Source organism: Pelobates fuscus, chromosome 2 (assembly GCF_036172605.1).
Source record: "Pelobates fuscus isolate aPelFus1 chromosome 2, aPelFus1.pri, whole genome shotgun sequence".
Classification (NCBI taxonomy): domain Eukaryota; kingdom Metazoa; phylum Chordata; class Amphibia; order Anura; family Pelobatidae; genus Pelobates; species Pelobates fuscus.
Window position 1 is genome coordinate 150,311,166 of NC_086318.1, and position 134,078 is coordinate 150,445,243.

General features: G+C 42.7%; 2 protein-coding genes across 2 annotated transcripts; one reads left to right on the top strand and one right to left on the bottom strand.

Moving 5' to 3' along the window:
• Positions 1 to 31,522: 31,522 nt before the first annotated feature.
• Positions 31,523 to 92,106, bottom strand: LOC134586898 (mucin-2-like). Its single transcript, XM_063442827.1, has 9 exons — positions 92,037 to 92,106; positions 70,220 to 70,357; positions 62,680 to 65,250; positions 62,296 to 62,493; positions 48,888 to 49,004; positions 43,875 to 44,078; positions 40,190 to 40,249; positions 38,702 to 38,793; positions 31,523 to 31,581 (listed from the first exon to the last, which is right to left on the bottom strand). The coding sequence occupies exons 1-9, from the start codon at positions 92,095 to 92,097 to the stop codon at positions 31,546 to 31,548; spliced, it is 3,477 nt and encodes a 1,158-aa protein (XP_063298897.1). The 5' UTR covers positions 92,098 to 92,106; the 3' UTR covers positions 31,523 to 31,545.
• Positions 92,107 to 116,972: 24,866 nt separating this feature from the next.
• LOC134586895 (deoxyribodipyrimidine photo-lyase-like) lies at positions 116,973 to 129,644 on the top strand. Its single transcript, XM_063442819.1, has 10 exons — positions 116,973 to 117,043; positions 120,573 to 121,058; positions 121,585 to 121,730; positions 121,808 to 121,990; positions 122,229 to 122,387; positions 123,150 to 123,348; positions 123,500 to 123,652; positions 125,182 to 125,303; positions 127,330 to 127,489; positions 129,398 to 129,644. Exons 2-10 carry the CDS (start codon positions 120,641 to 120,643, stop codon positions 129,547 to 129,549), a joined length of 1,692 nt encoding a protein of 563 aa, XP_063298889.1. The 5' UTR covers positions 116,973 to 117,043; positions 120,573 to 120,640; the 3' UTR covers positions 129,550 to 129,644.
• The last annotated feature ends 4,434 nt before the right edge of the window (positions 129,645 to 134,078 follow it).

The following is a 134,078-nucleotide window of genomic DNA, read 5'->3' on the forward strand; positions in this document are numbered from 1 at the left end:
CCTCTTCCTACTCCTCCCTCTACTCCACTTTCTCCTCCTACTCCTTCCTCTACTCCACCTTCTCCTCTTTCCTCCTCCTTCTCCTCTACCCCCCCCCCACTCCTTCTTCCTGCTCTTACTCCTCCCTCCTCTTCCTACTCCTCCCTCTACTCCACTTTCTCCTCCTACTCCTCCCTCTACTCCACCTTCTCCTCCTCCTACTCCTTCTTCCTGCTCTTACTCCTCCTTCTTCTTCCTACTCCTCCCTCTACTCCACCTTCTCCTCCTCCTACTCCTTCTTCCTGCTCTTACTCCTCCTTCTTCTTCCTACTCCTCCCTCTACTCCACCTTCTCCTCTCTCCTCCTACTTCTCCTCTACTCCTCCTTCTCCTCCTCCTACTCCACCTTCTTCCCTCTCACTCTATCCGCTACTCATTCTTCCATCTCCCCACCACCATATCTATATCCTTTATATGCTTCCTCCCTTCTTATTCCTTACCAATTTCCTCCATAGACAACTCTGCCTCTACCTGACAACATTATATTTTGAAGAAAAGTTGCTCTGGCCACTCTTCCGCCACTCCCCAGGGGGGAATACCACACTGAAAGAACTGTTTTGGGCACTCTCAAGGAAATAGTGCGGCCCTGACCCAGATTCCCATGGAAGTAAGGGAGGTGGCTGTCCCTCATGTTTTTTCTTCACTAAGTCCCCAGAAATCTCATGAAAGGAACTTGACTCATTAGAACAAAACATGAACATTCAATTTACAAATCTCTACAGAGGGGGGTCAGCAAGAGAACTGTGAATAGAAAGACAAAGTAGCTTTACCAGATCCTGACTCCACTCTGTTTGCGGATAAAGAGGAAAGGTACCATACTGGATTTGCTGTTGCTACAGAAGATCAGGTACGTCAAGCACCTTCACTTTCCTCACTCACATCTGCTCAAGACGCTGAATTGACAGCCTTCTCAGTGGCATACAAAATACCTGAAGGAAGACATGCCAATACCTACACTGACTCAAGACATGCCCTGGGTGCAGCACATTATTTTGGATCAATCTGGAAGATAAGAAGCACCACTCAGCTGACTAAAAGCTGCCAACCAAGCCACAAGTGCACCAAGGGAAGTGGACAGAATGGTGTCCGCTAAAGAAACTTCTATACTCACCATGTAGATCCTACCTACAGATCTCAAGCTTCTAAAAGAATGACAAAGCAGCTACTGACCCTGAAGAAATACAAAGCTGGAAAAACAGAAAGGGGCAACCCTTGAAGACGGGCTGTACTCCAACGCTCTTAAGCTCTGTTTACCCAAAAACATGTACTGGGCAGTGAGCCCATGGAACTTTATACCTATCCAAGACCCTCATGAACTCTTTGATCTCTAAATACTCTAAAGCACCTAGAATTACTCCTCTAATCACCAGTCACTGCCGATCCTGTGTTATTTGTGCCAAGGACAGCTCAGGCAGAAGAGGAGGAGAATCCTAAGCACCTAGCTAACTCTCAATATCCCTTTCAAGAATCCAGGTGACAAAGAGCTACTGGGTCAAATATGCACTAGTTATAATAGACATTTTGTCAGGATGGCCAGAAGCCTAGCCGGTCATCAATGTGACAACCAAGACCATATATCCAATAGTGCATTGTGAAAGTTGCAGAGATCACTCAGTGGATTCATTGTTCCAGATTCAAGACTCTCTCTATCTCTGCAACATGAGAAGTAACATTTGTTGATTTTGACACACTTTTGACTCTAAAGAAAAAAAATGACTTGTTAAATAAAAAGATACCAGCAAGTAGGTGTTTGATGGCCATAATAATGCCTGACCACCTGCCATCGATGGAAAGCCGAGGACCCCAAAAGGAGACCTCGTGAAGCTGAAGAGATCCAAATGCCAAGCTTCCTCAGGATTATTTGCCCATCCTGAGTTTGTGGTGATATTAATATTGACTAAATGATCCGAGTCCACCTACGCTGATGTAGCGTGGGACAGGTTTAATACTACACCCTAACCAAGGTTATTATGTCAATACACATAATACATGACAAGGTACTCTTGACACACCACATTCATGCTTCAGAACATAAAAAGGAGCACCCCTCTAAAGGGAAAGTTTGATATATATATATTGATGCCATAGGTGTGCCAAGGGGGGTACCAGATGATTTTGCAGTAAAGGGAAAGTTTGAGTCCATTTTCTCAACCGTCACTGCTAATAATAATAATAATATTTTGATTTGCTTTTATTATATCTATTGCAACCAACAACGTTTACCTGTCACCATGACTTGTTGTGCCTATATTCCAGATAACACAGGTCCATATGGTAATGTAAGCTTGTCTATTTATGATGTCCCTCTGAAGAACTAAGAAGACTTTAAGAACCGTTACTTCATAGGGTTTTGTGCCTTTGGGCTAACCTGTCTTCTGAAACTAACTAATAAAGTTTATCTCTTAGAATATTAACATTTCATAGGGGGGACTGATGTAGAATTATTAAAAATCTTTATTGAACTTGTATTGAATTATTGTACTAACTCCATTTTAACTGCATACTGTGAATCCTCCATTTTGTCCTCATAACCTAACTTGTTCATTTTAAAACTACATTACATGACAGAATTTCCCAGCACATCTAATACAATAGACAAAGACTGTATTCTCTATAAAGATATGATTAACTCAGGAACTGCTGACTTTACTGACTTTCCCCTAACTTGCAACATAGTATAATTTGAAGGCCACGAGAACACAGTAGTAATGAAATGTTCTATTCATAAGAGACCTTGCACCTGGACATGAGGCCCGATATCACTGACTGTGTAAAATGACGCTCAAGCCCCCCTTTCCACCGAGTAAACCTCATGCTGGGAAAGATGGCGCCTGAGCCTTCTGTCCACACCCTTGTCCAGAACAATACCACCTCCCGGTGGGAGGACACCTAGCTGGTCACTCAAACCCCTGAGCCAATTAATAATATTGGTGGGTGGACACGAAGTTAGTCACATAATGTTTAATCCAATTAATGATGTTTATTTGTTATTATCTGATATTCAATGATGATGTCATTTTGCTTTTAAAAAGATCTGCACAACTGTTTTCCAACCAGATTGTATTAAATTTTCTGAAGTGCTTTTAACCTGAACTCCATGTGTCAGTGTGAGCTTACTTCTGCGTATACGCAATTTAATCATCTCAGATTTGGACAGGAACAGATAGACATTTAAACATATTTGTTTATTTCTAAATTAATCTACATCATACACACTACATCCCCTGCACCTACACACACAATGTGAGCTTAATTATATATGCCTATTAACTGTGATATATTTATACATACTACACTTTTGGTGTTTTCTCTTTTTTTGAGACCTGAACCTCTCAGAAGTAAGGTGTGGTGCTTCCTGAAGAGCACAACTATGCAACCAATTAAGCCATAATTTCAGGCTCTTATCAATGTGAGTGGTTTCTTATCGATGTGAGGTGTAGACATCATTCCTACACATATCATCTGCACTATATATTTTTCTCTGCTTGTATTTTATGTCATACTGGGAAATACCTCCAATCATCCATATATAAACAAGAGTAAGAATATTTTATTAGCACGATTTTAAAGTTCTCCACTATTTTATATACATTTTTCACTTACATTATATTTATTTTCTTAATATACCTGTTGGGGCCTGAATTGTAAAATCTGGACATTGTTGAACAATATGTAGATTTTGCAGTCCATACACAGCTGGCTAATTTCACCACATCTTAAATGAGGCCATTTTGGACTTTAGTGAATAATCCTGTTCAAAGAAAAAAGAATAGACTTTACCTCCAAAGGCATGAGCCACATTAGTATGCATACCTTTTACCATATCAAATGGACATGTAAGGATGACTTTCTACCTCGGCTTCTTGGAGTTGTGGCCAGGGGGCAAAACTCAACTGGGAATGTTTAGATTACTTTTTTGTTAACAGCTCTTTGTGCAATGAAACAGTCTGTTTACAGTTTGTACAGTAATGTGTTTCTTAAACAAGCTTATTTTAAAATATATTTAATGCAGTTCAGACACCAGACCAGCTGTGTCATTCTTACATAAAATCATATCTCGAGCTTAATCTATTGTATACGTCGTATGCTACCATGTAGTCCATCTATGAAACATCTACAAAATTCAGTATTTATCAGAACAATATAGTTTTGCAACAGTGGCATGTTGTTTTTCTGGTGAGACGACAAACTAATCTGTAGACGTCAATCCAAATATGTCAGTTTTAGATAGAAAAATATTTGTCAGTGTGCAACAGTTACAATATATTTCACAAATGGATGATTAACATTAAGGACAATTTCTGTTAAAATAAGACATCACAAAGGATAGGTGATTATTACTTATCATGTGTACAGCAGCAAAACTATAGGATAATAAATATATGCATATATATATATATATATATATATATATATATATATATATACACATATATACATTATGCTAATTGGCAATGTAAAGAAATTATCACTAACAAAAAAAAATTCGGAAACAAAATGTATATTTCGAAATAGAGGTAACCGTAGGTGACTCTGCAGTTTTATCACGTTATATAATAGATTATGTAATCTAGACTCAAAATCACTACACATTTTTAAAACAAAAAGCTATAGTCACTTACCTCCACCCCACACGTGCTTGTCTAATGCTGTATACGGTAATATGATAATAGGGATACAGTGAATAAGAGAAACCATGTTTACTTTTGTCAGTCTGTGTTGTGGTTTATCCCAATTTATTTCCAGACCCCTGGATACCACCCTCTCTCCAAAACTTGTTCTACCTGTTAATTACAATCATCTGGGAATTGTGAAGCCATGCAAAAATGTGTAAATCGTGAACTACAATAATGTCTTTTTAGTGTTAATTGACTGTGACACAACCATTACAAAATGGGCAATTTATACACTAAAAAGAACAAACATTGTTTTATATCAAGGTCCTAAAATACAGAAATGCCTCTGTTTAAAAATGCATACAAGTCAAATTTACAAGTCAAAGAAATGAAAAAAAAAAAACACAAGTGAAGATACATTTCTTCCTAGTGTTATACATTCGAGGTGCTTCACTAAGCTCCACAATTAAAGATACATATTCTAAATATATTATTTCAAACAATTTAGAGGCAACGATTTAGAGAAAATTTACTGTTTGCCAAATAGATAATGACAACCTCCAGACTGTTTTCTGTTAAGACCTGTAATGGAGTGTCTCAGATCTACAATGTCTTTGAATTGGAGTTGAACTATTAATTTAGCTCAGAGTTGAGTATGACTAGTACAAAAATTCACAAATAATATCTAGGTGAATCCAACATGAAATATATAGATTTCCCTGCTGTCTGCATAACCAGTCAGGGACCAAAGCATTACAAATAAGCTTCAGTCTTTGCAGATGACACAAAACTCTTTAAGTAATGCAATGTGAGCAGGGTAATGCTTTGCTGCAGAGGGATTTAGATAGACTGGGGGACTGGGCACTCAAATGGCAGATTAAATTTAATGTAGCAAAATGCAAAGTTATGTACTTCAGGGTCAAGAATGCACAGGTAACTTGCACCCTACATGGTAGTGAATTAGTGACAACAAACAAGGAGGATTTGGGAATTGTTATAGACAACAAACTAGGCAAACTGGGAAATGTCAATCAGCAGTGGCTAAAGCCAGTAAGGTATTGTCATATATAAAAAGGGCATTCATTCTCGGGATGAGATTATAATTTTGCCTCTTTATAAATAACTGCTAAGACCACACTTTGGGGGGGCGTGTCCAACTTCCGGCACGGACGGTCGCATGGAATAGGAGCTCCGTACCAACCTGGGCCAAAAAAGCGACTAACCGATACTTCACCAACTCCCTCAAACCCAAAATCAAGTGGGGACAATAGGAGGAATACCATGTCACCCTCCAAACAAACAAAACTAACGGACTCGGTCCGGACACAAAAAAAAGACCGCCAGAAGCAGGCCCAAGATGGCGTCGCAAGCAGAGCCCAGTCTCCTGAGACTGAAAACAACCTCGAGGCGCCACTGCAGAAAGCAGTAGATGATGATCCCATAACCAAGGATTACCTGAGACTTATGCTTATGGACCTAAGGGCTACCATTAAGGACGACTTCACAACCGCCATATCTGGCATCCACCAGGAATTAGAGGAACTAGGAGACCGCACAGACCAGGTCGAAAGAAAAACTGACGATCTATGCTCAGCCCACAACACACTAGCTGGCAAAATGCAGAAACTAGAGGAGGACAACACTAAGCTATGGCAGAAGATGGCAGATATGGAAGATCGTTCCCGCCGGAACAATGTACGATTCCGAGGGATTCCAGAGTCCATTACACCAGAGCAGATCCCTGCCTACATTAAAACTCTATGCTCCACTCTAGTGCAAGACTTACAAGGCACTACTTGGGAACTTGATAGAGCCCACCGCATCCCGAAACCGCCCAGATTTGCTGCAGAAGTGCCACGAGATATTATAGCTCGCTTCCATTACTTTCGAGCTAAAGAGGCACTACTAAAAGCGGCCCGATCAAAACCGGCGTTACCGGAACCGTTCACCCACATCTCGATATTCGCCGACTTATCGGCACTAACGATGGCGCGGAGAAAGGAATTCTCCACTATCACTAAAACTTTACGCAACCACGACCAGGCTTACAGATGGGGCTTCCCCACCAAACTTATGGTGTGGAGAAACAACAAGCTCCATATCATAGAAGACCCAATAGGAGGTCTGGCCACGCTCACGAAATGGGGCCTCTGGAATGCACAGGGTCATGCCTCCACCCCTGCGGCTACAACACCCTCACCGTCGACGATCCGCCCGGACTGGCAGATGGTGGGTCCTACACCCCGCTAGAGGAGACATGAGGACAGCGGCCTTCTGATTTCGTTGCCACCAGCAATCTCACAACTCTGCAAGTTACCTAACTAACTGACTGTATACAACCGGATTATCATACGGACTCACACGAACTGTTCCTGTGGTTCTATGCTCCCTCTCCATTCCTGCTCTGCTGAGGTGGAAACAACCGACGACTACTTACGACTGGAGTGGTATTTATATAAAAGTATTAATATAGTAGATTAAGCATCAAACAAAGAAAAAAAAAAAAAAAAAAAAAAAAATCAATCAAAAAACAAAAAAAAAAAAAAAAAACGCACCTTTTATTTTTTAAAGTTTTATGTGTTTGAGCTCACTGTTCGCAACTACCATGGGACTGCCATACTCTTTATGTTAATTGATGTTGTGGTTAAACTGTCATCGCGAAACTACATTAAGGGCCTTAAACATATTTGCACCTACCTAAATGTTTAGATTCCGCTGAAAGGGAGCTATGTCTCTAACGCACACTGCTGTTTGCTAACAGTCGTTAGCTGTGATATCACAAAGATGCTGGGGACTAATCAATTATGCTTGCCATAGTTCACCATGCTAGCATAATCTAGCTTAAGTTAATACATTATGCTCCTAAACATCTCGTGACCCCCTCCTACCACAGCAGACCGTAGGTAGACTAAAACTATTTATGAAAAAAAAAAAAAAAAAAAAAAAACTCACATTTATTAGGTTTAGAGTTAAGATTTTGTACTCGTAGCATTCCAATGTTCACATTTACCCCATGATTGTACTACCCTAAACGTTAGGCAATACCGCAAGTGGAATGTTCACAAAGCCTACAAGGTAATAATAAGTGTCATTACAGTGTTTAAATCTACCTGTTTAAACCTAAATCCACTTACCTAATTAGACTACGCTGCACCAATGCCCTATCCTTCGCTCACAATGCCAATGACAATACGGTAAAGCCTAACATCATCTGCTCTAGATGTCTGTAAACTTCTACTTCTGTTCGTCATGTTCATTCAACTACCACTCCAGCTCAGGTTGCTACACATAGTTGTAAATATTACATATCCCCTCCCGAGGGGATAGAGTGCGGGAGGAAGAATAAGAATTAAAAAAAAGGAAAATAAACAAAAAAAAAAAAAAAACTAATATTAATAAAAAAAAAAAAAAAAAAAAAAAAAAAAAAAAAATATATGTAAATAAATACAAAATTAATATAAGAACACAGAACCTACTACTTAATAACACCTAGGTAACAAACTACATACGATAAACTACCAAAACTTCCAGGGTCCCCTGTGTGACACTTTTCAATAACCAGTCCACGGCCCACAATGTGAAAAATGCAGAGTGTTAGAAGGCTGCTGTCCGCAAGCTCGCTCCCCCCAGATAGAAACTATCGATACGCAGACAATCAATAAACATATGGCCCAGGTGCGGATCCGCTCCGCACGACCCCCAGACGGGATCTTCAATGGATGAGGAGTGGGAAGTCTCCCCATTGTATCCCTTGCTACTCTCTCGGGCTCGAGAGAAACTGTATATACTTATTTTCATTCTTTTCTGTTCTCCCCTTGTTCGTCCCCCACTCCCAACCCCTATCCCGATGGCAGCGACCTCCTGTACAACTAAAAGGCCCTGCCGGGCACCACACCACCTTCAACTGTCCAATGTCTGGTTAAACCTCCTGAAGTCCGCATTCATGTGGGGCGACAGATCTACCTCTAATAAGCATCCCAATCCAAAAACACGCCACTAATGGCATGCCAGTTTAAATGCTTATCTCTGAATGTAAACGGCCTCAATAGTCCATACAAAAGAAATGCAGTAATCAAAGACTTACATAAATCCAAGGCGGCGATAGTTTGCCTTCAAGAAACACATATGTGCATAAAAAAGCCTCCTACCTTCCTACCCTCCAAATATCCCCAAGTATACCATGCTCTTTCGCCCAACAAAACCAAAGGCGTAGCCATACTGTTCCACACTGACTGGGTTTTCCAACTAAATACCACCCACGCAGATACACAAGGAAGGCTCCTCATCGTGGTAGGCACACTGAACGGTATGCAACTCACGATTGCTTCCATCTACGCACCTAACAACTCCCCAACCTCTTTTATAAAGAAATCACTAAACAAGATAAACAAACTGCGGGTGGGCCACACTATCATCTGTGGGGACTTCAACTGCACACTAGATCCAGACCTAGACATCAAAAGGTTAGGAGATAAACGTCCACTTCAACAGGCTGTTACTATGAGCTACAACCTTAGTACGCTATTACACGAGAATGACATATACGACACTTGGCGCACCCTATACCCGGAGGAGAAAAACTACACCTATTTCTCACAGGTACACTATACATACTCCCGTATAGATATGTGTTGGGTAGACAAGAGATCCCTCACGAATCTTGTGACAGTACACATAGGAGAGAGAACTTGGTCCGATCACGCCCCAATAACTGTCACGTTTAGGGCCATGTACCCGGCACGGGGGCGGGGTGCATGGCGCCTGAACGAATCTCTCATAGCCGATGGCGATACCGCCGCAAATCTTCGTACATGCATCAAAATGTTTAGCGAAAACCACGTGAATGACCCCTCGCGTATCGATACTAAATGGCTGGCCCTCAAAGCTGTAGTGCGTGGTCTCCTAATCCAAGCGGGTTCGATAAAAAAGCGAAAGATATACACCGACCGTGAAACACTACTCACACGTCTCAAAACACTAGACAGGGACAACAAACTCAGGCCAACAAAACTACTCTCCCGACAAATCGAAAAGACAAGAGGCGAGTTACATGCGCTGTCGTTACTGACCCTAGAACGACACTTACGAAAACTGAAACTCTCCCACTATATGCAGGGAAACAAAGCAGGCAAAATGCTTGCAAGACGTCTAAAATCCCAATATATCCAATCCAAACTCCCGTATATAACATCAACTACTGGTGCAAAACTATTTAACCCACAAAACATAGTAGATGAACTGGCATCCTTCTATAATAAATTGTACAACCTCACATTGGACGACAACCTCCATCAGCCACGTGAGTTGGAAATAGAGACCTACTTACGAGAGGCTAACCTCCCACAACTGACTGCATACCACAGCTCCAAATTGACGGCCACTTTCACTGAAGATGAGGTGCGAACTGCAATTCGCAAGCTTCCCAAACATAAAGCCCCTGGCCCGGACGGTTTCCCCAATTGTTTTTACACAACATTCGAACCCCTTCTGACACCGTACCTTACAAACCTTTTCAATTTTTTTCGGAGGTCAGGGTCCATACCGGAGGAGATGCTGCTAGCTCATATAGTTACGCTCCCTAAACCTGGAAAAACCCCTACCGAATGTGCCAACCTAAGACCGATCTCGCTCCTTAATGCGGACTTAAAATTATACGCCAAACTGCTGGCTATGCGCCTACAACCCATCTTACAAGATTTAGTCTCCCCCGAACAAGCAGGGTTTGTCCCGAACAGGCAACCAGGGGACAACACACGCCACTTCTTAAATCTAATCTCCTGGGCCCAATCCACCAATCAAAAGGGCATACTTTTAGCGTTGGATGCAGAAAAAGCGTTCGATCGCTTAAATTGGTCATATATGCAGGCGGTGCTGCTGCACATGGGCATTCCCAAAGAATTCTTGAACTGTATTATGGTCCTATACTCCACACCCGCAGCTAAAATATTTAATTCTGGCTTCCTGTCTCGCCCCTTCCATATTACCAATGGCGTCAGGCAAGGATGCCCTCTATCCCCCTTAATCTTTATTTTGTGTATGGAACCCCTGATTAGACACATAAAAAATACATTTGCAGTCAGAGGACTAGACACACCGATAGGGGTCCAAAAGATAGCCCTTTTTGCGGACGATGTCCTCCTATTTTTAACACACCCGGAAACCACGTTACCAACCTTGCTGACATTACTAAACAGATACGGAAAGTTGTCTTATTATAAGAACAACGCTAAAAAGACACAGGCGCTAGCACTGGGGATTCCATCCTCCACCCTCAATCAATTGAAATCGATCTATCATTTCGATTGGCGAACAACCTCCATTTCCTACCTGGGCATTAAACTGCCAGCCTCACACTCAGCGATAATCAGAGAAAACCACCTACCGCTTGTCAATAGATTAGAGCAACAGCTTAAACAGTGGGAGGATAAAGAAATCTCATGGTTGGGGCGCATTCACACCATAAAAATGATGATATTACCACACATACTATACCTCTTTCGCACCCTTCCTATCACAATCCCCAACCCTATCCTACAGAAATTCCAAGCCATAATAAACGCACACATCTGGAAACGAAAACCGCCGAGGATAGCACAAAAGTCGATGTGGCGCCCATACACAAAGGGCGGACTGGGCATACCCAACGTAAAACTATATTATAAAGCATCCATACTGGCGCAGGGCATTGCAGTTCTTGAGCGAACATCTCCTCCGGTGTGGCTGGCGCTGGAAGATGCGTGCATGCCTAATAGCACGGTCCCGCTCACTCTTTGGACGGGAGCCCGGCTCCCCAGGCCGAAGCCCCCTCTACCAACCACAGAGACGCTGCTCCGCACTTGGAAACAGACTACCCCACTATTCCTACAACACAATGACTTACTCCTGGCGGCACCGCTGCGGGCTCTATCAGCACGAACGACTAACCTCCAATTGGAATCGTGGCTACGACAAGGAATTAAATCTGTGCGCTCACTATTGTCCCCCCAAGGTATTAAACCATTCCCTGAATTAGCTAAGGAATACCACCTACCGCCACGAGAACTGTTCCCCTACCTGCGAATTAGGAATATAGCGCAGGAGTGCGGACTGCGGCTTGAGGAGCCCGCACCGCTGTCGCCGTTCATCCAAAAATGCATGGGAAAACTGCCAAAAACTAGAGCTTTGTCTCTATGTTACAACACACTGCTTTTCCGGGACGCGCAATTCAAGCCACCTTATATGACCAAATGGGAACTAGATATGGGTAAATGTTTTTCGATAGAAATATGGAACCGTGCCCAAAAGAAAACAAAGCAGGCTACTCGTAGCCTTACACACTGGGAATCTTACTGCAAATTACTTATGCGCTGGTACTTGGTTCCCACCAAGCTAGCCCATATCTACACTGGGACAAACAATGTATGTTGGAGATGTCAAACTCAGGAAGGCACCCTCTACCACATATTCTGGACATGCCCACAAATCACCACAATGTGGAGCGACATAGCGTCGCTTCTAAACAATAATCTAAAGATCAAGATACAAACGAGCCCTGAGTGCTTTTTGCTACACATCTTCATAGACACCCTCCCTGTCGATGAACTATTTCTAGCGATCCATTGTCTGATAGCAGCCAAAACAGCAATAGCCCATAAATGGAAGTCCACACAAGCGCCCACTTTACCAGAGATTCTGAGCAGGCTAGAATCAACCTACACATACGAATGCATGGCAAGCCGACTAACAGATAAACAAACCAAACATGCAACACACTGGCAAAGATGGGTGGAATATAGACATGGAGAAACACGAAACTGAGAAAAAAAAAATAAAAAAAAAATAAATAAATAAATAAATAAATAAAAAAAAAATACTAAATAAAAATAAATAAATAAAGCAACTAAATAAATAAAAGTACAATAGTATATAGCACCATCATACAATATCCATCAACATTTAGCATCATTAATAAGACCTAGGACAACTAAGGCTACCAAGGATATCACCGACCCCATAGATGTCACAGAGGTTACAAGCGTGAAAGTTGCTGCTACCCCCATCCTCACCGCCTCTGCCCCCTCCCCCCCAATGCCTAGTTAGGACTGAATGCGTCACAGTTAACGCATGCAAAGTTTTGTGGACGTTAACAAATAAAATGTTATATGTTTTGACTCATATATGTTAAAAGGACAAATGTAACAAAAAATGCAATTGTGTGAGCTGTTTGAATCTACCTCTATACAAAAATCGATATGATATATGCCGATGTCCCCCCCTCCCTTCCCCTTTTCTTTTCTGTACCCCCTCCGCCATCGCGGATGTTACGTGTTTTTCATGTATAAAAGCTGACAAATAAAATACATTGAAAAAAAAAAAAGACCACACTTTGAATATGCTGTGCAATTTTGGGCACCTGTTCTGAATAAGAATATTATAGCACTAGAAAAAGTGTAGAGTCGGGTCACAAAATTGGTCAAAGGAATGTGAAGAAAGTCTAATAAATGAAAAACTTTTTAGTTTGGAAAAATGGTGCCACAATGGGGATATACACATATATAATAATTACCAATACAAACCATTGTCTGGAAATCTGTTCATAAACAGGACTATACATAGGACACGAGGTCACGCAGGAGATTTAGTGTAAGACAAAGGAAATGTTTTTTTTTACAGTAATAACAATGAGGATGGGAAATTCTCTGCCTGAGGAGGTGGTATAGCAGAGACTAAACAGATGTTTAAACAGCAATTGGATAAATAAATACTTGCAAAAACATAAGATACACGGATGTAATGTTTAATTAGTGGGGTAAGAGCTTCTTGATCCAAGTAGATATCTGACTGCCATTCTGGGGTCAAGAAGGAATTTTTCACTAGTTTGTTGCAAAATTGGAAGTGCTTCAGACTTGGTTTTTTTTACCTTCTTTTGGATCAACAGCAAAAACAAATGTAAGATAGGCAGAACTTTATGGACACGTCTCTTTTCCACTATGTAACTATGTATGTGTTAAGCAGGCAGGGCAACTTTTTTGACTGGTAATGCCTATTGTCTTAGCTCTGAATTGCAGGGGATTGACAAGGGAATGTAAAACTTTAGATAAAATATCAAAATTATTTTCTCATCATCTTGTTTGCAATGTGTAACATAAAGCACTACTGACACCCTGATGTCAAAAACAAGTTTGCACTTACAACTAAACTTGGATTAAACACAGTCCTTTTATGTTTAAATATGAAATACTATTTATTTTGATGAGTAAAGGCATACAGGTTGATATCCTCAATGCCTGCAAAAACAGTATGTCTCATTTGTCATATTGAGCCCATGCATCACAGTCAGGTTGCAATATTGATTTAAGTGCAGTGCATACTGTGTCAGGGATGCAGTATGTGCAGGGCCGGACTGGGAGAAAAATTCGGCCCGGTGTTCTATCAAAAAGACATACCCCGTGAAAAAGACATACCCCTCGTCACTTCCGGTGACGCGGCCGCACCGGAAGTGACGTTCGGAGGGGGTGTGCGCCGCCGCGCAAGCGCACAACGACTGGGTAGGTGATTTTACAGCAAAACGGGGACATTAAGCCCACAGTGCGCACGCGCCTCATAGTACTCCCGTCTGAGGGTCATCGCGCGTGCGCACTGCTGGGCAGAGAGCGCTTCCCACACCGCGGGTGCGCAGTTGAGGGGTAGGTAAATTTTATGGCCATTTCGCCTGTGAAATCTCCATACCCCTATACTGCGCGTGCGCGGACCCAATAGACCGCGCGTGCGCAATGTGGGGTAGGGAAATTTCACAGGAGAAATGGCCATAAAATTTACCTACCCCTCAACTGCGCACGCGCGGACTCACATCATCAGCTCCAAACTTATCTGGACACAGGTCAGTCTTTCCCTGCTCCCAACACCCTCAGCCATCCGAGGGGAGGGTACAGTATATTGGGGGGGGTGTCTGCGCAGTATATTGGGGGGGGTCTGCACAGTATATTGGGGGGGGTCTGCACAGTATATTGGGGGGGGGTCTGCACAGTATATTGGGGGGGTGTCTGCGCAGTATATTGGGGGGGCTGCACAGTATATTGGGGGGGGTCTGCACAGTATATTGGGGGGGTGTCTGCGCAGTATATTGGGGGGGCTGCACAGTATATTGGGGGGGTCTGCACAGTATATTGGGGGGGTCTGCGCAGTATATTGGGGGGTCTGCGCAGTATATTGGGGGGGTCTGCGCAGTATATTGGGGGGGTCTGCACAGTATATTGGGGGGTCTGCGCAGTATATTGAGGGGGGGTCTGCGCAGTATATTGGGGGGGTCTGCGCAGTATGATGGGGGGCTGCGCAATATAATGGGGGGGGCTGCGCAATATGATGGGTGGACTTAGCTGTATAATAGGGGGGCTGTGCAGTATGATGGGGGGCTGCGCTGTATAATGGGGGGCTGCGCAGTATGATGGGGGGTCTGCACTGTATAATGGGGGGTCTGCACTGTATAATGGGGGGGTCTGTGCAGTATCGGGGGGGACTGTGCAGTATTGGGGGGACTGTGCAGTATTGGGGGGGTCTGCGCAGTATATTGGGGGGTCTGCTTAGTATATTGGGGCGGCTGCGCAGTATATTGGGGTGGCCTGTGTGTTAGATGTGGGGGGCAGTGTGTTAGATGGAGGGGCTGTTCGTTACATGTGGGGGGGGGTAGTGTATTATATTTGTGGGCTGTGCGTTAGATGTGTACAACCCTAGTTTCACAGAAAAATATTTATTTCCTAGGTATCATATGCCATGGCATGCTTTTTGCTACGAAACCGCAGCCATCTAGTCACTCGCCAGAGAAGGATGAGAAACTGCACCCCAGCGAGAGGGACTGCCCCTACATCAGCAACCAAATCCGTCGGTCACCGAATTCAGTAATCTCCGTCTCTTTGTCCATTCTGTATGTATGGTACTCCCAATTCTTATATTTAATCCGGTGTGTCTCCCACAATCTTTGTGTCTGTCTGCTGTATGTATGTGGCACGCAAGTCTGCATGCACTGTGTCTGTTATGCCAGTCACTCTAACCTGTTTATTTCTTTTTGTGTGTGTCACAGCTCTGACAAGCATGTTCTCCTATGGGACGCGAAGTACATGAAGAGGAATGAAGAAGCCCATGTTTGATGCTCGTCTCCAGGGTGGAGAATTTAATTTATAAGTAATGAAGTGGCATCTGACACGTGACAAGCTGCTCCTGTTTGCACAGCAACTTCAACATTGTGTACTGTGATCACGGCCTAGTTCAGAGGTAGGTAACCTTGGGCAGTCCAGATGCTGTGAATTACATCTCCCATAATGCTGGCAAAGCATTATGGGAGGTGTAGTCCAAAACCTCTGGAATACCGAATGCGTATCAATGAAAAGTATGCTCTGTGTGAATGGTCAGTAACAAGGGTTGAAGCCTTGACGTGGCGTTACTGCTCACATGTGTATCCATGTGCCAATTCAACCGATGTGAGTCACTGTAATACTTATGAGGTAACCATAAATACCGTGACTAGGGAGAATTAAATGCCTGTATCGCCTAAACACTGCTTACACTGTAACCGTATCTCCTATACACTGCTTACACTGTGACCGTATCTCCTAAACACTGCTCACACTGTGACCGTATCTCCTAAACACTGCTCACACTGTGACTGTATCATAAAAACTGCTTATACTTATCGGGATCCATCAAAGGGGAAATCTAGGGTTATATACTCCATGCCACTTTAATCAGGGGGGGTAATAAAGTGTTCCAGATATAGTGCCCCAGTTTGGTCAGGTTTAAATCATTATTTATACTGTTTTCTCAATTCCAGATCAAGTTTCTGTTTGATGTGGGAGGCAGCTTAAAGCATTATACACTAAATGCATTTTCTGTATTTTAGATCTGGTGTCCCAGTACGGGATAGAGACCATCGTTCTGTTTAACAAGAGGATAGTTGTGCATCATCTATGACTGGCGGCTCAGCAGGAATTCAACAGGTTCTTGAAATGGAAACCTCTGTTGCATTAGACCCAATTCTGATATTATGACCGAACCCTAAAGCACTTAATATTTTTATGATATTTTATTTATGTATTTTGAATGTTGTGCAAAGACCCCAGATGGTCACTGTTCCACTTGTATTCCAGTGGCCATGAAGGGCAGGTGAAGGTAGTTTTTAATTGACTTAAAACCTCTGTATGCCTCTGTATGCATCTTCTTTCTCAAGGTCCTCTTCAGCATCTGGAGCGTTAATCTGCAAATATGTAGATTGGAATATGCGTTCTGGTGAGTTTTAACTTAATTTTTTATTTTTACAGCTCCCGAGGGAAGGAGCAAACCGCCTTGAGGAGTCCCTGCATAAGAGACTATTGGATACAGAAGGCTGTACTAAAGGAAGATCTCATCCCAGCATCATCTAAGTCCTAGTCAGGAGTATATGAGGCATCTTAAGAGTATAGAGCGGCTAACAATATCTGATAATAGTCCACGTGCAATTATTATGTATGTAATTGATGTACAACATATTTTTTCACTATTTTGTTACATTAGAAATTAACAAATATTGTTAGACTTTTTGTTTACTGCTGTTCCCTGCAAAAAAAATAATATTAAAACTCCAAACAATTTTGAAATGTGCAGTGAAATGTGTATCTGTAATCAACGGTAACCTGCTAATTACTGTGGGACAATGGAGAGCAACCCCAAACTGGTACTCTATCAAACAATCCAGGACTGTTCGGAAATATGGCTTTGTATCAAACTATGATAATTTATGGTGCACATAGGTCCTCTTGTCACTGTGCCTATGGAAAGTTTTGCTTATAACAGTGATGACTTTCAAAAGATAGCAATAAGCAGAGTAAGAAGTTGCTCTTTAAAGGGACACTATAGGCACCAAGACCACTTCATCTCGCTGAAGTGGTTTGGGTGCAGTGCCTATGTCCCCTTAACCCTGCAATGTGAAATATTGCAGTTTCTGAGGAACTGCAATAATTACCTTGAAAGGTTATCTCATCCTCTATTGGCTGTCTACCAGACAGGCACTAGAGGCGCTTCAGGTCCTTAGCGGAGACCAACTACGTGAAATGACACTGGACATCCTCACGCTTTGCATGAGGACAACCAGTGTCTTTAAAAACGCTATAGAAAAGCCTTGAGTTAATGCTTTCCGATGTGGAAGCCCAAATGTGTGCGCAGGAGGGACCGGATGTTGGCGGAGCCTGACCTAACAATCAGGTAACTGACAAAAAGGCTGAAGAGGGTGTTAGAAATACAGTTTGATATTCCTAGCACCATAGGTTTCCTTTAAAACAAAGAGTCTTTACCCCATTTCTAAATTTATATAGGTTCCCAAAACATCTATAACGCCAAAAAGGCACTCCAATCTGTGTTCAACAATAAAACCTGAAGTCTTTGTTTTTTTGTGTTTTCTCCTCTGAAATCCACCATCTCATCACCCTGCTGTAGAATTGCAGTGATGTCATACAATGTGACACAGCAAGTGCTGTTATTATTTATAGCTAAGTAACACAAATAGCATGTTAAGGTGTCAGCAATATACTTTATTTATTCAAAGTTAATATGCAGTTTACACTTTATATGTATAGTGAAAAAAATATAAAAGTCAATGCGGAAACTGGCTAAAAAAAACAGTGTCGTATCCAACATGGAGAAAGTTCAATCACCTGTACAGAAAGGCTGTATAGCATTAGGAAGGCAGTATCTTTATAATAGAATAGTCTCTCTCTATCTGGGCCGTCCAGGATTATTAATCACTGGAAGATGAAGGTTACTTCATGTCTGCAGCATGCGTTCCGAAGCAGTCATATGGAAGTTTTCTGTAGAAGAAGGTAATCTCTTCTGTTTCAGCAGGTCTAGGTTAATGGTGGTGGGTTTTTCTCTGGCACTGGAACCATCAGTAAAGGAGTGTAAAATTGAGAGGATCACCTTGTTCTTCCCACAAATCTAAGAAAACTCAGAACAGAAGATTGAGGATAGTGGTTAACAATTTAATGAAACTGCAAACACTAAAACTAACTTGAAAAAAATAACATTCACAGTGTAAGCAGTGTTTAGGAGATACAGTCACAGTGTAAGCAGTGTATAGGAGATACGGTTACAGTGTAAGCCGTGTTTAGGCGATACGGTCACAGTGTAAGCAGTGTATAGGAGATACGGTTACAGTGTAAGCAGTGTTTAGGCGATACAGGCATTTAATTCTCCCTAGTCACGGTATTTATGGTTACCTCATAAGTATTACAGTGACTCACATCGGTTGGATTGGCAAATGGATACACATGTGAGCAGTAACGCCACGTCAAGGCTTCAACCTTTGTTACTGACCATTCACACAGAGCATACTTTTCATTCATACGCATTCGGTATTTCATTCATACGCATTGGACTACACCTCCCATAAAGCTTTGCCAGCATTATGGGAGATGTAATTCACAGCATCTGGACTGCCCAAGGTTACCTACCTCTGAACTAGGCCGTGATCACAGTACACAATGTTGAAGTTGCTGTGCAAACAGGAGCAGCTTGTCACGTGTCAGATGCCACTTCATTACTTATAAATTAAATTCTCCACCCTGGAGGCGAGCATCAAACATGGGCTTCTTCATTCCTCTTCATGTACTTCGCGTCCCATAGGAGAACATGCTTGTCAGAGCTGTGACACACACAAAAAGAAATAAACAGGTTAGAGTGACTGGCATAACAGACACAGTGCATGCAGACTTGCGTGCCACATACATACAGCAGACAGACACAAAGATTGTGGGAGACACACCGGATTAAATATAAGAATTGGGAGTACCATACATACAGAATGGACAAAGAGACAGAGATTACTGAATTCGGTGACCGACGGATTTGGTTGCTGATGTAGGGGCAGTCCCTCTCGCTGGGGTGCAGTTTCTCATCCTTCTCTGGCGAGTGACTAGATGGCTGCGGTTTCGTAGCAAAAAGCATGCCATGGCATATGATACCTAGGAAATAAATATTTTTCTGTGAAACTAGGGTTGTACACATCTAACGCACAGCCCACAAATATAATACACTACCCCCCCCCCCCCACATGTAACGAACAGCCCCTCCATCTAACACACTGCCCCCCACATCTAACACACAGGCCACCCCAATATACTGCGCAGCCGCCCCAATATACTAAGCAGACCCCCCAATATACTGCGCAGACCCCCCCAATACTGCACAGTCCCCCCAATACTGCACAGTCCCCCCCGATACTGCACAGACCCCCCCATTATACAGTGCAGACCCCCCATTATACAGTGCAGACCCCCCATCATACTGTGCAGCCCCCCATTATACAGCGCAGCCCCCCATCATACTGCACAGCCCCCCTATTATACAGCTAAGTCCACCCATCATATTGCGCAGCCCCCCCATTATATTGCGCAGACCCCCATCATACTGCGCAGACCCCCCCAATATACTGCGCAGACCCCCCCTCAATATACTGCGCAGACCCCCCCAATATACTGTGCAGACCCCCCCAATATACTGCGCAGACCCCCCCAATATACTGCGCAGACCCCCCAATATACTGCGCAGACCCCCCCAATATACTGTGCAGACCCCCCAATATACTGTGCAGCCCCCCCCAATATACTGCGCAGACACCCCCCCCAATATACTGTGCAGACCCCCCCCCCAATATACTGTGCAGCCCCCCCAATATACTGCGCAGACACCCCCCCAATATACTGTGCAGACCCCCCCCCCCAATATACTGTACCCTCCCCTCGGATGGCTGAGGGTGTTGGGAGCAGGGAAAGACTGACCTGTGTCCAGATAAGTTTGGAGCTGATGATGTGAGTCCGCGCGTGCGCAGTTGAGGGGTAGGTAAATTTTATGGCCATTTCTCCTGTGAAATTTCCCTACCCCACATTGCGCACGCGCGGTCTATTGGGTCCGCGCACGCGCAGTATAGGGGTATGGAGATTTCACAGGCGAAATGGCCATAAAATTTACCTACCCCTCAACTGCGCACGCGCGGTGTGTGAAGCGCTCTCTGCCCAGCAGTGCGCACGCGCGATGACCCTCAGACGGGAGTACTATGAGGCGCGTGCGCACTGTGGGCTTAATGTCCCCGTTTTGCTGTAAAATCACCTACCCAGTCGTTGTGCGCTTGCGCGGCGGCGCACACCCCCCTCCGAACGTCACTTCCGGTGCGGCCGCGTCACCGGAAGTGACGAGGGGTATGTCTTTTTCACGGGGTATGTCTTTTTGATAGAACACCGGCACTTTTTTAGTACAGCTGCCCACTAAGAAGGGGGCGGGGTAGAGAGGGTGTGTTTCGTCATCACCAATGACAAGGGGTGTGTTTGTCTCTCAAAGTGAGCGTTGGGTCAATGCTCTTCCAGGGCAGAGCTCTGCTAAAGAGCTCTAGCATGAGAAAAAAGCCCTGTATTTGTTCTGCACAGTGCAAGCAAATGTAATAACATGCTTGCACTGTGTTTCCTTGCAACTTGTCTCTGGTGTCTCTATTAGTGGATACCAGGAGACAAAAGGGCCAGGAAAAAGTATTGTGCGTGTGTTTGGAGCCTGCTTGTGGTATTGCGTGTGTGTAGAGTGAGCTGATTGTGGTGTGATATTGTGTTATAAGGTCGGTTTTAGTCGTGTTGTGTTTGTGGTGTAATGTAATGCATATGTGGCTAGGGGCTGTAGAGAATGTGTGTATAGGGGATGTAGTAAGTGTGTGCATACAGGCTATAGTGTGTGTGTGTGTATATAGGTGATGTAGTGTTTGTAGGGGTTGTAGAGAGTGTGTGTTTAGGGGTGTAGCATGTGTTTGTTTACAACTAATCTAGTGTATGTATAAGGGATCCAGAGTGTGTATGTTAGGAATGTAGTGTGTGTGTATACAGGAGTCTAGTGTGTGTTTGAAGGACCCAGAATGTGTAGGAGATCTAGTGAGTGTGTGTATATAACATCATCAGAGTGTATATATGGATCTAGTGTGTGTATATATGATCCAGAGTTGGGTAAGGGATCTAGTGTGTGTCTTGAATGTAATGTGTTTAGGGGTGCTGTAGTGTGTGTGTGTGTGTGTGTGTGTGTGTATATATATATATATATATATATATATATATATAAAATATAAATATGTTTGGAAGTATTGTGTGTGTGTGTGTGTGTGTGTGTTTGGTGCAGTGTGTTGGTTCTGTGTGTATGTGTGAGGGGTGCAGTGGGTGTCTGTGAGGGGTGTAGTGTGTATGTGAAGGGTGCAGTATGTGTGTGTGATGGATGCTGTGTTTGAGGGGTGCTGTGTGTGATGTGTGTGAGGGTGCTGTGTGAGGATGCTGTGTATGTGTGTGAGGGTGCTGTGTGTGATGTTTTTAAGGGTGCTGGGTGTGTGATTTGTGTGTGAGGCTGCTGTGTTTAAGGGTGCAGTGTGTGTGATTTGTGTGTGAGGGTGCTGTGTGTGATTTGTGTGGGTGGGTGCTGAGTGTGATGTGTGTGAGGGTGCTGAGTGTGATGTGTGTGATAGTGCTGAGTGTGGTGTGTGAGAGTGCTGTGTGCTGAGTGTGATGTGTTTGAGAGTGCTGTGTGTGATGTGTGCGAGAGTGCTGTGTGTGAGAGTGTTGTGTGTGAGAGTGCTGTGTGATGTGTGTGAGAGTGTTGTGTGTTATGTGTGTGAGAGTGCTGTGTGTGATAGTGCTGTATGCTGAATGTGATGTGTGTGAGAGTGCTGTGTTTGATGTGTGTGAGAGTGCTGTGTGTGAGAGTGCTGTGTGCTGAGTGTGATGTGTGAGTGTGATGTGTATGAGAGTGCTGTGTGTGAGTGCTGTGTGTGAGTGTTGTGTGTTCTGTGTGTGAGAGTGCTATGTGTGAGAGGCTGTGCGTGCTGTGTGTGAGAGTGCTGTGTGTGCTGTGTGTGCTGTGTGTGAGAGTGCTGTGTGTGCTGTGTGTGAGAGTGCTGTGTGTGAATGCTGTGTGTGCTGTGTATGAGAGTTCTGTGTGTGCTGTGTGTGAGAGTGCTGTGTGTGAGAGTGCTGTGTGTGAGAGTGCTGTGTGTGCTGTGTGTGAGAGTGCTGTGTGTGAGTGCTGTGTGTGAGAGTGCTGTGTGTCAGAGTGCTGTGTGTCAGAGTGCTGTGTGTGAGAGTGCTGTGTGTGAGTGCTGTGTGTGAGTAAGAGTGCTGTGTGTGAGAGTGCTGTGTGTGCTGTGTGTGAGAGTGCTGTGTGTGCTGTGTGTGAGAGTGCTTTGTGTGAGAGTGCTGTGTGTGAGTAATGTGTGTGCTGTGTGTGAGAGTGCTGTGTGTGAGTGCTGTGTGTGCTGTGTGTGAGAGTGCTGTGTGTGCTGTGTGTGAGAGTGATGTGTGCGAGAGTGCTGTGTGTGCTGTGTGTGAGAGTGCTGTGTGTTCTGTGTGTGAGAGTGCTGTGTGTGAGTGCTGTGTGTGCTGTGTGTGAGAGTGCTGTGTGTGAGAGTACAGTGTGTGCTGTGTGTGAGAGTGCTGTGGGTGAATGTTAAAAGGGATTGTGTGTTGGGGGGGTAAAAAAAACAACTAATAAGTAGGAATTATGTCCCCCAAGGAGAGGGGGACCGTCACTCGCACTCTCACACTGCAAGATAGAGCTCTGCCGGGTCCTCTCCCTCCCTCCCCAACCACATGTCTATTTAAATAGGCCGGTGAGGGAGATCTCTGATCTCCCCACCGGCCCATGGAGGCAAACAGCGGGGCCGGCGCTCGGATAGTGCCGGCCCTGCATAGACCGGCAGGGCCGGCACTATCCGAGCGCCGGATGTAGTATGTGTATAGTGGATGTAGTGTGTATAGAGGATGCAGAGTGTGTGAGTAGTGGATGCAATGATGGTGTGTATTGGATGTAGTGTACAGTGGTTGTAGTGTGTGTATGTGTGTGGTTAATGCAGTATGTATAGTAGGTGCAGAGTGTGTTTATGTAGTGGATGCAGAGTGTGTTTGTGCAGTGGATGCAGTGTGTGTAAAATTGTAGGAAGGATAGGGGCTGTGTATTGTGTGGAGAAAGCAGTTTTATTTTATTTTTTTAAGATTATTCCCCCCTCCCTGCCTCTTACCTGTGACCATGAAATTACATTTCCTGCTGGTCCATGGTCACTATGCAGTTTGCTGTCTAGTATAGTGAAGAGGTGGTCCAAGAGACTCCAGTTTACTCTTGCTACAAGTTTTCTCCTTCTTTCATGAGTCAGACATGTGTGCCACATCAGAGCAATCCTATGGTAGCCCGCATCAACAATCTAACAGCCCAGGCTTGCGAGGGTTAGAGAGGACATGCCAGAGGGGGAAGCTGGAGTGTCCTAGGCTACGTCGTCATTAAACTAGACAGCAGTCGGGATTACAAGTTCAGAAGAAAATGTTTCTCCCCGAACAGTCTGGGCCCCCAGGACCACCAGACCTGTAACAACCATACAGTTGTCACACCATGTTGGCGGCCCTGATAACCATTATAAACATGCTTTGCATTTTACAGACCTTGGCACAAGTTCAGGCAGTCAGACTCAAGGAAAGCTGGAAGGCATGAATGCCCTGAAAAAAATATATAAATGACATACGTGTGATTTATGCTGAATGACTTGACAGTTTTTCACAAGAACCTTTCATGTTAGAGGTTTATTTTGTTTTTAATAAGTTGTTTACAAGGCTTGACAAAAGCTCTTCAAAAGGTGATGAATATGTCTAATGGAATACATATCTCAAATTGCTTGTCTGCGAGTTTGGTTTAAGTGATCAATTTATGAAAATCTTCAAATATGTTTATTAAATGTTCCTAATATTATTATTAAATGCATATCTATGAATTATGGTGCTCTGTTTGCTATATTTATTCTTATTCCATATACATCCTGTTTCACTTTACTATTTATCTGATTTCAGCTATATTTACATATTTATAACATTACTTCAAAGATATAGTTGGATGTACGTTTTTATCCCATGTTAGAAGTGTAAAAGAGGTGTGATTTATTTTACACATGAAATTAGGATTTCTTTTCCCAGCTTTGGGATTTGATGATTTTTCCTTTACAGATAGATTTCACAAGACAAGGATCAATAGTCTCCAGGGCCGGACTGGCCCACCAGGGTACCGGGAAATTTCCTGGTGGGCCACGGCACCTGGGGATGGCCAGACAGCCCTGATCATCAGGGTCATGTAATTTAAATGATTTTCCCCTTGAACTGTGCCAGCCTGTGTCAGTCCTAGGGGAGTAAAGAAGGAGGAGCTGGGGCTGTTACGGCCACAATCAGGCTGCTGGCGGCCCGAGGGAGAATTGTCAGACTCCCTGCACTATTTAACTCAATTACGGCTGCATGCCCCACCCCTGAATGCAAGCCCCTCCTCCTGAATGGAAGCTCCCCTCCAGCGCACAAGCTCCGCCCCCACACACACGTTGCTGACCTCTCTTGGAGGAATAGGTCACAAAATGGTGTGTGTGTGTGGCTGCTAGTGAGTGAGCTTGTATGTGTGTTGCTGCTAATGAGTAAGCTTGTGTGTGTGCCTGCTCCAGAGAGAGCTTGTGTGTGTGTGACTGCTAGTGAGTGAGCTTGAATGTGTGTGTGTGTGTGTGTGTGTGTGTGCTCCTGAGTGAGCTTGTGTGTGTGTGTCCCTGCTCCTGAGTGAGCTTGTGTGTGTGTGGCTGCTAGTGAGTGAGCTTGTATGTGTGGGTGTCAGTGAGCATGTGTGTGACAGTGAGCTTGTCTGTAGTAAGCTTGTGCGTGTCAGAGTTTGACTGTACTAAATTTGTTTCTGTACCAATAAGCTTGTCTGTGTGGGTCAGTGAGATTATCTGTCAGTGAGCCTATTTGTGTGCATCAGTGAGCTTGTGTTTTTATGTCTATGAGCGTATGTATATCAATGAGGTTGTCTGTCTGTGAGTCTTTGCATCAATGAGCTTGTGTCAGTGAGTTTGTCTGTGTCTGCATGTGGGTATGCTTACTATATAATTAAATGTTTTACTCTGAAAGGACCAATATTTTTAATTAGAAAATAAATATACCAATAATATTATGTAAGGCCATGTCTTGCCGCCCTAGATAATTGAGTAATATATAAGCACACATAATACCATCTTAAACTATCGAACGCCCAGCTGTGTTTTGTTGTCGACTGCATGGAACTATTTTCGGTCACAGTTTCACACGAACATCGCTGGGACTTCCAGACTTCCATCATTTTGTTTGGATTCATACGAACGCAGAGGTATTCGTTACTTCTGAAACTCACGAATCAGCCCGACCCTGAGAACTAAAACCCATAGACCTGATTCTGGACAGATTGTGCTGAACGGTTCGTGAAAATACTTAAACCCCATGGCGATCTGACTGTGTTCGTGGGATCTGAGCGCTTACTGGGCATATTGAGTGCTCAGATCCAAGCTATCTGGGGATATGTGGAACAAGGGGGTTTAAGTATAAAGAATACTAGTTATGTATTTTAATGTGTTTTTATTACAGTTTAACTTGGGAATATTCTGTCTACCTGGAGATAATTAACTTTACTACAGCCACTTACCCCAATTATCTCCAGGATAGAGAGGAGGGATTTTACCGTTTGTGTGGGAGTGTTTCACATTGTACTGTATTTGTGATTGGCTACTGTAACTGTATTCCAGTCCTCCACAAGGCCCCTGTGGGAGTGTGCCTTGATGGAGAACCTGCATAAAAGCCAGCCTGTGGCACTCATTAAACCAGTCCATGTTTGACCCTCAACACAGAGCCTCGTCTCGTGCTTGGGGGGGTATTTCTTCAAGGTTCCTGTTCAGCGCTTGGGATTATTCGGTAGCAGACTTCGTGCTTGGAGGAAAGAACATCATACCCGGGGTGCCATCACAGAAGGATAACCCGAACAAGTCTTGTCAGAGATGGAATTCCAAGCCCTCCATTATCTATTTTTTGACAATATTTTTGAGCTTATCCTTGGTCTTTTTTTTGAGCATATACATTTAGAGAAAGTGAACTGTAAGCGATTGATCCAACTTAAGGGAATATTGCTTGGTATTAGGCTTAGAATGTATGTTAATTTGGGAATAACATATGCTTTTATGTTTTGTATCACTTCCATTAATTATTTGATTGAGTTTATTGGGCCCTCCAGCACTATATAAGTACATCATGGGCATCTTTGAAGCCCTTAATGTTTTTTTTTTTTATTCCTTATCTCATTTAGTTATTACCTTATTGTTTTTAAATCCCAATTTTCTTTTTTGATTTGTTGTTTTATACTTACTATTTATTAAAGTTAAGTTTTAATTATATTTGTATCAATTTGAAATTCACACATGAATCTAGCCAATGGTCAATATGAGGGGTTTAGAAAAATACTGCTCTGTCTCATTAGAGATTTTGCCTTTTAGCCTAAAGAAGCAAGGCGAATTGTTAGTATACAGGTGAGTTTACACTTAAATGGCCATTGGAGTGATACTAAAAAACTCTCCAGTTATTTTAATGTGCATAGGGATTTGGGATTATTATTATCATTATTATTATTTTATTATTTATATAGCGCCAACAAATTCCGTAGCGCTGTACAATGGGTGGACTAACAGACACATAATTGAGATCAGACCACTGGACATACAGGAACAGAGGGGGTTGAGGGCCCTGCTCGATGAGCTTACATGCTAGAGGGAGTGGGGTATAGTGACACAAAGGGTTAAAGTAGGGGAATTAAATAGTTTGTTAGAGAAGGGTTTATTGAGTGCTTGGTAGGTCACTTTTGACAGTTGCAGGAAAGGAGTCATGTGGTGGGGGATGAGAAACCTGCTGACAGTTTAATTGATACGCTTTAATGAAGAAGTGAGTTTTCAAAGATTTTTTGAAGGAGTGGAGGCTGGGTGAAAGTCTGATTGAGGAGGGAAGGGAGTTCCACAGAATAGGTGCAGCCCTGGAGAAGTCTTGAAGGCGAGCGTCAGAGGTGGGGATCCGGGCAGAGGATAGGCGTAGGTCTTGGGCTGAGCGCAGGGGTCTCGACGGGACATACTTGTGTATGAGGGAGGATAGGTATGTTGGAGCAGCAATATGTAGGGATTTGTAAGCAAGCGCCAGAATTTTGAATTGGGCCCTATATCTAACTGGAAGCCAATGCAGGGACTGACAGAGCGTGGAGGCGTGGGAGGTGCGACCGGACAGGAAAATAAGCCTCGCAGCCGCATTCATTATAGATTGCAGCGGTGCAAGCTGGGAACATGTAAGACCGGTGAGAAGGGGATTGCAGTAGTCGAGGCGAGAGAGAACAACAGCATGAACCAGTATCTTAGCCGCGTCCGGCGTTAGATATGGGCGGATGCGCGCTATGTTCTTGAGTTGGAAGCGACAGGATTTGACTATCGATTGGACATGGGGAGTAAAAGAGAGGTCAGAATCAAAAATAACCCCTAGGCAGCGAGCATGCGAGGTAGAGGTTATAGTAGCGCCGTTGACTTGGAGGGAGACAGACACAGGAGTAGCAGCACTTGAGGGAGGAAAAACTAGAAGTTCTGTTTTGGACAGGTTGAGTTTAAGGAGTGAGCAGCCATCCAGTTGGAGATAGCAGAGAGGCAGTCAGAAACACGAGTCAAGGTGGGCGGAGAGAGATCAGGGGAGGACAGGTAGATTTGCGTGTCATCTGCATATAAATGATATTGGAAGCCAAAGGAGCTGATGAGTTTACCAAGGGAGGCAGTATAGATAGAGAACAGTAGGGGGCCGAGGACAGAACCTTGGGAGACGCCAACAGAGAGGGATTGGGGAGAAGAGGCAGAACCTGAGAAACATTGAAAGAGCGCTGGGAGAGGTAGGAGGAGCACCAGGAGAGAGCAGTGTCCCGTAGACCAAAGTTACGAAGAATGTGAAGAAGCTGTTGATGATCAACAGTGTCAAAGGCAGCAGAAAGATCAAGGAGAATTAGGATAGAGTATTGGCCGTGAGATTTAGCAGCAATTAAATCGTTGGATACTTTGGTCATAGCAGTTTCGACAAAGTGACCAGCGCGGAATCCAGACTGAAGGGGGTCAAGCAGAGAGTTGGATTCGAGAAAGTCTGTCAATCTGGCGTACACAACTCTCTCGAGGATCTTGGAGGCAAATGGCAGTATGAGAAAAAAAATAGTGCACAAGTAACTTTTTCTTTGTTTTTTTTATTGTATGTATTGGAGCTGATGTGTACTGTGGTCATTGCTGCCGCGCAGGACTTTTTATTGTATGTTTGCATTTTCTAACAGGTGATGATTATTTGAAAAGCTTGTCCAATAGAATTTAAACAAGGCCTAGGTTGGACAGAGTAACATATCTCATAGAGAGATATGACAATTCTTCCATGAAAATGAAAGAATAATCATTTCGGGTATTTACCAAAATGCTTTGAGAGTGGCACTGAGTGCCTACCTAGCTAGTTCAAGATCTGCACTTGAGTCTCCACTCAGGAAAACACAGGATCTGTCCTGTTTAGACCTATAGTCTCAGGAATACACATTTGTATTCCACACCCTATAGTGTTCCTTTAATGATATATAAAGTTTCTTTGCAAAAGGCATTTTGTTTTGCAATGAATCTAGTAATGGCTTCAATACATTACTGTCCCTGTGAATATGTCTACAGGTTTAGTGTACCATTTTAAGATATTTCTAATGCATAGATGAATCATCCATATCAGCATGATGTAGCAAAGGTTTACAGCTTGAGTTTTCAGCCCATATAAATCCTGACAAATCAGAGGCTACGTAAAAATCCCTTTTGCCTGCAGTCAACATGGAGCACTCCAGCAAGTCGGTAGTGTTTTGTAATATTCATCTGACTATTGGCTGTTCATACAAAATAAAAAAAAGTGAACAAGGAGAGGTAAATCACACACAGAAGTTCACCCCTCAAAGAAAATTGCCTTTATTAGTTAATAATATATAAAATAAAGGTATTTTAATTATCACATCAAATCATTTATACTGTGTAAAAGTGAAAACCCCAAAACATGAAAATATTTATAATATCCTAAGGGGCTATATGTAAACCCAAACCCATCCCTAATCTTATATAACTTCATTACAAGAGTTGTGTATTCACTGTGAGCAAAATGCTTATGACAAAGCAGCTCTTAGTTAAATTTGTAGTGACCAAATTCAGCGGCTTGCCAGAGAGATGGTGGGTGGGGGGGAACAGGCTGGGAAAAAAAGACAACCCGTAATGTATTGGACAAAATATATATCTACAGTATTTTTTATCAAACTGTATCTGTGACTAACTAAAGGCTGGTGATTTTACAGATCACCATACATGAAAGCTTGTATCCCGCTCATACACTTGGCAAGCAACCAATCTAACTTCAGTGGTGATAGGTTCTGAAATTGCTCTAGTCTTCGAGGAGATACAAGTTAGACACAACACCCCACATACAAGGATAAAGTTTTCGGTAGGGTTGTAGTTGTCTTGTAAGGCTGTGGTTTTGATAGAAGCAGGCCCAAATATACATAAAGAGAGAGGGTAGAAGTTAGGTACGTAAGAGATAAATACTAGGGGGAAGGAGTGAAGCTTACTCCAGTAAACCACAATATCGCCCCAAAGGATAAAGACACCTAAATCCTAACAATACACCCATCTAGTGACATCAAACAATAAACTGGTTTAAAGTGCATTTTGACACTGCGTCAGGAACCACAAAAGGTATACTATACTATATACAATAAAGAATTAATTAATACAGGTGATCTTCTTTGAGGGGTGAACATTTGTGTGTGGGTTACCTTTCCTTGTTTAATATTTAATTTGATATTGAAGGGTTAGGCCCAGTGATTGCCTTACTGACCATCTGCTTAACACCATTTGAGTGATAAGATTCTTACCCTCTGCTATTCATACAAAAGCCTAGGGCAATGTGAGAGTTCTAAAGTTACAGTGTTGAGACTACCATTCTAAGAAAGTGTTTAAGAAGTACCCTACAGCTGTAGGACCATCCTATGTGCAGATAAGGGCAACATGAAGCTATTATGGTATCAAATTGGGGATTGGACAGGGCAGAATTAACTACAAGGTAACACCAATGGCTCAGGGGTTAGATGGGGTACCGGAAGCATGAATTTGTTTGGCTACATTAACCATCCCTATGCGAAGAATGAAGGGGAGGGGGAAACTGGTAAACTCCTTAGGGGGAACTGTATCCTTATCTGTGATTGGATAAAAATAGAACTATGTGAGTTTGTGTTCCTACTGAAGCCAAAAACCTAATGAACTTATGAATTGTGATGCCAGTATTACTATTAAATCAGTGACTTTTGCAACCTGTATATTATGTAACAAACTACTTCAGTCTGGTAAATGGCTTGAGGCCCCATGGGCACTTTATTTTATGTAACAACATGCACATTTATCTGGGCTAACAACTAGAACAGATCCCTCTCTGTAGGGGTACGAAAATGAAAGATTGACAGAACAGATATGATTGCCAGGACTCCCCAAAAACCCAGAACATATACCGGTATTTGGTCATATCTGCCAATAGAAACAAACTTAAACCTTTAACATATCAAATAATTGAATTTTGAAGAGTAGACAAACTTCTCGTTAACACTACTGTCTTCTGGTCTTTTCCACTTTAGGCATAAATAATGTTTAGACAAATCATTTATAATGCATCAAAAGCACACTAAGATTTATTTTACTTTACTACATAAGGCAAACCCATTTAAACAAAAGTCTGCACATAACTTCTAAACTAAATTAATCTAACAACTAAATTCAGAAATGCATGCCAAGTGTATGCACTTTTATTAGTCTAAAATATAAATGTAAAGATTTGCTAGAGAATTAGAAAGGGAGTCCCTTTACTTCACCATATGTAATGAAAAAATAAGATCCTTCTGAATATTAAGCTATTTAGCAGTTCAAACATTGTGCACATTTAACTAAAATAGTCTGTCCTTTACAAAATCCTTCTAGTTTTGCATATTGTTTATTCATTGTCTTCCTTTTGAATCAGCTGTTGAATCTGAAATAATAAATAGAAATAAAAACATGAACATAAAATAAATAATTCAATGTACTTCAAAGAATCAGAACGGAGTTATCATTACCTAGGTTCATGTTATCTATGGCCTGTTTACATAAAATTGGATGAGGATCCTCTTAGGTCTGTTGAACTAAAGCAATAGCTGTTGGGATTTCAAAGAAATTAACTTTAAATTTAAAGCAACAATAAGCAGACTGGAAAAATTCTCCAAGATGCTATGTGTCCAGTTTTGCTGCTTTGATCCTAAATGTGAAATTCATTTTGAATTTCTGACAATCCACCCTTTACATACCTTTAGAATCTTCACGGTATTTGTTGGTATCCACTGTACTTCTGTTTAACTCACTGATAAAGTGTGACAGTTTTAGGTCCGGACCCAAGAATTAAGGGCAAATGGAACAGAGACATAAGGGGATGTCATTGTTAACAGTGATAGATTAAGCAAATCACTTCTTGGTATGACATTTGTCTAATGAACAAATGTTCTAGATGTCATCACTAAAAGGTTTAGAGGTGTGGTGGGTGAAGACAGAACATGCCTTTACTCTTGGTGGTCGACCTGTTTGGGAGGGAGCTTTCAGAGTTTTGAGCAGATGTCTGCTGGTGAGGCTCTAACCCTATTCTTGAACAGTCACACTAAGCTGTCCCTACCAACCAGAAGATCTGTCAAAATATTTGAGTTTATGCTGTAGTACCTATTAGTGATGTACCGAACTGCTCGCTGGCGAATAGTTCCTGGCGAACATAGCGTGTTCCCCCTATTCGTCATCATTGAGTAAACTTTGACCCTGTGCCTCACGGTCAGCAGACACATTCCAGCAAATTAGCAGCAGACCCTCCCTTCCAGACCCTCCTGACATAGATTAATTTAAGCAAACAAATATGTTTGAATGACTATCTGTTCCTGTCCAAATCTGAGATGATTAAATTGCGTATACGCAGAAGTAAATTCACACTGACACATGGAGTTCAGGTTAAAAAGAACTTCAGAAAATTTAATGGCATCTGGTTAAAAAACGGGTATGCAGACCCTTTTAAAGGCAATATTACATCATCATAGAATATCAAGATAACAACAAATAAACATAATTAATTGGTCTATGTGCTAAGTGGTAAGTTAAATGCCCTCCCATCTATATTAGTAATTGGCATAAGGGTTAAGTGGCTAGTGGGGCATCCTCCCATCATGGGATGTCGTCATTTCTGACAGGGATGGGACATAAGATCCAGGCGCCATTGTGTTTAGCACGAGGCTCGCTCGATGGGAGGGGGGATCTGGCAGCCAGCCATTTTGAGTACTTGGCACCGTTTAGCTTCGAGGTTAGTTTCAAGGCTTTTTAGTAAATGAACATTTCATTAGTGCAGTTTGACCCTGTGCCTCACGGTCAGCAGACACATTCCAGCAAATTAGCAGCAGACCCTCCCTTCCAGACCCTCCCACCTCCTGTACAGCATCCATTTTAGATTCATTCTGAAGCTGCATTCTTAGATAGAGGAGAGAAAGTGTAGCTGCTGCTCATTTGATAGGGAAATTGATAGCTAGGCTAGGGTATTCAGTGTCCACTACAGTCCTGAAGGACTCATCTGATCTCTGCTGTAAGGACAGTACCCCAAAAAGGCCTTTTTAGGGCTAGAACATCAGTCTGCTTTTTTTTTCTTTTTTTTTTGCTGTGTAATGTAATTGCAGTTTCCTGCCTGCCTGCCAGCTTCGGTGTCAGGCTCACAGTGGATACTGTTCCCACTTGCCCAGTGCCACCACTCATATCTGGTGTCACAATAGCTTAAGCTTGCATTTAAAAACAAAACAAAATGTTTTTTCACTGTAATAGATTGAATAGCAGTTAGTTGTCTGCAAGCGTCTGGGTGTCAGGCCTTCAGCGTGTACTCTGCCAACCTCTGCCAGTGTACTTTGCCACTCATATCTGGTGTCACTATAGCGTGCCTTTAAAAAGAAAAACATTTTTTTTCACTGTTATAATAGAATTGAATAGCAGTTAGTTGTCTTCAAGCGGGTGTGTCAGGCCTACAGCGTGTACTCTGCCAACCTCTGCCACTGCACAGTGCCACTCATATCTGGTCGCACAGTAGCTTGCACGCATAGTACCACTAATCCAAAAAAAAATGACAGGCAGAGGCAGGCCACCCCGCAGGGGCCATCATGGTCGTAGTGCTGTGATTCCCTTTTGCCCTAGAATAATGCCCAGTTTTCAGAGGCCACGTACCCTGAACTTGAAACGTTCTGAGGACATAGTTGACTGGCTAACACAGGACACCCAATCTTCTACAGCTTCCGCTCGGGACCTTGACGCACCATCCTCCTCCAGCTTAGCTTCGGGCACCTCAAGATACCATGCACCCGCCGGCCACCACTACCAACACTAGCACCACAGCCGCTTCACTTGGTATGTCAGAGGAGTTATTTACACATCCGTTTGAAGAAATGAGTGATGCCCAATCATTATTGCCAGAGGATGTAGATAACAGGGATATATCTCAGGCAGGCAGCATTACACACATGGACGTACGGTGTGATGATGATGATGTGGTACCCGCTGCTGCTTCCTTTGCTGAGTTGTCAGATACAAGTGAAGCGGTTGATGATGACGATGCGTCCATGGATGTCACGTGGGTGCCCGCTCGGCAAGAAGAAGAACAGGGCGAAAGTTCAGATGGGGAGACAGAGAGGAGGAGGAGGAGACGAGTTGGAAGCAGGGGGAAGTCGTCGCAAGGAGCTAGTGGCACAGTCAGACAGCATGCATCGGCACCCGGGGTCAGCCCGACAGCACGCCAATCAACGCATGCTGTGTCCACCAGCAGAATGCAGAGCTCAGCAGTGTGGCATTTTTTTTGTGTGTCTGTCTCTGACAACAGCGATGCCATTTGCAACCTGTGCCAAAAGAAACTGAGTCGTGGGAAGTCCAACACCCACCAAGGTACAACTGCTTTGCGTAGGCACATGATCGCACATCACAAACGCCTATGGGATCAACACATGAGTACAAGCAGCACACAAACTCAAAGCTGCCATCCTCCTCCTGGCCCAGCATCTTCAGCCACGTCAACCACTGCTGTCCTCCTTGCCCCCTCTCAACCATCCGCCACTCCGTCTCTCGCCTTGAGCAGTTCCCGCTTATCTGCCCACAGTCAGGTGTCTGTCAAGGACATGTTTGAGCGTAAGAAGCCAATGTCAGAAAGTCATCCCCTTGCCCAGCGTCTGACAGCTGGCTTGTCTGAACTATTAGCCCGCCAGCTTTTACCACACAAGCTGGTGGAGTCTGAGGCGTTCAAAACATTTGTAGCTATTGGGACACCGCAGTGGAAGGTACCCGGACGAAATTTCTTTGTACAAAAGGCAATCCCCAACCTGTACTTGATTGTGCAAAAGGAAGTAATGGCATGTCTGGCACACAGTGTTGGGGCAAGGGTCCATCTGACCACTGATACCTGGTCTGCAAAGCATGGTCAGGGCAGGTATATCACCTACACTGCGCATTGGGTAAACCTGCTGACGGCTGCCAAGCATGGAATGCGTGGCTCTGCAGAGGAGTTGGTAACACCGCCACGACTTGCAGGTAGGCCTGCTGCCACCTCCTCTACTCCTCCTACTCCATCCTCTTCCATAACCTCCTCGGCTGAGTCCTCTTCTGCTGCTGCGTCTTGCTCTACATCAACGGCACCCCCACCAGCTCCCCAGGTACTATTCCACATCCCGGATACGGCAGTGTCACGCCGTCTTGGGTTTGACTTGCTTGAAAGCAGAGAGTCACACCGGACAAGCACTCCTGTCCGCCCTGAACGCACAGGTGGAAAAGTGGCTGACTCCGCACCAACTGGAGATCGGCAAAGTGGTTTGTGACAATGTAAGAAATTTGTTGGCGGCATTGAATTTGGGCAAGTTGACACATGTGCCGTGCATGGCACATGTGTGTAATCTGATCGTACAATGCTTTGTGCATAAGTACCCAGGCTTACAGGACGTCCTGAAGCAGGCCAGGATCGGCTTGGGGATGTCCGGAGGAGTACTCACAGATCACTGTTCAAGGTCTGTTTGTCTGGATAACCCATCAGCATTGCCATTTTGCTTCCCAGGGCGATAGTGAATTGTAAAGTCAAAAGGCTGTAGCGCCAAACTCCAGCGCAACAGCCTGGCATTGTCTACTGACACCCTGTTCAGCCACACCAACGGGTTGTGATCTGTGAGTAAGGTAAACGGTTGTCCATACAAGTAAGGTTGCAGCTTTTTGAGGGCCCACACCACCGCCAGGCACTCCTTTTCAATGGCAGTGTATCTACTTCCCTGGGCAAATGTTTCCGGCTTAGATAAGCCCCGGGTTGCTCGCCGCCATCTGCTCCGACTTGGCTCAGTACTGCTCCCAATCTAAACATAGAAGCGTCTGTATGGACGAGAAAGCGTTTAGTTGGATCAGGAGCAGAAAGTACAGGTGATTTAATGAGCGCCGTCTTGAGCTGTTGGAAGGCCTGTTCACACTTTGGGGCCCATACTACTATCTTGGGGAGGTTTTTACGTGTTAGGTTTAGCTAGGGTGCTGTAATTAGCTACGAATTTCCTGTAGTACCCTGCGGTACCCAGGAATGCGACGACCTGGGTTTTAGTACGGGGGGTTGGCCACTTGGCGACTGCCTCTATTTTAGCGGGTTCTGGTTTCTGTAGCAGGCTCCCGACTCTGTGCCCTAAGTATTGAACTTCTGCCATTCCTAAATGGCACTTACTGGGCTTTAGGGTCAGTCCAGCCTCCCTAATCCGGTCTAGTACGGCTCCTATGTGGGTCAGGTGTTCGGGCCCCGAGCAGCTAAAAATGGCTATATCATCCAAGTAGGCGCAGGCATACTCCTGAAACCCATCCAGTAGCCGATCTACCATCCTCTGAAAGTTAGCCGGGGCATTCTTCATCCCGAATGGCATGACCTTAAACTGATACAGGCCAAATGGGGTGACAAATGCCGACTTGTGGATGGCGTCCTCGGCTAATGGAATTTGCCAGTACCCGTTGCACAGATCTATTGTGGTGAGGTACTGGCCTCTGGCCATTTTGTCTAGGAGCTTGTCTATCCGGGGCATAGGGTAGGCGTCTGAGGTTGTTCTATCGTTTAGCCTCCGGTAGTCTACACAGAAACGGGTCGTGCCGTCCCGTTTCGGTACTAGTACTACCGGGGAGACCCAGGAGCTGTCAGAGTGTTCTATCACCCCTAACTGCATCATTTCCTCAATTTCTTTCCGCATATTTTCTTTAACTGCTTCGGGTATGCGATAGGCGGTTTGGCGAAGGGGGGTCTGGTCTAGGGTTTCAACTTTGGGAGTGGTTAACGGAGTGTACCCAGGTAGGTTGGAAAACGTGGCCCCCTTGTCCTGGATTAGTCTTTGGACCTGGGTTCGCTCCTGGGGGTCTGACCGTTCTCCTAACTGTACTTCTCCCAGGTCTCCGCTCTGGCCCTCTTGGTCTAGGAGATCTGGGAGTGGCAAATTATCATAATCTTCAGTGGCAGGTGCAGGTGCACAGATCGTGGTTACCTCTTCCGTGCGCTCTTGGTATGGCTTGAGCATGTTCACATGGAGCATGCGCTTGCCTCCCGTGCCTGTGACCGCACCGATCACAAACCTGCTCTACCACCTTGTATGGGCCCTGCCAGGAAGCCTGCAGCTTGTCCTTGTGGACAGTGTCAATCCATATCTGCCAAGTGACCCTATGTAGGGGGAACAGTCCCTATTCTGCTCTGTGTCAGTGTGTATCAGGGTCCCTGAGGACAGGTGTCAATCCATACCTGCCAAGTGACTCTATGTAGAAGGAACAGTCCCTATTCTGCCCTGTGTCAGTGTGTATCAGGGTCTCTGATACAGGTGTCAATCCATATCTGCCAAGTGACCCTATGTAGGGGGAACAGTCCCTATTCTGCTCTGTGTCAGTGTGTATCAGGGTCCCTGAGGACAGGTGTCAATCCATATCTGCCAAGTGACCCTATGTAGGGAAAACAGTCCCTATTCTGCTCTGTGCCAGTGTGTATCAGGGTCCCTGAGGACAGGTGTCAATCCAAATCTGCCAAGTGACCCTATGTAGGGGGAACAGTCCCTATTCTGCTCTGTGTCAGTGTGTATCAGGGATCCTTGGGATAGGTGTCAATCCATATCTGCCAAGTGACCCTATGTAGGGGGAACAGTCCCTATTCTGCTCTGTGTCAGTGTGTATCGGGGTCCCTGAGGATAGGTGTCAATCCATATCTGCCAAGTGACCCTATGTAGGAGGAACAGTCCCTATTCTGCTCTATGTCAGTGTGTATCAGGGTCTCTGAGGACAGGTGTCAATCCATATGTCGAGGTGTCAATATGTCAGGTGTCAATCCATATCCATTGTGATTTAGGAATGTTAGGTGATTTATGCCCTTTATGGATTAAAACCAGACTCTGCATCAACTATGTAATTTTCCATGGGAGTTTTGCCATGGATCCCCCTCCGGCATGCAACAGTCCAGGTGTTAGTCCCCTTGAAACAACTTTTCCATCACTTTTGTGGCCAGAAAGAGTCCCTGTGGGTTTTAAAATTTGCCTGCCCATTGAAATCAATTGCCGTTCGCCCGTTTCTCCCGGTTCGCGAACGTTTGCGTAAATGTTATTAAAAAATTCAAGTTTTAAAAAACCATAATGAAAATAAATTGGCAGTTATAGGGAGTTACAATATTGTTGCTTACATCCACTAGAGGCAGGCTGAACTCTGCAATCTAAACATTGAAGTTTCTCTAAAACTGCAATGTTTTAGATTGCAGGTTTAAGGGGACAGGGGCAGTGCACCCACAACACGTCAATGAGATGAAGTGCCTATAGTTTCGCTTTAAATAATATCTTCGAGATAATTACACAAAAATCTTTTTTTGTTTGTTTGTATGTTTTTAGCAAAAAACTCAAACTTTTGAAGCATTCATTACATAAAGTAACCAAAATCTAAAATTCCTAAATAAATTCATATATTTAAATTCATGGTTGAAACAAAATAATTTATGGATAAATTCTTAGGGGCTGTATTTGTGCTAAGACTTTATGAACCATTTAATAGAGATCATTTTATCACAGATCCAAAGGTATTCTTACTTTCTGAAGGAGATTGTAAGTTTCTGGCTTATCATCCTCGATGGTGATTCTGAAGAAGTTCACATTAAGAATCTGAAGTGACTTCCTAGGACCTGAAACCATGAATTAAAAATGAGAATTTTTGTGTTAATCTGAGAAAATGTGAGTTGTGGTGAGATGAAAAACAACTTTTGAAAATGTAGGCCTATACAGTTACCCTTTAAGACAAATTACCAACTTGGCTTAGTTGGAAGTGGCAACTCATCAGAATTTAGAGTTCCGTAAACAATTTCATACATATGATATTAAAATAATACGTAAAAATACACCATATATTAAGAGAGTTTGCATCATAGAGAAATACAGGGAGTTTTTAGGGGAGGTGGTCCTGGATTAATTATGCAACCACCAGAAACAGAAAACAATGACAAAAGAACTTTCACACTCCAGCAAATGACAAAAAATGTTTTACACCAACCCTTTCAAAGTGCCTAATGATAGTTATCAATACAAATCAATTAGTTTTGCATAATAACAAACTTCTCACTGTATGCAAAAACTGTAGGTGGAAGAGGTATGGAGCTAGTATCACCAATTACTAATTGTGACAGTAAAAAAATATGTTTTACACTGTGACCCTGCTAATACCTTAAAGGGGCATTCTGAGTACCATACCCAGTTCACTGGTGCCATCCCCTGGTTTAATGTCAAACTATCTAGGAATGGTTTGCAATAAACAGCCCAGGGACTGCCACAATCTCACAATCTCCAACGCGTTTCGTCCGCAGGACTTCTTCAGGGCTTATGTTATGATTATGATTATGTTTTAACATAATCCCTGAAGAAGTCCTGCGGACGAAACGCATTGGATTATACCATTGGAGGACTTACTATTGATGCTTTTTATACCACCTTGTAGTGGTTCATATGCTGTTTTACTTGGACCTTTTCGTAAGTGCATTATATAATAAATTCTTTGAAGTTTTATTTCTATCTGCACTATCATTTGGTTTCTTTACTTTTCAAGTGTGAAAGAAGATTTTGTCTATCCACTCTGAAGACCATTTCTGACTAAGGATGATGGGCCTGATATTCACTGATATCTTGTGAGTTTTATATAGTCATCCTGCGTGTCTGTATATTCATATTTTTATTACACTATGTGTGATTCAAAATTTTTTCTGTAGATATCATCTACCACGCTATTATAAGGTTGTATATATATTTTTCATTTACACCTTAGAAGTGTTTATATCTTCTGCTCTGCATTCCTGTTATAGAATATGTCAAATGATAGTGGACACTATTAACAATAACAAATGATGTTGACAGTTGCAAATAAAGTTTGGTTGAATTAATTGGAATTTCTAATACTTATTATATTTTCTAATTCAAAAACATGTTTGTTTGACAGGAAATAATATCACAAGAGTGGTGAAATATGAACTGTAATATGCTGTGTAAGCTGCAAGGTGAACAATGGTGGTGCTTGGTGAGAATTCTTTATACCTTCTTTCTGAGGTTCCTTTGATGTATTGTTAAATTCAGTTTCATTTCCCATGGGTGGAACTGAAAAAAAAAACAATGAAAACATTGATAGTAGTGTATAGTAGTAATAGATAGTTCAAAGAGTAAATAGTTAACCAGTTTAATACTTTTTAAAAAGTATACACTTTGTTAAAAAAAATATTGTCACTTTTATTTGAAACATATAAGGTGCATTCAGAAAGTATTTGGACCCCTTCATTTTGTGCACCTTTTTATGTTGCAGATTTATGCTACAACTGTTTAAATAGCTTTTTTTCACATCAATCTACACTCAATAACGCATATAATGACAAAGCAAAAGAAAGCAGGTTTCTGAAAACTGCAAATTTATTAAAAAGAAAAATCTGAATTATCATTGACATAACTGTTCAGATCCTTTGCTATTGCACTTAAAAATATAGTTCAAATGCATCTCATTTCCCTGGACCATCTTTGAGATGTTTCTACAGTGTGATTGGATTCCACCTGTGACAAATGGAAATGATTGGACATTGGAAAGGCAAACACATGTATATATACAGCCTCAAAGCTGTACATGTATGGTAGATACAAATATCCATTTTACTATCTATCCTAGCTGTTCATATAAGGGTTAATTTGAACCAAGAATAAATTTGGCATTTTATCTCCTATTCTCGGAAATAGGATTTATATAAAATCCTAGTTACGGGAAAAGTAATGATTTCGAAATGTCCTTGTTAATTGTCCAGGATATCGGTATTTGTAAATATCTGGTTTTAATCAAATGTGTAATGCGTTATATAACGAAAGATTATAACTAGAAACAGCTGTTTATAACTTGTGAAAAACAAATTACGTAATTAATGCTCATGACCCCCACCGACATGAAAATGGGGTATAAATGCAACTGACGTATAATTAAATTTGAATTGGTTATTGAACACGTCTCTGCTATTCATTTCCAATTTCCAGAGCTCTGAATGAGTTGGCAAATATCCATCATCCACAAAGGGCCCGGGGAGATTTTATCCCCAACATGTATATCACAGCAAAAACCAAGGTATGAGCTCAAAGGAACTGCCTGCATTTCAGACAGGATTGACAGGATTGTGCCAAGGCTACAACAATATTCTGGCTGTATTGAACATTCCCAGGAGCACACTAGTCGCCATAATTCTTAAATGGAAGAAATTTGAAACAACCAGCATTCTTTCTAGAGCTGGTCGCCCAGTGAAGCTAAGCAATCAGGGGAGAAGGATCTTGGCAAGAGAGGTGACCAAGAATTAAATGGTCAATCTGGGTGATTTCCAGAGATCATGTGTGGAGATGGGAAAAATTTACAGAAGAGCAACTATCATTGCAACACTCCACTGATCAGACCTTTATGGAAGACTGGCCAAACGGAAGCCTCTCCTCACTGAAAGATACATGAAAACCAGCTTGCAATATGTAAAATAATCACCTAAAGGACTCTCAGACTGTGAAAAACAAAATTATCTGATCTTATGAAATGAAGACTGAACTGTTGGCATAAATTCAAAGCATCATATATGGAGGAATCCAGGCACCACTCATCACCTACGCAATACAATGCCATTGGTGAAGTGGTAGCTTCATGCATTGGGAGTGTATTTCAGCATCAGGGACTGATCAGAGTTAGGGGAAACCTGAACAAATCAAAATACAGAGATCCTTAATGAAAACCTTGTCTAGAGCACTTATAATCTCCTACTGTGCCAAAGGTTTACCTTCGAACAGTACAATGGCACAAAGCACAGAGCAAAAACTTGTGGCTTGGGACATGTCTGTGAATGTTCTTGAGTGACCCAGCCAGAGTCAAACTTCAAACATCTCAGAAGAGATCTGAAAATGGCTGACCACCGACGGTGCCCATCCAATCTGACATAATTTGAGAGGATCTTCAAAAATGAATGACAGGAACACCCAAATCCAGGGATGCAAAGCTTGTTGCATCACACCCAATGAGACTTGAGAGTCAGTAATTGCTGCCCAAAGTGCTTTAACTAAGTACTGATTTAAGGGCCTGAATACTTACATAAATTTAATTTTTTTATTTTTTTCTATTTAATATATTTGTGGCGGTGTTTTTTTTATTTTGCTTTCTCATTACATGGTATTGAGTATAGATTGTTGTTTAAATGATTACAGCATACGGCTGCTAAATGAAAAATGTGAAAGAAATTAGAATACTTTCTGAATGCACTATATATTAGGTTATGTTAAATGAAATCTGGGATGGAAGTATATATTTTCAGCCCAACAGGAAATACGAAATTTACAGTGTTGCTTTAAAACCCCTTCATTCACTTGTGTGTATCCTACCCCTTGTGTGTTTCTTTAACCCCAATACCCATTTTTCTGTCTCTTAACTCACATGTGTTTCTTTAGAACTCATAAGTTTGTCAGTTAACTCCCATGGGTGTCTCTTGCCACAATAGCCCTCGGATGTCTTTTAGCCCATTATGTATGTATCTTAGCCCCCCAAACACCCTATATCCTCCAAGTGGCCAGAGCATCATATGTTTGCCCTCTCCACTCTCTGTATGCTTTAATCCTTGTAATATATAAACATAATAAAAAAATATATTAAAGGTACACTATAGTCACCTGAACAACTTCAGCTTAATGAGGTTGTTCAGGTGAGAACTATAGCTCCCGCAGTCTTTCTCATGTAAACACTGTATTTTCTCAGAAAATACAGTGTTTACATTGAAAGCTAGGAACACCTCCAGTTGCAGTCACTCAGAGTGAACCAGAGGGACTTCGGAGTTGATGGAGGCATAACATGCCTCCATCCACTCAGATTTGCTGTCAGCAGAGCACAGGCAGCATTGTGCACAGCATCCTGTGATTCAATATCTCCTCCCTCTGCATGCAGACACTGAACTTTCCTCATAGAGATTCATTGATTCAGTTCATCTCTATGAGGAGATGCTGATTGGCCAGAGCTGTGTTTGAATCATGCTGGCTCTGCCCCCGATCTGCCTCTTTGTCAGTCTCAGCCAATCTTATGGGGAAGCACTGTGATTGGATCAGGCTACCACATGTCAGCAGACTGCTTGTTTTTCTGAGTCTAACAGCATGCAGATTTACAGCTTCAGGCTTGAATCCAGTACAATTTGTACTATATTTATGGAGGCATGAGGGGCCCAGGGGGGCTACATGTTTGTGTTCCTGACCCTACAGTGATTCTTTAACTATCTCTTTATTTAACAAACACATTAGGGAGGTGTGAAAAATAAAATTAAATTTAGAGGCGCACACCTCTTTATCCTACAGCTTGTAACCTCTATCTCATCTCTCTGTCTTCATTAGTAATGTTTGCCCTGTCTTTGCCTTCTCTGAATTGGATTACGATGTAATTTGCTAAATCTTTAATTTAAATTTAAAAGAAAAAGAGTATCTCATGAACAAATGTTCTAAATTTTTAGTGTTTCATTCAATGGTATAAATATCAAATAAATTACATTTCCTCTTTAAATATATATATATATATCTATAGTTGCTTTGCCACACAATGCTTTACTATACATTGTGATATGAAATATTCAAAGTTAAAGGAGTGAGTAAATATTTCTAAAGACACCAATTTGTCCTGTTGTCAGCTGATTAGGAATTTAGGGAGTCAAGGGGGTTTTCACTAGTTTATTTTAAGAAAACTTACCAGTGTGCGTTGTTTGGCTGTTATTGTACAGTTCCATTGCTCCAAATATATCAGTTTCTTTTTCAAGACCAGGAAAGATAAGTGACCAAAATATACCAAACAGTTTCTTAAGCTTCTTCTTGTTTCCTCCAATAGTGTTGTTCATTGCCAACTCTGTCTTGTTTGTTTTAGAAATCTGGCTGGTTAGACCCGTTGAGTTCAGTTCTATACAAAGATATTGTCAAATTATTCCTTTATGATGAAAGTATCTTCAACAACTGATGACTGGCAAGATCTTGTTTAATTTGAATCTACTTTCAGTAACACAAGCAGCCATGTTTTGCATTCTAGATGTATTTAGAATGTTTTTGGCACTTGAAAAAAATAATTTTCATTTTGGAATTTCTTCAATTACTATTATTATTATTATTTATAAAGCGCCAACAGGTTCCGTAGCGCTGTACATTGGGTGGACTAATAAAGAAGTATTTGTAACCAGACAAGTTGGACACACAGGAGTAGAGGGGTTGAGGGTCCTGCTCAATGAGCTTACATGCTAGAGGGAGTGGGGTAAAGTGACACAAAAGTTAAGGGTAGGGTAGAAAGGTAGGTTGCTAGGATAATATTCATTGAGGGCTTAGTGTTTTGTTTTTATGACCGTTTCAGGAGAGGAATCAGGGTGCGGAGAGGGGGAAAGCTGTTTAAAGTTCAATTTATATGCTTTCCTAAAAAAGCAAGTTTTCAAAGATTTAAATTAAAATTCATTAAAGACTATCACCACTTCCCACACAGTCACGCCCCTCACCCCCCTCACCCCCCACTGTCACCACCTCACCCACTGTCACCACTTCCTACACTGTCACCACCTCCCACACACTCACCACCAGTGCCACTGTCACCATTCCCCTATTGTCACCACTTCCTACACTGTCACCCTCCCACACTGTCACCATCCACCCTACTGTCACCATCCACCCTACTGTCTCCATCTGCCCCACTGTCACCACCTCCTACACTGCCACCACTCCACATCGTCCCCATCCCCACACTGTCACCATCTCCCTACTGTCACCCTCCCACACACACTGTCACCAACCCCCACACTGTCACCCACACACTATCACCCTCCCACACACTGTCACCCTCACACACATACTGTCACCATCCCCTCACATTATAACTTCCCACACTGTCACCATCCTCCCACACTGCCACCATTCACACACACTACAACCTCCCCACTGTCACCACCCCCTCATGCTACCATCACCCCCACCTCCAACACTGTCACCATCACCCCACACTCACCACCTTTCATATTGTCACCTTTCCCACACTGTCACCCTCCCACGCATACTGTCACCCTCCCACACATACTGTCGCCCTCCCACACATACTGCCGCCCTCCCACACATACTGTCACCATCCAACACACACTGTCACCATCCCACACACACTATCACCCACACACACTGTCACCCTCCACACAAATTATCTATCCCACACACTGTCCCCCTCACAGTGTCACCATCCCACACACACTGTCTGTCACCTTCCTACATGCTGTCACCCTCCCACACACACTCCGTCGCCCTCACTGGAGGCAGAGACATGATACAAAGAGGCTAGTGGCAAGGAGAGATGGCACAGAGATGCTGGTGGCAAAAAAATGGCACAGAGAGGTTAAGGGCAGAGAGATTGAACAAAGAGGCAAAGGGCAGAGAGATTGCACAGAGTAGCTGGGGGCAGAGCAATGGCACAGAGATGCTGGTGGCAGAGAAGTGGCACAGAGATGGTGGTGGCAGAAAAATGACACAGGGATGCTAAGGACAGAGAGATGGCACAAAGAGGCAAAGGGCAGAAAGATTGCACAGAGTTGCTGGGAGCAGAACAATGGCACAGAGATACTGGTGGCACGTGGCACAGAGATGATGGTGCAAAGGGCAGAGAGATGGCAAACTGAGGCTGGGGGCAGGGAGATGGCACAGTGAGGCTGGTGGCAGCGATATGACAGAGTGAGGCTAAGGGCAGAGAGATGGCACACAGAGGCTGGGAGCAGAGAGATGGCACTGGCAGGTTGTTTTGGGGCACATGGCACTAGCAGCCATTTTGGAGCCACAGGTGGCTCATTGGCATAATATACAAAGATTACTGCTCTTTGGCATGATATTCATGATGTATGCATTTACTGCTCATTGGCATGCTATATCAAGTTTATATAGAATTACCCTACTGCCCATGTGTTTTTGCCAACCAGGGCATATATGTGTGACTGCGTCCAGGGCCGGCCTTAGGCATTTAGACGCCCTGTGCGAAAAATCTTCACAGCGCCCCCCCCCCCGTCATCCATGTATGCTGTAATGTTTGTGTTGTCTGTGTATGTGATGACTGTGTGTGATATGTGTGCTATGTGTGATATTTGTAATGGGTGTATTAACAGTGTGTGATATGCGTGTATTGGTTGTATGTGACACACACACACACACAGAGTCAGATGGCCACACACACACACAGGAAGACATCCACACACACACACACAGGCAGACAGTCATACACATACACACAGACACACAAAGGCAGACAGTCTCACACACACACACACACACACACAGACAGACAGTCAGTCATACACACAGACACAGACAGTAATACACACAGACACACACAGAGGCAGACAGTAATACACACAGACACACACAGTCATACACACAGACACACACAGAGGCAGACAGTAATACACACAGACACACACAGTCATACACACAGACACACACAGAGGCAGACAGTCATACACACATACACACACGCAGACAGTCATACACACAGACACACACGCAGACAGTCATACACACAGACACACACAGAAGCAGTCATACACACAATCACACACACAGAGGCAGACAGTAATACACACAGACACACACACAGAGGCAGACAGTAATACACACACACACACAGACACACAGAGGCAGACAGTCATACACACAGACACACAGAGGCAGACAGTCATACACACAGAGGCAGACAGTCATACACACAGACACACACACAGAGGCAGACAGTAATACACACAGTGGCAGACAGTCATATGCACACACACAGACACACACAGAGGCAGACAGTCTCACACACACACACAGACACACACATGCAGACAGTCATACACACAGACACAGACAGTAATACACACAGACACACACAGAGGCAGACAGTAATACACACAGACACACACAGTCATACACACAGACACACAGAGGCAGACAGTCATACACACACAGACAGTAATACACACAGGCAGAGAGTCACACTCACCTGACAATCCCTGTGGAGTTCATTGTGGAGGCAGTGCAGCTCCTGGTGACTGTTTGGTGGGGAAGCAGGGACTCCTTCCTGCTTCCCCTGCAGCAGTTTTCCGGCGCTTTTAGCTCCGCCCCCGCCGCACGGTAAGCTCCGCCCCCGCTGCAAATTTAAAAAAAAAAAAAAATTTTTTTTTTTTTTTTTTTTTTAAATCCCGGACGGCGCCCCCTGATACATGGCGCCCTGTGCGGCCGCACAGCTCGCACACCCCTAAGGCCGGCCCTGACTGCGTCGATGTGAATGTGTGCGAGCGCATGACTTTGGTCCCAGGCAGCACAATGTCTTGGGCCAACCCTTTGGAGTTGGAAACATATGAAAAGTCTGAACTGGTTACTAAAATTGTTGAATTCCACTACTGTGTATATACATATGCAAAAAGTGCAGAGACGGACTACAAAATTAATAACAGGAATTGAAAAGTTTAGTTATGAGGAAGAAGGTTAACAAATTTAAGCCTCTTTAGTTTAGAAACCTCAGAGGGGATAAGAGCATTTTACAAATATATATGGGGCCCATACAAGCCATTGTCTGGAAATCTATTCACAAACAGGACTATACATCGGACACGAGGTCCCGCGTTTTGACTGAAAGAAAGGAGTTTTAGTTTAAGGCAAACTAAAGTTTTTTTTTACAGTATGAACAATAAGGATGTGGAATTCTCTGCCTGAAGAAGTGCTTTTATCAGAGTCTGGACAAATGTATAAACAACAACTGGTTGCCTTATGCCTGTAAGAGCATTATGGGAGCTGCAGTCCACAACATACGGAGTGCCAAAGGTTGCCTACCCCTGGCTAGGTTATGGTCCTTTGATGTGCCCATTAACAAGAAAATTCCACAGTTAAAGGGACATTCTAAGCACCAAAACCACTACATCTTAATGTTGTCCATTTTCTCTTAAAATGCAAAACATTTCTGAGAAACATCAATGTTAAAGGGACACTCTACTACCCAAACACAAGAAGTAGGTATATCCTAATAAGAACATGCATACATTCAATTATGCATTTTTTTCTTACCCAAAACAGCTTGCCAAAGCTGTAGATCTTTGGTTTGCAGTCTTTGCAAGCCCTCCCCTTCTAACCACGCCCAGACTTTCTGCGGCTCTCCAATCACAGACTTCCCAATGCAGCTCAATGAAAAGGCTTTGCAAGGCTAAACAAACCAGGAAGTAACAAAACCAGTTGTCTGATTGACAGCCAGGGAATGCAAGATGTTTAACTTACAAAAGTGCCAATTTCTAAACCTGTTCTTTTTGGAAAACAAGACACACTTTCACACATAAAGCACTTCAGCAAGCTAAAGTGCTTTGAGTGTATGGGATGTTCGTTTAACATTTGGTTGAAATCACTCCTCTAGTGCTTGTCATAAGGAAGTATTAAGTACAGTGCTTCTCTACAAGAACAATTGGATCAGAGGAGCAGTAGACTAGATTAAGATTATCATGATTGATGATCTCAGTGTGGTTGGGTCGAGCTGCGACGAGGAGACTGTCTTAATGCTGGGTTACAAGTAACTTTTATGATTGATTTAATCTTTTTTGTTACAAATTGGGAAACAGTAATCCATGAACATTCTAACATTATAAATAAATTATATTTATTTTTAATATTAGCATGTTCCTTAATTCCTGAGAACCATGACATATCAGTGCTGAGATGTCTCTCATCTTGCTAGTACCTGATGTTGTTGAAAGGAAATTATTGGAAAATGTGTTGCTTCTGGTAGGCAAATTGATGCTTGGACTCTGTGTAGCTCTCTCCATGGTTGTATTAATTGCAGAAGATCCTGTAGGAGCTAAAACACAATTTAGCTTTAACATTTGTTTCTGGAAGTCTGGTGTTACTATTTACTACAGTATTTAATTCAAATCTATAGATACATGCACAATCAGTAAAAGAATGAGTAAACAAAGTAACAAGTAAAAGAGATAAAAGTACCTTACAGAAGAAATCTGAATACATTGAGAATTCCCAGATTTTACTATTAACATGACGTAAAGTCATGATTTTATTAAAGACACGGAGGCGAGTATTATGCATAACTCTTTCTTTATTTCCTCAGCAGCAAAGATAGAGGAATATGAATGTTGTAAAAATGAAAGAAAAAACTGTATAGATACACAGGCAACCAATCACATAACAGAGGAAGTGAGTATATAAGGCCTGTGTTTCCCACAATCCCCCTCTTTCTTGCGAAAACCGAAGATCAGGTAAGAAGAACGAAATCCAACTTGTCCAGAACAGTAAACGGTAACCAACCGATAACGTCAAGCTAAAAGAGAGAGAGAAATACGGTAATATCCAAACTCCAAACTGTAGACTTACCAAAACAAACTGTAGGCAATTCAATGAGAGAAAAACTTGAATCAAAAACATAATGTCGATATCTCCAATCATAGAAAAACTGGAATCTGAAAAACATAATGAAAATCATTAATATAACATATAAATGACATGCGTAAATCACCACAAAAGACAGACCGAATTGAACTTACCCGAAGAATCCAATAGCATCTCATCCCAAAAACCCACCTCGGGAGGGTGGGAGGGAATAATACTCGCCTCCGTGTCTTTAATAAAATCATGACTTTACGTCATGTTAATAGTAAAATCTGGGAATTTTATTAAAGACAAGTTTAAAGCTGTGCTATCACCTGAGATGCGATATGTTCAATAGGTCTGAAATAGAAGTCGCGGAAGGTTGATTCCCTAGACCAGTCCGCTGCACGCATGATGTCCTCCAGTCAACAGCCGACCGCGGACGCTTTTGAAGCCATGGCACCCCGAACAGAGTGAGGCGTAAAAACCGAAGTGTCAATACCCGCTGAAGACAAAAGCCAGCGCACCCAACGCGCCAGAGTCGGAGTTGACACAGGTCGGTGAGGCGCTTTAAAAGACACGAATAAAGGATGTAGGTCCAAGGAGCGGATAGATTGGGTAGTGTCCAGATAAGCCTTCAAGCAGTCAACCGGGCATAGAGCCGGACATTCTGGGAACCTAGGATACACAAACGATTTGGATGCCGATTTTGTCCTTCTGGATATGTTGAAAGCGACACCTTCCGGGGTAAAAGCAATAGCGTCCCAATCAAGGGCTCTAACATCAGACACTCTTTTACACGAAACCAAACAGAGAAGCATCACCAGTTTGGAGGACAATTGCTTGAGGCTCAGTTCATGATTAGGGTACCATGAAGAGAGGAACTGTAACATGATGTTGACGTCCCAGAAGACCGAGAAACGGGATCTAGGAGGGCGAGCGAGACGGATACCCTTGAGAAGACGACATACAAAAGGATGTCTGCCGACTGGTGAACCATCCAGACCACTATGCCCGGCCGAAATCGCCGAGCGGAAAAGGTTGATCGTGCGGTATGCCTTGCCCGCATCAAATAACAACGTGAGGAACTCCAGGATCAGATGGAGAGGGGCAGATATGGGATCCACTGCCCGTTCCATGCACCAATTAGACCATGATTTCCATGAGGCCCGGTAGGCTGATCTTGTACCGGGAGCCCAGGCGTTATCGAGGAGCAGGAGAGTTGACCTCGGAACATCCGGGACAGTCCAGGTTCCCCTGAAAGGAGCCACGCTACCAGAGGCAGTTGCTGCAGGAGCACCAGACCGTGCGAGTTCCCGTCCGGATCCAGAAGTAGATCCGGGAAGCTCGGAATCAATCGGGGGTAGTCTATTGACAATTCCAACAGGCGTGGGAACCAAGGCCGAGATCTCCACAGGGGAGTGACCAATGCCAGGCAACAATCGTGACGAACCAACTTCGAGATCGTCCGGGCGATCATGTTGAATGGGGGAAACGCATACAGGCATCCCGACGGCCATTCCTGGAGAAACGCGTCTGTCGCCACAGCCGCCGGGTCCGGCCTCCAACTGTAAAACTCCGGTAGTTGAGTGTTCAGACGGGACACGAACAAGTCCATCCTGAACCGTCCCCAAAGCTTGTCTAGGCTTTGGAATACCGAAACGTGCAAGTGCCAGTCTCCCGAGTCTCTCAAATGTCTGGAGTTCCAATCCGCGTCCGAATTGTCTAGACCCGGAATGTGTTCCGCCGTCACTGAGACATTGTTGGAAAGGCAAAATTGCCAAAAATCCTTTGCCAACAGGGCTAACATCCTGGACTTGGTGCCCCCGAGATGGTTTATATAGCGTACTGCCGAGACGTTGTCCATCTTGAGGAGAACGCAGCAGTTCGCTCGTCGTGGGGTAAGGCTGCGAATCGCGAATGCCCCTGCTAAGAGTTCCAGGCAATTGATGTGCAGGGATCTCTCTATCTCGGACCATCTGCCTCCGGTGGAAACGTTGCCACAGCGAGCACCCCAGCCGTGTAAGCTGGCATCCGATTCGATCACCACGTCCGGGACAGAACCGAAGATGGCCCTTCCGTTCCAGGCCTCCATGTGTGCCAGCCACCACGCCAGCTCGTCCCTGGATTCCTCGTCCAGTTGTACCCGAGATTCGTATGAATGACCCGACCGGAGGTGCGAACCTTTGAGCCTCTGGAGGGCACGATAGTGCAGCGGGCCCGGGAATATCGCTTGTATGGAGGCCGCAAGGAGGCCAATAACCCGTGCCAATTGTCTGATGGACAGGTCTGATACACGAAGAGCCCTTCGCAACTCCTTCTGGATGGCCTTCACCTTTGAGTCCGGTAGGTATAGAAACTGGCGGACGGAGTCCACCTTGAAACCCAAGAATTCCATCGACTGAGCGGGTTCCAGGACCGATTTGTCCCAGTTGACCATGAAACCCAGGTTCTGAAGCAGATCGATCGTCCACCTCAAATGTACTAGGAGATGGTCTCTGGACTGGGACATGATTAGAATGTCGTCCAGGTAAATGATCAATCGCACTCCACGGGTGCGGAGGAACTCCACCACAGGCTTCATGATCTTGGTGAAACACCAAGGAGCCGAGGAGAGGCCGAATGGTAGGCAGGTAAAGCGCCAACGTCTTCCGTGCCAGGTGAAGTGTAAGTAGTCTCTGTAGTCCACCGCTATCGGGACCGTGAAATATGCGTCTTTCAGGTCCAACTTGGCCAGCCAGTCTGACTGCCGAAGGAGGTCCCTGAGGCAGTGGATACCTTCCATCTGAAAATGTTGGTAGCGGAGGAACGCGTTGAGAGGGCGGAGGTTTATCACCGGACGGACTCCGCCCCCTTTTTTCGGTACCAGGAAGAGATTGCTCGTAAAGCCCGGGGCGTTGAACGGCAATTCTTCTATGGCGCCTTTGGACAACATCTCCTCGACCTCCGCGGAGATCATCCTGTCCTGATCTGGGGGAAGAGACAGTTCCCTGGGGACATAAGATTGGACAGGCAGAGAGACAAAGTCCAGGTGATAACCTTTCACACATTGTAGGACCCAAGCGTCCGAAGTAATACATGCCCACCCTTGGTGGAACAGAGCCAGCCTCCCCGCTACCCGCCCGTGAGCGACAGGGGAAGAAAGGGTACTCACCATAAGGGCGTCTGCCCGAAGCGGCACCGCGGGGGTATCTGGAGCCCCAAGATCTCCCTCTGGCCGGGAAGAAAGGAGGCGTCTTTGAGTCCTGAAATCCCCGGGACGGGAAAAAGGAACCTCTGGAGGCACGGAAGGAGCCTCGGAAACCACGGCCGGGTGGACGGTTCCTGCTACGCCCGGCCCCTCCAAAAACCTTGGGCGCGAACATGCACTTCATGTTCGCCTGTGCTTTGTCTATGGCCGTAAAGGTTTTAACGTATGACCCCAGGTCCTAAACGAAAGAATTACCGAACAGGACCCCTTCCTCGGAAGGGCCCGGCTCTGCTACCGTCATGGCAGCCAATTTCGGGTCAATTTTTAGGAGAATCGCCTTGCGCCTCTCAGAGGACATGGCGGTATTAGCATATAGCCCTTTGTACCCAACCGATGGCTACATCAATGTCCAAAATCGAATCGCCAGTTCTAGTGGCGTCAAGCAGCTCGTAGAGCTTTGACAGTGGGCCCAGGGTATCCAAGATCTTGTCCTGACACCCCTTAAGGGAGTAGTCTAGGCCCTTTTTGGACTTCCAGCCTGATTTATTCAGGAACTGGGCAATTTGGGGGTCAATATCGGGAGTCTTGCAGGCCGAGCCCGGGAGGGAAGGCCTGGGGCACTCCGCCCGCAACTTATTGCGACCTTCCTTAGACAGGGGGGTACGCATGCGTCTGGCCACATATTGGGCTATGTGTTCCGGGGGAACCCATTCAGCTGACCGGGGATGGCGGAGGTCGTCGGGGTCAAACAGGGGGTTACCCTGAGGGTCAAATAACACTTTACCATCCCCAGCGGAGTCCTGAACATGGCCCTTAGTAACGGCAGAGGAACCCGAGGGGGTTACACCCGTAGGGGGCAAATCCTCGTCTGAACCATCCTCATCATAGGAGTCATACTCCATAGCGTCAGACTCATTCTCCACACTCCGGTCGGAATCCGACACATCATTGAGGGCTCTAGCCCGTTTCCATAATCTAGCCTTTTTAGCCCGGCCAGGGGCTCTTTTGCGCGTGGGATGCGCGCTGTCTGTGACCGCGTCAAGCGAGTCCATCATGGCAGGCATAGCCTGCATCGGGGAGTGGGAGCTGACGTGTTTCGCCTTAGCCCTTGCCTTACGGGCCCCAGGCATGGCGGGGGCCGGCGGGGAGGGTCCCATCACCCAGGGGGGAGGGAGCCGCCAACGAGGGCAAAAGCATACTCTGTAGAGATTGGGAAAACGATGTGGACACCGCTCCCATGGCAGAGGCAAAGGCCTTCTGCAAGGATGAAGCCATAGTGGCGTCCAAGAGGCCATGGAATTCCTGAGAAGCTATAATACCCTCTGGAGCATCCTGAGTAAAAGTGCCAGTAAGGCCTTCCTGCCCTTCATCCTTGTCCTGCATAATGGTAGGGACAATTACTCACAGATGACGTTGGAAAAGGGATATGTAGAGCAACAGGGTTGAGTAACCCACGAGAACAGGGAAAAAATGCTGTTAGGTGTGCCAGGGGACCCAGGGGACAGCAGAGGCGGACAGCAGGCTGACCGCGAGCCGCAGAGAAGCAGTGGTACCGGCCGCGAGTAAGCTCCGCCTCCAAAATGGCCGCCGCACGAGGAGGCCGGCGGATAGCTCTCGCGGTCCGGACCTACTGGGGGAAGGGGCGCGTGCACCTTATCCCCGCGGCACGTATGCCGAGAGGGCGAGAGACATGCAGCCGCGGTCGGAACAGACAGACCGCGGCAAACAGCCGCCCACGAAAAGACTGCGAGCGAGCACCCAGCGGGGAAACCAACCGCAGGGGAAGCAAGGGGGGGGATCTCCTCCGCGGAGAAAAACAGTAACAGAGGGATGGGAAACCCACTAGGCACACCAGGAGAATAAACGTTAAATACACAATCAAACAAGCAAAGTGTAAACAGCAATAAAATGCAATAAATTCAATAAATGCTGAGAACATGTAGAGCAAGATAAAATACTTAGCTGATCTGAGGAAGCAGCAAAGAAAGAGGGGGATTGTGGGAAACACAGGCCTTATATACTCACTTCCTCTGTTATGTGATTGGTTGCCTGTGTATCTATACTGTTTTTTCTTTCATTTTTACAATATTCATATTCCTCTATCTTTGTTGCTGAGGAAATAAAGAAAGAGTTATGCATAATAGGAGCCTCCGTGTCTTTAATAAAATTTATCTCTTAGAGGTGTAGCTGTTATTTTACCACATGACAGGAGGCTTCATATTTGCATATCTTTCTTTACTGAAAACTCCAGCAGCATAGAAACAGTAACAACCAATCAGAGAAAAGATATGCTGCCCATAAAAGGCCCTGTCTATGACATCACTTCCTCTTTCTTTGCTGCTCCAGCCCTCAACAGGTCAGAGTAATTTTACCTCTCTGGTTTATGTACTTATATTGTCTTTTTATTGCACTATTCCTGTTTTCTTACTTTTATTATTGTATTATTACAGTTTTTTCTTATTTTTCTTAATGTATTATTACTGGTTTTTCTTATTTTTCTTAATGTATTATTACTGGTTTTTCTTATTTTTCTCAATGTATTATTACTGGTTTTTCTTATTTTTCTTAATGTATTATGACTTTTTTTTTCCTTATTCACCCCTATCTACCTATACCTGTCCCCCTCCTGTTTTCACTTACTCAGTCGCCCTGCTTGTTTCTGTGCCTCTGTTACCTCGCTTCTTTCGGGCTGACGGTCCGCGGGCGTCACGGCTGTCCGTGCCGCGTTCGCCGCGCGGACCTGCCCTTACTGGCACAGGGGGCTGGGTAGGGACGGGTGGAGGGTAGCCGGGGTTAGAATTGTCTCTTGCCGCTCTTTTTCCCTTCCCGCTCGCAGCCGCTCTCACCCACTCACGCGGCCGGCGGCCATCTTGGTTCTCGCGGCTCGCGAGACCCGCGACGGCCCTTCTCTCTCTTCACTCGGCGCTTCGGGAATCACCCGATCGCCGCAACGGAGTTGGGGGACCCCCCCCTCAGGGATGCCCCAACCCCCCCTTTACTTCCAGAGGAACTAAACTACTTAGTTCCTTTTAGTAAGTTAACCATTTAATAAATATATGACCACCAGCTAAAATAGTAAGCTAGTAAAAATATATGGACTATTTCACATTTTCAACCCTTGTCACATGCTATGTATAGATCGGTTAAAAATCCATTTTTTGCAAGATGGCTTTAAACACTCACTGCTATTGACTTAAAGCTACCACACACAGTTTAGGTGTCATGCTGTTTGCCTGCAAACAAACAGACTGCTATTCTAGCTATATGCATGTTTGAGCCCCAATATGGGCACCTATGAAAGACTCAATGATTTTCATTAATATGTTTTACATGGGATTAAGTGAAACAATTTTTATATATCACCTGTTCCCATAACCAACAAGGTCTTTTTACTGGCAGTAGGTATGATCACATTCTGATGGTGGTCCTGTTTTTTATTGTTCGGTACAAGATAGTCTATGCAGGCACAATTGAGTTTTCTTGGTATGAAGGCTGTACTATATATGATATACATACCTTAACTGACATACTGCCTCACTGGTCCCTGCAGGGACGGATGCAACTATATTTCCCCTCAGGGGTTCAAATACTGCTATACCCTTCAAAAGGGAATATTATACTGATTACCCGGCACAGGGTTATATTACATTACTGTACCCAAGGGTGCAAAATTTATGTGGGTGTACTCTGGGTATTTTTTCATGGCACACCACCTGGGGTGACCCCCCAGATATGCATGCAAGGGCGCTGACGGCCCATTTCAATTGATGTGGGTGTCCTCTGATTGCCACGGCACACCACCCGGGGTGAACCCCGATGATATGCACAAGGGCCTGTATTTTCAAGAGACACATACAGCCCTGATTTCACTGACTACGTGCATATACAGCCCTCTCATGGCCTGTCAGTTACTTTAAAGCAACAGTACCATGCAGGATACGGTTTGACGGCAGGACCACTAAGAAAACTGAGTGTACTGCGTAGTACCCTTCACAGGGATACATATATGTATATTTACGGTGCCTAGTGTACATATTGAACGTGGGTGTCCTCTGGGTTATTTTTACATGGCACACCACCTGGGGTGACCCCCAGATATGCATGCAATATTTGCAAGGTACCAATAATTATAATGTGGGTGTCCTCTGGGTACTTTTCATGGCACACCACCTGGGGTGACCCCCCAGATATGCATGCGAGGTCACTGACAGACCATTACCTTTGCTGTGGGTGTCCTCTGGGTTACCATGGCACACCACCTGGGATGAACCCAACCGAACAGACGTGGGTCCTGCGGTTGCAGACCTTATGGAGACAGGCCCCACGCTCCTCTATAATCAGCCTGTATAATTTAATACCGTACATACAGCTCTGGCGTACATTTGTGGTGGACCCGGCTAACCTGACCAGACACCACTACCTGTCAGTCGTGCCTGCACCGCGGCTCTCAGTAGCCAGATTGAACTAATAGAGGTGACCCCTCTACACCTGGCACAGGTATTCATACTCTCAAACAAACTAAACAGGCAATTCAAACCATTTTACCCGGGTGATCCCCAGTTCTGCCAGGAGTCTAGCACTCCTACGTGCTGATCCTCAACCACTACTCCCACTGACTACCACTGTCTCCAAACAGGATGGAAATGAGTCATGGTGGACACTCTCAACCTTCCCAATATTTTTAGGCAATGACAAACGCCGCTGTAGCGGCCTCAGTGGAGAAGGTTCTGTTATGGGCTCTGCCCCACACCGCTTGATGGAGGACACTTCCTCGAAGTACGTTAGGGAAACCTGACTCGGTGACAGCGGCCGAGGCAGAGGTAGCAATAGCGGCACTAAACCAGAGTGACCGAAGACGGACCGTTCCTGGATGAACGCTATTGGCTGCGCAACCCTCTGGGGATGGAAGTATGCGCACGCCTCAAGGCCAAATGCCCAGACAAAGTGGTAGTTGTGCCCGAGCCCAATAGCTGGCGTACTATGCGCCGACAGACGCAATTCTGTTCTGGTGCACATCAACAACACATTATGGGACTTAGGAACGACAAGAATTCGGCCCAAAAGCACAAGGCCTACTATTTGACGTAGTGTTCATGGCAGAACTCAAGGAGCACGTAAATCTATTCAAGTCTCCCCTACGGGGAAGGATGTTTTTGGGAGGACTGGTCGGTAGCGGAACCGAGCCGCCAGCCGCTTCTGGGCGACAGGTTCCAGGTCGTATACACAGTCCTCATATATTTTCTTACTCGCTTCTCTACTAGTGAGTCGACCTACATAGCTAACTGTTTCCAATTTTACGACCGGCAGCCTCTCTCTGTTTTACGGAATTGGGAGACTATTACCTAAGTCACCGGGGTTCTCCAGACCCTACAAGGCTATGTCACAAACACTTCAAGATAGAGAAAATTCATCTTCTACAAGACCTCCTAAGCGATAACGACTGGTTTACTCATTTGGTAGTACACAAACAATGATCGCTTCTCCATCTGAGTTGGGCCAATTCCTCGGTTTTTTCGACATCGGCTTGGAGAACCACGTTCTGCGTCGGTCTAGGGCAAAGATCGCCTCTATAAGGATAGAGGTCAGACACACCCTAAGGTTGGATACGATTCCTCTCAGGATACTCGCCGGATTGCGGGATTCCTCTCCTCCTCTCCTCCTCCATACAATCGATATTCCCTGGCCCACTACACTTCAGGGCCATGCAACAGCTGATGGCGAGATACGTACGCACCGGCCACTCTTACAACCACTGGATCTCACTGTCCGCAGAAATGAGGACGGAAATCGATAGTGATTACTTCACATACAAACTTGAATTGGCTGAACGATCCTTGACTCTTCCTCCGGATGCGAAGCGGTGGATGTACCCTACAAACGGGCCCCAGCCGTTCTCCACAATAGCAAGGGTGCTTCGATACACACGTACCCACAAGATATCGCTCCTGCTCATGACACCCCTCGGACAGATCAACCGCGGTTTTCCGTATCGCCTGGAGATGTCGCGCGAAGACCCTCTACTACTCCCTGACTTTCCTCTTCTTCCGACGGGACCGCGAGGGGAAGCTCACTCCCTTGTCAGGGAAGGACTACTGGCACTAGTGACCTGGACGGTTTCAGGGGCTCCTGATCAGTCCACGACCTATTGCATCACCTAAGTCCTTCTATGGGACTCGTAGACTCCCGGCACCAGGAAATGCTATATTTCTGCCTGGTCGGCCGGGAGTGATTGGTGGGTGGAAAGGGATTCCGACCCCTTTACCGCACCTGTCACGCTGATCCTTACTATCTGTCACACCTGGTCTCGTGGGTCGGTCATATCGATCCCTCAATGTGATCTGACCCACCATATCGGCGGCGCACGTTCCGGTACAGGGCAGGTCAGTAGATCAATATTCACTGGTTTTGTCGACTACTACGGGGTGCCGAATTATCGAGACCCCTGGCACCCAAGTACTCACACCTCTGACAGGTGGATGTGGTGCTGAGATCCCTTAGGGAATGATCGGACAATCCTTGTTTGTCACTGAAACAACCTTCAGCCAAACTAGCCCTCCTATTATGCCTCAAGTAATTTAGATGTCTGGCGGACGTTAGGGCTTGCGATATGGATGGTTTCTCTCTCACACCAGACGGGGTTGCCTTTACCATGTCGAGACGAACTAAGTCCGATTCGTCTTCGGTGTCAGACACCACACTATGCGTGGTCAGAACGCTAATGGGTATGCCGATATCAATATCCCCCTTCGAACTCATTCGACGGGTCACCTCCTGACGTCTTACGTGAACCCTCATGGACCGGTGACTACCGCAACACTGACCAGATGGGTCTGTTGGCTATTGTCTTTCGCGGGCGTCGAACCTGGTTTCGGAGCCCACTCGGTCAGGGGAGTGGCGGCCTCACAAGCCTTTTCGGGCTGACGCTCCCCTAGCCGGCATTATACGCTGCGCGGTCTGGGCGCGAGAAAGTACGTTTAGAACGTTCTATTCCGACAACATCTCATGCTTCCTTCACATTGGTCAATTCAAAGCTTTAAAAATGCAAATATGAAGCCTCCTGTCATGTGGTAAAATTGAAGATTATATTAGCTTTAGTGTACTAATAATCTTAATTTTAGTAATGACAGGAGGCGAATATTTCCCACCCTATAGGATCCCACCCATGTTTCTCGTGTGGAACAGAATATGCCCTTTATGTTCAGGAAGGTAAGTACGTCATGGTTTGTATGTTTGCTAATTAGACCCATATCTTGAGGGTCTTGTATAGGTTGAATATTAGACATGAACCTTGAATTATGTGGTGTTTATAGATTCTTAAATACCATTGCTTTAGTATTAATATATGTTGATATGTTTTCACACTCTAATGTTCGTTGGTATGTCAGATGCTTAATGCTTATTGTATGCGGACAAGTTATCACGCCAGAAACCTTTCACCTTTTTCTTCTTCTTGCAGCGTGAACGTCTTCTCATCGAGACAAAGATTCACCTTCCATACCTCTGCATCACGGAACTACTGGAGTTGGATATTCTAATATGTTTTTGAACTGTTGACGTAATATGATTATGTTTATTGTTGCTGTTTATTGTTTCGCTTCAAAGAAAGAGGAAGTGATGTCATAGACAGGGCCTTTTATGGGCAGCATATCTTTTCTCTGATTGGTTGTTACTGTTTCTATGCTGCTGGAGTTTTCAGTAAAGAAAGATATGCAAATATTCGCCTCCTGTCATTACTAAAATTAAGATTATTAGTACACTAAAGCTAATATAATCTTCAATTGTTACAGCAACATTCAGGGTTAGCATGACAGGAAATGTAGTCCACAAATAACAAAAAAAATGTAACCTGCAAACAGTTTATTAAGGCATTTGTGATCATCCAGTGATGACCAGGTTGTATCAAGACAATTCAACTCTCTGCACTACTCTGACTTGATATTGAGTACTGTTCCAACTCCTACACCATATCACCCCACCTACAAATCGATACTACCTTCTGCTCCCTGACCAACTCCATATTCATGCTCCATCAACTCCATGTTCTCATATACTCTACTTCCTCTCCAAATCCATTGTCCCCTTGCCAATCTCTATATTAGTCTATATCCCCTTGCCAATTACAGCTCCATGGCCTCTCATGATCCCATTACTTCATACCCACCTTCAAAAACACACTTCACTCCATGCCCCTCTAATTTCTAATGCCCCTCTTTCTCCACCTCTATTCTTTGTTCCCCTTTTACAAAGCTGCTTCTTTTCAACATACCCCACCCCCTAATTTGAAATTGTCACTTTCTAAGAAGTAACACTGTTCCCCTACCTATGATGCTTCAGGCACCCACAATGTGTGCTACCTGGATCTATCAGGGAGATGAGTACACATGCATGCTTCCTCAAAATGTTATCTATCATTGCCTTATGTTTTGCAAGAGTTAACTAATTTACATACATTTTAAAAAATTATATCGCACAAACAATACCTATACAATTTCGGTCTTGATTTAATATTTTTGGCAAAGCTTTTTAAAGGAGCTAATATTTTAAAAATAGTTTAATATTTTAGTATTTTTGATGCATTGGTATATTAGTTATATATATTATTTTTTTTTATGTTTTAATATTTTGCACAAATCATTTAAAAAGTTTATCCAAACATATTAGCTCATTGAAAAGCTTTTCCAAAAATATTAAATTGGGGCCTTAGCTACTAGGATGTGCTAAAATTAAAGACATGTCAGATTACTCACAACCTATTTAGGCAGTTCAGTAAAGAAGGCTGGCATATGGGAGCTACAGGTTGTCTATGCCTAGTCCAAAGGGAGCGTGCTTGGTTAGCACATTATATCCTGGTACATTTCCTTCGTGGCCTCACATGTTACACTATGAAAGAGCTGTTCTGTGCATGCAGAGTATTTTAAAGGAATAACATAGTGTCAGGAACACAAACATGTGTACTTGACACTATAGTGGTAAAATAGCTATTTAAGTCCGACCCCCTCTCTTTACAGTAAATAGTTGATTTTACTGGGGGTTTTTTTCCCACGCCACGACTGGCCTTTCCTCTTTAAGCCTTTCGGTTACAATAAAAAAAAAAAAAAAAATTATACTATCAAAATGATTATTGTGAATTCATTTAAATGAGTTTCATTAAGAAAGCTGAGCAAATATTTGAATGTTTCTTGACAAAGTTTTCTAAAGTAAATTTTTGCCATTAATGCTTGTGTCATCACTAATATTTAAAGAAATAACAAAAAACATTTCTAGTACAGGTTACCTCTTACAATCCATCCAAACCAAAATGAAAATTTGTGTTAATCCAAACCACTAATAAGAAATCCCTTAATGGAGTTTCAATCTCAGGTGTTATGAGACATCTCTCTTCAAAACAACCTATTAGAATAGGATGGCAAAATTATACCCCATCAGAGTCCCACATCTCCTGAGATAGAAAACCTAGAGTAAATAATTGTCAACAAACTTTCTATAGATTGTATGCCTTAATGCCAAAATCACTGGGCATGTATTAATAAAGAGGACTTGGAGCAATCATAAGCCAATGAATAAATAACAAAAGTACCTTCTGTCATTTGAGACGTCTGCGATGTCTGTGCTCTTTGTGAGACAGTCCAGATTGGGGTTGGTGATGTGTTGACGAATCTGCTAGTGGCCGAAGATAGCAGACCACTTCCTGTTGTAGATGACACCTGTAAGACAACCGGGGGGCTGTTCTGAAATATCATCCCTTGATCTGCAGCAATTTTGGGGCCAGTGGGTGCTAGAGATAAAAAAAAAAATATTTGTCATATTTTTATGCCATTCTTCTTGCAGATGCTATTATATTTTATTCGAATCTATTCTATTTTAGTATACAAAATGGTAATCTAACAATGGTTAAATTATTGACTTTGCAAATACAGTATTGTTTTGCATGTTTTTGTTCAGGTATACCAGAATTGCTTACCTGTGGTAGATGTACTGGTTGATGTAGATAAATTGCTAATTGACGAGTATGAATCCCCAGCTGATTTTGTAGTTAGACTGAATGTATTGGAAGATGAAACACCTAGTGTAGATATTATTCTTGATGGGTTAGTGTTTAAGGTTGCACTCGATGAAGTAGGCAATGAGATTATAGGTGATGTTACAGTATTGTTTACTGTACTGGGGGGTTGTAAACCCATTGTTGTTGCTCCATTTATACCAAAAGGTTGCATGGCAGCAGTAGTTCTGCTGGCATTAAACATGTTGGGGAAGGATGAAGTAGCTGTTGTTGTTAGAGTGCTAAATGAGACGCCAAGGGGATTAATAGAAATAGGGCTCATGCCTAAGGAAACTGCAGATGTTAGACCATTACTTGGTGTAGTGGGAATTGTTGTTGACCACGAAGTTGTTATGCTGGATATAGCAGGTGTTGTTCTTATAGTGCTTGGGAAGACATACGGTATTTCAGATGTTATATTTGTTACCGTAACTGCAGATGTTAGAACACTAGTTGGTGTAGTGGGAATTGTTGTTGACCACAAAGTTGTTATGCTGGATATAGCAGGTGTTGTTCTTATAGTGCTTGGTAAGACAGACGGTATTGCAGATGTTATATTTGTTACCGTAACTGCAGATGTTAGAACACTAGTTGGTATAATGGGAATTGCTGTTGACCAAGAAGTCGTTATGTTGGAAATAACCGGTGTCGTTCTTATAGTGCTTGGTAAGACAGATGGTATTGCAGAAGTGGTTGGGTTGTTGGCGGGTAGACTTCCAGGGAGAATGCTTGGTGTTGTAGTCCGGGTGCTCAGAGTGGTTGGAAATTCAGGTGTTGCAGAGTTTAATGCATTATTGTACAATATTCCAGATGGGATTGCACTAGTGGTGCTAAATAAGGTTGTACTAACTGTGCTACTGATAGTATTAAGAGAGGAAGTTGAAGAGTTGATGATTCCATTTGATATATTTGTAGCTGTAACCAAATTACTTGTGACATTGGGTGTGTAACCAGTAACCACGGTGGAGCTGTTCCCAGGCATTGATGAAGTGGTGGTTATTGAATTAAATGACCCCATACTAGAATTTGTCATGTTCATAACAGATCCTGATGCACTGGGATTAACTTGAGCAGTAGTGGTTGTACTGGTCACAGAAGATGTAAGGTTGCTAGTGGTATTAAAGGTTACTGAGGGTGCAGAAGTTGTTACCACTGTAGATGTTCTAATGGTGGAAGATGCATTGGTCATAAGGTTTGATACCATTACAGGTGTTGATGCCACAGTGCTATTGATTACTAATGTAGACAGTTTGATGGTGGAGTTACCGTTGATAACAGGTGTTGTGAGGCTACTGGTAGTATTGGAAGATATTACAGGTATAGCTGTCACATTGCTAGTGGTTACCTCTTTCAATGTTCCAATAACGGAGGTTGTATTGATAATAGGTATAGTAAGGCTGCCTGAGGCAACTGAGGTAGTTAAGGGTCCAGCTGTTATGGTGTTATTAGTCACCACTGTAGATGGTCTAATGGTGGAGGTTTCATTCATAACAGGCAATGTGAGGCTGCTGGTAATATTGAAAGGTATTGAGGATGAAGCTGCCACAGTGATATTGGTCACTGCTGTAGATGGTCTGATTGAGTAGGTTGTGTTGATAATAGGTGTAGAGAGACTACTAGAAGGAACAGAGTTCATTGAGTTGAATGTTGCATTGATTGCAGGTGTAGTGAGGATGCTAGTAATATTGGAAGGTATTAAGGATGGAGCTGCCACAGTGATATTGGTCACTGCTGTAGATGGTCTGATGGTGTAGGTTGTATTGATAATAGGTGTAGGGAGACTACTAGAAGGAACAGAGTTCATCGAGTTGAATGTTGCATTGATTGCAGGTGTAGTGCGGATGCTGGTACTATTGGAAGGTATTAAGGATGAAGCTGCCACAGTGATGTTGGTCACTGCTGTAGATGGTCTGATTGTGTAGGTTGTATTGATAACAGGTGTAGAGAGACTACTAGAAGGAACAGAGTTCATTGAGTTGAATGTTGCATTGATTGCAGGTGTAGTGAGGATGCTGGTAATATTGGAAGGTATTAAGGATGAAGCTGCCACAGTGATGTTGGTCACTGCTGTAGATGGCCTGATTATGTACGTTGTATTGATAATAGGTGTAGTGAGGCTGCTGGAAGGCACAACTGTCACAGTGGTATTGGTTTCTAGTGTTGACAACCTTATGGTGAAGGCTGCATTGGTCACAATTGTAGTGAGGCTGCTGGTTGTCATACTAGGGCTGTTTGGTGACACTGTAGTTGTCTGTTTGGTGGTTGCATTGATTACAGACATGGTGTTACTAACTTTCTCTAAATTTGGGGCAATGCTAGTAGATGTATTAAAACTAGATGTGGATATTGAAGTGAAAAAAATTGTACTCAGCTTTGGTGCTCCAGTACTGTTCGTCATTATGGGTGCAGTAGTAGTTGTGGATAGTTCACTGGTTTTGAATGTAGTTGGGTTGGTGGCAGAAGTAATTTGTATGGTACTCTTTGTGGTTCCACCTAGAAAATGAAAATTGTAGACATATAAAAAAAATAGTTAAAAGTTTAATGTTGCAACTAAAAATATTGCAGGGACAATCCTCTGCCAAAATATAAAATAATAATAAAAATAACAACAATGTGTTTATCCAGGAAAGGTACATTCAGATTACTCTGGTTTCCAAGTATGCAAAGGGGATGTTGCTTTTGCTCACCCAATTTAATGGTACTCCTAATAACAATTACAATTTAGTAGATATACCCCCAAATGAATACATGCATGCATTATGCTTTTGTTTCATTGGGTGTATATCTAAACACAGTTTGCAAAAGCGTCAGATCTCTTGTCTGCTGCCTTTGAAAGCCCTTTCCTTCTTCCCCAGGTCATACTTTCTGTGGTTGTCCAATCACAGACTTACCAATGCAGCTCAATGAGAAGTCTTTGCAAGGCAAGTGCTCTAGTGTTTATTTCCACCGATCGAAAAGATCAGGAAGTAATAGGACCGAATGTCTGATTGGCAGCCAGGGGGTGTAACAAGGTTGATTTATAAAAGTGCTAGTTTCTGCTGTAATATGCATTTTTTTGTTAAATTAAAATAAAAAGAGCAAGCTTTTCACAGAAAAAGGATTTCAGTAGGCTAAAGTGCTTTAGGGGTCTGAAGTGTCCTTTTAACCCCTTAAGGACCAGACTTCTGGAATAAAAAAGAATCATGACATGTCACACATGTCATGTGTCCTTAAGGGGTTAAAGGAACATTATAGTTTTAGGAACACAAAGTTGGGAAAAGTGTTCTTCTGCCTTCCCCCTCCCCCCCCCCCACTCCTGCCCCCCTCTCTGACTCCTGCCCCCCTCTCTCCCTCCCTCACTCCTGCAGTAAAAGGGTTAAATAACCCTCAAGTGCTGGGTCCTCTGGAATTGTCTCCATCGCCACCTTTTTCCGACATCAGAGCTGATAGGGGCAAGCACCATGCGCATTGAAGATGCTGGATGTCCTCATGCAAAGTGTGAGGACGTCGAGTGTCATTTCACAGAGTCCAACTCTGTGAATGAGCAGGAAGCGCCTCTAGTGGCTGCCTGGCTGTATGGTTTACATCATGTAACACTAGTTTCATGCCTTTGACAAATACGTTTTCAAAGTGCATAAAAATGCAAATTAGTAAATATTGTTTTCAGATTAGCATATTTACTAATACTAATCTGTACCAAACTAATTATTTAACCCCTTGAGGACCAAACTTCTGGAATACAAGGGAATCATGACATGTCACACATGTCATGTGTTCTTAAGGGGTTAAAATGAAATACTATATATAAGAAAAAATGCATTTCAGAAGATTATGATATGCACTTTCACCCAACCTCACTATAGTTTTCAACAATGTTGCTAAAATGTAAAGGACCGAAGTGCACAACTGAAAATAATTAAGCACAAATTAATAAATATGTTTATATATATATTAGCCAAAATCCCCTCCTTCCTTTTCTTACACATTTTCTTAACTATGAACAGTTGAAAGGAACCATAGTAAAGACTGACTTAATGCATCAAGACAATTGTATCAACAATTCCACGTAGTTTCAAAACCAGCCATAATAGACAAATTGACTTGTCATACAATTAAGGTAGTCTCAATAAAGTTACTTGTCTCATGACTTCAGCTTTAGTGCATAACCCTGGAAATATAGATCACCATATATGAGGAAATATGAAAAAAAAAAAAATACTAAGAACATACATGTCTATTTCAGACTATCTAGAACAGGAGTGCCCAAAAGGTAGATCCCCAGATATTTTAAAAAATACAGCTTCCATGATGCTTTGTCATTCTAGAGGCAAATGCAAAGCATCAAGGGAATTGTAGTTTTACGACATCTGAGGATCTACCTCCTGGGCACCCCTGATCTAGAAGGTTATCCACTAATCTGTGAACTGTTGAGAATTCAAGATAAATTGAAAGTGTATTTCAAATTTTAGATCACAATAGCCAAACTAGAAACAATATCAAATTCAGCTATGGTGTCAGTTCAATAATTTTTAAAATCACTTTGAATTCATTATGAGTTCTTCAAAATAAAAAGTTTAGTTGATGACTCTGATAGTTTTGGTTGCTCGGCTATAGCAGCATCTTGTGGTCATCTATAGGTATTGCAACTATGTAATTTTAGATTTGTTTTCATGCCCAGTTAAATCAGCCAATGACTATTATTTAATAGTTGAATAGCACACACAATGCATTTGGAAGACACAAATTGTTCAAGATTTTGCTGAGGTTAAAGCGGCAATGTCATGCCGAACTTACCTTTTTTTAATCGATTCCTCTTCTCTCCCTCTGTCAGGATATGTTCTTCATTTCTTCCTGTCTGCTCTAGTTTTCTTTAAAACATAAGACAAAGTACAGACTACTTTGTCTTATGGAGGTTTCCTACGCCTGACCAGCTATGACCAGCGGTAGAGCAAAGTGTGCCTTGTTTCCGGCGATCAAAGCAATTTTCCCACAATTCTCACCTTTGATCCGTGATCTCGCAATGCTTCCTGTCAGTATTCCCGAACGTCCTGTCACTTAGACAGAACACCGGCGAAACTACCAAATTGCGTCCTAACAGAATGAGAACAGTTTCTCCATTCATGTTAGGACACAATTCGGGACTTTGTTCATATTGGAATTTCACACAGAAAGACAGACATACATATACATGCACATACAGACATACATACATACATACATAAAAAATATACATACATACATACTGACATACATACATACATACAAACACATACATACAGACATACACACAGACAGACAGACACATACTGACATACATACAGATTAGGAATCGACCGATATTGATTTTTTAGAGCCGATACCGATAATCTGTGAACTTTCAGGCCAATAGCCGATAACTGACCGATTTTCTGTAAATTTACCATTTTGAAAAAAATAAACTATTTCTAAAGGTAAATGCACAAAATATACATGCCACATGTAGTGGATGCAGTGTGTTTAGACAGGGGATCTGTGTGTGTTTGTGTAGTGTGTGTGTGTAGTGGATGCGGTGTGTATTTGTGTAGTGTGTATATAATGAATGCAGTGTGTATTTGTGTAGTGTGTATATAATGAATGCAGAGTGAGTTTGTGTAGTGTGTATAGTGAATGCAGTGAGTGTTTGTGTAGTGTGTATACATAGTGAAGGCAGTGAGTGTTTGTGTAGTGTGTGTATAGTGAATGTAGTGTGTGGTGTGTATGTATAGTGAATGCAGTGTGTGTGTAGTGTGCGTAAAGTGAATGAAGTGTATGTAGTGTGCATAAAGTAAATGTAGTGTGTGTAATGTAGTGCGTGTGTGTATATAATGAATACAGAGTGTGTGTGTTTGTGTAGTGTGTGTATAGTGAATGCAGTGTGTGTATATAATGAATGCATAGTGTGTGTGTGTGTGTGTGTGTTTGTGTAGTGTGTATAGTGAATGCAGTGTGTTTGTGTAGTGTGTGTATATAATCAATGCAGTGTGTGTGTGTGTGTGTGTGTGTGTGTGTGTGTGTGTGTGTGTGTGTGTGTGTGTGTGTGTGTGTGTGTGTAAAATGGGGGGGAAGGGGAGGCATTTTTAATTTAATTATTTTTTTTTAATATTAATTTTTATTAATTTTATTTTTTAGTCCCCCCTCCCTGCTTGTTACCCGGCCAGGGAGGGGGGCTATGGCATTCCCTGGTGGTCCGGTGGCATGGACTGTGCAGTGGGGGCCCGAAGCAAGTGCTTACTTACCTTCCCAGCTGCTCCCTTCAGCTCATCTGTGTAAATCTTGCGGGACTTGCGGTCCTGGTATGTATTATCGGCAATATCGGTATCTTTATTGGCCGATACCGATATTGGCGAAAATACAGAATATCGTCCGAATATCGGACCTAGAGCCCCGCCCCCATGACCGGTGGGTGGGGGCCCTAAATGAGAATGTAGGGGGGGACCTATTGCCACCCCCTGGCCCCCACCCCTGAGTGTCGGGTGGGGACCATAAAGGAGAATGTTGGGGGGGGGGCCTATTGTCCTCCCTCCGGCCCCCACCCCTGAGCGGCGGTTGGGGCTGCTAAATGAGAATGTGGGGGGGGGACCTGTTGTCCTCTCTCCCGGCCCCCACCCCTGAGCGGTGGGTGGGGGGCCATAAATAACAATAAGGGGAGCCTATTGTCCTCCCCCCAACCCCCACCCCGAGCGGCTGGTGGGGGCCATAAAGAAAATGAGGGTGGGACCTATTGCCCTCCCCCCGGCCCCCACCCCTGAGTGGCGGGTTGGGGCCCTAAATGAGAATGTGGGGGGTCCTATTGTCCTTCCCCCCCCCCCCCCCGACCCCACCCCTGAGCGGTGGGTGGGGACCAGAAATAACAATAAGGGGGGCCTATTGTCCTCTCCCCCCCAACCACCACCCCAATGAGGTGTCAGTCATTGCAGAAGATACAAATGTGATCATAACAAAATTCTTTTAAGTGGACCTTAAATCCAGTGGACTTTCTGCTTCCAGTATCTATCTAAAACACAATTTTGTTCCTTTTACATAAACTAGATATGGACAAGAGTATCCATCGGAAGCCACTAGTTTGGTCTCGTTTACCTCCAAATGTAAGGTTAGCCTTCACTGTAGAACCATGCCAGAGGGAGATGGAATATTTGATATATTGGATAAAAAGGAGAGTCATATTGGTGACATATTCAGATGACATTATCCCTATAAGAGGAGGTAAAGGAGGTATCAGCAATATTACAGAAGGCGTTACTTTCCCTACTTTCAATAAAGAGTGATTTTGTAGATCAGGGGTGCCCAAAAAGGTAGATCCACAAATGTTTTAAAACAGCTGTCATGATGCTTTGTCATTCTAAAGGCATGCAAAGCATCATGGAAGTTGTAGTTCTACCACCTTTTAGGCACCCCTTTTCTAGATTAAAGTCCTGGATATAAAATGTAACACTTAAAACCTCTGGTACTAACAGTGACTACTTACTGAGGGCACTACAGGCAGCACCAAAATCAGGGCAACAGTCAGAGTTTGCAGTGCAGTAATCATCACAGTAGCAGTCTACTCTTCGACATCCACTGTTCACACCTTTGCAGCACAATACGGGACTTGAAAGGCAACGTCCTAGATAAGATAGAACTTTCTTTAGTAGAGAATAAATATTTTTTCTACATTCCATTTCTATTACCGTCCCACTGACTAAAACATATAACTTAAAGGAGAACCATTAATTCTGCAGGAAATGACACCATCAAATAAAATATGAAAGTTACCTAGAACTTGTGTTAACCTTTCTAATGTGAGAAGCACATTAAATATATGTATATATACACACAATTCTTGGAAGAGGAGAAACAAAAAATAAATGTATTCTTGAATGTCAGTTTTCTAGAAATATCATTACTCTAGAATTTACATAATTAAAGAAAATATTGAAAATTAGCTATAACTTGTATTAACCTTTTTTCCTGAGATGTTTTCTTTTAAATTTATATTAAGTATTTATCAAATTACATCATTCATAATCCAGTTCAGAAAAGGCAAATACAGTGCAAATATTTTAAGTTAAAAAAAAACCCAAATAGAAACATTATTTAATTCCTCCCCTTCTCTGTATACTTTCTATATACTGACTGCCAAGTGCAAAGGACAGAGCATAAAACAAACATTAACAAAGGGCTAATATGGAGGCACCCAGATGCTGGTTAAAGAGACTTGAATCTACATTTAATTCTATTTTTCACACCTTGCAAATTCATATTTGTTAAATAAATAAGGGGATAAGTAAACACAATATTAACAATTCATGGGAAGTGACAGTTCAACAGTGGAAGGTACAATGGCAACACAACTCTTTTTCTACTTTTGCTATTTTAATTAGGTTTTGTAGATCTGTTTTACATTTACCAGGAATCATGGTTGAAAGGGAAGGAAACTATAGTTGTTTTCCAAGCACTTTGGCTCCCTCCCTTGCGGCCCCATTCATCACTTACCTGATTCCAGTGCCAATGCCCCTTGACGCTAGTTCAGGCTCCGTCTCTGCTTCTCCTCCACTGATGTCATCAGGCAGAGGGACCTAATGCGCATATGCGTTGAGCACCGTGATTACATTAGGAATTCCCCCATCCAATCACAGTCAATCAAGGGGAATATTCATGATAGATTAGTTTCAATAGCTGACGTTGCAAAAAGATCCCTACCAGAGGAGTTGGGACACCGAATTTTGTCAATAAGCGGTTCAGCTTGTCTGAATTTTTTTAACAAAACAGATTTGGAAAAACATATAATCCCTGCCTCTGGATTATTATTTAAAGACTATTTTGTCTGTTTGTTCGCCAGTCCCCGGTTGTTCGTGTGTTTCCAGATTTTATTCCCTAAAAGACGAATGAACTACCGAATGGCGGGCCACCCAGCAGGGAAGTGTGCTGCTCGGTAACTTTTCTGACCTTATTAACATTGTGGTTAACCACAGCCACTTCCAACTCCCGAACGGTCGGCTGGGTGAGTGCTCAGATCTAAGCTATCTGGGGATATGTCGAACGTGGGGGTTCCGTTCGGTAAAATAAGAATTATAGATTTGTATGTGTTTTACTGTTATTGTAAAATGGAGGATATTTTCTATACCTGGAAATAATTGAGTTACTTCAGGGCTCTTAACCCAATAATCTCCAGGATAGAGAGGAGGAGTTTATGTGGGAGTGTTTTTATATTGTGACTGTATGTGATTGGATATTGTAAAACTGTCTCAGTCTTCCACAAGGTCCCTATGGGAGTGTCCCTTGCTGGAAGACCTGCATAAAAGGCTGACATGTAGCTCCCATTAAACAGATCCTGCTTGACTCTCAACACAGAGCCTCGTCTTGTGCTTGGGGGGATAATTCGTATGATTCCTGTTCGGCGCTTAGAAGTGTTAGCTAGCTGACTTCGCATTCGGGGAAAAGAACAGCTTTGGCCACATTAACCCCTTCTATAACTGGGGTGCCGTTACATATAGATTTAGATGTAGGCCAATCCGTGTAATGCTAAATATATATTTAGGGGGCGGGGCTTGCCAAGCATCCTGACCAGACGCCATTTCCCAAAGCTCCCCAACACCAAAACCCAATCCTAAGGATTGAGGCGGAACCAAGCCCAATCTGCACCCCGCAATACCACCATTGAAATCGGGAAGCCGAGGAGCATCGATAGATGCCTTTTTTTCAGCCACAAAAGTCGGCACGACGGAAGCACAGAACCGCGGCCTACCCCACGCTGTTAGGCCTCGAGAGCTTCCTGGGCGGCATCGGACCGATCAGCGCAGAAACACCCCATACCTCGACCCGGTCTGCCTCACCGACCAACATGTCAGGCATGGGCCGGCGCTCCCAAAAGTCACACACTCCGGCGGAGGGCAGAGACATTGGAGTCATGCTCCAGAAGCAGTCGCAGCAGTGTCGGAAAGAGTCCGAACAAATGAAGCCACCTTAACAGAGGTACAGACCCAGCTCACGGAGATGGCAGACTCCATAAAAGCACTGCAAAATCAGCAACAGACCACCTCTCTTAAGCTTGCCACCCTGGAGGACCGCCAAAGACGCACTCATATTAAGATAAGGGGCATTCCTGCAACAATAACAGCAGAGGAACTGCCTCATTATGTTAGGAGGTTACTGGCCACGATTCTGCCACATGCAACGGCCAAGAAAATAGCCATTGACAGTGTATACCGCCTCCCGAATCCCCCTCACCTACGGTCTACCACGGGGCGAGACGTTATCCTCCGCTGCACCTCCCTACCTGACAAACTCCAAATACTTGCAGCGCTAAAGAACAAAACGCCACTTACCTTCGAAAACTCAAACCTGGCCTTCTTCCAAGACCTGACAAGATCCACGCTCATGCTCCCCAAATCATTCAAACCGGTCACGACACTGCTACAAACCGCAGGGCTGACCTACCGCTGGGGATGGAACGGCTCTCTATCAGTGTCACAAGACGGAAAGACACACACGATACCGTCTATGTTAGAGGCGGCAACCCTCCTGGAAACCCTGGGGCTGACACCCACGGATACACCCGCTACTGAAGGAACAACTGCGGCAAGATGGGACCCGGCCTCCATACAACTGTTCGTCCCCAGAGCAGCGAACCAACGAGAGACTGATACCCCCGAATGAAGAGCCCAGATAGGACATTTGAAACCACACTACCACTGACAGTTTCCACTTTTGTTTGTTTCACTACATGTCCATCATATACTCACCTACCTAAGCTCCACTGGGCACAGGCCTAGAACACGATCACGCCGGCAAGACGGCAGACACCAGAACCGCACTAAGCGATGGAAAATACTACTCTCTCCCCCCCCCCCCCCCCCCGTAGCCTCCCTGGTCAGGGGCTTCAAACCCGCTTGCATACCCTAGACCACACAAAACACGAACCAGGCTTATAGGCCCAGATCTTGCACACTATGCAAACGCTCACATAACTTGAGATATCTTGAAACCATTTATATTTTATCAAACCCGCGCACACGAGTACCGGCAGATCAAGGGAATAAATCATAACACACAACTCTCAGGCACGCAACCCCCAACTGCCCATCCCACCCTCGTGAAACACCTCAGCATTAACACACTCATTATCAGTCTCTTGTCTAGAGATCAACGCACCATTACAACCCGCACTTAGCACCTAGACAGACTGCCTCCACACAACATTGTACAATAGTACACTTGACACAGCTTGTTACACCTTTAAAAAAATTGTGCTTATGTTATCATGCTTTATGCCTTTGTATCCAATGTACTTGCACTGGCTGTTGTGGCCACGCAAGATGCTCTGTTAAGAACTGCACGCAAAAATAAAGAATTAAAAAAAAATATATATGTATACACACTAAAAATATTGTGTATATTTTTCCTAGAACACACAAAAGTAACCATTAGAGGGAAAAAGAGGAGGAGCAGTAAAAATATGTATTTATATATTATATATTCAATAAATATATAATATACAAATATATAAATATTGTGATTTTAGTGCTGCTCCTTTTTTGGTTACTTCTCACTCTCACTCTCTCTTTTTTTACACTATGGGTGGAATTCAGAATCATGAATCAAAATTAACATGTTCATCCATGCATTTTGTTTAGTTTGTGATTCAGCTACATTTCGGCTTGGTGTTTGGGAATTTGAGCGGACACCCAATCAGCCCAAATTCAAACGAATTGCAGTTCATAAGGAAACAAATCTCCACGTCTAATCTTTTTTTTTTCCATGTATCATTTTTATTGAAAATTCTTGCAGGTTAATTGCAAATTACTTTGTTTCTTACATGGTAAATGTCAAACATTTCAGAAAACATTACATAATACATATTACACATTGCACACAATGTCACATTTGTCATACATAGAATAACTATATTAGAGGTACAACAATAAGTCACCGCCCTCAAATTGAGAGTCAACTGTTGCGTTGCTTTGCTATGGATTGTATCAGTAACCCTGCATATCATCTAACTCAAGAAGTATGGACACTACATGGTATACAATGAGATATATAAATAACAACTTTAACCAGTTCTAACACAACGTTTAAAGCCAGTAGACCCCTATCCTGCCTGTGCTCGGACTGAACAGACAGTTAATACGATTCCCAACTATGTCTAGCTGTAAAACAATGTGATTTACCTCCGGACCTTGATTATGACACTTGATTTTTGTAAAATCTAATCCAACTTTGCCACTCCTTTTTATATAAACTACATAATAGCACTTTATTTTGTGGAAGTGCAAGATTTGTGAGGAGGGACAGCATCTGCTTGGTGTCTCTTTGATAGGATGTTAATTTTTGTACAAATGGAGACAGGATTTTGTCTATATAAATATTAGCATTTTGAGTTACCGTATATACTCGAGTATAAGCCGACCCGAATATAAGCCGTGGCCCCTAATTTTACCCCAAAAAACTGGGAAAACGTATTGACTCGAGTATAAGACTAGGGTGGGAAATGCAGCAGCTACTGGTAAATTTCTAAATAAAATTAGGTCCTAAAAAAATTATACTAATTGAATATTTATTTTCACTTTGTGTATATAATGAATGCAGTGTGTGTGTGTATGAGTGCAGTGTGTGTATGAGTGCAGCGTGTGTATGAGTGCAGCGTGTGTATGAATGCAGTGTGTGTGTATGAGTGCAGCGTGTGTATGAGTGCAGTGTGTGTGTGTCTGAGTGCAGTGTGTGTATATGAGTGCAGTGTGTGTATGAGTGCAGTGTGTGTGTATGAGTGCAGTGTGTGTATATGAGTGCAGTGTGTGTATGAGTGCAGTGCGTGTATGAATACAGTGTGTGTGTATATGAGTGCAGTGTGTGTATGAGTGCAGTGTGTGTATGAATGCAGTGTGTGTATGAATGCAGTGTGTGTGTATGAGTGCAGTGTGTGTATGAGTGCAGTGTGTGTGTATGAGTGCAGTGTGTGTGTATGAATGCAGTGTAAGTGTGTATGAGTGCAGTGTGTGTGTATGAATGCAGTGTAAGTGTGTATGAGTGCAGTGTGTGTGTATGAGTGCAGTGTGTGTGTATGAATGCAGTGTAAGTGTGTATGAATGCAGTGTGTGTATGAATGCAGTGTGTGTATGAGTGCAGTGTGTGTGTGTATGAATGCAGTGTAAGTGTGTATGAGTGCAGTGTGTGTGTATGAATGCAGTGTAAGTGTGTATGAGTGCAGTGTAAGTGTGTATGAGTGCAGTGTGTGTGTATGAATGCAGTGTAAGATGAGTGCAGTGTGTGTGTATGAATGCAGTGTAAGTGTGTATGAGTGCAGTGTGTGTGTATGAGTGCAGTGTGTATATGAGTGCAGTGTGTGTATGAGTGCAGTGTGTGTATGAATGCAGTGTGTGTATGAGTGCAGTGTGTATATAATGAATGCAGTGTGTGTGTATGAGTGCAGTGTGTGTGTATGAGTGCAGTGTGTGTATGAGTGCAGTGTGTGTGTATGAGTGCAGTGTGTGTGTGTATGAATGCAGTGTAAGTGTGTATGAGTGCAGTGTGTGTGTATGAATGCAGTGTAAGTGTGTATGAATGCAGTGTGTGTATGAATGCAGTGTGTGTGTATGAGTGCAGTGTGTGTGTGTATGAATGCAGTGTAAGTGTGTATGAGTGCAGTGTGTGTGTATGAATGCAGTGTAAGTGTGTATGAGTGCAGTGTAAGTGTGTATGAGTGCAGTGTGTGTGTATGAATGCAGTGTAAGATGAGTGCAGTGTGTGTGTATGAATGCAGTGTAAGTGTGTATGAGTGCAGTGTGTGTGTATGAGTGCAGTGTGTATATGAGTGCAGTGTGTGTGTATGAATGCAGTGTGTGTATGAGTGCAGTGTGTATATAATGAATGCAGTGTGTGTGTATGAGTGCAGTGTGTGTGTATGAGTGCAGTGTGTGTATGAGTGCAGTGTGTGTGTATGAGTGCAGTGTGTGTGTATGAATGCAGTGTAAGTGTGTATGAGTGCAGTGTGTGTGTATGAATGCAGTGTAAGTGTGTATGAATGCAGTGTGTGTATGAATGCAGTGTGTGTATGAATGCAGTGTGTGTGTATGAGTGCAGTGTGTGTGTATGAATGCAGTGTAAGTGTGTATGAGTGCAGTGTGTGTGTATGAATGCAGTGTAAGTGTGTATGAGTGCAGTGTAAGTGTGTATGAGTGCAGTGTGTGTGTATGAATGCAGTGTAAGATGAGTGCAGTGTGTGTGTATGAATGCAGTGTAAGTGTGTATGAGTGCAGTGTGTGTGTATGAGTGCAGTGTGTGTGTATGAGTGCAGTGTGTTTGTATGAATGCAGTGTAAGTGTGTGTGATGCAGTGTGTGTTTGTGTATGTGTTGCAGAGCCTTGGTGGGGGTTGGGCATTGTTTTTTTTTTTTTTTAATTATTTAAAAAAATATATATTATTATTATTTTTTTGTAATATATATTATTTTAATATTATAATTTTTTATTTTTTTTTCGTCCCCCCTCCCTGCTTGATACATGGCAGGGAGGGGGGCTCTCCTTCCCTGGTGTCCAGTGGCATTGGTAGTTCAGTGGGGGGAGGGGGGCTGTCAGGGAGCACTTACCACTCCTGCAGCTCCTGTCAGCTCCCTTCTCCTCCGCGCCGGTCCGTGCAGCTCCTCTGTCAGCTCACAGTGTAAGTCTCGTGAGAGCCGCACTATGACCCCGCGGCTCTCGCAAGACTTACACTGGGAGCTGACATAGGTGCTGAACGGACCGGCGCAGAGGAGAAGGGAGCTGACAGGAGCTGCAGGAGAGGTAAGTAAACACTCTGCAGCCCCCACAGCCCCCAGTCCCCCACTGGGGGACTGCAGCCCCCACAGCCCCCAGTATAAGCCGAGTTGGGTTTTTTCAGCACAAAAAATGTGCTGAAAAACTCGGCTTATACTCGAGTATATACGGTAAATCACCACAACTGGACACAACTGGTCACCCCGTCGGATCCTTTGGTAAACAGTAAAAGGTTGACATGCAGGGTTGTTTAGTGCACATGAAATTGAATTCATCCAGATTAATGAGAAGTGCATTCAGAGCCTCTGTCAGTTGTGTCTGTAATTCCCCAAGATTATCTCTTTATCACTATGCACGCACTTTTTTCACTTTATTTATTTTAAGTATTTTTGTTTTTTTGTCTTTAGTGCTTAGACAGCGATTAAGAACTTGAGGGAATTACCCTAGACGGAGTATAAGCATAGAACACCCATGAAGGTGTTTACAGGAGATTTAGATTCTAGAGATTAGGGACACCTTTACCAGATAACTCTAGTATTTATAGAGAGGTGGAGTCATTTGTATATATCCCTATCACCTATCTCCTTGTATAGTTTCCATGTGTTGGCTATTAGCTTGTGTGGAAGATGCCCTAGACTCCGTTTCACTGATATGCTTGGCTATGGGCATTGTCGCCAACCCTCCTGGCAGAGCCTGTGGTTCGCGTGAATCCCTGGACGTGTGTTACATGTTGTTGTTGCTCGTATTGTTGATGTCGAGTGCAAGTTTGATTACTGCGTCATTAGCGTGTGTATCAATAATATCTTAAGGTGAGTATGGTGTAGGTCTACGTGATACAGGACCGTATGTTTTATATGTGTGTTGTCCCTTACATCTACTCGTTCGGTGAAGGTATGTGCAGCTAGGCCCATCCCGTGTTTCCAATGGATCGGACAGCCTTCCGCGTCACACGAGGATTAGGAGCGTGTCCGGTTTCGGAGTTTAGCATGTCGTTTGTCTAATGGTGTATCCCTCCAATCCCGGCCCCAGGCCCAGGCCCCGTTAGTCTAATGGTGGTAAAATTGGAGAAGGGTGAGCAGGATTTAGGTATAGAGGGAAGGGTACGGGGTGGATTGATCTGCGTCAAGTGGGGTTCGTGTCTGCTGCCGCTCCGTTAGTGGGTTCGGGAGCGTCCTCTGCTTGTCTATACCGGGTAATGTATAGAAACCACGGGAGCCACATCTCTGTATGTTTTGTTTCGCGCCCCATCAGGGAGGCATGTATGTCTTCCGCTCCATGTATGTCTTCCACCCTGCGGATCCATTCTTTCTTTGTCGGTGTTTCACGCTTTTTCCAGTGTGCCGGTATGTTAGCTTTGGCCGCGTTTAGCAGGTGACGCAGTATAGATTTTTTGTACGACTGGATGGGTTGTGTCGAGATGTGTAGCAGGGCCAGCTCTGCATTCCATCTGGTATGTCTCCCAGGATGTTGGTCACGGTATCCTTGATCATTACCCAGTATGGGACGATGTCCCTGCATTCCCACCATATGTGTATCAGTGTGCCACGTTCTGCCTGGCATCTCCAGCATATTGGGGTGATCGATGGGAAGATCTGGTGTAGCAGGGACGTTGTTCTGTACCATAGGGAGAGCAGTTTATAGTACATCTCCTGATAATACGAACTCATAGAACTTTTCTGCTGCCATAGCAATGCCGTATCCCATTGTGAGGGTGTTAGTGTCTTTCCGAGTTGACCTTCCCATTGTTGACGGAAGGTGGAGGCCTGGGTTGTATGTCCTATAATTAAGTGTTGGTAGAGTGCTGAGATTGCGTGGTCCAATGGGACGCCTCGGTCGCATAGACCCTCGAACCAGGTGAGATCCCGATGCAGGCGGTCTTTATGTGGCATTGTGTCGTAATATGTTTAAGTTCAGTTTCAGTTGTAGGTATCTGAGTACCGTGAGGGGGGTCCTAGGTTCTGCTCCCAGCAATCAGGTTAGGTCCCGTAGCGTGCCCCCTTCAAGAGCTTTATAAATGGGGATATATTTCCTTGCACTCGTGATGGGCCATGCCCCCGATGGGAGTCCCCCTCCTATGGTCTCGTTATGTGTGAGCGGGATCATTGGGCTGGGAGTAGGCGATATGTGGCTCTGGTTCCTCAGTGACCTCCAGCCAAGGAGCGTTTGCTGTATTGGTCCCTCGTTATTGTTGTGGGTCATCCATCCACTTGTCCTCCCCCATATCTCCATTTCAAGCGTTGGTCCGATGAGGCCTTTGTCAAGCTCTACCCATTGTTTTGTCGTAGGTTCCAGGTGCCAGTCTAGTATCCGTTGCAAACCCGTGGCTTGGTGATATTTCTTAATATCCGGTTGTGCTAGTCCCCCATGGTTCCTTGGTCGGCAAAGTATGTCGTGTCGGATTCGGGAACGTTCGCCGTGCCATACAAATTTAATTATCGCCGTTTTTAGGGTGGAGAAAAAGGTCCCTGGTATAGCTAATGGGATTGTTTGCATGAGGTATAGGATCCTCGGTAAAATGTTAATTTTGAGTACCACCACTCTTCCGTGCCATGTTATGTGTGGGTACGACCATCTAGTCAGGTCAGCCTGGATTGTCTTTAGAAGAGGCGTGAAGTCGGTATGTATCTTCTGGGTCTGTAACCACCCATATGCCCAGGTATTTCATCTTGCCGTAACACCAGCGGAATGGGCTCCTTGTATAAATACCCTTCACTTTATATATTTTTCCCTGTGCTTATTTCTCACTGTTTAGCAGTCCTGACTTCCTCTTCAGTAAACTGACTTTCGAGCAATTGTCTCTGATGGTCACTAATCTGCAGAAGGGTGATTTTCCCCAGGAACCTCTCTATGCTCTGTATGGTGGGTTGTTGCATCATGTGATCGCAATGTAAATTTTATAGATTATTGTAGAAACTAGCTAGTTCTTCGACAATCGCGTTAGGGTTATATCATTTTGTGTTTTGTGTGGAGGTGATGTACGGGATTTTGGTTTGAAGAAAGCTATTTTTTAGTCTGTTAACCAGTATTTTTCTGGCTTTGTCACCTTGGGTATAGTATGTGATCTTTAAGCGTCTAAGTTGCCTTTCTGTTTTGTGTTTTGCCTTTCTGTTTTGTTAAGGCTGACAGGTCTGCGAAGAGATTCAGATTCTGGTACGGCTCCGGTAACTCTAGCAACTTTCTGGTGGTGTTTAATAAGGCTTTCTTTGATTTGTAATAGTAGAAGCGTGCTACTACATCTCGTGGTGTGGCAGCAGTAAAGCAGGCAGGTCTTGGGAGACAATGCACTCTGTGTCCACACTGTGTCTTCTAGCTCTGGTACAATCGAGTGGCACTGTGCTTTGATGTAGGCCGGGAATTGGTCTCCAGTGACAGAGTCTGCAATGCCCCGAAAGCGGACATTGTTCTGACGTGACCTGTCCTTAATGTCAGCTAGTTTGTTTTTCATCATGACATGTTCCTCTTCTAATCTCTGTATCCGTTCTGCCTCATCGTTATGTGCAATGCACAATTCTTCTGTTTTATGTTCAAGGTGATTGGTCTACTCACCCATATTTGCAAGGACTTTGTAGATGGAGGTAGTAATCTGTTGGAAGTCCTTCTGGATCGTTGTTCTGAAGTCTTGCAGCATTTTGTTTATGCTTTTTTCTGTCACAGGTTTGTCCCCTAGTGTGTCTGGGGTGAGGTCAGGCTCTGAGGGGCCTTTTGATATCGGAGATTGTTTGGGCGAGTCGGCGCCATCTTGTTGCGCTTTGTGGTGGTCTTTTCTCCCCTGTCGGAACAGCTCAGTAAGCTTAATTTGCTTCAACGGTGACATAAGTTGGTAACGGGTTACGGTGTGTATATCAGGATCGTGGTTTTCCAGAGAAAATCCTTGCTTTAAGTTAGGTTGGATCCAGAGCCCTTGCTCCATGCGACCGACCTAGCCGGAAGTCAGCCACGCCCCCCACGTCTAATCTTTATAGCATAGTCAGTCTTTTTTAGAGTCACCATTTAGTTACACCCTGTTAAGGGCAAGTTAAATTGGTGCGCTGGCCACCTTTTGTCATGTGATGCAGCTGCCCAAGCCTAAATTGTCAATCATTTGCTGCCAATGTTACTTTAACATTTTAATTATATGTTTGCCAAATAAACTGTTGTTGTTCAAAAAGCATGTTTTCATTTACTGTTAGCTTACTGATATGAGCTTCTGTTGTATTGTTCAATATTAATGCAAATGACATACAACACTCAAGTGACACTATACAAGGGAAGAAAAAGATCCAACCCTTTGTAGTGTTAAGGTGTAACACCTTAGGTTTAATTATATCCTTCTATAGCATCTAATAGGATTTAAAGGGCAGTTGTTACACCCCATATTTTCTTTGGTTTAACTTATCCCCTATATTTAACAAAAATATACTTGTGAGGTGTGGAAAGTACACATTTGCATTCGGTTTCAAAATAATTGCAATTCCTTAACATTTTGGGCTAACTGCGATTCGTCCAAATTCCACAACTCCAAAAGACTATTTGAAAATATCAAGAAACAAATAAAACAGGCAATGGACAATGTTTTGCTTATTTTGTGACTCTGAGTTCCACCCATGGTGCCAAAAAAAGAGGGAGGGAATGGAGTAAGAGTTGATCCTTTTTTGGGATGGGGGCAAATATGCAGCTAAGTTTGCCATGATGGGCAAAGGTCTGCCCAATGATGTGGGCTGTATCTCTTGTCTGATCAGGAGGTGGGAAAAATATGATTGATGGTTAGGTTGGTGTCATGCACAGATGAAGTGAGAAGTGACCAGTAGAGGGAATAAAGTATAGACATCTATATACAACCTCTCAGGATTCTTTGATTTCTACTATTGACAGAGACAGACCACCAATGATGGTGTGTTTTAGCCTGGGTCACTTATCCTAATGTGAAACTGATGAGGTGATTAAGTTACATCTATGCCTACTCACTGGTTTAGAATTACTTTACTGATTTGTGATTTTTATTTGTTTAATTTCTTGTCAGAGACAGATTATTTGATTTGCAGTGTACTTCAGTGCCACTGCTTGTACTTGATAGAAACATAGAATGTGACGGCACATAAGAACCATTCGGCCCATCTAGTCTGCCCAACTTTCTAGATACTTTCTTTTTTTTTTTTTTTATCTTTTTATTAATTTTTTATAAATAACATAGAAAGTACATTACAACACCGTGGGAGGTAGTACAGACGAAAAAAAAAAAAACACCTCCCTTGGAAGACAGTACAGGGCAAAGGGAATATCCAATGACATCTAATTGTATCTCGAATATAGCTCTAAGAATATGTACACAATTTTAGATATACTAATGACATAACATATCTTTTCAAATTTAAGGGTCCCAAAACCCATATATACAACAAACATACAAACAATTTTATAGCTGGTCAGAAATACAACATTAGGTTATCATGATCAAATTCCCATTTCAAGAATAAATGACTAATTAGCCAACATTACCGTTGCCCGTGTATGATCGGAACCTGATCAGATTGTGGCCAGATATCCCAAGAAGGACTATTCCTAAATCAATTTTACTTCGAGACTATGGGTTTTCCCAAATAATTATTATAATATCATATCAGCCCTTATTCCTGTCGGTAGGCTAAAAGTAGAACGACAGAATACCAGCATTTATTCATAAGAAACAGGCCTTTTTAGCATCTCCAATTGGAGTCTTAAATGGGCTTTAATTATACTATTGACATATCAGGTCTTCTCTATTATAGGAAACCCATACCTAAATATATAGCTAATGTGGAAACATATATAGCTAATCAAAAACGCAACATTAAATAATCCTGTCTATATTTCCATATCAGAGATAGGAAAATAAGTATATTTAGCATATTTTACTATTTTCCTTATAAGATCAGGGTATAGACAGAGTAGGGCCAGTAACCGCAGGAACAGCTATCGACTGTTATATTATACATAGTGAGTATAGATAATCCCATAACAATAACCAGGTTTCACATCAGCCCTTTAGTCCTGTCAATAAGGTTAACATAAAACGTCAATTTATCCCCATTGGGGTAGTCGTTGTTAAGTAGGATCCCTTTTTCCATCTCCAATTGGTATATTAATTGTGCCTTAACTTGATCAATATTAGGGATCAAAATACTTTTCCATGATCTTGCGATAAGAGTTTTAGTTGCTAGTAAACAATGTATAATTATAATTTCATAAAACTCCTTAATTTCAGTATCCAAAATAAGGAGAAGAGCGATTTCAGGTTTGTGCTCTAATCTGGGGCCACCAATCCCACAAATTAAGTCAAATGTGGCATTCCACAAGGACTCAATTCTGGGACACTTCCACCAAATGTGGAGCATAGAACCATCATGTTGAAAACAGCGCCAACAATTTGATGGATTAGATACCGAAATTTTCGCTAGCCTAGATGGGACCAAATACCATCTATACAACACTTTGGTAAAAGTCTCCAAAATATTTAAACAATGGATTACTTTTTTAGTCAACATAAAAGATTTGCACCATATATTAAATGGGATGGTGATTATCAAATCATCCTCCCATTTAGTTAGAGCTTTTGGGATATCTGGGGAGCCCTTTAGTTTTATTAGTTCAACCGCAAGAGAAAACACATTTTTTACCCTTAGGCTAGCAAAAATTTTCTTAAACAGTTTTCCAACTTGGCCATTTAGTACTAGTAGGTTTTCTTTAAGATAACTCTTTATACGGAGATAGTTGAATATTTCTTTAGAAGGTAAATCTAGCAAAACTTTAAGAGCTTCAAAACTTTTTAGTTGTTGATCCTTATAAAGATCTTTTATCTTATAGTTAAAATCCTTATACCATTTAGCTAGATTAATCTCCAACATATATTGTTCCAGAAAGCTTAAGGGTATATACTCATAGATTTTTTTTATTAATTTTTAGTATTTTCTTTATAATATTCCATTCTTTTAGTATTTGAGAAAGGGTTAGAGGGTAATGATCATAGGTCTCAATTATTTGGTTGTTTTGGTTAGTATCTCTCCATAGGAGAAAATCCAAATTATCTATACCCGTTCTGGTTACTTCAATCTTATACCAGGCTTGATTTTTTGAATCACTTATTTGAAGATTGCTGGCATGTATCAGCATATTCGCCTGATAGATTTGAGAAATTAGAGGGTATCCCAATCCCCCCTGTTGGGCTTTTTTGGATAGGGTGAATGTATTAATTCTTGGTCTCTTTCCTCTCCAGATATAGGATGTAAAACTACTTTGTAGCATAATAAGCCACTGTGTAGATATCGAGAGAGGAAGCATCCCAAAAAGATAGGCCCATTTTGGGATAATATAGGCTTTAATGGTGTTGATCCTTCCCCACCAGGAGATTTCATGAACTCTCCATTCCTTTAGTAGGGCATTAGTTTCTTTTAACAATTTCAGAAAATTAATTTCCATAGTCCTTTTTACATCTGCCGAAATAATAACCCCTAAGTATAAAAACTATTTTTCTGTCCATTTAACCCCTTAAGGACCAAACTTCTGGAATAAAAGGGAATCATGACATGTCACACATGTCATGTGTCCTTAAGGGGTTAAAGTCAAAGTCTTTCTTCAATAGAATTAGATTATCTCTTTGAAGATTGATAGACAAAGCTATTGTTTTATTCATGTTCAAACTATAGTTTGAAACATAGCTATAGTTATTGAATTCTTGCATTAGATGTGGTAAGGAGGTCTGAGGCTCTGTGATAGAGATTAAGATGTCATCTGCGTATAAACATATTTTCCATTCGTCATTATCTATACCCATTCCTCTAATCCTATCATTTTGTCTAATGTTATTCGCCAGCGGTTCAATGGATAAAACATATAGTAGGGGGGAAAGAGGACACCCCTGCCTCGTCCCATTATTAATGCTAAACCAATCCGAGCAGATATCGTGGGTTACTATACGGGCTGAAGGGTTCGAGTAAATGGCCCCCACTGCATCCAGGAACCATCCCTCAAAACCAAAATGTAAGAGGGTTCTCCTCAGAAAACCCCACCCGACCCTGTCGAAGGCTTTTTCAGCATCCACAGACAGGGTCAGGAGGGGGATTCTCTCTACCTGCGCCCAATCCAACAGATTCAGAATCCTACGTGTATTATTAGAGGAGTGCCTACCCAACATAAAACCTATCTGATCCTGGTGGATAAGTGAAGGCAGAACTGTCTTTAATCGTTCCGCTAAAATTGCGGCATAAAGTTTAATATCAACATTAACCAAGGAAATAGGGCGATAATTATTAACTTCATAGGGGATTTTACCTTGTTTTAAAATAGGAGTAATATGGGCCCTTAATAGGTCTAAGGAAGCAGATCCCTTAATCGCCATTTCATTAAAAGTGTTTGTCAGTAACGGAAGAAGTTGCTTTTTAAATACCTTATAAAACAAATTCGTGTAACCATCTGGACCGGGGGCTTTTCTGTTAACAAGTTTATCAATTGCTAATTCTACTTCATCCTGAGAAATAGTTCCATTAAGTCTTGTCTTCTGTTCGCCCGTTATTTTAGATAAGTTAGATTTTTCTAGGTATTTCTGAATTATATCTATGTCGGGAGGCTTATTCAAATTGTATAAATTCTCATAAAAGGACCTGAATTCACTGGCAATTTCATCTGGTTTGTAAATAAAGTTTTTGCCATCTCCTAATTTAGAGATCTTTTGGTCTGACCTTTTTTTCTTTAATTTATTTGTTAACATTAAGTCTACACGGTTATTCTTATAGTAATATTTGATATTAAGTTTTTTTAAGTTATCCTCTATCCTATTTTTAATCAGCACATTTATCTTTTCTTGGCAGATTTTGATAGCTATCGCTCTCGTCTCCGAAAAAGATTGCTTATTGGCTTTAGCAAGATTATAAAATTCTATATACAAATCGGACAACATCCTATCCGCATTCTTTTTTTGATAACTTGCTAGTTTTATCCAGTGTCCCCTGATAACCACTTTACAGGAACACCAAAGACATTCCATAGATAAATCCTCCGAGCTATTCTCCTTAATAAAATAATCGATAAGCGTCTCTATATGTTTTACATTGGAAGTATCCTTTATTAAGTAATCTGCCAATCTCCAAATCATAGGGGGTCTTTTAGTTCCCTTTAAGTCAGCAATTACCATGTCATGGTCAGACCAAGTGTTTTCGATAATCGAGATTGTAGATATTTTCTGAACTAGTTTTAAGTTACCTATAATCATGTCTATCCTGGCTGCTGAGTTATGAGGAATTGACCTATGGGTCACATTCTTTTCATTCGGATGGAATAATCTCCAGCAGTCAAACAGATCCGCTTTCTTTATCACTCTGTTTAAAGATGCTGCCTGTCTTTTCAGGGATTTATCTATTTTTTGATTTTTAGCCAATTGTTTATCCATTAAGATATCAAAAATACAATTAAAGTCACCCGCCATCATAACTATGCCTTTTTTTACTTGCTCCACCATTTCTAAAATTTTAACCAAAGTTTTAATTGGATCTTTATTGGGTAGGTACACATTAACCAAGGTATACTCCATTCCATTCAGTTGACCTACCAAGATAATAAATCTCCCTTCTGGGTCTAGATAGTTAAAACAGCAATCAAAGATTACTTCGCTGGAAAAAATTATTGAGACTTTCTAGATCAGTGATGGCGAACCTTTTTGAGCCCGAGTGCCCAAACCGCAATACATGCCAACTTTTTTTTCCTTAAAGTGCCAACACGGCAATTGCGTGTGTGTGTGGGGGGGGGTGTTGTATGTGAGGGGTGCTGTGTGTGTGTATGAGGGGTGCTGTGTAAGTGTATGAGGGGTGCTGTGTAAGTGTGTGTGTGAGGGGTGTTGTGTGTGTGTGTGAGGGGTGTTGTGTGTGAGGGGGGTGCTGTGCGTGCTGTGTGTTTGGGGGGTGCTGTGTGGTGTGTAAGTGCTGTGTAAGTGTGGGGGGGTGCTGTGTGTGGGGGGGGTGTGCGTGTGTGTGTGTGTGTGTGTGGGGGGGTGTTGTATGTGAGGGGTGCTGTGTGTGTGTATGAGGGGTGCTGTGTAAGTGTATGAGGGGTGCTGTGTAAGTGTATGAGGGGTGCTGTGTAAGTGTGTGTGTGTGTGTGAGGGGTGTTGTGTGTGAGGGGGGTGCTGTGCGTGCTGTGTGTTTGGGGGGGTGCTGTGTGGTGTGTAAGTGCTGTGTAAGTGTGGGGGGGGTGCTGTGTGTGTGTTTGGGGGGGTGCTGTGTGTGTGTGTTTGGGGGGGTGCTGTGTGTGTGTGTGGGGGGGGTGCCGTGGGGGGGTGTGTGTGGGGGGGTGTTGTATGTGAGGGGTGCTGTGTGTGTGTATGAGGGGTGCTGTGTAAGTGTGTGTGTGTGTGAGGGGTGTTGTGTGTGTGTGTGAGGGGTGTTGTGTGTGAGGGGGGTGCTGTGCGTGCTGTGTGTTTGGGGGGGTGCTGTGTGGTGTGTAAGTGCTGTGTAAGTGTGGGGGGGGTGCTGTGTGTGTGTTTGGGGGGGTGCTGTGTGTGTGTTTGGGGGGGTGCTGTGTGTGTGTGTTTGGGGGGGTGCTGTGTGTGTGTGTTTGGGGGGGTGCTGTGTGTGTGTGTTTGGGGGGGTGCTGTGTGTGTGTTTGGGGGGGTGCTGTGTGGTGTGTAAGTGCTGTGTAAGTGTGGGGGGGTGCTGTGTGTGTTTGGGGGGGTGCTGTGTGTGTGTGTTTGGGGGGGTGCTGTGTGTGTGTGTTTGGGGGGTGCTGTGTGTGTGTGTTTGGGGGGGGGTGCTGTGTGTGTGTGTTTGGGGGGGGTGCTGTGTGTGTGTGTTTGGGGGGGGGTGCTGTGTGTGTGTGTTTGGGGGGGGGTGCTGTGTGTGTGTGTTTGGGGGGGGTGCTGTGTGTGTGTTTGGGGGGGGTGCTGTGTGTGTGTGTGTGTGAGGGGGTGCTGTGTGTGTGTGTGAGGGGGTGCTGTGTGTGTGTGTGAGGGGGGTGCTGTGTGTGTGTGTGAGGGGGGTGCTGTGTGTGTGTGTGAGGGGGGTGCTGTGTGTGTGTGTGAGGGGGGTGCTGTGCGTGGGGTAGGGGTGCTGTATGTGTGTGTGAGACGGGTGCTGTGCTGTGTGGGTGTGAGACGGGTGCTGTGCGTGGGGTAGGGGTGCTGTATGTGTGTGTGAGACGGGTGCTGTGCTGTGTGGGAGGTAGGGGTACTGCTGGGGGGTAGGGATACTGCTGGCGGGGTATGGGTACTGCTGTGGGGGTAGGGATACTGTGTGTGGGGGGTAGGGGTGCTGTAGAGGGTAGGGGTGCTGTGGGGGGGTAGGGGTGCTGTGTGTGGGTAGGGGTGCTGTGTGTGGGGGGTAGGGGTACTGCTGGGAAGTAGGGGTACTGCTGAGGGGTAGGGGTACTGTGTGGGGGGTAGGGGTACTGTGTGGGGGGGTAGGGGTACTGTGTGGGGGGGGTAGGGGTACTGTGTGGGGTGGTAGGGGTACTGTGTGGAGGGGTAGGGGTACTGCTGGGGGGTATAGGGGTGCTGTGTGTGGGTAGGGGTACTGTGTGTGGGGGGTAGGAGTACTGCTGGGGGTGGTAGGGGTACTGCTGGGGGGGGTAGGGGTACTGCTGAGGGGGGGGTAGGGGTACTGCTGAGGGGGGGTAGGGGTGCTGGGGGGGGTAGGGGTACTGTTGTGGGGGAGGAGAGGTACTGCTGGGATGGTAGGGGTACTGCTGGGATGGTAGGGGTACTGCTGGGGGGGTGGGGTGGTGCTGTGGGGGGTAGGGGTGGTGCTGGGGAGATAGGGGTGGTGCTGGGGAGATAGGGGTGGTGCTGTGGGGGGTAAGGGTACTTCTGGGGGGGTAGGGTGCTGCTGGGGGGGTGCTGTGGGGGGTAGGGGTGGTGCTGGGGAGATAGGGGTGGTGCTGTGGGGGGTAAGGGTACTTCTGGGGGGGTAGGGTGCTGCTGGGGGGTGCTGGGGGGGGGTAGGGGTGGTGCTGGGGAGATAGGGGTGGTGCTGGGGGGTAAGGGTACTTCTGGAGGGGTGGTGCTGGGGGGTAAGGGTACTTCTGGAGGGGTGGTGCTGTGGGGGGTAAGGGTACTTCTGGGGGGTGGGGGGGTGCTGTGGGGGGTAAGGGTACTTCTGGGGGGGGTGCTGTGGGGGGTAAGGGTACTTCTGGGGGGTGGGGTGGTGCTGTGGGGGCTAGGGGTGGTGCTGGGGAGATGGGGGGGTAAGGGTACTTCTGGGGGGGTAGGGGTGCTGTGTGTCAGTATCCCCCCCTCCCTCCTTCTTACCTTTAATGAAGTGGGGGGGGGGGACACAGCCATCCCTGGTGGTCCGGTGGTGGCAGGCAGTGCTTCCGGTTCGGGAGGCAGGGGAGGGATCTGTGATGCTGAACCCTCTGTCTTCCCGCGCGATGCTGTGTGGAGCGTTGCCATGGTAACGCGCGGCAACGCTCCACACAGCATCGCGCGGGAGGACAGGGATCAGCATCACAGATCCTTCCCCTGCCTCCCGAACCGGAAGCAGAGTAGGCGCCTGCCGTTTCGGGCAGGCAGGTGCCTACTCTGCAGTGATGGCGGACCTGTGGCCGCGTGCCCACAGAAAGGGCCCGGCGTGCCACCTGTGGCACGCGTGCCATAGGTTCGCCATCACTGTTCTAGATACTTTCATTAGCCCCTGGCCTTATCTTATAGTTAGGCTAGCCTAATGCCTATCCCACGCATGCTTAAACTCCTTTACTGTGTTAACCTCTACCACTTCAGCTGGGAGGCTATTCCATGCATCCATTCATTGATAATTTACAGTTGGCATTGCTAAAAAAAATATTTTATCCATTACAGTGCATTAATAGGCATATTTTATTTTCTTCTGGTTTGCACAAATCATTTTTTTCCGAAACAATTCACCTGAACAGAAAAATCACACGTATGAAACTAATTTCGTCCAAAAAAAGATTGAATGAACCTATTATTATTTTTTTTTTTTTTGCTAAGCACTAGTCTGGTGGAAAATAAAATTAAATGTAGCAATCCATACCTTTTTATCCTGCATATAGGAGTCTCCATCTTAACTCCCTGTCAATCATTATCATATGCTCTGTCCTTTTCACCTAGCAGTCAGCATAGAGAAATTATACAGAGTGGAGAAAAAAATAAAAGTGTGTTTCCATTTCTCCTTATTTGCAATGTTTTGACTGGCTGTGCCTGGATTGAACTGGATTTTGAAGTAGTTTACTAAATCTTTAATGTAAATTTATGTTAGTAAATATTGAATATACATTTAAAAGAGAATGATGCATAGCATGTAAAAAGTTTAAAATCTCCCCCAAAAAAGTTCAAGAGCTTAAAGAGTTAAAAGACACTGTGCACAAGAGGCAAACAGCACTGGCCAGTACCCCAAGAAAAAAAATACATTCACCAGTTGCACTAAAACTGAACACCTGTTAAAAGGAGGCACACCTAAGTATATATATATTTTTTAATTGTTTTTGCAAATAGCCCGTCGGGCGATTTATTTACTAAAGTGAGAATTGTTGGGAATTGGGGGTGAACTTAAAATGTAAGCTTAAATGTCAACATAGCTGACTTGGAACATTTTTCCAGTTCCAGATGTTTTGACCTTAAATTAGAAATTTGCTTTGAATTCACATTGAATTTCTGACAATTCTCACTCTAGTGCATAGCTCTGCACAAGTTCTGCAATGCTGTTTGTACAGTAAGTAAACAAAAGTTACTAGAAAATGGTGACAAAAATTCTGGCATACACAAAGTAGAGGCAATGAGAATAAAATTACAGACGAGTCACATCTTTTGAGAATGTCATGGGGATTGTAGTTAACATTCCTAGGTTTCTTATCCTCATACGGGAAGGTTCAGTATGGCGTAACAACAGCGAAAAGAAGTACTTGGAAACCACAGAGCTAATACCACTGTGCTGTGAAGTACAAATTAATTTGAAGGTCAAAGGAAAAAATGGAAAGTGGGGTAAAGAAGAAAGAATCCCCACTTACCCCTCTGGGACTCAGGATGCCAGGCAAGGAACTCCAAATCCCCACGATGTAATGCAAAGAAAAGTAAGACACGGGAAAAAACAAAAGCCAAAAGGAAGATTTTTATTTGGCTTTTCTTTTCCACTGTTTGTTTATATACCTTGTGGCATAACGCTTTTCTTTTGGATTCAGAGCAATTGCTTTTCCTGGCATTATTTTTTATTTTATTTTTGCAAGGTCCAGTAAGATACTTTTTCAAGCTTTTTCAATAAAGTGTAGATTTGTCAGGAATTCAAAGTGACAGAGGTAGTCACTAAAATGAGCAGTCAGGAATTGCAAATTTAATGCCAAAATAGGCAAACAGGAAAAATTCTACAGGTTGGTCATAGCGCCTGTTTGGCATGATTGGCATTAAATAAGATATTTTGTTTGAATTTAATTTTAATTCCCAACAATTCTCATTGTAGTGTATAACACGGTAGTTTAACTTTTTACTCATAAATTGCTGAATTTAAAAAAAAAAGGTCAGTTATGATTTCACGCTTTAGTGAATAACTCTATTAATGAAGATAATACATTTACTGATTGAGACTGCTTAGTACTCCTTACCTGTGAATTGGCTCCTCACTGTACAGAAAGCCCCAAAGACTAGAATCAATGTTAACCTCATTCTTGTGTTGAGATGATAGGACTGAACAGGTGAAGGAAATTGGTTTCACTACTAAAGACAAATGAGAATCTATTGAAAGGCCTCCAGGAACCAAAATACGTCACTCACGGCAAGATGTAAGCATATTTGAATGTATCATCTGACAATTCCTTGTAAAGATACATTGCTGGAAGGTATATCCGAACAAATGACAATTGCAAACCCTCCACCCACTTTCCCTCGTATCACATAGAGGAAATAGGGTTTATAAAGAATGGCAGAGGTAAAGCAGAGCTCCCAGACCAACTACAGGCATAAGTAAGCAAGAATTTGTGAATAATATTAAATATCACTCATTTGTTATGTTAGTTTATATACATCAATCCAAAGACAATACATCAGAGAGATAACAAAGTAAAAAAAAATATGTCATAAATCATTTTCCATCTATTCATTTCAGGCAGCTGTTCAATGCACTTTTTTTTACAAAGAGAAGAACCAACTTCTGGAGTTTGTCTCTAAATAGTGACTTGTGGTAAACTGAAAACTGAATTGATGCATTTCTACAAGTACTCTTTTTTTTCTTCAAAAGGACTAGGAATCTTTAGTAAGAGTAAAAGTACACAACAAGAGAAGAAGAAGTTGTTTATTTACAATGGCTAGTGCCTGATTTAGTTTTAGCTATGATCAGTGGCAAATTTAGGAATAATATATAGGGGGGGCCACATAAGACACCACAGTCAAAACGGGGTGGCACTATTGATTTCCATCTGGAGGGTAACGTGCCACCATTGGCTGGCTGTCTAGCGTTAGCGTGCTGGTGTCAGACCAAATTTATCCAGAATTCACATTAGCCACTGGCATGGATAGGAAGTTCCCTTAGGTCCATTGGTCACGCTTCTCTGATCCTCCTCTGATCCTGGACTCAGCTACAGCATACAGTGATTATAGATCTTTTGGAACCTTGTAAAATTCCCCAATACAGTGAATGAGACCAGTCATATTGGATAAAAGAAGTGAACTGTTTATTGCAGAGAAAACACATGTATTTATACCTCTACACACAACAGGGGGTCTTCAGCCAGAATAATGCAAACCACTTCCTGGTGTCTTGGTCCTTTTTCTGGGCTGGCTAATGGCACCTATTCATTTTGATTTTTCAACTGTTTATTGGGTAACTCCCCTATTTGATATCTTGATGTGGGATTGACATATTTAAGGTCACAAAATAATGGAGCAGTCTGCTAAACAGTGCCCGAATTTGGTATACTTAAATATAAATATCCCACACAAGGGTACCAACTTAGGGCGTTATCTACTAAACAGCTGAAAGATCAACATTAAGAAAATCACAGACATACATACACATAACCATAGACATACACACAATCACAGACACATAAGCACAGGCACACACACACAATCACCGATATACACAAACACATACACAAAGACATACACAAATACACACACATAGCCACAGTTATACATACATAATTATAGACATACACATAAACACAATCAGACATATATATATTTATATCAAAGCAAAGACATGACTACAGACATATCACAGACCTACACACACACACACACACACACACACACAATCACAATCACAGACACACAGACAAGTGCAAGATAATGCATCTTGGACGTAAAAACCCAAGGGCAGAGTACAGAATATTTGATAGAGTCCTAACCTCAACATCTGAGGAAAGGGATTTAGGGGTGATTATTTCTGAGGACTTAAAGGTAGGCAGACAATGTAATAGAGCAGCAGGAAATGCTAGCAGAATGCTTGGTTGTATAGGGAGAGGTATTAGCAGTAGAAAGAGGGAAGTGCTCATGCCATTGTACAGAACACTGGTGAGACCTCACTTGGAGTACTGTACACAGTACTGGAGACCCTATCTTCAGAAGGATATTGATACCTTAGAGAGAGTTCAAAGAAGGGCTACTAAACTGGTTCATGGATTGCAGGATAAAACTTACCAGGAAAGGTTAAAGGATCTTAACATGTATAGCTTGGTGGAAAGACGAGACAGGGGGGATATGATAGAAACATTTAAATACATAAAGGGAATCAACACAGTAAAAGAGGAGACTATATTTAAAAGAAGAAAAACTACCACAACCAGAGGACATAGTCTAAAATTAGAAGGACAAAGGTTTAAAAATAATATCAGGAAGTATTACTTTACTGAGAGGGTAGTGGATGCATGGAATAGCCTTCCAGCTGAAGTGGTAGAGGTTAACACAGTAAAGGAGTTTAAGCATGCGTGGGATAGGCATAAGGCTATCCTAACTATAAGATAATGCCAGGGACTAATGAAAGTATTTAGAAAACTGGGCAGACTAGATGGGCCAAATGGTTCTTATCTGCCGTCACATTCTATGACATAGGTAAAGGTCCACCCAGTCTTTACCTTCTTCTGGAAGGGCTGGAATGAATCCTCTCCCTGCTGACCAGAGTGGCTTTTGGGATCACTGTGCTTTTCCTGCACAGATCCCGTGTGCGGTCTGCAGTGTTGTCGATGCCAGGATGATGTCATACCCAGATGCCAGGAAACTGCAAAGCTTTTAACCCCTTAAGGACCAAACTTCTGGAATAAAAGGGAATCATGACATGTCACACATGTCATGTGTCCTTAAGGGGTTAAGGGTGCTGTGCAAGGATAGCACTGTAAGTGCATAGCCTCCTTGCCGCCTGTTCTCCGCCCCAAACCATACACCATTCTGGGCAGAGTAGGCACCTGCTATTTGGGTAGGGAGGTGCCTACTCTGCCTAGTACAGTTAAGCCTGCATAGTTAGCTGCGGTAGCTGGTGCCCCCACCTTCACCCCCCCCCCCCCCCCCCACCACCACCACCACCACCACCACCACCCCGCACAGGTACTTTAGGCAATTCCCCCTCTCCCCCCCCCCACCCCCGCAGCAATGACACAGGTTATGATTGCAAGTAGAAGTTTATCAAGATTCAAATGAATGCAGAACATTAAACTTTACTGACATATGCAAGTTTTAAATAAATGCAGAACAACAAATTTCAAAAGAATCAAACTAATAAGAAGGACCAGAGTGAAAAGAAAGTCAGAAAGTGAGAAAAACTATTACAGCTTAGCGCAGCTTCACCCACTTCTAAATGTGTTTATTATGTATTATGAATGATATTGCTACTCATATATATAATGTTCCTCTTGAGGACAGTATAGCTGTAATTGGCAAGAAAAATACCATAAAATATTATGTGGCAATGTTCATTTGCCCCGTCATGCTGAAAAACTGTGTCGAATGTTCGAACAATCTTTTTTATTTATTGCTACCTTTTTTTTTCTTTTGAAATTTTGTGCCTCCAAGAATTTTGCCCCCCTAAGAATTTTGCACTCAAGGAAACTGCCTCTGTGTCCCCACCCATGCTGCGCCACTACCTACAGGACGTTTTAAGTAGTGCACCATTCTAATGGCATGCTCTAACTGACTCTATTAGATTTTCCCTTAGACTTAGAAACATAGAAACATAGAATGTGACGGCAGATAAGAACCATTCGGCCCATCTAGTCTGCCCAGTAAGCCCATTAAACACCATCTCTTATAACATATAATCATCTTGGATATTTTTCTTTTTATAACAGCCCCGCCTCATCCATTTTATTAATCTTGGGCTTCCACAGTAAGTTTTATTCTTTCATGTTTAACTCTATGGTTTCAGCACACACTGCTTCATTCCATCACAAATTTAACTAGATACACATATCACATTTGTCATTGACTCATTCCCTTTTTCACATTGTTCTTCCTCTTGCGCTCCCTTTTCCCTCTTCCTTTTAGATTGATGATAAACTGTTCTCCCCTTTGGGTTCTGTCGACGTTATTTTGTTTGACAATAACTTATTGTTTACTTCCTGGTCCAATATCCAGTTAATGACTACCCTCCATTCCCACACTCAGTTTGAGGTAAGGAAATCCCGGGTTAGGGAATTCAGAAGTTTCCCATCTACTATCAATGACTTTTTCTCTATTGTCAGACGGAAGTCAAAATAAAAATGGATATATCACCATTGTGCTCAAAAGCATCTATAACTTAAATGTCTGCAACTGAGCAATTTGATGCAGAATGTTTAAGTGTTTCTTTGTAATGCTCAGATTTTAATTTTACATTACAGAAGCCTTGCATTTTCAGAGCTTTTCAAATTATCGGGAAACATATCCATTTGACCTATGGCCAGAGGGCTTGACATTGCTCAAGTTAAACTAGATTCGTCTCTAGAGAAATTCATAGTTGAATAGAAAATGAAAGGGTTATTCTCTCCAAGGTGACTTCAATAGCAATTGAGTGTTAACTAAGTCACAAGAACCAAGATGAAAAAGTATACTTCATAACAAAATAAATAATCTACACATGCATACTATGTAATACTACAATATACAAGATTTATTGTACGACAACAACAAAGAGGAGAGAGATACAAATAGAACATATTGATGGTGGTGACAATGGCTCTGTCTTTGAAAGGATTTATTCCCTTTTTGGGGGGCTTCACATACTGAGATGCAGCCTACCGAATCCAATGCTGTTATACCAGTGTCTGCGCATACCATCCTGTAGGCAAATTAATTAATTCATTAAAATGAAAATTGTGACACTACATGCAATGTTTCAGACAGTTGCAAATACACAAACTGAAATGTTAAAGGAACACTATAGTCACATGAATTACTTTAGCTAAATAAAGCAGTTTTAGTGTATAGATAATTCCTCTGCAATTTCACTGTTCAATTCACTGTCATTTAGGAGTTAAATCACTTTGTTTCTGTTTATGCAGCCCTTGCCACACCTCCCCCGGCTATGATTGACAGAACCTGCATGAAAAAAAAACTGGTTTCACTTTCAAACAGATGTAATTTACCTTAACCCCTTAAGGACTGAGGACGGTTCAGGACCGTCATCGGCATTTTTGCGTTGCCGACCGATGACGGTCCTGAACCGTCCTAACTTTAAGATGTACTTACCCGATCGCTGTCATTCCCCCGGCGGCGATCGGCGGTGCTCCCGGTGTGGGGAGACTGCCTGCAGCCCAGACAGTCTCCCCATGGCGAATTAGGACCCCTGGGGCCATATGATCGCTCAACAGAGCGATCACATGGTCACAATAGGTGTCCATGTGTCTGCCTGCAGGGGGACTGTCTGTGCTGACAGGCAGTCTCCCTGCGAGTGTAAAATCAAAGAAAAAATAAAGTTAATGTTAATAATCAAAAATATATATATATGTGTAAAACACAAAAAGAATTCAGCGCTAGTAATCACAAAATTAGTCAAGGTAGGCAGCAACCCAAATGAAGGAAAACCCCTCGTGTCCTTCGGTGGATAGATACAAAAAGATATGGAAGGGCTGCGCCAAATAAGAGTAGATAGTCCAGTAAAGTATTTATAGGGTGCCAATAGATGGTCTAGGATACTTGATAGAGTTCCTCTGTGGATGCGTCTAGTGTAGACCGTTCCGTATATGTAAATACAAGAGAGGTAGAGGCGACTAATGGTATAGTATGAAAGTTCAGGGTGTGATAGGTAACAAAATGTAGAGAACTCACATTCAAGAGAGCTATGGCCAGCTCTGGTGTGGATTGCGTACAGCGGTATAATCCCCGCTTATAGGATATGTAGGGAGGGGGTCTCCGTCAACACCGTCTGGTAGTCCAGAACTCGGAAAAGAAAGACAGAAAGCGACAATAGTGCTCTCAATTTTGATGTGGTTCGGTGTGCAGATAAGAAGAGGTAAAAAAAACTCACATTTGAGGGAGCTATGGCCAGCTCTGGTGTGGATAGCGTACAGCGGTATAATCCCCGCTTATAGGATTTGTAGCGGCGATATGTCCGTCAGTACCGTCTGGTGATCCAAGGCTCCAATATAGAAAAATAAAAAGCAGCAATAGTGCTCTCAATTGTGATAGGTTAAGAGAGTAGTAGAGGAAATAAAATAATACTCACAAAGATAGAGCAGAGGTACTGCTGCTCTATGGATAGGCGCTGGTGGTATGATCCCCACCTAGGATTTCTTGGAGTACTGGAACTTTAAAATTGCCAGTGGAAGTAAAAGTAACCAGGAAAGGTTAAAATGCCAGGAATAGGTAAAAAAAGTTTAAAGTGCATAGAGAGTGCAATAAAAAGAGGATTGGTACAATAAAGTAGCCAAAAAACTTGTATTGATCTAAAATACACAATAAAATACAGAATTAATAACCATAAACGCGTTTCACCATAAGTGGCTTCTTCAGAATGGGATAAAAGTAGTAACCTGGCAGGGGTTGTTTAAATAGGGCTATGTTAATTTGAAAATTGCGCCAAAAGTGTAATTGGCCAATCAGAGACAATTTTTAAAAACACTTTTAAAAATTAGGATTCAAAAGTATGGGAGTGATGTTATAAGGGTGATGAGTCCATTTAAATTATTTAAATGTAAAAACGAGGGTGAGAAGGTTGTTTTTACAACCAAAACCAAAAAAAAAAAAAAAAAAAAAACGGTTGTTTTATATAGTTCATAAAAAAAAGTTGTTTTATAAAGTTCATTAAAAAAAGAGGTTGTTTTATATAGTTCATAAAAAAAAGGTTGTTTTATAAAGTTCGTTAAAAAAAAATCACATATCTAAAAAAAACATGAGGAGATGGTTTAAAGGTAAAGAGATATATGTAAATAGAGTATGCATGAAAAGGGGGTAATATAATCCCAAACATAATGATTTAAATAGGGGTTATATTATACCCCAGAGTAATAATATATTACAGATGTTAAATGAAAATTATAGATAAAATAAAATAAAAATAAATATAAAAATAAAATTGAATAAAAGATAACACACAATACAAGATACATAAATGGAAAGGCATAGATGAAAAACTTATTTAAAATTATTATTATGAGGGTTGGTTAGGTCCAAACATAAAGAATAAAGGCATATAGATAAGGGTTGTATAGAGGAATTTAAATAAAATTGAACAAGTCAAAATCAACATTTAAACCAGATGGGGTAAGAGTTTTTAGATTAAAAACCCATTCCATCTCAGCTTTACCGAATATATTCTTAATGTTACCACCTCTCCATGGTATTATACATTTTTTTATGCCGATGCATTTAAGGTGTCTTATGTCGTTATTATGTGTACAAAAGTGTTTGGAGACTGAGTGATTCAGGTAGCCTTTTTTGATATTTCTACAGTGTTCACTCAGTCTCACTTTAAGACTTCTTGTGGTCATGCCTACATACTGGAGACCACAAGGGCACTCCAACAAGTAGATGACATTTTTGGTATCGCAACTGATAAAATCTTTAATTTTATAGGTTTTGTTAGTGATATTAGATTTAAAACTGGTGGTTTTGGAAGGGACGGAGGGGTCTGTATTTTTGCATACAATGCATCTTTTACATTTATAAAAGCCACTGGCATTGGGCATAAAAGAATTAAAAGTAGGTTTGGTTTCTTTTGTAAAATTGGTGGTTAAAATGGATTTGAAGTTTGGGGCACCTCTAAAGACAACATTAGGTTTGTCAGGTATAATATTTTTTAAGTATTTTGTCTTCTTTTAAGAGGTGCCAATGTTTTCTGATAATTTTTTTGACTTTTGTTATTAAAATTGAAAATAACAGGAAGGGGCATGGGGTTGGTGATGGGTTGGATATTGTAAGTTAGGAGGTCTGCTCTATCTTTTTTGGTGATGGTATTTATAGTGGTGTTGAGGCGGGTTGGTGAGTAATTTTTCTCAATACATTTTTCTTTTAGATAATTTGATTGTTTGTTAAAATCTTCTATTTGGGAGCAATTCCTTCTGAGACGAAGGAATTATCTTTGAGGGGCACTTTCCAACCAAGGTTTGTAATGGCAGCTAGATCTTTCGATAGCTGTGTTAACGCAGACTTTTTTAAAGAATGTTTTGGTGTGGATGGTGTTGTCTGTAATGAAGATGTTGAGGTCTAAAAAATTAATAGATTCCTTACTTGTTTCGTGGGTTAGGGTAATGCCTCTATTGTTGATGTTGAGGTGGTGGATAAAATAGTTAAAAAGAGCTTCTGTGCCATCCCAGATAAAAAACTAATCGTCGGAGCGGAGCCTGACAGCCGCACGGAGAGGCCGCACACACTGAGAGCTCCGCACAATAGGGCTTCTAAATAAGCGACAAAAGCAACCCAAAGACCCGACACTTACTGCACTCGACACCGCAATAGCGTAAGACACCCCTAGACCCTATAACAGTGGGGCTTCCAACCGTGACCGACGGTTAATCCCGGACGAAGGCCTGCGGCCTACAAGAGGCCTAGTTGCAGTGCACAAGAGGGAGGCGGCCGATCCCTTAGCCTGCTACCGAGCACTTACCCGGGAGGATCACTCAGCAACCTCTCTCCCCCCCCCCAGCCGGTGGGGGTTATCCCGGCAACTCCCAACAGTAGCTAACTCGGGAAATGAGAAAAGCACACAGCAACTGAGGACAAGCTTACCAGCCACGAGGCCCACGGAGAATCCGCACCGCCGAGGCCCGACCACGATGGAGGCTCAGCGGCAACCCGATCCAAGAGCCACACACACCAAACCAATACCAGGGTCCCTGGAGGCTCTGGATAGGCTCTGTGGGAGCTTTTGGACTCTGCTATGTTGTCAGGGATTCACCCACGGACAAGCAGTGAGAGCGGTGGCCTAGTGGATCCGCCCTGTGACCCGGCGCCGACACTATGGGGCCCAGCCACGAACTTCCAGAGCACAGAAACATCGGCAACCACTAAGGCAAACGGGGAAATTGCACCAGACTAGGACCAGCCAGCGGGCCCGACAGGCCTACCACCCAGCAGTCCCTGCAACCCTCGACCAACATGGCGCTGACCCACACGTGGGAAATCACAATACTTACAAAGCCTTCTGCGACGCTGACCGAGACGCAACAAGGCTGATGGCAGATGGGCGAAAACGGCGCACCGTCCCTCCGCGGCCCACCGGTAAGAGGACCTCGATGGGGCACATACCCCACTACGCGAGCAAAGCCTCTAGACAAGGCATCGGGTGAAAATACACGGACTGATCCACACTGAGGCCCATGGCCTGCGACCCTGTCCGAGACGCAGGGATCATTACCTCACGCAGACTTTCACTAAAAGGACTTTGTGCTTCTTCTAGTCACTCTCTTTGCAGATTACACCGGCTACAGACGATTCCCTGGCACTAATGAGAGGAACACAGAAAAGTGTCCCCTCTGCATTGACGGTACAACATACAAATGTGCATTATCTTTTCCTATTGTTAGATATACCGATTCACTCTCTTTATTGCTAAACAAAATGTGCTAGCCTGTCTATACAGTTTCTTCTTGTATCTTAGTAACTAGCATGTACAGCACCCACTAGGCAACAACTCAGATAGATTGCTACTAAATAGTCGCACAACCTACATGTTTGCTAATTGTTAACTGTACACACACAAGTTACACTAGCATGTTTTCTGTCAAGCACTCACACACTCATTCATGTCTATGTATTTCACGCCAATTACGTGAGCTACTGTACTCAAATACAAACGTGAACCTACACTACTGTTCTAGAGATTATAAAACTATTATAAAAATGTGCCTGTATATCTAATGCCATAGCATGCTATACCAATGTTCACATATTCTACCGGACGTCGCTGTTGTGGCACATGCCGGCTGCTTTGTTCATTCTGTGCACAACCAAAATAAAGAATAAAAAAAAAAAAAAAAAAAAAACTAATCGTCTATATATCTAAAATATGTTACAAGGTTCATACACCAAGCGTGCCTTCCCCATATGGCCGTGGATTCCCAGTCGGCCATAAAGAGGTTGGCGTAGCTTGGCGCGAACCTTGTACCCATCGCAGTGCCTTGTTTTTGTAGGTAAAAGGAGTCAAAAAAACAAAAATAGTTGTTTGTTAAAATGATATTAATACCTTCTAAAATAAAATCTATTTGGGCTGGGGGGATTCTGTTTTCTTTAGTTAAAATGTCTCTGATTGCCTGGCATCCTATATGGTGGGGTATAATTGTGTATAGGGATTGGACATCACAAGTAGCTAAAATGTAATTAGTTTGCCATTTGAATTTGTCTAAAAAACGTAGTAGTGACATAGAGTCTTTTAGGTAAGAGCGCATTAATTTAACAGATGGTTGGAGGAGTATGTCAATGTATTCTGACAGATTGCAGAGTCGGGAATTTATCCCTGACACGATGGGTCTGCCAGGGGGGTTATTAATATTTTTATGTATCTTTGGTAAAAAATATATGACAGGGAGTTTATGGTATTTGATATTAAGATAGTTTTATTAGTTTTTGGTTAGGATGCCAGAATCCAAGCCTTTTTGTAAAAAAGTGGATAGGGTGATTTGGATGGTAGGGGTGGGGTCAGAGGGTAATTATATGTGTGTATATATATATGATATATAAACATATTATATCTATATAATATATGTCTATATATCATATATATATCATACTATGTGTATTTTTATATTAATATGTACATATATTAATATAAAAATACACTTGTAATTAAATTACACACGTATATATATATATATATAATAATAACTATATATATTGTATATATATATTATTATAAAATACAAATAATAAGTAATTTAAATTAAATCAAAAATGTTAAAAATAATAATAAAAAATTAAAAAAAATGTATATATCTATATGAATACAAAAAAAGAAGTCCTGCGCTTAAGCAGCAAGGACTACAACACACATCAGCCCCAATATATAGTAAAAACCAAAGAAAAGAAAATGTTACTTGCGCTTTCTCCTTAATCCCTATGTATATTTAGACAAATGGAGGTAATTTAGTTGCTCCAATGGCCATTGGAGGGATGCCCGCCTGCCAACGTCAAGGCAGACCCCCCTAAGCGGGTCCTAACACTGACCCTTCAGCCTGCTTCCTTGAGCTTCTGGCAAAGATATCTCTAATGAGACAGAAAGGGGTATTTTTTATATACACCCCTTTACTTATTAACCCTTAATAGGGAACACATGGGATGGGTAGCAGCATTGTAACCAGGCTGTGTGATACAAAGCAAATACAAATACAAAAAGAGAAGTCCTGCGCTTAAGCAGCAAGGACTACAACACACATCAGCCCCAATATATAGTAAAAACCAAAGAAAAGAAAATGTTACTTGCGCTTTCTCCTTAATCCCTATGTATATTTAGACAAATGGAGGTCATTTAGTTGCTCCAATGGCCATTGGAGGGATGCCCGCCTGCCAACGTCAAGGCAGACCCCCCTAAGCGGGTCCTAACACTGACCCTTCAGCCTGCTTCCTTGAGCTTCTGGCAAAGATATCTCTAATGAGACAGAAAGGGGTATTTTTTATATACACCCCTTTACTTATTAACCCTTAATAGGGAACACATGGGATGGGTAGCAGCATTGTAACCAGGCTGTGTGATGCAAAGTAAATACAAATACAAAAAAAGAAGTCCTGCGCTTAAGCAGCAAGGACTACAACACACATCAGCCCCAATATATAGTAAAAACCAAAGAAAAGAAAATGTTACTTGCGCTTTCTCCTTAATCCCTATGTATATTTAGACAAATGGAGGTCATTTAGTTGCTCCAATGGCCATTGGAGGGATGCCCGCCTGCCAACGTCAAGGCAGACCCCCCTAAGCGGGTCCTAACACTGACCCTTCAGCCTGCTTCCTTGAGCTTCTGGCAAAGATATCTCTAATGAGACAGAAAGGGGTATTTTTTATATACACCCCTTTACTTATTAACCCTTAATAGGGAACACATGGGATGGGTAGCAGCATTGTAACCAGGCTGTGTGATGCAAAGTAAATACAAATACAAAAAAAGAAGTCCTGCGCTTAAGCAGCAAGGACTACAACACACATCAGCCCCAATATATAGTAAAAACCAAAGAAAAGAAAATGTTACTTGCGCTTTCTCCTTAATCCCTATGTATATTTAGACAAATGGAGGTCATTTAGTTGCTCCAATGGCCATTGGAGGGATGCCCGCCTGCCAACGTCAAGGCAGACCCCCCTAAGCGGGTCCTAACACTGACCCTTCAGCCTGCTTCCTTGAGCTTCTGGCAAAGATATCTCTAATGAGACAGAAAGGGGTATTTTTTATATACACCCCTTTACTTATTAACCCTTAATAGGGAACACATGGGATGGGTAGCAGCATTGTAACCAGGCTGTGTGATGCAAAGTAAATACAAATACAAAAAAAGAAGTCCTGCGCTTAAGCAGCAAGGACTACAACACACATCAGCCCCAATATATAGTAAAAACCAAAGAAAAGAAAATGTTACTTGCGCTTTCTCCTTAATCCCTATGTATATTTAGACAAATGGAGGTCATTTAGTTGCTCCAATGGCCATTGGAGGGATGCCCGCCTGCCAACGTCAAGGCAGACCCCCCTAAGCGGGTCCTAACACTGACCCTTCAGCCTGCTTCCTTGAGCTTCTGGCAAAGATATCTCTAATGAGACAGAAAGGGGTATTTTTTATATACACCCCTTTACTTATTAACCCTTAATAGGGTTCTCTCATTAGAGATATCTTTGCCAGAAGCTCAAGGAAGCAGGCTGAAGGGTCAGTGTTAGGACCCGCTTAGGGGGGTCTGCCTTGACGTTGGCAGTCTAGGTTTCTTATTGGACCAAACAAAAGCATTGACCAATCGCTGTGCCTCTTGAAGGAATTTCTTAGATAAACCAATTTGTAAAGTGCGAAATAGATATTGCAGCCTTGGGAGCGTTTTCATTTTGACTACTGCTATCCTACCTATCCATGATATGTATTTCCCTTTCCAACTCATTAATTGCTGTTTTATGGATGTGAGAATTTTGCCATAGTTTTCCCGATGTAAGTTCCTCTCTAACTTTGTGAATTTTATGCCCAAAAAGGTTAAGTAATCCTGTCTCCATTCATACGTGTATTTCTGTTGTAAGACCGTGTGTAGCGTTGTGGGTGCATGTAAGCACATTGCTTGCGTTTTGGCTTCGTTTAATTTATAATAAGAGCACTTGCTGTACTGCTGTAAGGTGACCTGTAATTCAGGAATGGATGTGAGTGGGTCAGCTAAAGAAAGCATAACGTCGTCCGCGAACATCGTTATTTTGTGTGTTTGATGTTTAAGTGTCACCCCTCTTATTATGGCTATTGTCCCGTATGGCCTGGGCTAATGGTTCTAGCGCAAGAATATAGAGGGCGGGAGAGAGCGGACATCCTTGCCTCGTTCCATTTGTAATGTGGAACGGCTTAGATACAAAGCCGCCATTCGCCACTTGCGCTGATGGGTTGGAGTATAATGCTGAGATTAGGGATAGAAATTGTTGTGGAAATTCAAATTTTTGTAGAACCGTCCTCAGAAAGTTCCAATGCAACCTGTCGAACGCCTTCTCGGCGTCCAGGGACATAAAGACCCTGGGCTCGCCGGGAGGCGTCCGACTGTAGATAAGGCTGTGAAGTTTTCTGGTGCCATCGGACCCTTGCCGCCCGCGCACAAACCCCACTTGATCCGTGTGTGATGAAGGGGACAAGGGTCGCCACCCGGTTAGCGTAAATTTTGGCTAGAATTTTCGTGTCCGTGTTTAACAGCGAGATGGGTCTTAGATTTTTGGTCTGGTTAGGCGGTTTCCCTGGTTTTGTTAGCGTGGCAATATGAGCTAATAGCATCTCTGATGGCATCTCCCCTGTATCTACGATGTGATTCAGTGTTCGTAATAGATTGGGGCAAAGGGTGTGCGAAAAAACTTTATAGTAGTGATTTGTAAAGCCATCCGGCACAGGTGATTTCCCTGTAGGGAGCGAGCGGATAGTTTGTTGTAGTTCCTGCAGTGTAATCGGTGCTATCAGGGAATCTTTCTGTTGTTGTGTTAGTTTTGACAACTGTATCTGTGAGAGGAAATTGTCAATTTCATTTTGTGTCGGTTGATGTGTGTGCGGATCCTCTGCTAGATTATAGAGGTTTTGGTAATATGATGCTGTTTCGGCGTTAATGTCTAGGGGGTTGTATACCCTCCCTCCTGTGTTGGTAAGCATGTATGGGATTTTGGAGTGGGTTAATTGCTGCCGTAGTAGCGATGCTAATTTTTTCCCGGCTTTATTCCCTTGAGTATAGTGCTTTAACTTGAGTGTTTGTAGAATGCTTGCCGTTTTGTGAAGCAGGAGATCATTTAGTTGCTTGGTAACTTGTTCGATTTCCGCGTTGAGTGCTTGGCTAGGTTTTAAAAACTGAGCTGTGTTTAGATCGCGTAGTTTAGTCAGTAGTGTGAGATGTAGCCTCTGGGAAGTTCGGTTGAGAAAGGACGCTCTACTTATAAGTTGGCCTCTAAGGACTGCCTTATGGGCTTGCCAAGATGTGGTGGGTGAGATTTCGGGTTGGTTATTGAGTCGGAAATAGTCATCTATTTCAGTTTCCAGTTCCTTTTTAAAAGTGTGTGTGTTTAGGAGTGTGTCGTTTAATCGCCATGGGGCTTTCCCCCTGTGTTTGTAAGTGTCCCGGGTCGTGAGGGTCATCGGAGCGTGGTCCGACCACACTATGTCCCCTATGTTGCTTTGTACAGTGGAGGACAGCAAATCTCTAGACACTAGTATGAGATCTATTCGTGAATATGTTCCATGTACTTTGGAGTGGAAAGTGTAGTTTTTTTTCAGTTGGGTGTTCCGTTCGCCATATATCATAGAGATTATGATCGAATAGTAGCTTAGTGATGGCTTTGCAGTGTGGTATTAGAGATCTATATCTAGGGGTGGAAGGAGATACTGTTGTGTCCATAGTCGGCTGGAGAATATGATTCATGTCTCCGCAAATTATGGTGGCAGCTTTGGCCTGTTGGGGTAATTTGCTCAGTACTCTATGTAGAAAATTGCGCTGGTTGGAGCTAGGGCTGTATATACCTACTAAAATGTATATGGCACTATTGATGTGGCAATGTATTATTAAGTAGCAGCCTTGTGCGTCCGTTTTTACGCTTAGTAGCTCAAAGGTGAGCGATTTGTGAAACAAGAAGGACACTCCTCTAGTTTTGGATGAATAAGTCGTATGATACTGTGTTGGGTAGTCTTGTTTCCCAAATTCTGGTACCCTCCCACGTACAAAATGCGTCTCCTGAAGGCACACAACGTCTACTTTAGCTTTCTTAACTTCCTCTAGGAGGACCCTACGTTTATGAGGGGTATTCAGGCCCCTTACATTATGGGAGTATATCTTCATAATTGACTATTATATGAGATTTTTGCTTGGTACTGAACTGACTCTTTCTTCCTGCTTTCTCACACGTGTGCCTGCTAGCGACCCTTAGAATATGGAGGACTACTTCTACGGGAATGATGATGATCCGAGCTGGTGCGATCAGTAGTGTGGGCTGTCTTGCCCAATCGGGACTAGGGATGGGGGTGTAGGGTAACTTGAACCGGGGGATAATTAAAACAAAGTATATACAAAGATAGAGCTTGGTACTGGTGGAGAGTACCGTGGGGGTGGATGTGGAAACTAACATGTTTCCGTGTCGTGGCTATGGGTCTACCTCTATCTCTTAAACCTGTAGGGCGGTCAGACATACTTAATTAAGTCATACATCAATAAATAACAATTTTGCAATACCTCTGGCGAGTACATTTCGATTCTAGGTTGAGGTAAAATAGCATTAGGGTAAGTGAGATTAGACAAGGTTGCACACAATTACGAGTGTTCACGTGCATCGTATAGGGTATTATCGTGTACCTTAGGCACCGAGGGGCCTCATCATTAACAGGTATCTACTGTATATGAACTAAACAGGCCTTATTTTTTTTTTTTTTTATATGTGTCTATGAGTTGCCTGTACGTTGGAATAACCGGGGGTTTACATATCCGTAATCTCTAAATTTGCTGTACAAGTTTATCCTCATAATATTCCGTCAGAGAGACACCTTAAAAGTTAGGTGTGTCCCCTACTAAACTTTATAGCCCCTGTAGGCTGGTGTAGACTCGGATAAACAAGGCCAGTTATTATCTGGGAATATCAGGTAATTACAGGAGCCTACTTGACGCACCCACTTAGGTATCATAAGGAACTGTGTAACCTAACGTGTAAAAACCAAACACGTATAATAAACATTAGACTTAATGTCAGTCCTTGGTGATAGTGCAAGTGCACACATATGAACAAGCAGTATACTTGCGAATGTCCAGTAGCTTATGCCGTGTGCCAGTCCAGCTGAATTCGTTTGGAAGGTGAGGCGCCCTGTTCTTGTCCGCGATCCATGAATCCCCATGCTTGCAGCTTGCGCAGTCCGTCTTCGGGTGATGTTATGACTTGGGTGGTGCTGTCCTTTGTCACCAACATTTTGGTAGGGAAACCCCACCGAAACCTGAGGCCATGCGCTCTTAAGGAATTAGCAACTTGAGCAAACTCTTTTCTTCTGCGCAGGGTGGACGCGGAAAGGTCAGCGAAAATCTGCTGGTTGGGATAATTTTCCAGCGGTGTCGCTTTATTTCTGCTTGATTTAAGTATATGCTCTTTAATGTGAAAATAATGCATTCTCAGCAGCACATCACGTGGGGCAGTTTCTGGCAGGAACCGTGGTCTGGGCAAACGGTGTACCCTGTCCAGGAGTAGCATGTCAGTAGGTATATCAGGGGCATAGGCGTGAAACACACCTCTGACATTGTCTGCAGGTTCTCCGGAACAACGTCTTCAGGGATCCCTCTGATGCGCAGGTTATTCCTGCGAGCACGATCTTCCAAATCCGTGATTTTATTTTCTGTGGCTAACAATTTTTGCTCCAGTTGTTCCACATGGGAGGCTATGTCATTATGTGCTGTAGCAAATTCCGCCATTTTGTTCTCCATGTGAGAGGTGCGCTTGCCAAGTTCCTGCATATCTTTGCTCATCGAATCCGCGGTATGCTGCCATGAGGAGAGGAGTTTGCTTGACAGGGTGTCCAGAGCTTGTTGTAGATAGCTCTTTGTGAGCTTATCAGAGTCCCCTGCGCTGTATGCCTCCCCGATATCTGGGTTCTCCGCAACGGAGCCGCCATCTTGAGACAAGGCCTGAGCCTCCTCCGTCTCGTGGTGCGTTTTGCTGCCGAAAAAAAATATTTTTTCTGCCTTAGAGGCAGCCTTCTTTCCCCTCTGCTGTGCCATCATTCAATTTTTATTTCTTTCGCCGCCGTATTGTGCTGGATGGAGTCGGATTGCGACCCGTGATGCCGGAGCGAAGGGATCACACGTCCATTCCTCTCGGCGGTTAGCCACGCCCCCTTCTAACTGTATTTTGATATTAAAATATATACATTTATATCAAAATACACTTAGAATGAAATTGTATATATATTTATGTACATATAAATAAATAAAAATAATATGAAATATACATGTTTATATACAAAATTACATAAATAATTATATAAATATACACGTGGACTTCAAATATATAAATGTGCATATATATTTAAATTCTACGTGTGTATTTATGTAATATTTTTACATAATTAAATAATTTTATTAATTGCAATTTGAGGGACCTGCCTGCCAACCCAGGCCGAAATTGCAGAGAATTTAATTTGCTAGCACTGTATTTTACCCTGTAACTTTCTATGACACCCTAAAACCTGTACATGGGGGGTACCGTTTTACTCGGGAGACTTTGCTGAACACAAATATTAGTGATTCCAAACAGTAAAACCTATCACAACGATGATATTGTCAGTGAAAGTGACCTTTTTTTGCATTTTTCACATAAAAACAGCACTTTTACTGATGATATAATTGTTGTCATACGTTTTCCTGTTTTGAAACACTAATATTTGTGTTCAGCAAAGTCTCCCGAGTTTAACAGTACCCCCATGTACAGATTTTATAGCGTTTTTGAAAGTTACAGGGTCAAATATATGGGTCAAATATTTTTACATTGAAAATGGCCAGGTTGGTTACGTTGCCTTTGAGAGCGTATGGTAGCCCAGGAATGAGAATTACCCCCATGATGGCATACCATTTGCAAAAGAAGACAACCCAAGGTATTGCAAATGGGGTATGTCCAGTCTTTTTTAGTAGCCACTTAGTCACAAACACTGGCCAAAATTAGCGTTCAATTTAGTTTTTTACTTTTTCACACACAAACAAATATGAACGCTAACTTTGGCCAGTGTTTGCGACTAGGTGGCTACTAAAAAAGACTGGACATACCCCATATTGAATACCCTGGGTTGTCTACTTTAAAAAAAATATGTACATGTGGGGTGTTATTCAGAGAATTTTGACAGATAATAGTGTTACAATGTCACTATTGATAAATTTGAAAAAAATTATGTTTTGAAACCACACTATCCTACTTGTACCTATAGCCCTATAACTTGCAAACAAAAGCAAAAAAGCATGTAAACACTGGATATTTTAAAACTCAGGACAAAATTTTCTGTTTAGCAGTTTTTTTAATTCGCTTTTGTAGATGAGTAAAAGATTTTTCAAGAAAAAGTCAAAAAAACATGTATTTTTTTCATCATATTTTTTTATTTTTTTAAATTAAATTACATGAGATTATATAAATAATGGTATGTAAAGAAAGCCTATTTTGTCCTGAAAAAAAACATATAATTTGTATAGGAACAGTAAATGAGAGAGCGGAAAATTACAGCTAAACACAAACACCACAAAAGTGTAAAAAGAGGCCTGGTCGCAAATGTACAACATCGCAAAAACAGTCCAGTCCTTAAGGGGTTAAATAATTGTATCTCAATCTCTAAATTGAACTTTAATCACATACAGGAGGCTCTTGCAGTGTCTAGCAAGCTATTAACATTGCAGGGGATATGATAATCTTAATCAAACAGAACTTGCAATAAAGAAAGCCTAAATAGGGCTCTCTTTACAGGAAATGTTTAGGAAGGCTGTGCAAGTCACATGCAGGGAGGTGTGACTAGGGTTCATAAACAAAGGGATTTAACTCCTAAACTCCTAAATGGCAGAGGATTGAGCAGTGAGGCTGCAGGGGCATGTTCTATACACCAAAACTGCTTCATTAAGCTAAAGTTGTTCAGGTGACTATAGTGTCCCTTTAAAGAAAATACCTGGATGTATCAATTGCCAGGATATAGAGGGATGAAAGCCTGTCTACTCCTTGTCCAAGTAAAACTGTATTTGAACAGAGGCAAAGAGGAGCTTAAAAATTGGAGCATCCTCTTATGGAGGTCATAACTGAGAGAGAAAAAAAGAACAAATGTATTGTATGATATTCCATATATCCTATCTCTTATCATGTATCTCCTGTGTCCCTATCACCCAGCCCAGTAGGATGTGATACCATGCCACTCAGTAGTAACTTAAGGTCTAAATGCCCACCCTCCTGGGACAATTCATGCAGTTCCTCCATGCTCCCATTTGAAAATGAGTAGTAAGATCCCTCCCAGGGATAACAAAAAATATTCTCTAAGCAAGCGGTGAATTAGCTCTAGAACCACCACTAGATCGTACTACTGTTATGTCAAACAGCTATAGCCACTACTCTTGTAGTCTGTGGTGAACCCCTTCACATCACCTCTTGTATTTAGTATTATGTTATACATATAATTTACATAAAAAACTTCATATATGTAGTGTATCTAACCCTGGAACCCCCAAGGAAGCCAGAAATAGTGACACAGCTCCTTGAAAACACCAGAACAGCTGCTAAAAGCGTCCGAGGCAGGGTTACTCAAGAACCCAGGATATGCCCACATTTTGTCCTCTAAGGATGCTTCCACAACTTACTGCATGACCACTCTGAGGAGATTTTCCCAGTTAGATTTGGACTGTCCTCTACACAAACTTTTAATCTGGGAGAGGAATCCTGTGATAGTACTTGTTGGAACTGCTCCTAGGTAATCACCAGACCTGACTGCCATGGACTTAATGTTCTATTCAGATCTTACCACTTACTTGGATACACTTAATGCAGAAGATACAACAGAGTCTGATTCAGAAAATGTCCAATGTTTTTAAATCAGAACACAGTTTTTAAGGCACATGCAATAAGGTGAGTCTAGGGGAAGTATCATTCATTACCAATCAAATAAATACACAAAAAGAGAACAACGAGTAGAGAGAGTTTGTCAGGTTGCTATTGTTATTGGTGGGGGGTAACCCCTAAACGAAATGAACACTAAAGAAAAGATAAGTATTAAGCAAACCAGAATGGGGGAGAAGAGACACCAAAACAAGTCTCTTATTGTATTTAATCAACTCCCTACTCGGGGCTAATACATAGAAAGCAACCCATGCACACTACAGTATCGTGAACTAAAATGTAACTTTTAATAAAAAACTTTAAAAATATCCTAAGTATAAATGTGAGAAAAAATAATAAATACAATTCTAAATTAGATAAGGCTGTGATCAGCAGCCCGTCAATGTGTAACAGGAGAGGTAATATAGCCTCAAGTCTAAAACGCCACTAGGGTGAATTAAACTAGGAGTGGAATCTGCAGAGATTGGCTAAATGGAGATTGCATTACTGCTGTGAGACATCATGTCTTTGTCTCCCGTATATTAGCATAGCACAAACGTCAAATTAGAAACCCACCCCGAAAGAGAACTTTCCCCACTGCTGCACACAAAGATATCACTCCGGCTGAGAGAAAGTTAAAAAATAATAATGACCGCTACTAGTCTGCTGGAGTTCGTAGTTCGACTATAGTCTAAGTGGAGAGACCAGTGTAAAGGATCCGTATACACTGATGTCTGTACCCTCACTGTCTGGTAAGTAAAACGTTAACTCCTAATAGCTGAACATTCTAACGGTCAAGGCTAAATAAATAGCAGGTACAACTCAATCGATCTGAACTTAAGCTAGTAATAGAGCTGGAGCGATCCATAGGAGGTCTATCTGTCTGTCCCTTAAATAAAACTCCATATCTAGCTAGTTGCTGCTAGTCCCGACGCGCGTTTCGCCGATAGCTCGGCTCGTCCAGGGGAACCGGGTTAAGACACATCAATGGTTTAAATATCCCGCCCTCTCTTCCTATTGGCTGGAAATTATCATTAGCCACTATGGAGAGGGGAGGGACTACGAGCGAAAGAGAATTAACTCTTAATGGCCGGATTCGAAGGGGCCCATGTCTTGTTATAAAAAATCAATGAAAAAACACATCTGGCAAGTATGAAGACCTTTAGGACAAGTTTAAATATAATATCCTAATAAAGGAAATCAATGTGCAGTCCATGACTGAGTCAAAGGACCCAAACTGCATATCGCAAAAAAGAGTTATGAAAATAACAATTCGTATTGTAGTCAGTAACTACAGTGGTATTAGACTGCAACATTGTGCTAAGGAAGTAATAGGTGTAACACTGTACAGTGTTACACCTATTACTTCCTTAGCACAATGTTGCAGTCTAATACCACTGTAGTTACTGACTACAATACGAATTGTTATTTTCATAACTCTTTTTTGCGATATGCAGTTTGGGTCCTTTGACTCAGTCATGGACTGCACATTGATTTCCTTTATTAGGATATTATATTTAAACTTGTCCTAAAGGTCTTCATACTTGCCAGATGTGCTTTTTCATTGATTTTTTATAACAAGACATGGGCCCCTTCGAATCCGGCCATTAAGAGTTAATTCTCTTTCGCTCGTAGTCCCTCCCCTCTCCATAGTGGCTAATGATAATTTCCAGCCAATAGGAAGAGAGGGCGGGATATTTAAACCATTGATGTGTCTTAACCCGGTTCCCCTGGACGAGCCGAGCTATCGGCGAAACGCGCGTCGGGACTAGCAGCAACTAGCTAGATATGGAGTTTTATTTAAGGGACAGACAGATAGACCTCCTATGGATCGCTCCAGCTCTATTACTAGCTTAAGTTCAGATCGATTGAGTTGTACCTGCTATTTATTTAGCCTTGACCGTTAGAATGTTCAGCTATTAGGAGTTAACGTTTTACTTACCAGACAGTGAGGGTACAGACATCAGTGTATACGGATCCTTTACACTGGTCTCTCCACTTAGACTATAGTCGAACTACGAACTCCAGCAGACTAGTAGCGGTCATTATTATTTTTTAACTTTCTCTCAGCCGGAGTGATATCTTTGTGTGCAGCAGTGGGGAAAGTTCTCTTTCGGGGTGGGTTTCTAATTTGACGTTTGTGCTATGCTAATATACGGGAGACAAAGACATGATGTCTCACAGCAGTAATGCAATCTCCATTTAGCCAATCTCTGCAGATTCCACTCCTAGTTTAATTCACCCTAGTGGCGTTTTAGACTTGAGGCTATATTACCTCTCCTGTTACACATTGACGGGCTGCTGATCACAGCCTTATCTAATTTAGAATTGTATTTATTATTTTTTCTCACATTTATACTTAGGATATTTTTAAAGTTTTTTATTAAAAGTTACATTTTAGTTCACGATACTGTAGTGTGCATGGGTTGCTTTCTATGTATTAGCCCCGAGTAGGGAGTTGATTAAATACAATAAGAGACTTGTTTTGGTGTCTCTTCTCCCCCATTCTGGTTTGCTTAATACTTATCTTTTCTTTAGTGTCCAATCAAATAATGACAACTTTTAACTAACATCATGGACAGCTTGTGCATACCACATGAAATAACCATGCAGCCATTCATAATTGCTAAAAAATTATCTAGGGCAGAGATGGCGTACCTATGGCACGTGTGCCACAGCTGGCACACCGAGCCCTCTCTGTGGGAACACAGCCATAGGTCGCCAGCCACAATAAAGGAAAATATTTTTTTCCTGTTAGTCCACCCAAGGCTGCCGATGGCCAGAGAAGCACATGGATTTTCATACGGCAGTCGCCAGATATGAGCAGCATAGGGCATATGATGTCATACACGCCAGCTGTGCAGTGGCGGCGGTGCTACAGTGCACAACATAGCGGTGGCATCCCTTCCCTCCTGCATGCAGTGTGCAGAAAGCCAGCCATCACTGTACTGCAAGACAGAGCAGAGCCCAGACAAGACTGTCCTGTCTGCATCTTGAAGTACATGTAGGGGTAAAGGAGCTTGGGGGACCTATCATATTTTAGATTTGGGAGGTGCAATAGTTAGAGAGGGGGTCAGCAGTGTATTAGATAGGGCGGCGGGGTCAGCAGTGTATTATAGTGGGGGGTGGGGTCAGCAGTGTATTAGATGGGGGGATGGGGTTAGTAGTGTATTAGATGGGGCAGCAGTGTATTAGATGGGGGAGGGGATCAGCAGTGTATTAGATGGGGGAGGGGATCAGCAGTGTATTAGATGGGGGAGGGGATCAGCAGTGTATTAGATGTTGTGTTCTTTCTTTAAAATATGTTAATTAGTTCAGATCACACACACCATAGCATTATAGCATTAAAGTACCAGGAGCTGAGCTGTGAACTGCTCACTAACTGGTTTAGAACTCCAGACATATTACACCAGATTTCTGATGAGGTATCAAGTTTGTGGCATTACATTACCTGGTGTCGAAGTGGCACTGTATATATATATATATATATATATATATATATATATATATATATAGTGAAGAAGGGGCCCAGCACATGCGATCTTCAGCTTCTGATAGCTCCTCTATTTTGAGCCTGGCTGGCTTGCCGTGCGGAGCATTGAGGCAACGCTCTCTTGGCTGGGGTCTCGCAAACATTAGAGAGAAAGCTACTGGAATCAAAGATCTCCCTCACCAGCCCGCTGGCACTAAGATGCGGCAGTCAGCAGGTGAGGGAGAGAGGAGACCCAGGAGCTCTAACCTGCAGCTCCACCGGGTTCTCCTCTCGCGAGCATGGAGCGTTGCTGTAATTATCTTGACAACGCTCCGGATCTCACAAGAGTGAATTCTAGCCCCAGGAGCTGCAGACTTGAGTTCACTCTTCATTAGGACTACCAGGGCATGAAAGCAGTGTTCCCCCTCCCTGAGCAAAGGTAAGAAGGGGGGGGGCACATAATATATATTTATTTAATTTAAAAAATAAAAATACATACACACATATATTTGTCCCCATCTACCCCCCTTCCATACAGCCCTGTACCAGTCAAACATTGCACCCCGCACACACACTGCAGTTATTAAAAGCAATTTGTTTCTAATGCGTTGATATAAAGCCTTTGAAAACAGTCACCCAAATTCACGTAAATAATATTGGAGCAGACACAAATATGTGTCCAGGACAATAGTACTGTATCCGTGGTAAGGCAAAGTGCCATAAAGGGACACTATAGTCACCCAGACCACTCAAGCTCAATGAAGTGGTCTGGGTGCAATGTCCCTCAGGCTTTAACCCTTCACATGTAAACATAGCAGTTTCACAGAAACTGCTATGTTTACATTGCAGGGTTAAGCCAACCTCTAGTGGCTGTCTTCCTTACATCCGCTAGAGGCGCTTCTGCGACGCTGGATGCGAATTTCGCATCCAGCGTGCAGAGCGTCCATAGGAAAGCATTGAGAAATGCTTTCCTATGGACGGTTACAATGCGCGTGCGGCTCTTGCCGCGCATACGCATTCCACTCCACTCGGGAGCTAATGTCGGGGGAGGAAAGGTTTTAACCCCTTCAGCCCAGGGGGAGGGGGACCCTAAGGGTGAGAGTCTTCCAAGGATTATGTACTGTTTTCCTAACACTATAGTGATCATATACTGTCAAATGCTAACACTGTTTCCTAGCACAGCCTCTTATATAGCTATAAACCCAAAATTGAAACAAATGCAGACATCTGAAATAATGTGTATTTGAGATACTTGACCGTGTAGCAATTTGCTACACTATGTAGCAACGCCGAGTTGGCTCCACCCCATTCTCTGGCGACACAAACAGCAAAACACGAATGAAAATGAGTGCAGCCTCTTGTTCTCCAGCGCTCACCGAGCAGGAAGAGCCCAACGCGAGAGTAGAAGAGACACACACCCCTGCCTGACGTCATCCTGAAAGTCCTCTATTTTGCTGTTTTATGTAAGCCGCTGGCGCGCGCCTCCGAATGTTATACAAGGAGGAAGCACGCGCTGCGGGTACAGTATTGCTGGGAGAGATGCGGGGCTAAATGTTTTATGCGGCGGGGGTGATGCACGTTCCTGATAGAATTCTATGAAGGAATACTGGGAGACGTGTAGAACGCGGGGTTATGCATGAATGGTTCAGAGTGAGCTAACTCCGTGCAGTCCATCTATTGTGGACTGGGGTTACCTTGATACTAAAGCGAACTAGCTTGGCTGGCTCCTGTATTTTAAATAATGCAGGTTAGAGATGAGGGACTGTGCATGTATGTACTTTTTCTGCATTCTGTGCATGAATTTATATATCTATCTAATCAGAATCATCCAAATAGATGTCAGACTTTATATTTCTTTTTGTTGGTGAGAAATGATGAGCATGATTCGAGTGAGAACCTGCATCAACCAATTGTTAAATTTAACATAAATTGTCAGATATTTAACGTGACACTCGAAGCACCATAACCACTACATTCTACGTGAATATTCTCTGCATATTCCGCCTCACTTTCTGTGTCAAAATAAAAGTGAACATCTGAGAAATAGAATACGTTTCTGGTACACAAAGTGACGTAAATATTAAAGTAATATTCCAAGCACCATTACTACTATAGCATGTTGTAGTGGTTGTAGTACCCTGGTGCCCCTATCGTAGGTAGATTTTGATTTCTTACTTTCGGTTTGTTGGCCATTGCTCTTGATAGAAGCTTCACTTGGCTCTCCTGAGCTAAATCCTGAGTGCAGGGGGTAAAACCATGTACTGGGAATGTTGTTAATTGAGCCCTGTATTTTCACAAAAACTTGGCAAGATAGCAATTCTATTCTCACTAGGTGTAGCTGAACCCAATTTTTAGTGATTTAATTTTTTATTTTATTTATTACAATAGCACACATCAAGATTACTAAATTAACCTCTAAACTCCTGTTTGTATATTTATGCAACAATAATTGTATACACAATGATTTTTATAAATAGGGGAGTTGAATGCTATTTTAGAGGGTCCCTAACTTCACCTTTTATTTTAACCCTACCCTAGGCTGTTTACCGTATATACTCTAGTATAAGCCGGCCCGAATATAATCCGAGGCCCCTAATTTTACCCCAAAAAACTAGGAAAACGTATTGACTCGAGTATAAGACTAGGGTGGGAAATGCAGCAGCTACTGGTAAATTTCTAAATAAAATTAGATCCTAAAAAAATTATATTAATTGAATATTTATTTACAGTGTGTGTATATAATGAATGCAGTGTGTGCGTATGAGTGCAGTGTGTGTATATGAATGAAGTGTGAGTGTGTGATGCAGTGTGTGTTTGTGTATGTGTTGGTGGGGGGTGGGCATTTTGATTATTGTTATTTTTTAATTGTTATTTTAATCATTTTTTTTTGTTTTATTATTTATTTTATTAATTATTATTTTCATTTTTTTGTTATATTGTTATTTTTTTAATTATTATTATTTTTAATATTTTATTATTATGTATTTTTTTTTCGTCCCCCCCTCTCTGCTTGATACATGGCAGGGAGGGGGGCTCTCACTCCCTGGTGGTCCAGTGGATGGGCACTGTGTAGGAGGGGGGCTGGCAGAGAGCACTTACCTCTCCTGAAGCTCCTGTCAGCTCCCTCCTCCTCCGCGCCGGTCCGTTCAGCACCTCTGTCAGCTCACAGTGTAAGTGTCGCGGCCGCACTATGACCCCGCGGCTCTCGCAAGACTTACACTGGGAGCTGGCAGAGGTACTGAACGGACCGGTGCGGAGGAGGAGGGAGCTGACAGGAGCTGCAGGAGAGGGAAGTAAACGCACACAGCCCCCTGTCTGTATTATGGCAATGTAAGTTGCCATAATACAGACATTGACTCGAGTATAAGCCGAGTTGGGGTTTTTCAGCACAAAAAATGTGCTGAGTATATACGGTAATATGATTCTGAGCTGTTTGTATTGATGGGATCTGGCAATGAATCAGGCAAAACTACTCAAAATCATGGACTGTATTGAGAGTCTATTTTTATTTATTAAAAACATGACATGCACACACTGGTATTGTGTCTTTTATTGAACTGGTGTTGCAAACAGAACCGTGTAGTCCAAGCATGTCAAAAAGGCTAACACGGGCCAAATAGACAAGGTTTAAGTTTATGTGGGCCACAAAAAAAAAAAAGTTTGACCTAGGCCATTACAAACAAACTCAAATTACTTGTATCCTTCTCATGCAAACAATATGTAATCCTGGGTACATATATATATAAAATATATAGAATATATATATTTTTAAAATTATATTTTTGAGTAAATGTATATAATTTACTCAAAAGTTTCAATTCAAGTTACTTACTATGCCCCCCAATCGTCCCTCGTCCCCCGTCCCACTCTAATACACTGCCCTCTCTCCCTCCACTCTAATTTAATACTCCACTCCCTTCAATTTAACACACTGCCCCCTACCTCATTAACCCCCAATTTAATACACTGCCCTCCCTCTCCCCAATTTAATACATTGCCCCCACTCCCAGCCCCATTAATTTAATACACTACACTACAGGAAGGTTCCCCCAAGACTCTTTTCTTCTACTTTAAGCCATCTTCCAGTCCAGCCCTGCATGATCTTCTCTGATCAACCAGGACGACACATAGCTCCTCTTGCACTGCGAGCAGCAGGAAATGGAGAGTGGCTGGCCTGCTCTCCAGGGAACCAGTCACTCTGCGCACTGTAGCGCCGCTGTGCAACCGCTGGATATTACTCCATACGATGCAGCATGTGATCAGACACAGCCTGCGGGGGGGCCACATGACAAACAGCCCCAGGGCAGGCAGCCTACTGGAAAATTTCCCGGTATCCCAGTAGACCAGTCTGGCCCTGGGCCTTAAAAATACCCATCGTGGGCCACATGTTTGACATGTTTGGTGTAGTCAGTAATAGATCAGCTAGCTGACCATCATTTACACAAATGGCTGAGATCATGGAGCTGAAAACAAGATGCCACCCATTGTGTAGATGCTGGAACAGACTATGGTTTCATCTTTTCTAAATCTCAGTTCCACGAGATGCAAACCGCTTTATCCGCCCTTGGATAACTGATTTTATTGACCCCAGTTTGCTCAGCACTTGCTTCCTAATAATCAAATGCTTCTCAGCGAGAAACACTGAGGACAAATGTCACACGCATCACTCTCTGCACAAGTGGCCAATCCAGTGGCAACTCTCTCACTTCATGACCATACCTCCAGTCCCAACATGTTTTCCTATTGGCCAGTGGCAACAACAGCTCATGTACGCACACATCTTCGTTCTGTGAATTATATTAACTTGAAAAAGTGCTACACTACATTCTAAATTAGAATTGACAGTGCTACAGGTAGATAATGATCTCACCTTATTGCTTTTATAAGGAAGAGACATATGAGTTCTAAATAATATTTGCTCCTTTTGTGTGCAGAAATATTCATGAATGAGTATTCAATAATAAACCGTTTGAGATATTCACTGTTACGCTGTGCCTCTTGCATTTAGTGAATTCTTACCTCTGTTTTTGTTAACAACTACCCTGCAGGCTAATACCAAGGTGTCAGTAGACTAATCCTGAGGTGTCTTAAGAGAGCTTGGGTGGCCACCAGAGCCATGTCTCAAAAGGGAAAGTCACTCAAATCCAAAAAAGCATCTGGAAGCAAGATGTCCGATGGGAGTCAGGAAGATGATTTAAAGCTGGATTCCAAAAAAATAAAGTCACCCACTACCAAAGGCCCAGAAAAGCGCAAGCCTCTATCTAAGCAGTCTAGCCTAGGAAAAGCTATATCGCAGTCAAGCAGTAGTGAACATTCTGATGTTGATGCCAAAAAGAGGAAGAAGCAGAATGATTTAGAAGCCAGTGGTGGTTCTCTTCTGGAGACTATCCAGAAGTCCCGTCTCAATGCAGCTTTGTCTGTTTCAGAATTTAAATTCAACAAGAAGAGAGTTCGACTGGTATCTAGTGAGGCAGATCTAAAAGATGATGCCCTGGGTATTGTGTATTGGATGTCACGGGATCAAAGAGCTCAAGGTGTGTATCTCAATGAATTGTGGGTAAGAACTCAAGTTGCTTTCTGATGTTAGGTTTACTGTTAAAAACTGATTTTGAGATCAAAAATAGTTTTGTTTTTAACCCCTTAAGGACCAAACTTCTGGAATAAAAGGGAATCATGACATGTCATGTGTCCTTAAGGGGTTAATTTTATTTAATTTGCATTGCTACGTAAATCATTGCTTCCCAACCCAGTCCTCAAGGCACACCAATAATCTAGGCTTTGTCAGTATCCTCATAGGAACAGAATTGGGAAATTGTGCTGTCAGTGTTCCTTGATGAAGGAGTTGGGAATAGCAGACATTCAATAGTGTGTTGTTCTCCTGTTTCTCTAACTGTATGTTTCTATGTTACCACATGCTTCAACTATACCAATATATTTCAATAAAAAAAAAAAAATAGATCTGTTTGTTTCAGAAAAAAAAGTGTTATGTAGTATTTTGTTTTTTATTTTGTTTGTAGAACCTGCTAACTGATCACAACTTTTCCCTTGTATCCTTTACAGATAACTGGGCTTTCCTTTACGCTCAGCGTCTGGCTCTCAAACAGAAGTTGCCTTTGCATGTAACTTTCTGCCTGGTGCCCAAATTTTTGAATGCTACAATTCGGCATTATGGCTTCATGGTAAAGGGCCTACAAGAGATTGCCGAGGTACACACTAAATCTGCCATTAAAGGGATCCAATTTCTGTTTACTTTCTCCCATTAACCAATAGTTTATTTTTCCAGGAGTGCAATGCCTTGAACATTCCTTTTCACCTACTTATTGGATATGCTAAAGATGTTCTTCCAAGCTTTGTCAAGGAGCATGGCATTGGCGGGGTGGTAACTGACTTTTCCCCCTTGCGTGTCCCAATGCAGTGGGTGGAGGATGTTTGTGAGAAATTGCCCAAAAATGTACCACTAGTGCAGGTAAATATCTGCTTCATAAACTATAAATTATATATGTGTGTGCATGCAAGCAAGAAACCTAACACAAGGCAGTAATAAACAAATAAGGAAAAAAACAGGGACCAAGACTATGGGAAATACATATATACAATGTATTGGCACTGCCTGTGTGGCTGACATATGTTTCTTATTTATTGACATTTTATTGTCTTGTCTGTCTCTTGAAATTTATATTTGAAGCTTCATGCTTGGTTTGTAGGTGGATGCTCATAACATTGTCCCATGCTGGATTGCCTCCAACAAACTGGAGTACGGAGCTCGGACCATTCGCAAGAAAATCCACGATCAGCTCTCTCAGTTCTTGACAGAATTTCCTCCCCTCATACAGCACCCTTACACCTCAAAATTTCAACCAGAAGTATGTATGTCAGATGTCGTATTGTATTCTGTGTAGTTGTTTCTGCTGTCATGTTGCAGGATTCTGCTTTATCTTATGTCAATACATATACATACATATATATGTGTGTGTATTGCATCATAAATTGTCCGTGAGCATTGTGAAACCATCTGTCGTGTCTTTCACCACAGGTTTATAGTTTTACTCATATATTATTCATATACCATGTTGCTAGAAATGACTTTATTACAAAGCCTTGCAAACCTCAGCAGTCAAAATATAAACAAGATGACAGCAGCAGCCTACACTTTTCTGACTACAACACAACCCTCCAGAGAACAAGCCTGAGAAGGAAAACGTAACGATAACTCGGTACTCATTCATGATGGTTAACTTTATAGATATGTTTTTGCAGTTGGTCCAAAAGAAGGTGAAAAAAACAGATTTCCTGTTGTGCAACAAACAAAACGGGGGCAAATTCTTCTTGATTTCGAATTAACCATTGTGACGTCATTATCCTGCTAGGAACAAGAGATCCAGGCAGGCTAATGTGACTTTTGTGCAAATTTAGCATCTGACACCAGCACACCCAACATGCGGGCGCCACACTGCCAATGGAGGCATATGCTTTTCTGTTTATTTAATAATCATCAGTGATCTTGTGTTGGAATTGATCATGAAAACCAAAGGCTATTGCTAGATTGTTTAGTATATGTATTGTAAGTGCCTGTGTTTTGTCAGATTTGTTTGACTGATAATAGTTCTCTGTTCTCCACTGCACAGCCTATTGATTGGGATCAGTGCTATGCCAGTCTTGAAGTGGACCGAACCGTAAAAGAGGTTGAATGGGCTAAGCCAGGGACCAGTGGAGGAATGGCTGTACTTCAGGAGTTTTTATCAGAAAAGCTCAAAAATTTTAATTCTGACCGAAATAACCCAAACCGGAAAGCTCTCAGTAACCTGTCACCGTGGTTTCACTTTGGTGAGTCTGTACTCCTGAGACAATGTTTGTAAACCAAAAGTATATTTTTTTTTTTTGGCTTACTCCCATAAACAGAGACCACCTTTTTGGATCTTGTTTCCTTGAATCTTTCTCTTTTTTAAAACTTCTTGCTGTCTCTGCCGAATCTCAGGGCAGGTTGCTGTGCAGCGAGCCATACTAGAGGTGCAGAAGTATCGCAGCAAGTACAAGGAATCTGTAGACAGTTTTGTGGAGGAAGCAGTGGTGAGGAGAGAGCTGGCTGACAACTTTTGCTACTTCAACAAAAATTATGACAAAATAGAAGGTAAATAGCTTTCCCACGGCTTGTTATTGGTGTTCCAACGCACCAGTTACTGTCTCTGTATATTGTAAAACTGACACCTCTTTGTGTTTTCTATGAGAGCATTACATATTGTGGGCATTGGAAATGGACAGCAATTTACTAACCTAAGGCAAACCGTAGTTCTCTGAGATAACGTTTGCTCGGAAGATGTAATTTTATAATTGTTCAAATGCAGGATGTATTTGCATGCTAGCAGTGTATATGTCATCTGCACAATTGTCGCACCTCTTTTCTTCTTAAATGAAGTCCCTAGTGACTGATATTGAGCCAGGACAACTGCAATATATAATGAGATATACACTACAACAGGGGGTCAGCAACCTACGTCACATGTGCCATGCATGGCACTCTAGGTGCTTTTAAACAGCACTCAAGACTGTCAAAGAGTGGCTCTGGCCCATAAAGAGTACTTAGTGCAAACTGATTGGTTAGGGGAAATCCTCAATTTACGCATTTCAGCACTTATAGGAGGTAACCTCAGATCACTTTATCCCAGTACTTGTGAATGGGAATCCGCACTGGATTAGCGCAGTCCGCAGAAGCTATTGCAGCTCTTGCCCTTGACCTGTACCTTGACCTGTCTCCCCCTCATACAAATAATACAAACATCCCCCACACACAAACACATCCCCACAACACCACTGACAATCCACACACATGCACACAGCGCCACAAGCAACCTGTCACATACAGTACCCTAAGCAGCCCCACACATACACACATTGTGACATTTTACACAAGCAACCCCCATACACAGCCCACTTTCATAGGGATCATATACAATACTATTAACTACTCCTGAACGTATACTTTATAATATAACAGCTCACATATGCACAAGTACAACGCTGCAAAGCAACTGCAGCACCCATGAATAAAACAAGCAAAGTACGGTAACATGCACACGTCAATTTTAAAACCGAGGATCAGCACACCAAGAGACTTCAAAAAAATTTTTTGTACAGTACTACTGAAAGGTTTCCTACCCCGCACTACAACATGTAAAAAAAATTGTTTTCTTCTATCATACAAAAACACAAATGCATTTTGATTGACTTCTAATGGAAGAGACAGTTCTTTGTTCCCTCATCCTAATAAACGGGGAATAATGCAATGTGGTTAAAAAAAAAACTAAAAAAAAATTTACATTTACACTTATGTATTTTGTGTAACATCACCGACCCATATTGCGTAAACTGATAAATATTGTATGAGCCAAGGCATGCTTGGGCTTTTCTTCAACAGTACCATATGTGCACGTGTTCTATGCACAAGGCACTGCTAGGGTTAATCTAACAGACATGTGCCCGGCAAAGCATGTAAATAAAAAATGATAAAAGAGCACAACCCATTGCTAACCTCTATTTAGAAAATTGGTTTTGCAAAAATCTCTCAAGTGCCAATTCTGTGTGTGTGTGATATTTGATTTCTTATTTTTTTTTGTTTGCACAATTTTTTATTAACAAATCATCAATGACTATTGCTTCTAGGTGCTTACGATTGGGCTAAAAATACATTGAAAGATCATGCAAAGGACAAGAGGACTCATTTGTATAGTCTGGAGAAACTCGAAGGTGGCAAGACTCATGATCCCTTGTGGAATGCAGCACAGGTAAAGCATCTACATCCCAGAAGACTATTTGTATTACCCAGACTAGGGTGCTAACAGCTGTTTTTATTATACCGTTTCTAATCCGAAATTACAAACACTTTCCAATTCTCCTAAATAAATCATTTTAGCAATGTGGTATTAGTCAGTTATACGCTCTCCAGTGCTTTAGCTGGTCTAATATACAAGATTAGGTTATCTGATTACAGGAAGAATCATCTTGTCTCTGTTCACATAGATAAAACTATGAGAACACCTAAACCGCTTACGCTGCTGGCATGTGTAAAATTTAACAAATACTGGCTATCATTTCATTTTCTTCTCCTGCCATTTCCACAAACCTAGTTTTTTAGGCTAAAGTTTACTTTCTCCTGCCTTTTGGTGACATCAGTAACTATAATGGAGGATACCAATCTATAATAACACACTGTGGTGCAGTAAATCCTTGTGGCCAACAGACTGCAAGGCGGCAGGGTTGCAAGAAATGTTGTTTATGTGTACGAGATCTTTCAGTTTACTCACCCTTTGTCCCATGCCTTCTAACCACATAAGTAACAAGTCCCCAAACAACAATGCATTAACTCCATCTAGAATAGATTACTTTACCGCCACCCCCCCCCCCCCTTTTTTTTTTTACCATCTTTTCATTCCTTTGTTTTCCACTGCCTTTTCAAAAACATATACTTTTGTGTCTGTTTTGCGTAAGTTTGGTAATAGACCTCTGCACATGTTTGAAAACATTATGTAGATATATTCCCTCCAAACCCTTTTGTATTCCTGACTTTAGTTTCATTTTTCATTGTTTAGCAATGGGATGTGTTGTGCAAACACAAACTATATCACATTTCCCTGTGATTAGTTTTTTTTTTTTCCCACAGAGAGGAGAAACCATTTTCTATCCATGGACTCACTCTAGCCTGTTTAAATGTCAGAGGGTTATTACAAGTACTCCTAAAAGCAGCATTTTTATTTTTATTTTTTTTAATTAGATTTTGTCACACTGACTGTATGTTATTTTCTAAAATTCTGTAAATGTACTTATTTTACTTAAAGGGGCAATCTAAGCAGTATAACCACAGACACATGTTTGGATATAGTAGTAGCATGCTGCCATCCTCTCTTTTTGTGTTAAATCGTTTTGGAATGGTTTGATCCAACCAGAAGGTCATCCAAGTGGCTGAGGCCTTGCCCCTTGCTGTCCATCACTAATGTGGAAGTACACTATCACCTTAAAAACAACAAATTGCTCCAAGGTGTTCATTGGCTGAGCTTGTCATATGACACTGTCAGTGAATGCCATTCAATAATATAACTTCTTCATTAGGGATATGGACAGGTAAGGGCATTTATGTCAAACAGTTCAATCTGTTTGACACATAATCAGAGATGATCCAGGGATGAACTTTCACTCACCAGCAGTTAGTGGTGAATGGAAATGTTATTCAAATGTTAAATGAATGCACAAAATAAACTAATTGGAAAAACGTTAACGTTTCTAAAGCTTTTGCTTGCAGCCCCATTCCAGAACAGGAAGAGATTCCACCTATCCGATGCATTTTCTCAGTTTTTTTTTTCTCAGTGTGTGCGTATAGAATAAAAACTGGACGGATCTTGGACTGAAAGAGGATAACTGATATTTCTCATTTGATGCCACTGATACATTAAGGCCTTCTTATAGCTTCAGGGATTTAATTTATTTTATTTCTACAAATTGCTGCCATTATAAGTCAATAGGGGCTTTTAGAGCAGTGCTTCCCAAACCAGTTCTCATAGCCCACCATCAATGCAGGATTTCTGTATTTCCCTGTTTTATTCCAATGGAGATACTGACAAAACCTGGACTTTTGGTGGGTTTTGAGAACTGGTTTGGAAGCCATTGTTCTAAAGTATTGTTGTTGACATTTTCTCTATTCACAAGTGAAGATTAAAAATGAAACGGTAAAAACCATTGTGTGGTACAAAAATTGCCCTTATCCAGCAGTAATGTACCACCAAACTCAATGTGTATCTGCTTTGCCTCCTGACACAGTTGCAGATGGTTCATGAAGGGAAGATGCATGGCTTCTTGCGGATGTACTGGGCCAAAAAAATCCTTGAGTGGACCAGTTCCCCAGAAGAGGCTCTAAATTTTGCAATTTACCTTAATGACCGATATGAGCTGGATGGACGAGATCCCAATGGATATGTAGGTTAGTGTAAAGGAAAATGGAAAATTGTTATTTTGTAAACAGCAACTCCCAACATAATGGATAGGTATTTTTATTTATATATATATATATATATATATTGGCAAAAGAGCTATTTAATATGATGATAGCCATATATAAAGTGGATTTATCACTTGTGAGAATTTAGCAGAACCGAATAGCTAACTAAATGTTAACTGTGGTTTGTTCTATTTATTTATTTTTAAAAAATCGTACTTTATTTCCCCTTGGTGTACAGGCCGTACTGCCCACACTGCACACAGCATTTAAATTACGTTAAAGGGACATCATAGGCATTATAGTTTTTACCCTGAGTAAGCGTCTCTGGCTGCCCAAATCCTGGCTACTACTCAATGTTTAGCTAAGGCAGAGATTATACACTTCCTTCTAGCCATATGAACTCGTACCAGCAATGGGTGCAGTGATAGGCTGAAAGCAGTCAGTTGACACACTCAACCAATCACTGCCACTCATTGCTGCTAATGCTTATATGTAGCACAGCAGCACAGGGGGATGGACAGCTGGGGACTGTACAATTATTTAATGCTGAATGGAAGGATGTGTGAGGGAATGTTAGACACTAGAACCATTTCAATGAGGTGAAGCAGTTAAACTGCCTACAGTATCCTTTTAATGAAGCAGTACCCGAATGCATACATACACATTTCTGTGGCATCATGGGATGGTGAAGCTGACAAAACATGAAAGTTCAGCAGCGTGTGGTTTTTACTTATCACCTATCTAATGGGCCATGCCCAACACCACTATTTTTCGCACATACATGCCTAACCCCAATCACACAGACGTTTAGCGAATACCTCTTACAGATATAGAACAACACAGACAAACACTAAAACTCAAGCACATGTTATCTCCAACTCTCACAATAAATTATGTGCACACTATTTACTCACATAAATGTTTTCATTTACACGCTTATAGAAATAGTCCCTTCTCCTTAGCTCCATTAGCAGGAAGGAAGAATGGGTACAGTGTTCCGGAGTTATGATATACAAACTATCCCTTCTGTCTAGGTAGCAGGAGACTTACAATGTCTACTCCCCCAGCACATTGTTTAAAAGGACACTATAGTCATCTGAACAAATTCATTTTAATGAAGCCGTTTTGGTGTATAGATCATGCCCCTGCAGTCTCACTGCTCAATTCTCTGCTAGTTACGAGTTCAATCACTTTGTTTATACAGCCCTAGTCACACCTCCTTGCATGTGACTTACACAGCTTCCTAAACACTTCCCGTAAAGAGTCATCTAATGTTTATACTTCCTTTATTGCAAATTCTGTTTAATTTAGAATTTCTTATCTCCTGCTCTGTTAATATATTGCTAGCCCCTGCAGGAGCCTTGTGTCTGTAATTTAAGTCCAATATACAGAGCAGGAGGTACAAACTTTTAAAGTAAGTTACATCTGATTGAAAATTAAACCATTTTGTTTCCATGAAGGCTGTCAGTCAGAGCCAGGGGAGATGTGGCTAGGGCTGCATAAACTGAAAAAAAATTAATTTGACTCTAAATGACACATAATTGAGCAGTGAGACTGCAGAGGCTTGATCTATGTACTAAAACTGCTGCATTAAGCTAAAATTGCTTGGTGACTACAGTGTCCTTTTAAGGCAAGCAGGAAGGTGCCAACATTTATGCCTGGTATTCTAATTATCAAAAGAATGAGTCTGCCACTCTAGGACAATATATTGCTGAACAAACCACATCGTACACGAAAATAAATGTCATATGGCGAAAAGAAAAGCATTTAGATGTTGGCATTTGCTGATCAGCTAAATGGCTTTCTGAATCTATTGTGGTCACACATCTTGATGTTTGAGTGTTAATGCAAATCAAGATCAGTTTCTTACTGTTGCCATTTCCTTTCCAGGTTGCATGTGGTCAATATGTGGCATACACGACCAAGGATGGGCAGAACGTGCTGTATTTGGGAAGATCAGATACATGAACTATCAAGGCTGTAAGAGGAAATTTGATGTGGGAGAGTTTGAGCGTCAATATCACCCCAAAAAGTTCAGTTAACTGAATATTTTTAGCGTAATGCAGGAATCTTCATCATATCCTCAGGGAGCTTTGTCATAATGATTTTGGTCTGTTACATTATTTCTCTGTGTTAAGTCTCTTATCATTTCATTAACTTAACCCCTTAAGGACCAAACTTCTGGAATAAAAGGGAATCATGACATGTCTCACACGTCATGTGTCCTTAAGGGGTTAAAGAACATGTCTCCATAAGCATAATGTAGGAAGTTTTAGTTCTTTGTACAAACTCAGCACTTCTCATCTTCCGTAGCATTACTTATTTAGCACTTTGGTTTCCATGGGTATTGCACCAGAATAGTACCTATTTTTGCCTTAAAAAAAAAAATAAATCACTTTGGATTCATAGGACTGTATTAAGTGACACAGCGGCAAATGGAATTCTAAGTTCGCTATGAAGTGGTACTTGTAAGCTCCCAAACTGCTTCTGATATTACAGCAAAGCTCAATACTCTGTTATGACATACAATCCTCAGTGATCTGATTACACGCAAAGGTCTGCTGTATTCAGTAATTAAATCCTCCGGGGTCTGAGGCTCAGGGGAAAGACTAAACGCACTACTCCGCTAAAGAGCTGTATCTTTTTACTGTAACATTTTTGATAAACTGCACAATTTTTGCTAAACTGGTCTGTGTTTTTTTTTTTTTCTTTGTTTGTTTTTTAGTACCAACTATTCCTAACCTCACCACTGGGTAGAATGCACACATAAGGTCAACAACGGCAAGCTTTGACACTCCACATATCAATGCACTGGTTTTGATTTGATTCTTAGCCTGCCCACAGATTATGGAAAAACCGTTGCTCAAAAGGCATTGGGAAGAGTACCTCCAGAATCTAAAATGCAATTAATATTAGATGTTAAATATGTTGCTTCTGAAATTATGCAACTTTATCACACTGCAGGGCTCAACATCTTCACTTGCCCACTAGCTATTTGCAAGTGAAATTTCAGCCTAGATTTGGTTGCCATGGTGACTTTCTACACTAAGCTAGTAAGCTCGAACACTACTTCTATTCGATAATGCTTACTAAAGAGGCATAAACACTCTACACATACAAAGACTTAGGATTTTGATGTGGACCAGATAAGGTATTCACTAAAATGAGAATTCAAAGTGAATTTCAGGTTTAAAGGAACTCTCTGGGAACCATAACAATTTAATCTCATGACCAGTGCCTGGAGGAGAAGCCTGTGTTGTGCTGCCTTGAAGTCTTGGGCATAATCTTACCTTAAGTCGTTAAACCATTTACAAATGGTATAAACACAAAGTTATGATGATGGCACCCATTTGCTTGTCCTCCGGGCGCTGGTCTGAAGTATCAGTGAGTAAGCCTCTGACCTTGGCATCGCAGAGAGCCTTCGCTGACACTATAAGCAGTGCCTAGTACTCAAAGTCTAGGATGAGCAAAAGCAGTGCTCCTCAAGGCACACCTAAAAGTCCAGGATTTAGGGATTACCCGAGTGTGTCTAAGGTGTTTTTTATTTTTTTTTATGTTTGTTTTGTTTAGACGAAGGTGTTTTTTTTTTTCTATACACCTTCAACATACCCGGGTAATCCCTAAATCCGTGTGCGTTTAGGAGCACTGAGCAAAAGGACAGTCTTTACAACTTGAGGTTAAACCATTTGTAAAGTGTAATTAAAATAAGATGGTGCAGGGGCGGGGCCTGGCCGCCGAGCTGGAAGGACATGGAGCACATCAGCTCCTCCACGAACCCCTGCAAAACCGGCTAAATATGCCTAATTCCCCCTGGAAACCACACCAAACAGATGCAGACTAGCAGGGGGACCCTAGCGACATCTGCGTGTGCAAAGTCAGCTCCTGTCCGACTGCCGACGACACTGTATGGGTTTGGGCCTGCTGTGAGGCTCTGGCGGGAGAAACGGCCGATCTCCCGTGCTTAGTCCGGCAGGGCCTCCCTCGGGCTCATCACAGGCCCCGGTCCCCCCCCCTGTGGGCCGGTGGGGGTTATCCCGGCCCCCCCACCGGGGAGACAGAGCACACTCCAGGGAGCTGGACAACGGCGAGGCCAGTCTGGGCCCGCATGGCACAAGTTAAGATGGCCGCCGCATAAACTGCACGACGGAGCAGAGTGACCGCAGTACCTGAGAGGAGGCTGGATCCCCGCCAGGAGGTCAGTGTGCATAACAGCAGTAGCGGTAACTACCAACATCGAACTGACACTGGGGGAAGCAGCTGGAGAGTGATCATGCCCCACACGAGCGAACCGCAGCAGCCCCCTCACGTGACCCTCACTTATGAGATAGGAGACTTCTGCCTCCGGTCACTGTTCGCATGAAAGCAGCAGCATAAGCGGTCAGCGGAGACAGACACCGGAGACCTACCAAGCATACAAAGTGAGGACCCTCAAAGTGAGAGAAATGGCACCCGCGATGAACCCCTGTACACGTATTCTCTCGGAGCTTTGCGAGGAAGCAGTCTCACACCTACTGACAGCTTAGGTCACTAAGAAAACTACGGCGGGGATCTGACTCCCACTCGAAGCAGACACTGTACCAAATTGCAGGTACACCATAAGAGACCCATCATCCTGCCACTTGTCTGGACTGCACCTAATATGGCTGTTCCCAAGCTTGAGTCTATCTACAGTTGTTACACTTCAGACAGCTGTAACAGAATCTAGCCTGTTGCTAACAAATGCATGCGTATTGCTTACTTACAAGGCTTTGTTTTCTTTTCTTTCATGATATATCTTATGTGTCAGCATTGTTTAGTAATTTAAAGCATAGTAACTAATTGTATCCTACTGCTAATCGATGCATGCTTAATGCTTACTCATAATGCGTTACTTTACTCATATAAAATAAGCTGAGTAACAGAATCGTTCACTAATAGCACTAAAGCGATGTAACTAACGTTTAGATATCAAAAGCATAGCCACCGCAATGGTATAACTTGAATTAACTACCTACACAAGCGACTGTCTTTACTTGTTAATTTTACATTATAAAATGTGCCTGTTCATCCTGTGCCCCGCATGTTGAGCGTGGGATAAGTTGGAGGACTGCTTTTGGGGCACCTCTTACCTGCCTGTGATATATATGTGCACAACAAAAATAAAGAATAATAAAAAAATAAATAAGATGGTGCAGATCCTCCTGGCATCCTAACTTAATTGAGATGAGGTTATGGTGCCTGGAGTGTTCCATCAAAACTTTAGTCAAACTGGAAGCATGGCTAACTTGGAGAATATTTCCAATTTGGCAATTTTGGCCTCAAAGGGACACTATAATCACCAGAACCACTAGAGCTTAATGTAGATGTTCTGGTGAGTATAGTCAGTCATTTTGGCTTTTCAATGTTAACTTCCTATCTCAGTGCTGCACTGTTTGTAGCACCTATGTTCAGTGTTTCCCCACTCTGCATCGAAATTCCGAACACTCTCCATAGAGATGCATTGACTCATATTTAATAGCCTCCAGGAAAACATTGGATTGGCTAAGATCATCAAGATTGATTATCTCAACCATGGAGACACTCTTGCAAGCAGAGATCATAAATGTTTTAGTTTTAAACGGATATTATAATCCCCCAGAATACTTAATCTTGCTGAAGTGGTCTGGGTGCAGTGTTCCGGTCCCACTTAGTCGGATGACATCAGAGGAGGCAGAGCACCGAGACATCAGCGCTGGAATCGAGTAAGTGACTAAAGGATTTTTTTTCCCTCACATTTATATGCCAGGAGGGCTCTAAAGTTTCAGGAATACAGATTTGTATTCCTAACACTATAGAACCCCTTTAAATAGGAATGCATAAAAGAGAAAAATTACTGTTTTCCCCTTCATTTGATGAAAGGAAATGTAAAAATTAAAAGACTAAGGAAATTAAGACTAAAATAGAAGAATACGTTACTATACTGTAGGCTATTTTCATTGAGGTTTAAAATAAAGGGAACAAGTGAGAAATCAAGTCACAAATTGGAGTTGCAAATCATTTGACTTGTGATCATTAACAATTTAAGCACTGGCTACTAAAACAGCTAACAATCGAGATATGCCACTTTGGGCAACAAGTAGAAGTATAGAAATCGTACCTCATAAGTGGAAGAAAACAGTCTTAAGGCTAACAATGTTGGGATTACAGAGGGCTAACTTCGATACGCAAGGAGTAGACGACCAGCTTGGAAATCTTAAACCAAACAGCTGACCTGGAAAAGAATCCCTTTAGTTGAATTCTTTTTATAATTATTTTGTAAGAGGACTGTTTTCTCAACTCATTTGCCCACCTTTCCACAAATAGCAATTTGGCAAGTCTTCAATTAAACTATTTTTATTTTTTTTGACAGGCACACTAATGGTAGGTGTATTGCACTGAAAGTAAATCCATGCCCCTTCTCATATTATAAAACTGTCCTACATCCCTGGTCTGCCAAGTCTTGTTAAAACAGGTATGACCTAACAAGTGCCAGGACATTTAAGCTCAAAGAATAAAAAATAAATAAATTGGTAGCAACCACCACCACCACTAGGCTGAAACTATCTCTTGCTAG

Coding starts and splice junctions, on each gene's coding strand:
- LOC134586898 (XM_063442827.1), bottom strand. CDS start 92,097: ATGAGGTTAACATTGATTCTAGTCTTTGGGGCTTTCTGTACAGTGAGG. Junction 65,251..70,219: donor TGCTGCCTGTAGTGCCCTCA/GTAAGTAGTCAC, acceptor TTCATTTTCTAG/GTGGAACCACAAAGAGTACC. Junction 62,494..62,679: donor AACCAGTACATCTACCACAG/GTAAGCAATTCT, acceptor TTTTATCTCTAG/CACCCACTGGCCCCAAAATT.
- LOC134586895 (XM_063442819.1), top strand. CDS start 120,641: ATGTCTCAAAAGGGAAAGTCACTCAAATCCAAAAAAGCATCTGGAAGC. Junction 121,731..121,807: donor GCCTACAAGAGATTGCCGAG/GTACACACTAAA, acceptor TTATTTTTCCAG/GAGTGCAATGCCTTGAACAT. Junction 123,653..125,181: donor AAATTATGACAAAATAGAAG/GTAAATAGCTTT, acceptor TATTGCTTCTAG/GTGCTTACGATTGGGCTAAA.